The following is a 144,179-nucleotide window of genomic DNA, read 5'->3' as shown; positions in this document are numbered from 1 at the left end:
CAACCCTGAAAGTTAGGAGCTTAACACATCTGCTATATAATTCAGACTCTGTTTTACAGTGGTTTCATTACTAACCATAAAAACTGTAACAGTGGAACTGTATAAACAAACTGAACAGTGTTTTTACTGTAAAACATGAATGTAATATAAATATTTGCCTTTCTCTTTTCTCAGCATCTGTAATGAAAGCAAATTCATGCCATATGTTTATAGTGTACAAAAAAATAGATCTTAACAATTCATCCATGTAAATGTTGGTTAAACTGTTTAATGTTTTTAAGTTTGTGTGGGGTTTTTTTTTAAGCACAAATTTCCTTGCAAATATTAAAAAGCCTCTTGCTCTTGTCAGTGGCTACATTCACTGATTCACAGCTGGTTTTAGAGATTAATCTGGCAGAAGAACTTGAAGATCACAGATTTTTCACTGATAATAAGATCAATACCTCTGGCACACTGAAACATGTCCATGTAGATAGTTACTGTCGCAACATACAAGCCTGCAAACAATAAAAAAAAAAAAAAAAAAAAAAAAAAAAAAGAAAGAAACTGCCACCTCAGAACGTGTCAAAAGACTTCAAAATACAAAAGCAACTGCTTTCCAGCTTCTGATATTAAGAGTGTATCAGCAGACTTATTACATTTAGTTTTCCTTAGTCCTGTGTATGCATACTACCACCGCCTAAAAATCATGTCTACCATTATTTAACAATTCATTGTCCATCTGTATTAGGAAAATAACTTCACAGCACACATCACGCTCTTAAATTGTCTCAGCTGACCAGATTGCTCACAGGAACTTACTGAATTCTTGAACATTATGATCAAAGTCTGCACTTAATCAGCTGCTACTAGCACGAGTACTGGTTAAGGTTTATACTCTCAATTCTCCGCTAGTAACATAAGGTCCGATTCCACTGCAATTACAGTTAATTAAAAGATTCCTTCACTTCAGAAACATCTGGATCACACCCTTAAAAAGCAAAAAAGCACTATACTCAGCAGTGGCAATAATGCTTCAGTTACGGTGCTTTAGTTATGAGTGTCTATGGCCGCAAGTGAGACAAGTTAAGGGAGAATTTTTTTTTATTGCACTACCAGTTAGCTTAAAACAAGATACTGCTTCTTCCTGCAAACCTTTTCCCCATAGTAAGGTTTGGATAACCACTTTTATCTTGATTCTTCAGCATGGTCACCGTTCAGAGCACTGGAAGATGAAATATGTCTATATGTTGCAGGCTTTTATAACTGTATATTACACTGTGATGGCATGTGAGCCAATATTGCATAGTTTTAGAATATTGTGGTTTGAAACAATGCAATTCTTTATTACAATATGACACTGCAATATTGGAAATAATATTTTCACAGAATGTGAAATGTGCTTTACCAGTATGATATTCTGAAATACTTTCAATTTTGAAGAGTTTACTTTTTATGAGCTTTTATTTAGCACTGCTTTGAAACTCTTCAATTCTGTACTAACAGACTGTGGCTTCATTCAGCATTTAACACATCTCCAAACTCATCTTTTACATATTCTTCATTTTTTTCCATAAATGAAAATCTGCCACTAACCATGAGATCCTCCTCCCTGAATCATTCACCTAAGTTAATTCCAAATCAATTTATTATGCTGGTTCTAATGTAGTCTTACATAGCCTTACATAGTCATACAGGTATGAAAATCCTGTATTAATAGTCTAACCAATTTACAGAAAAAGATCACAAAATTAACAACCAATAGATAGAAAAGAAAATTTTATCTTCTGTATCAAGATTAGCATCCATAAGTATCAAGAGATTATGACAGAAGAGTATTTTACAGAGTTGTTCTGTATTACACACACATACACAAAAAGTCATAAACCAGGGACACCAGTGGAGACTAAACACTACGTGGGAAATCAGTCCCCCCTTCCTTGAGTTGGCAACACACACAGCTGACATAACTTCTGCCCATGTTCCATGTAAACATGCCCAGTTTGCTTCTCATCTTTCTGCGCTTTAGAAGATTACAATTGCAATACAAAGACTCACTTATCAGGTTTTAATTTCATCGAGTTACTTAATCAGCCAGAATATAAATCCCTCCTTAGGGGGAGAATACTTTGGGGGAAAGGAATACAGCAAGGAGTCATGTTTATTTTGTTGGTTTTGTTCATAGCCATTCTCTCTTCTCTTGTCACATCTCTACCTTATAACTTTCTACATATAAAGCAAACCCAAATTTTCTTTACAGTTTAATCTAATCTTTGATGTAGCTGTAGGCTTAACACTGAGGAATAATTACGAAAGAAACATTATACTTTTTATAAAATATTAAACTTACAATTTATCTTTTAATATCTACCTCAAAGACTATTTGACAGGAATAAATAAATGAGAGCTCCTTGGCACGAAAAGCTGTGATTTATGAAATATTTTATTCATTCATATTCTAAGTATTTTCTTGAGAATACCGCTAACATCTGGAGCTACACAGTCTTATCCAAACATTCTGCTCATACTCAATTAGAAAATTATATCAATAATAATGTAAAATAAATTACCTAGCATCTCTTCCTGGAGCATAGATTTCAATGTTCGTCAGAGCAACTATGTGTACAAACAGCACTGTAGTGTTTTTCATTAAGCCTTAAAGTCAATTAAGCTACGAATTGGAACAATCATTCCTCCTTTGCAAAGTATTGATATTTTTTTCTTGGCTGCTTTCAGGCCTTTTCACTATTCAAGGAGAGATTTATGTTTGACAATTTCTTTCTGATTAAAATGAATCATAACTCTAGAATTCTAATTTCCTCTTTTCCGAGCAAGAAATTATCAAACAGTTTTAAATTGATATTGAACGTCATCGTGCATGAACAACATTCATTTTCAAGATATCAAATATAAAGCTGTACTGATCTCTCTTTTTATGTTTCTTTTACATACTTTCTCTTCCTCTCTCTCTATATATGTATAAAACATTAGATTGTACCAATATAATCAACTATACCTCTCTATAAAAATTATATTTGACAGACTAGCTAGACCAGTCACATTAAAACTTGTCACAATGCTTTATATGAGGTGATTACCCTCTATTTGCAATATTAGCCAAATTCTCCTATAGTTTAGAAAATAACTGGAATATTGCAGGTTGCAAACAAATGTCAGTTATCTAAAGTAATTAGCATGTTTGTACAGGTAATTTCTATTCAGTTGGCTCAAACTCTTCATAACAGCTCTCCAGACATAAATTGTTAAAGACAAAGTTTTCTAGATTTGTCTCCAACAGCCAATTAAGATCAGTTTGAATTTGTATTTTAAATATAATGGCAGCTAATCTGAAAATTCTTATTTTCTCCCTCTATTCCCCCTGTTTTCTCTAAATTTTAACAACTGGGTTTTTCCAAGGCATTTAGCTGTCCCTTTTCTCATTATAAATTTGTTTTTCAGATTTCACTAAAAACAGATTGAAACTTTTTTTTCAATATATATTTCAGGCTTTAGTTAATATACACCATCAATCAGATAAATGTATCAAAACTTGATATAATAAGTTGTTTCATTATACATTTCTCATTATTTTGTCTTCTTGCAAAATAAGCAGAACTCTCTTTTGCATCAGACAATGAAAAGAATGAAAAATGAAATATTGTTTGCCTGACATTTAAACCTTAAATACGAAAGCATACTGTCCCACAGAGAAGCCAGCATAAGATACACACTGCTTTTACTAATATATATATATTATTATAGAAATACCAATTTTATTACCAACACAGTACACTTAGGACGTGTAAACACATTAGAATTCAATAGGGCAAAGATTTTTTAGTTATAAAAGTATATTAGAAGAAGAGGGGGATTGAACATTCAGTTGAAGAGTAAGAACAAATTTACATCCCCCCCCAAAATACTGGAGGAAGACAGTACTTATAAGTGCAGCTCAGAGACTTAATCTCAAAAATTTACAAGAAAACATAAAACAAGTAGGTAGCACTACTGTTGCCAAAAATACTACCTAAATAACACGAACATGAGGCTTTGTAGGGCTGCATTCTAAAAAGCTATATTTTTCAAAAAAATATATTCTAAATTGAAAAGCAAACCAGTTTTCTTTCAATAATTTTGCTTTCCTTAGGAACAAGGGAGACAAAATACTGTGGATACTTTGAATTTCTTTACAGCAGGACAGTTGCAGCTACATATTCATCTGAACCCTAGGCAGAGGTTGTTGACATTTTCTTAAACTTTTTAATTTTAGGAAAGAATTTTCAATTAACAACTTCCTGCTCTGTAGTTACACCTATAAGCTAAAAATTAATATTTTAAATCAATATTTTAATATTAGTATCAATCAATCAAATTAATCTCTGTCTCTGTTTTCAGTAACTGACTTTGGGGCAGGGGTTTTTTTTTTTTGTTTTCCTCAAGATTGCTTACAATTTGATGTAAATTTTAAGCATCTTGTAATTCATCAACTAATTCTCTCCTGGTTACACACTCCAAGTAATTAAAGTTCAGTAATAACTTATTCTTTCTGCTCCAGCACCTGCATTTCATTTGTTTATTTTCCCAGAGTCATAAATCTGAGGGACTGTCAAAGTGCCATAATATTAGTGCAATAATCAAAGTTAATTAGTCCCTCTCAATAAACAACAACAAAGCCATTACAAAGATGCACTGAAGGTTTTCCAGCTACCCAGCTTACAGATCGAGATTCTTTTCTGAACAATTAGAATTTGAAAATTGTTAGTAAATAAATGTAATGTTTCTGAAGTAATCTGACCTTCAGTGATCTTCATTCAATTAGCAGTTCATTAACTTTTGGTGAGATAATACAGGTATGAAGACAAGTACTCTTGAACTTCCATTGCCTTCAAAGTGCTCAGAGATAAGCTTACATTTAATGGGGTAACAGGATATTTCTGAAATAAAAAGGTACTTAATACTGCCTTATTTTAGATGCATAAAACCCATATATACAGCCATATTTAGTGGGACTGGGACTACTAAATTCAAAAGACATATCATCACCAAAATCCACTTCTATTGAAAAAGAACATACAGATGAACTTTAAGCAATACACACTATGCTTGCCCTTACTGGAATTCTCTGGAATTCCACACTATTGAAATAAAAAACAAAGAGAGAGCTTTAATGTGAAGTATTGAAGGGGAAAGGAAGATAATTTTCCCTCCCATTCATTTACTGTAAGTCATTAATATCATCTGGACAGGAGAAAAAGGCCTAAAACCAAGGATTGTTTCTTGAAGAGATCTGTGGTTACAAAAATTAGCAATATTATAAGCATCACTTATTTGGAAATACTTACTTGTAAATAAGTACTGTTCGCTTTGCACTAATAAATATTATAATTATCTGTAGACTACTTATGTGTAAATATTAATGCCGTTGAGTGCTCTCCCATATCATCTGGTAGCAGTTGAAATACTTTCAGATCTTGGGAAATAAAGCTAAAACACTCATCATTACTTTTACTAAGAAAAAAATAAAATTCCCAGAATCCGATCCTGTAGTTTATTATTCAAGTAAAGTGTACAGGACTGTGTCAACAGATTATCTCCTGGAAGTCAGCAGTCATAGCAAGCTCAGACAAAAGTAGCCTGCAATCCTTACTAGCAAGTAAATGATTGTGGGAGGAATAAATTAAGAACACTGAATAAATTTTAATGAGTACCGTAGAAGAGGAAAAAAAAAAAAAAAAAAAAGAGAGAGGGAAAGTTAGAAGTCAAAGAGAAACAAGGGAATAGACAGTACTGAAGAGCTTGTATCTGCATGACAAAATGGAAGAAAAATGAAAGAAAGAGGGAAGAAACAGGAAGGAAAAAATGTTGAGACAGACTGCCTGGTAGCAGTGCTGTTGGACCTGATGGCGTAGGAAAGAAAAGGAGGGAAACATTCTTGATTTTGAAAGCATTAGAATGATTCTCTGAAATATCTCACAGTATAAAGACTATGGCCAAAGTAGCAGCTGTCTCTAATACCCGAGCGTGTACCTTCTCCTTCAGTCTAGTTATATGCCTTGGTTCTGGAAATGTCCTGTCCTATGAACTCTGAAACATGTCTCAGGTTCTTTCAAAGATTTTCACCCTTACAAAGCATTTGTATGTAACACGGGTAACAGCATGTCAAGCCTTACAGTCCAATACAGTTATATGAAAAAAAAAATGTCTATCACTGCTTTACCTGTGACTGAACAGGGTAGGACAAAATAAGACCACTACATTCTTCCTTAGATTCTTGCATGGCAAGAATTAAACTGCTTGTACTGCAGAAAAGCCTTCACATCTTGAAAAACAAAGCTTGGTGTTGGACACTATATACTTTTACTTACCCATTCCACAAGAATGCGTTGTACAGCATCATTGCCTCTTGATGCATTTCTGCAGGCCAGGATAACGTATGCCCCATGCAGTGCAAGAGACTTTGCAGTTTCAAAACCTATGGTAAAACATTTTCCTAGTCAGAAATAGGTCTCCGTAACAAAACAGAGTTATAAAATTACCTGAAAACGTGAGCCATGCACTTAAGTACACTAACACTACCTGCAGTCTGACTGACAGTCACCTGGACCCAGGTTTTAAAAGCACATAAGAAAAAAGGTGGACACCTCAATTTGAGCAGGTCTTTGTGACAATTACCATATGTATTTTGTGCCAAATGGACTTGGGATCTTCAAAAAGCAGACTCAATTTCTCTGCCTTGGTGTCTTCAGCTCTTAGAAAAGCAGGATTATACTTACTCCTTACTTGTTTGACAGTGAAGAATGAGCCTTACAGTGAGACTGTCCAACTATTATGCGTGGCAAGATCACACTGAAAGTGAGAGAGTATTCTAAAACAGAGCTCTGCACTCTAGAATCACAATTAGCCTTTGATTTCTCAATCTGAGAACCACCTGTTGCAGGGGGGGGAATCATCCACTGGGATGTGTGAGGGAATAAGAATCTAAAAGATAGCTACTCCTTTTTCCAATCCAACCACGACCCTCCACAAAACCAGGGACCAGAAAACTATCTAAGCGTTAAACCTTTTTTGGAAGGGGGTTGTCAAGCTCATTCTTAGAAAACAAGATTCTACCTGAAGAGATCTGTAATCTACACAGATGTTTTATTACCTATGCACTTTAAAATATTTGTTAAAATTTTCATTAAATTATCTCTGTAAAATCAACTCAGTTTTTATCCCATCATCAACTGATATATGAAGAACAAGTTTTCACAATTGTTCTCATTATGAATAATCAATCAAATTTCATGCAGCCTCAATATAATGGTTACAGTATCATGGGGCTAAAAGCGTTACTGGATGTACCAGGTGATACAGAGTAAAATAATCCATGAAAATTTCTCTCTTTTGCATAAATCACTGATATGATTTAATCTGCACGCATGTTCTTTCTAAATCTGAAACAAGTGGACAGCCAGTTCACACTTTGCTGCAATTATAAAGTGCAGCACAAATACAGATCCCCAGGTTTTTTTCCCTTTCATCCATAGAACAAAGTTTCAAAGTGAATCTCTGATTGTACACAAACTTTTTTTGCAATACTGTTAATAATTTCTTCCCCATTCTGAATCAGGGCACTTGGTTTCTCCTAAAAGGAGACTTCAGATTTCAGATTCATTTCAGTCTATTAATTTGGGACTACACTGCAATTTAATGAGATCAGTTAAAATTATGAAACTGTCCACCAAGAGCTGCAACTCTTTCCAACTTGACATCATCTGCAAGCTTTTTAAGTGTACTGTTTCACTGTTCAATTCATTAATAAAAAGTTGCAGAAATTGGTCCAAGGTAAACTTCATTTAATTGGAAAAATTCTGTGAGAATTTACATCCAGAGATGATGAGTTCTTGGGAGTGCAGAATGACCATAAAATGCAGAGAACTGAGCCAGAAATTGGCTTTCTATTAAGGGTGAGCTACAACAAATTTGTGATGTATTCAATAGTATCACAGGGTTCCTATCTCCATGGAGAACTGTAACAATGACAGAAATTTCCATCTAGCAGAAAGAGGCATAACGTGGCTTAATGAGTTCCAATTAAACAAGCTTAAACTAGAAAATGAAGGCTCAAACTGAAATGCCCAGCAATTTGAGTATGTGAAGAAGTCAAAGAGAAGAGGTATTTGTTCTAGCTTTATGACATTTAAAGCATGTTCATGTTTTCCTTTTAAAAACTGTTTACCAAAAAGCCTATTAAGATGGGCTGTCTCACTTCCAAAACACCCTGAAGCAACAAAATTCAGTTACAGCACAAGACATAACTTACATTATAGAAACAACAGACACCAAGACAAATTTATACCATATTCTGCAATTACATACTTACAGTATTTAAGTCCAAGCAATTTTCTTGTATTTCTTCTAAAGCCATTCATTGTACCAAGCAACTTTAATTACCTGGGTAATTCATTGCACGCACATGAATTCGGCTACAGAGTATGCAAAGATTTCCCCTGTTCCTAATTCCACTTTAAGCGTATTTAACTGTAATTTTTCATGTAACTAATGTAAGACTTGAGTACCAGAGTACTATTAGCTAGCTGTATGTTTCTTGTTTTGCACAAAAAAAGAACTTATTTTGACCAACTTACCATATTATTAAAACCTAGTTGGAATGCCTGGGAATACACTTTTTTCTACTGTTTTAAAGATCTACAGGCAACAGCCAGTTTAATTAGCTAAGCGTGATGATGTTTCGCTAACCCTCACCCATGTAACACTGTGCAAAATAACAAATTCCATGTCATTCCTTGTTACAGTTAACTTAATTCTCATTATAAACTAAACTGAGAAAGATTAAAATTTAACCAAGTAAATTATATGCTGCAAATTTAGTTAATTTTAATACCACCTTGGTTCTTCCTGCAAACTTGGAGATCAGAGTCAAATGCTCCTCTTGAGGACATAGTCCCTCTTCTCTGGGCTACCAAAGGATGATTCTTTGCCCTTAGGCAGACATGTTCTGGATCTTTCCATGAAATTATATGCTTAAAAAAACTAAAGGAACTTAAAAACCTTAATTTCAAAGGAAATTTAAGCAGCAGTCCATCCTTCCATTCAAAATACTGCCACAGGTCAAGTGCAGATGTATCTCCCCATCAGACTATTTTAAATCACTAACTCATTCATGAACACTCCTGCAGTGCATTTAGGACAACTAGATTTATGCAAAAGGAGAAAACCAAATGCAGGTACCCCAAACCACATAAAGGTTCCAATCCAACTACTGAATTACTGGCTATACGTAAGGACTGTATGTAACTATTAGTACCTGATCTATCACTTTGCACGGAGCATAATTCGTAAGACATCTTTTCAGACCATCTACCAGATGAAATATATCAAGAGGTAACGCAATGTCATCTTCATAGAGCTCATTGGGGTTTAAGTATGATCTACCTAGCAACTTGCTCGCTCTCAAGACTGCAGCTTTTTTATATACATCCTTAAAATAAATCTTCATGGACCTGAAAATCCTCATTAAGCAGTACTCTTCACACTTTAAGGAACAACTATGCAGGAGCTTAGAAGAATGCAACTTCTAACTAAAACACCTGAAATAGGAGTTTGGAAGCAGCTCAATATTCAAGCCCTTGTAGAGCTTTAGCTCTTTGTTTCTTCTGCAAAAATTAATGCTTCTTTCCTCCCTCGGTGTCACATAGCTTAAACAGGTGGGGAAAGCTTCTAGCAGGGTGGAAAACTTTTTTTCACAGATTCATTGTGTTAAACTAAGTTTGCCAGCTACATTTGTTCTTCAGCAAAACATAGCCATGTTTTTAATATGGAGTAAATTTTAAATCCTCAGCCTAACACAGGGATTGATTATTTCAAGTACAAAACTATTTAAACTCTGTAAAGCAAAACCTTGCCTATCTGTAAAAAAATACATTGAATCAAAACCCACATTTAATGTGCTTTCATACACCAAAGTTATACCACAAAGACCATAAACACCCAAACCGTAAAACCTAAAAAAAAAAAAATACAGTAAAGTTAAATAGAAAGAGAAATCTAAATTACTATATTAAGGACACATAAAATTAAGGCACCAGAGCAACCTTATTTCTACCCTCAAGAGCAACTCTGTGAACTTAGAAAGAACCAAAGATTTCTTTAAAACTTCACTTAGAGCCTGAGCCGCCAACACATGCTCTCTTACAGTGACACAGCCCTTTCACAATAAAGGAACATCAACAGCAACGATACTAATTTCTTTTCAAGGAAACAAATCATATCCTCTGGTAGTGAATCTTCCTCACACCACAGTGCTAGGGTATTGCAGCAGCAGAGCGATTTAACCGAGGTAAAACAGACAGCACAGCCTTCTGCTGACAAGAACTACTGCTGTTTACATCCTGCCTAGCTGCAGCGGCTGGCAAAGGGTGCACATGGCTGAAGGGAACTGTGCCCAGTCTCAATGTATTATTGTTCTGTCCTTCAGTTTCTAGATTTCAAAGTAGGCAGCTCAAAGCTGCAAAACTTAAATATCATCATACAGAAAAAAAAAAAAAATCACACGTTATATACTAGTTGTGATTTTCTTAAAGTAGGAACAAATACATTAGAAAAACGGGATAGGATAATCTACTTGAGTGTCAAGGACAGCCAGTTACAAAGAGTAAGATAGATACTTCCTCCAAATGTGCCAGAAGAAACACACTTAAATAATGTACACTTTGGAAAAGCAATCATAGTATATTTAAATAATCTATATAATGCAATGTTAATACTTTATAAAACTAAAATAAATTTCAAGTGATTGTTCTGGAAACCTCAAGAGACAAGACTGTCCTGAGACTGACTACTCTTGCTGCTGTTCTAGTTGGATGAGCTCTAATTTGACACCCAGAAGTGAAAATCCCATTTAAAAATAAGACACACGTGAGGATAAACATTGTGGCACAGCTCTCTACATCAGCAGCTAACCTAAAGGAGTGGTACCAAAACTAACAAGAGCAGTGCAAGTGCTTGGGATTTGATAACGACATTTAAAACACGTCAGCCCTTTACTTACACCATGCTTTTCATAAAGACTCAGAAATAAGCCCTCAATTTCATTCTTCATCTTCCATGATGACTGTTCAATTCAACACTCTCACATTCTTGTCTATCTGCATTCAACTACTATCACTGAATTTTGGGACAGATTTTCAGCTAACCATCTCAATTAACGAGCAGTTAGCATCGCTCAATTAATGACAACCACATTGTGTCAACATACACCAGATGAGTATATGGCTCTGTCAAACAGTGCAACCTCCTCTGTAAAACAGAGAAAGGGATTCACCGAGTGGAAAATTCAGCAATCTCTTGTTTAAATAAAGTAGACAGGATACAGTCCATTTACCATTGGGGGACATTTTGTAAAGAATTTACATCAAGCATTTACACTTTTTAAAACATTCCTTTATTTCAAATATAAGAAAGTTTGAATACATGAGAAGAAATTCAAAAACATATCAGACAAGAGGAAGTTTTCTTCAGCTTCTCTACCTTCTCCCAAACTCTCCAGGATACCTTTGAAACACAGTGATGCTATCTTTCTTTGTAACAGCTTAGTCCTCAATGTAAAAGCCTACAGGGTCTGTTCACATTTAGTTTCTTCAGAATCATTTCTTCCTTTCTCTCCACTGACAGAAGAGCTCCAGACGCCCTGAGATTCTAAAACATCTTCACATGTGCTTGAGTAATGACTTAAGGCTATCGTGAGTCCAGCCTTTCTTGAGCCCTACATCACAGGCAGTTTGAATGTAAGCTAAAAGGGAGTCCAGAGACAAACCTTCTTCCTTTCCACTACAGCAAACATAGCAAGAACAAGTAAGTGAACAAAAGCATTCTGTGGAATTGGAAGTGAAAAGTATTAGTCTGCTTGTGTTACCTATTTCTGGCCTTCCATACACTGATGGGATTACTTATGGACTGTAGAGAGCAGAAACCAACTCAGATTTTGTAAGCATGAACGTACTGTATCACTGTGTATTACTTTCACAGCTGTGTTAAGGTTTCTTTTTCCCCCACTACATTGTTCCCAAACTTCCAAGCTGCTTTCTGAATTGCAGCAAATGTCTATTCTTACAGAGGCAGATGCCCCATTTGCAGAGTGAAGTGAGTTAATTTTCAGAATACATCTGGGGGGGTTTGGGGAAATATTTATATTTTCTTTCAATATAAAATGTGTAAGGGACTTCTACAAAACCATTCTTTGATAAACTAGAAGCTGGAAGAGCAATTTCTTTTCCATATATGGTATTATCACATTGCTAGTGAAAATCCAACTTCCAATGAATAGGAACTTTTTTATTTGTACAATTTGGTGGTTCTTGGGAAGGATCAGTAATTTTATATAACCTTCATAATATAAAGGCAACAGCTTTTAAAATTAATTCTGCAATCCAGAAAAAAATGAAACTTTAATTAAAACATTCTTGGCACTGAACATAAAAGAAAAAATACTTTCTGGCCTCTTTCACTCAAGGGCTGTACAGCCACTAGTTCAGGAGTTCACATTTAAACTCTAGTAGTGTACAAAACACAGGTTGAGAGAACTTCCTCCAGGCAGAAGTGACCCAAAGGAGAACATAAAAAGAAGGATGCTATTGTCTTGGTTTGAGTTCTTTCCAGAAATAAAGTAATAAATTTCTCAGACACTTCCTCTTGAACTAAGCATAGGCCAATATGTAGCACTTCTATTTTACTTTTGTTTAAGGTCTTTGAGAGAAGAAAAATATTCTCACTGTTTGGCCAGTGTTTCTGCAATACAAATCCAACACCTTACCTAGAAAACCTATGGCATGCACAGAACCACCACTCTTAGCAGCTTCAAGCCATCAGTAAGAGGCCAGTATGTTTTTAAACCCTTGAGATTCCAATAAGGTTCCATTTTTTACTCAACCATCAGAAAGTTCATCTGCAACATCTGATCATCATCCAAATCAACCTGATTTTTTTTTTAATGCAGAAATAAAAAAAGTATCACAAAAATATTTCTCCAGGTAGAAGGTGTTGCTTCCTTCAAATGCATTTTCCTTTGAAAACAAAACTGTATTTTCCTGAATCAAGGGTGAACTTGAATTTTAGCTAAAAAGGAAGGAAATGAGAAAAACCTTAAGAGCAGAAACCTGACACAATATACAATACTAACACTTCTTTAAATGCAACATGTAATCTACATGAAATGCAATTAAAGTCCAGTTTTACTACAGGAGAATTGTAAAAGGGTTAAACACTCAAGAACTTGCAACAAATTATCTTTATAATCCAAAATAGACTCTCATCCCAAATGCTGCATCTCATAGACTAGGTGTGTTGTGATTTTTGGTACTCAAGAGAACTACATATAAATAGAAAAGAGACTTGTCTCCTAGACATCACTAGATTTATTTCAACTTGGAAGACCTAAACACCTGTGACAGTGAATCAGATTATCTTATTTAACACTTCCTCAGAAAAGGAGTAAAGCAAACTCAAATGTGCTGAAGAAAGTGATGAAGAACTTGGAGTTACATAAGCTTATTTTCAGGTTGAGACACCTCAACAATGATGGGTGATTTAGGGAAGAATCTTCTGCCGTCAAGATCGCTGTTGCCTGTGCTGCTGGTTTAAGGGGTCAACATCCATCAGACCTTTCACATAGAGTGATGGCAGCCACATGCAAAACATCACATCATTGACAAATTCATACTTTTCAGAGCCTAAAAAGCACCATGCATTCTGTATCAGGATTGCTTGGCCACAATCACTCTGCTTCAATACGTATATTTACGATAAAATCTTGGTTGCTTTATTCAAGTTGCTCCAAATGCAAGTTTCCTAGCAAATAGAGCATCAAGATATTTTAAAGAAACTAGATTTAAAATGCACAATTCACATGAAAATGCCAATGCTGCCCTTGTTTCTTCTGTATGTTTGCAGGCACATGGAAATGACACATACTGATATTTTTCATTGAAAAGTTTGATGTTATATGAAAGATACATCCTGCTTCTCCCTTTGTGTGTAAATTGAACAAATGTGTTTTTCTTGGAGCCATGACCCACAGAAAAAGCCAACCAAAACGAAACAGGATGACTAATGCATTGGTTCTGTTTTCCATCTAGCCAACTTAAAAATATGCACTCATTACACATTACACTCCTTTGCAATATACTGTTCTGGGCAGGGCAAAGTTATTCTTAACAATAAGTGCATTGCTATTGTCACTGACAAAGCTCAAAATATTTTGTTTCATCTGCAGGGATCACAACATAAGTATGAAAACACATCTGTAAATTGATGGTGTTATAAAATCTGTGACTCATTATTCCTGTAAAAATTTAAAAATGCATCATTTGAGTCAAAGAAAGCTAAATTCATAATTGTTGCAAGCAAGCAAATATACAGAACAGTGACTATGTCAGGCATATACACTACAAGTGTGCTGGGCAAAGAGCCACTAAGTTGCAGTCAGATCTGGTATCTAGTTTGTACTGCCCAAAGAACCCACCACCCCACTTTAAAATGCAATTACACCAGACATGAACTAAGCTTGGACTTCAGTCCTTTCAGCTCTGTTAAAACCAAACACGGACAATTCTCAGCTATCCACAGGCACAGCCTAGCAGCAGATTCAAACCCACATTTCCTATCCTTTATGTTGCTGAGGTGCTACTACGCAATATAAATATTGCAATAACAGCCAGGGGTTCCAGCCTGGACTGAACCCTATTGTAAGATGCAGCATATTAAACACAGAGCCAAGCTACTTATGCCCCTTGATAAGATATTTTAACTGTGTAAAGGCAATTCCCACCAACCATTAAATGTCTGTCCCCAATATACATGGGGATGACTACTGTGAAAAACCATGGTTCTGAAATAAATTAGATGTTCTTAAAGAAGTTTTATTAAAACATGAGGGGATAGGGAACCAAAACTGAAATTTATACTAAACTGCACAGATCATCCCAATAGGGTTTTATTTTTTAGTTGCTAGGTCATGTAATTAAAACCAGGTCCTGTCAGGTGCATGAATAGATGAACAGTGGCCAGGGATTACAGTGAAGGAAAGAGAAAGAGAATCAAGAGATAAGAACTGAATTTTCAGTGAAATCTCAGGTTTATCTTTCATATCTACCCCTTGCATTGGACGTACACCAGCAGCCAAAAATCCCAGTCAAAGAGGATTTGGACATGCATCTTCCATTTCAACTAATCCCAAAGCTCTGTTTAAATAATATACACTCCTTGGGGCAGGGAAGGTCTCAGATTTCATGTTTCATCTTGCTTTTCTTTATCTATTAAATGACAGGATCATGCTCCTAACAAATAATACCAAACAATATTTTAATATTTTTTAAAATATATTGTTATCAGTCCAATGGACATTGTCAGAGTGGCATTTTACCAATACTATAATAATTTTCAGAAATTAACACAACTAGTCGTACCTTCGCATCACATCTGCAACTGAAGATTACTCTGTTTGAACTTTTTATTCTGTGTTTCTTCAAGCATAGAATAAATCCATGTTTTCTTTTGATTGTCTTTAAAAATGACAGTGTGGTTTATTGCCAGCAAGTCAGCCAGTTTTCCTAACACAAATCAATTATTGTATTTTTTAAAATGTCAGAATTTAGCATTTGGCTTTACAATTTTATGTCTAAGAAGAATTTATTAGAAAGTTTATTTTTCTGTTTGCATATCTTTTTACCCTTGTAAGAGATAACATATCACAGAGGAAGATAGGCATCTGAATATGCAGCAACTCAGAATACAGTTTCATATTTTCTAGACAAAAATAACCTTTCTACCTGAAAGTGCCTCTACATGTATTATTACCAAGTCAAACACAAAGTTGTATACTTTTTAAAAGAAACCTGAACTAGCAACTTTGTCGCAAAATGAGCAGAACTCATTTTAGTGTAACTTATATTCCTAATTTTAGTAAAAAACTAAATTACTGTATTCAGAATGACATATGTTTATATTCATAAGGGATAAAAATATCTTGTTAGGCTACAGTTATGTTAATACACTACTTCTATTTTTATTGCAAAATAAACACTTCCAAAATAAACATTTAACTGAAATCTAGAGTAGCCGAAAACAATAAATCTGCCCACAATGTAAGTCAACATCCCAATGAAATCTAGATCAGATCTGAGTAGTCAAAGTTGGCGTCACATTCAGGGCACACTATTTCCCAGTAAGTAATCATTCCTGAATGTTTAGTCGCTACAGTATAAGTGATCTTTATTTTTATTTATTTAAATAAAGCCAGTCTATTTATAAGTACCATTACTTGAATATATTATTAAGGAAATAAATAACACTTTTGTGCATGATACTGTAGCTTCATCTCTATTTTGCAGCAAAGGAGAGACAAGCAAAGAGAAGCAGTGGCAACAAAACTTAACAGTCACACACACACAAAAATCATTAAGGATTTACCTAACATCAGTAGCAAGTACCAAAGGCAAACGATAAAGAGACTCCAGTTTCTAGCTAATCCACACACCCTTAAAGGGTTTGTATTCTGGAAAAGTGCCAGCATTAAGAGCATTCATAACTGGATTTATAAAGTCTGATCAGATATTCAGTATAAACTATGTTTTAAAAGCTGTTTTGAGGGGCATGGTTTTTTTCCAACTCATCCACAAAACTTTGGGGCTTTTTTCCCCTCCCTTATTTTTGCCATTTTTAACATACCTTCTTAAACAAGCTTATTCAAGTGACTGGAAAAAAAGCCCAGATAATTTAAAATTTATCTCTGACTGCCTCTCTCAGGCTTTTTTTTTTGTTAATCATGTAATTTTTTTAAAAAGTTCCAAGTTCAGAGAAATGGGGTTGGCTCTCCTCTAAAGCTGCTCTTTGCATCAGCAGTACCTTTAGGCAACACAACAGCTTTTCCCACCAAAGCAAAAATGGAGACAAAAAGCCAATTGTCTAGTTTCTTTTCAAGTACATTTCTGTTCTTCTGTAAACCAACAGGATCACAGTTTTCTGTACTGCTGAGCTGAGCCCTAATTAAACATAACAAAAAAATTAGTTGCATGTTTTGAATCTCCTTTTGGCAAGTACAACAGTGCAATGTTAATAAAAAAGTAAATTTATTAAGGCAGAATACCTCATCCAAGGCAGAATAATTAAAAGACATACTGTGCTGTCAGCTAAAGTGCTAGATCCTCCAAGCCTTAATCCCTATTTCATAAGAAATACTCAGTTATGTAAAGATAACAAGAAAGTACTACAACATAAATCGGATCAAATTTTTTCTTAAAACAAACAAACTTGATATTTATTTATATCAGTTACACAAACAGCAAAGGATTTAAAATGTCTACTAAACATTTTACAGATAAATAATAAAACAAGGTTCTGTGCTAAACAGCTCACAATTTAGGTTACAAAAAAAGATGTCTTAGAGAGTCAAACACACATCCTGTTCTAAAGAGCTCACAGTTTGTGTCATGGGGGAAAGGAATAGACAAGCAAAGTGAAAATTAAAAGAACACTACTTGATTTCTGGCAGTCACTACCCACCTCTGCATTTGGGCAACATGAGATAAGACAATTTTTTAGTTAGGCAGCAGAGGAAGATTTTAATACAAAAGTCATTTCAGGATCCTGTGAAAAGAACTCGATACAGGGAAGATGTAGTTCATTGTTCTTTCTAGCACAAGCAAATAAAAACAGCAGATAAAAGACAGCTAGCAAAGAGCAAGATAACAAGACACGGAGGTTTGGGAATTTATACAGTCCTGGGTTACCTCCTTAAATTCTAGTTTTTCTGGATTAGATGGTATTCAGGATGGGTACCAACCTCCCAAGGTTCAAAACTGGCAAACCTTTTGGGCGTACTTTAAGCTACGAAGGAAAGAGGGAGATGGGAAGCTGTTATGTAACTCAAATGATCCATCATGTGGTTCCGACATACAAAGTAAGGCAGGAGATGGAGTTCTGAAACAAAAGATGAAGAATAAGAACAGTATTAACAAAAAGCGTCTATACACAAAAGCAAGGAGAATGGAAAACAAGCAAGAATTAGAAGTCATTAAAGTATAATGTAAGGCCATGGGAAAAAAAAAAAAAAAAAAAAAAAAAATCAAAGACCTCTTCGCTGCAATTTTAAGAAGGGCATGAAAACGTATCATGCATCTTCACACACCAAAACTAATTTATATGTTTTTCAGATGACATTTAAGGTCTATCACCTAACTGCTCTAAACCAGCAACCTGCCAAGAGCTCAATGACACCAATCTTCTAAAGCAAATGACCACTTACAGCTTCACGTTCTACACCAGGTTAGACCTTGCCAGTTTGGGGAAGGAAACATTAAATCCAAAAATACATATGCCTACAAAACTTTACATCTGTAAAATCGGAAAAATACGCCAGCTGAACAAGAACACTAAACATTTTCTAAAACCTACTGGTTTTGTGACAATATTGTACCCTAAACTCGAGTCACAGTTTGCAATATTACTGTGAATTAGGTAAAAAGCATTAATTCTACTGATAGTCAGAATCTAGTATTGAATAGTTCAACATCACATAGAAATCAGGCTGTATAATTCCTTATCTCAATTCAGTCTGTCTTGTCCATGTCATGTCCTCCAGTCAAATGACCAAATCTTAGTTCGTGTTTATAAAGTCTAGGAAGTGGTATTTATTCATCAAATTACATCATATACCGTTATGAAGCATATCTCTGCCTTACATTCTAGACAAATAAATTTTTGTTTGGCAAGAGGCAAGTGTTTAAAGTACCAAATACAAAGAACAGAATCAGGAAGTCCAGATCTCTATTCCTTTGACCACAGATTAGATTCAGAAACAGAGACAATAAGATATCTTCTCACAGATCACAATCTACACTCACTCAGGATGCCAAAAGTGTGCTGCCAAGTAGGTCATGCACATTTTTATGTACTCTTCATTGCCTGTCTTAGTAAGGCACAAAATAGTCCAAATTTATCTTCAGATTTAAAAATCCTTCAATAAGATTTATACCCCTCAGCAACTGCTCGCAGCTGGACACAGACCCAAACAAACACAGCACTTTTCTAAAAAGCTTTCTTTACACATTTCTACGTGCTGTATTTCCTGCTCTTAATATATCTTAATTATTCCTTCTGCTAAAGAATTAGAATAGCTTTCAGAGGAGTATTTTTTTTATCCTGTGACAGAACAATCCAACTCCCACTTTAAACTGCAATATGGACATGGGCATAACCTGTAAACTTAGGTTTACAGCCTAACTGCAGCCATATGTTGCTCCAGAAGTAAAATATCACACATTTCTCAAAATCTTAAGGAGCATAGTTAATGTCTGTGATGTCCAAATGTATAAAAGCAAAAAATGCTGCTCTGGCAGAAGAGGAACGCAACCAGAGCCTCTCATGGTCCCTGGATCTCTGAATACACGATATAATATTCAATTTTGTTGTGTTAGAAGACAATATAGATCCTTCTCACAAACTTAAGCAAAACATGAATTTTTGCACAAAGGCAGTTTTTTGACTAACCATCACAAGAGGAAAGTGCCCCACAAGTTTTATGAACCTGAGCTCAGATATACAAATAATACATTTACCAACCTCTTCTGTCCCTACCATCTAACAAGCATGCCAAGAAAATACAAATGCACAACCCCTGCAGCACCATTAGCTTTCAAAACATGAAGACACAAGATGATACAGAGTAAGGTCTGTGTTGCAGAAAGACAGACTCAATCATGCAAAAGGTCTTTTCATCTCTGGACTATGAAATATGTGTAAAATAATGACAAAAACTTCTGTGAGATTCAAAAGACAGAAAAGCGATTAAGTTATGTAGCACCCATTGAAAAGTCTTTTTAACACTTAAATAACAGACAAAAAAGTAAGCACCAAATAGGAAGGCTCCTCTTCTACTAATATGTTATTCCCCTGTAAAAGCAGTACCAGAAAGTGCAACTCAGGCATATAGCTCAATCCCATCCTTCGTGAAAAGATTCCATTACAAGTAGTAATCATTATTGAACCTTTTAGCCCAGATGTAATTTCTTACACGTTACAACAAGTTTCACATGCATTGTGAATTTCAGCCAAGGTTGATGAAGTTCAATAACTTGGCTAACCAACCATGTGTACTACTCATTACAGAAGTAATAAATAGATTCATCAAAATGGACATGAAAAAGCAGTACGAACATCTGACACCATTTTCAGCTTACTCAATAAGAAAAATAAATTACAGAAGTCCAAGAGGACCTTTTAATATTTACAGTATGTAATAAGTAGACTTTTGGAGCCTTACGTAAAGCAGAGTAATACTAGTATTCCACAATATTAAGCCAGAGTTAAAACGGAGTGATGGCACTCATAGAAAACTCAGTCACTGTGACCTAACCATAAGTTTCCAGAATACGGCAATACACTGTAAATTTAAGAGAACCCTCTTCTATTAACATCAATCAATGTTTGAAAATAACAGCTTTTAATAGTTTTTTAATTGTTCAAATTACATCAAGTACTAATCCCTGACTGACAGCTACTAACATCCCACAACAAAATGAGTTAAAAGTTCCACCCCACAGGCACGCTCCCCTCCGTAAACTGTGCTTTTCCACATCAATTACCCAGATAATGTACTCTGGCTAAAAATACACTTCCTCCAAAATCCAGGTTCTCCTGGAAAAGCACTGTACTCCCATTCCCCCAAAACACTGGTACAACAAAATTCATGCATACTACGAAGTTCTGGACTTCCACAAAGAAAATATCTGAAAAAAATTAGCAAAGAGTACATTTGTTTCTTAATGTGTGTTTAAGAAGCAAACAACAAAACTTTTGTTGCTTGACATGTTGACACCATGTTGATGGTGTTGACACCAATATTTTCATGGTAGGACTACTCATGTGGTTTAAAATAATCCATTCCAAGTCTGGTCCACAGCACATGGATCACAGGACTCAAAAAAATTCAGCCTCGAATTTTTCAGCAGTACTTTTCCCATAAATTCTTCATTAAGCAATTTTTCCTCAAGATAGTGAATAAGTCTGTTGAAGCCAGAGTAACAACATGAAATGAAAATACATAGCTGCATATACAATACCAAACTGTATTAGGCTGAAGGATGATTATTTTCTTCCCTCAGCCTCCTCACTCACCCACACTTTAAAAGGGCTTAAACCCAAACCTTCATTGCCACTGTTTTGCTGGCAAAAGATGGAAAGAAAAAAATCCCTAAACAACACGACTGCTGGCAGAAGACCCTGCTGTAAAAGTTACATCTGCAAAACAATGTTTTTATTGGGTAACTTATTTTTCTCATGGGAGGTTATTTTCTTCTACCAGGGCAAAGCATGCACACAGTGGCTGCACCCAGGCCAGTGTGCTTTTCTGTGCTCCTTCTAATAGTGAAGCATGGAACCTAGAATTCACAGAAAAATTAAAATATACATCAAGGAACAACTCTTTCATGCTTTTAGAAGCCCAGTAAATACAGAAGTATCCCATGAAAACAATCCCAGGGACAGCTAGGACTTGGCCAAGAAAAATAATCTAAGGTATTGCTGATCTTTCCGTCTGCCTCACAATAAGCTTTGAGCCCAAACCTCCATAAATAATATCCAGATCTCCATATGTGAAACACTTCCAGCATGAAACAATAAAACCACACAAAGGTTCTAATAGTTTGTTCACCACAAGTTATACTGGTTTAGAGAGAACATAAGATGCATCTCCTTCACAAAACTCCACTACTTCCCTTCTCTCTGTACGATCAAGCTACAACAGAATGACATAGAGAAATTTTTCTTAATGAAAACAGGCAGAAGCTTCAACTTATTAAACCACAGGAATTCATGCATTTTTGAACACTTAATTTTGAGTCAGACAAACTCTTTTCACTCAACTGGGGAAAAGATCTAGATAGTAGGAAAAGACCATTCCAGAAGCATTATCACAAGCTTGCTCCCCCATGTCACATCCCTTTTTTCTGCTCACATAAGAAAAAGGGATGCAAATAATAGACAATTACTGGAAAGAAAACACCTTGTTGTTTATTCGTCATAATAAAACATACAGAAAAGAAGTTTACATTTAGAAATCTTTGAGAAAAGTTAATGTATGAGTAGAATTGAGAAAAATAACAATACAGACCAAAACCAGACCGATGTATTTTCTTTTAAAGATTATTTTTTTCTGAAACAATACAACAAAAACACATAGGTTTTTTTCAAGGCTGACAAAATTCAGGTGTTACAGCACAAGAAAAATTCCAAAACCATACAAGAAATCATGAAGTGAAGCTGAAACAGAGAACTATCTTGAGTAGTTCCTCTGTAGAAGTTCTGCCAGTTGTATAACCTTTAAATACTATTTCATCTGGAAACAGACGAGAGAAATTAGAAAATAAACTTCATGCTTTCAAAGAAAAATGTGCACATTTTTCAAGGAAAATTTGCAATCTAGCTCAAAAATAGAGCTGAACAATTCCTTACTGACAGATTCAGACAAACATCTGTGGGTTTAGACCACCAAACTCCATGTAATACAGCGAAAGACAATGAACATATTTAAGACAGTCAGACTAATACTATTAAAATTAGAGTTCTCAAAAGGGTCTGTTTTATTCCTCCCATATGATCTGAGTTTGACTTAAATGAGACTATTCACTGGTCTAATTAGGATTCAGCAAATGTTACCTTCTTTGTGAAGGCCGATAAAGCCAGCCACAGTAAAAATGCTTTGTCGCCCACAAATAATCTCAGTAACTTCTGCAACTAGAATGGTTCCCCATATTAGCAAAATTCTCTTCTCTGCAGGTACAGAGCAGTCAATATTTAATTTCTTAAGGAGTAAAGGTGTTATTTTGCATCGTACTTTTCCGGTCTCTCCATTGCTAATAGACTTAGGGCATAGTGGTAGAAGCTAGTCAGCATCTGTTAAGAGACCTGAAATGGTCTTCATGAGAAATTTGGATAAGCTTTAAAAGTTTGATTTTACTCCTCTTATGGGTAGTAGCTTAAATAGACAACACTCAACTAGCTGTTACTCAACTAGCATAAGAAATACAACAAAGGTTAACCACACCTGCCTCCATCAAGTCTCTGAAGGTAGATTCTGCTTTTTAACTACAAGAAAGATTCAGAACAATACTAATAAAGGAAGTGGTTGAACGCTACTACATAACATACAGAAACAATAGCTCAGAAATCAGGAATTCAGAAATTCTGAAGCTATGCAATATGTCACTCCCCCAGTAAAACGAGTTCTCATTACCTTTCACCAGTATGAAGTACAAAAGCACACAGTCACAGCACAGCAGTCTGGCTGTGTGTCTTGTATAGTTTACGTACATGTTTACTTATTTTTTATACTCCTTTGATATACAGAAAAAAATTTAAAAGCTACCAAAAATACCTTTTTTTAATACAATAAAATGGTGACAGAAAAACAGATATCTTGGGATCTTTCTGAATTAATGTAAGCACTGTATGCTTACTGAAAAGAGAGATTTGTAGCTTTCCAATAATTTAAAGTCCCATTTCCACCCTGACAGTATCAGATCTTAGATCCTGTTGGTCTTGAATTTAACACAGTTAATCCCACATACCAGACAACTGAAACTTTACTGGGTTTTTTTTCAGTAAAGGAGAGATAAAAGTTTCTAGTATTTTGGGATCAGAATGATTTAAGAGGGGTAGCCATTCTACATCCCTCACAGAGGTACAGTGTTCATATAATGTCCCATATGAAAGAGATTTCTCAATTAGGTGCAGGTGATTCAGTGAAAGGCACATGATAAATTTCAGAGCTATGCAATTTGTATTTATCACAAAAACACCACCATGTGTGAACAAAATCTAATCATCTACATGTTACCATGATGATTAATAGTAAATTATCGTGTTACCCATTGTCAAAATGTTACCTTCTACAGTTTCACAATGCTCGGTTATGTTTGTGTACATATACAAACCCGCACTGCAATTAACTATGACATTTGATATAGGGAATACAGCTCATTAAATATACAATGCATTTCAAAAGCCGCATAGGCTCTATTCTCATAGTTGAGCTCAGAGTTCTAGGTCTAAGTCTCTTCCCCTGATTTCATACACCTGATCCTCAAGTATTGGCTACATTTATTTAAGGCGATGCAAATCAGTCACTGGTGTAGCATAAATAAATTTTAAAAGAAAGAAAGAATATAGCTGCTAGCTGCATTTTAGTAGTTAAGAGAATAAAAGTAGGAAAAAATGTGTTGCATTTCCTTGGTTTGTAAAAACACATTTTAATAAGACATGTCATCTTCTGCTAAAATTTAGTAATCGTTTTTAGTTGTAAATTAATCAGACTCTTAGAGTTTTAAAACCTAAGTGGCATGCTACAATCTAACTTCCACAAGTTTTGCCATAATCATTCTTTTTTTACTACCTCTGCCAAGCCAGCTTTCCACAACAAAAACATAATACACCAATAAAAGTCATCGGGAGAAAAAAAGCTATGAGAGGAATAAACGAGAAAAACTTCTGTTTATCATTTTGAAATTAAAGGGCCAGTTATTCAAAACAACTTTTAAAATCATAAAGCAGATGTTTAATGGCAATAAATTATAAGCACATTTCCTAACCCTTTGCATCAGTATGACAAAAGTTGCTAACACTGAAGTTCTGTACAAGAAATAAAAGAAATACGAAAACTTCTCACACCAAAAGTATATGTAGGCCAAAAGCTCATTGGAGCAGTGACTCCTCTTCTAAGCACTGATTAATAGTACCTAACACAACTTTTCTCCTGGCTAAAGCCTCTTCATTGCATAGCAATAGAAGTGACTGACAGAAAAAAAAAGAGAATTCCATTTAACCAAGCATTAACCAACAATTTTGAAGAAATAATCTAAAACATTTCCACAGTTATAAAATTACACGCTTTACTCTGGTAAAACATAATCAAGAAAAACAATATAGCAAGCCACATTATGACTGAAGCTTGTGGATTTTCATCAACATTTGAAAAAAATTAAGCTGCTCAGAGCCAAAAGTGGTTTTAATTTTCTTGAGATAATTTGTGCTTGTTCTGGGCATCCCTTTTAAAAGCAATTAACAGATTTCTTTTGACCTTCATATAGCAGAAAAATCAGAATTGCAATTTGAGCTATAGCTTGGTTGTGATTATCAATAAGGTTTTGTGATAAAATCTTGGAAAAGCATGAAGAAAAACCCTACTTTGTGGAATCTGTCTGACTGCACAGCCCATACAGATTCTGCCCTTCTGTAATATACTGCAATATTACTTACATTTTCCTACTCATGCATACTCTGGCAGTCACAATAGGTTAGATGCAACTGCACCCAATACAGAAAACAGGACACATTGTAGTTTCAAGGTCATATAGCTATATGGATCTTAAAAACTGATAGCGGTATTTATACAAGTCACAGAAAAATCTCATTAGCTACACAACTGTCTACCTGATATTAAAACCAAGTAGGTTTGGTTTTTTTTCAATGTGATTTGAGGAGACTGCTTACATAGGCAGTTGAAAAATACCACATCTCTTTATAAAGTTAAACCTAGATGAACAGCTGACATGTTTTTTAAAATTTCGAATTCTAGCCCTAATAATTAAGAACACAAACAACAACATTACAGAAGCGTTTACTAAAACCAGGCAAAAGCACCAGGTCTCTTTTGTTTAGTATTTTCAAAGAGCAACACAGCCCTCTAGTGGAAAAATTGTGAAGTGTGACTTTATTCTTACAAGAAGCTCGCTAGGGAAGTATTTTCTCTGTAACGTAACTGATGTTGAGAACTTCCAAACAGAAAAACAATGCACACACAAAATTACACACTATCTTCAATTCCTCACAGTGGAGTAAGTGTCACTAACTTTAAGAGAACAAACTGACAACTTACACTACTCGCGTTTAGATGTACATAGAACAGTTAAGTTTTTAAAACCAGGACTGACAAGACTAAACTGTTAGTACATCAGTCTTACTACTTCTTTTGTACTACATCAGCTGTACTGTGACAAAAAGCTACCTCGACTTCTAATGTGATACTCTGACTAAAATTTTGATTGAGTTTAAAAAGTAGATGAGAAAAAAACCTGAAAGAATAGTTGGACTGCACTGTCAGAAGAAAAAGCTTCCAAAATAAAAAAAGTAAGAAAAAATTTTACTAAGAACTCTTGATCTGCTATGATCTCTTTATATTGTAAAAACAGAATTCATTAACCTTTTCCAAGTTACTAATAAAAACTAATGAAGTGTTCATTCATTAATCTAATTTTTTTAGTACATTTCTTCCTCCACATTTTTCACAGCAATTGTAAAGACTAAGTTAAGAAAGTGGGTATGTAATCTAGGAAATCTTACAGTCCATATTTCTAACCAGTAATTAAGAGAACCACCACAGGGCAGACAGTTTCCCCAATTTACAGACATGTTAAGAGAAGTCAATGGCAACGAAGTCACATTTGAGAAGCCAGTATGTGTGGTACAACTAAAACCCTACCACTGTTGAAGTCATCCAAATTATTCCCTCAGTAATTAAGGAAGCATCTCTATTTTTCAGAAGTTGAGGAAACTTTTCAGCTATAAGAAAAATAAAATGTTCCTGGCAAGCTACACTGAAGTCCCTGGATTAGATTCACAACTGAAGTGAATTAACATATCATTCCACCTTTGTTGATCTATTTTTAACTTTGCTATCTTTAATTGGTATATATGGATGAATAAAAACCTTCTACATTCATCCATCTTTCAAGGGATTCTCAGCATTTTCCAAACTTTATCTTGAGCATCCAGCAATGCAGTAATTGAAAACGCATTTTTCTGCATTTTGATATGCTGCAGTTTATCAACTTACACCTTGATCTTTGTTCTACGTATCCTGAAAGATTTCTCAGTGTACAAATATCAAAGTTAGTTTCAAATATACTGTTGAAACTAATTTTGACAACAGTGAAAGGGTTGAGTGATAATTTTTTTTCTTATATTATTAAGTACAAATGCTCAACAAGTAATACATTCTTTTCCAATCACTTTCTACTTAAGTGACAGCAGTATTTCCTTGGAAATATTTACACTTACCTCTTAAAGAAAGCACGTTAGTGTTCTAAAAACACAGTAATTGTTTACTCCTCAAAGTATTCAGGGAGGGAAATATTAACTCCAAAACACACAGAGTTTAAAATAAATATCTACAACACAAAGTGGAGCACTGCACTGAAATCCTGAAATAACTGGGGATTAAGTTCCAAAACTGGTAAGACTCCACTTGAGCTAGCTAATTAGTATTTCTACATGGAGTCCCAAAGAAGTGCATAGACATACTAAAGCTTACAGAGATCCCTACATTACAATCCATTACATAACACCAACATGTTCAAAGCAGTTTGCCAAGAGTAACACAGCACAGTTAAGAGTTAAGACTGATACATTTTAAAGACCCAAACAATAGAGTTTCAAGAAAACTTCAAATTCTGCCAATTATGTCCAAATTAATTGGACAAGAACACTACTAGCCAACCCCAAAGGGGGAGTGTTCCCTTCACACAACACCAAGCAGTCTGAACCTTTGTTTTCTCCATCAGACAGGTCAATCAGAAGTCTAACCAGTCTAAACCCAGCTCAGATCATATCCTCTCTCAGAAGCCCATAAAGATAGGAAAAAAGAACACAGATTATATAAAACCCTAGAACTGCTTTCTCCTTAATCCATACTCCATGGCAATTGGTAAGTCGTATCAGACACAATCTTAACCACATATTTCCTACATCACCTTCAAAGTTTTGGACTCCTTATGTCCTAACCTGATATAGCAGCACAAGCCCAACGCTCCCACTCTTGGTGTGCTTCTAACCGGGGGTGATAGCCTGCACTCACCTACTAATAGAAATCAAGAAAGTATACACATGTGTGCATATATGCCACAAACAAAGATACAAGGATATAATCACTTACTTGTGATCAATCTAGATTATAAACTAAGGGAGAAACAAGAGAAAAAAAAATCTCAACAAAAGCATCATACATCTTGGATTAATCTTTTGCCATATATGAAACACTTTCAGCTAATTCTGCAAGTCTGAACAGTAGCTCTTCTGGTGAAGGCAAATCATCTGAGTCCAGGTAATTCTTAAATGTTCTGAGGCTGCACAGTTGCACACAAAGCAAATTCTACTGCTCGATGTGATGTAAAGACATGCTGTACCAAGAATCTGGAATGTTAACCTCACTAGAAAACACAAATTCCTCACTGAAACAGATAAGTACAACACTTGCTGCCCTAACTGCAATACCAATCTGTAGTAGTGTATCATGCAATGACAGCAGGACATGTGCTGTTAATGCCTAAATTGCAAGCCACAGTAAAGCTCTAAATTCTTCATCTGACTCCTGTGGGATAACACTCCCTTAAATAATTAAGGGGTAACGATCGAGAGAATTCAGAGTGGTAAGTCCTGCTATTAACCCATTTTCCAGAGCATCTCCACAGTTTTCCAGTGTCCTCATGAATGCATTTAATTCAAGATCCTGCACTAAAAAAAAAAAAACAACAAATAATTTGCATGACGATCCTTTCAATATTGATGTAATCCCACTGTGAAGAAAAATGCAAACCACAAAAGGGGACAAAACATTAACAGTTATCTAGAATTTAGGTAGACCCCCTCATTTATCAAAAAAGTTCAAATCTAACATCAAACCACACCAGTGTTTTAATATTTACGGCTACTTCAAATTTAAGCCAAGGAAAAAGACAGATCCTGTGCAGGTTGCCGAGTGAAACTTCAAACAGCCTAGCAAATTAAGTTGGAGAAGAAATCTTGTCTTCTGAGAAGAAAGGCAAAGCCCCTAAGCACCAAAGCTTCATTATAAAAATGAAACAAAAGCAGCTAATTAGAATCTCTCCAATACTCACTCGCTATAGAAGTAATACTATCTAACAGATACCTAAACAAGCTCAGTGTCTAAGGATTTATGAACCTGCTAGAAAATACAACTAACAGGTATTTCAGAAGGTCATAAACCTTTTTTTTTTTTTTTCTGTAAAGGAACACTGAATATGACATTCTGACACAAGTTCATCATCAAGTTGACTTGAAAATACCTTCAGAGATAAAAATTTCACAGCCTCCTTGGAAAGTATTTACCTAAATTTACTTGCTGTCATTAGAAAGCTTTTCTGAATATCTGAACTCCCCTGCAGCCATACAAACCTTACTCCTTGTCCTAGCTACCAAGATCATACAAAGAAACTTTCCTTCCCCTGCACAGCCACCCTTTTTATAGTTACATAATGTAAAATGCCTCTGTCAATTGTTTCAGAACTTCATGTCTTTCCTATAGCTTTCCTCTAAGCTCCAAATTCTCCCATTTTTTAACAAGCAGTACACGAATCTGAACAGTTTTCTAACTGAAGGTTTTATATAGAAATAATGCAAACCAGATTTAAATACCAAATGCACAAGGTATTGAAACAACAAAGCAGCCTGTAAGATAAAGATTGCCATATTACCTTATGTGCAATGTGAACCTACCTATTCCAGAATTTGCTCCTGTGATTACAACCACCTTCCCACTCAAGTCACGACCCTGGAGTATTTCCATCGCAGTACTGTTTCCATCATATTTTTGTCTTGTAGTGGGTTTTACTGGATTATCTTCAACTGTAAAGGCCAGTCTTGGGTCAAGGTAGGTAGTCCTTTTGTTTATGTGGCTGCAAAAGAATACAAAATTTCAACTGCTTGGACCCTTCTGTACCCTGCATTTAGATTTTAAATGTATTTCAACTACTGTTGTGTACAATTCCACTGGATTATTGAAATTCCCAAAACTATTTTTTTTTCAGTTTTGTTAAAATAATTCCAATAATTGGAAAAATGTTCGATAAAAACGGTAGTGACAGCATCCATTAATAACTGTACTCACACACTTCACAACACCATTCTGAACTTCATGTGAACCCCTGACACAGAAAGCAGAATTCTGTCAAGGGAAAAATCTCATTATATTAGGGAAGATCATGTTCTCATAGGAGGTCTATAAAAGAGGCCTAACACTACTCCCTTGAAACAATACACCAATGAGAAATGTAGCTCAGTACTTTTTTCTCCAACAACTGAAAACAAATAGCTTCACATCAGCTCAGCAAATGGCACAATTTGGGTCAGGCTCACCTTTCTAAAGCTGAGTTTTAGCTTTCTTCAGACAATTATCACAGAGACACTAAGCAACAACTTTCAGTCTTCAGCCCTTAATTATAGGATGGATAGGCTACACTTACTATTTTGGCCTGTGAAGAATATTCATTCTGCCAAGTCCATTTAAGGTAACTGCCCCGTTTTGACCCTGTCATTGAAAAGACACAAAGGGAAACATTCCCAGAAATCTTTCAGCTTCTGTGAACTTCTTCCTCCCTCTCTTTTCTAGAAATCTTTGCTAGCTCAATCCTTGTCCTCTTTTCTTTCTGCGCTTTACATTGCAAGCGAGTCATAGCTGCAATTTCAGTTTCATCTTGTATGTTTAAAGCACTACTGCAACGTTAGCTATCAGCTACGAAGTTCTGGATATGTTTTCAAGTTGTATGTACAGAGTTTATCCAAACAGGTATACAAACAAAATGAGCCTACATAAACATTGCCTGAGGGTCAGGGTCACATTCTGAGATGTGGATATTCAAGCCACTTCAATCTGCCACCCAAGCTAGTATTTCCGGGCACATGGAAGAATTCAGAAACCCATAAATGGGTGTTTAGACACTGCTACAGCTGTATCCGTATATGGAGTCTGAAGCTGCACTTACTAATTTGTCTTGCCAGCTGATACTGTCACAGTACCATAACTCAGAAAGGCTACCCAACATGAAACACGTCCTACTTGTCCATATTCTACATTTTGACATACTTACTCTACAAAATAGACTTGTCCGTTTTCATCAGTCTCCTGCTCCCATCCATATGGCAGACCTAGGAAACACATAAAACATGATCATTTTTCAGGCATCAGAGTACGCTCAGATTTGACATTTAAGTGATTTCTCAGGCAGACATAGCAAAATTCTGCATTATTTCTGTAGGTAATGCAGCTACCTGCTGCACTTGAATACTGGAACTTGAAAGAAGGATTGATTCCCTAATCACACACAATTGCTCTCTAATAAAAAGTACAATATACAGGAGATCTGGTACAACTGTAATGACTAGCGTATTAAGTATAATCTAAAAATTCATTATAAAGATTATTTAATATTATAACACAAACCAGCAAAATGCAATTATGCTTCCTAGTACATACACATTTCTGCACTGCACACAGTTTAGTATCCCTGATAAATATCAAAAACACTGAACTAAAGGTAGGAAAAGTTACATGTAACACATACCAAAAGTGGGAAGATCAGAACCCTCAGGTGGGCATGGAATACATTAAATGAAACCTAAATGATTCTATGAAGTTGGAAGGACAGATAAAAGAACAAATGTGACAAATCTCTGGAAAATAAATTCATATATAAAAGACCCCATGGAAGTACTTAACAGATAGCATTCCCAGTATTTCTAATCCTGACTGAAAAGTATTAAATTATAATTCAATCGGCTCAAAATCTACTGAAAACATTCCAGTTGCAGTCACATTACCAATGCCAAAAGAAATAGGGCTTGCCAGCAGTACAATACCCCTAGGTACGCCATATAGAAGCTTCTGGGAAGATCTAATTTAAGGCACTGATCCAAGATCCTTAAGAAGTCATATACCTTTGGAAGAGTCCTGCAACATTGGCTGTCTTCTGTTGTAGCACAAACATTCAATTGGCTTAGGGAAAACAAGTAAAATGAAAACTAATGGGACTTCTTTCTGTGTCAGGGACATTCTTTGAAGAATATAATCCAGCTATAAATAATATCTGATGGACACCAGGCTATCAGAACCCAAGTAGAGAACTCCAGACTTTGACTATATGCTTTACAAGCCAAAGTAAAACAATTCCTTCATCCTGGAACTAGTACTTCAGCTTTATGGAGCAAAAGAAAGCCATAAAACTGAGAAATGATCACTCTACGCAGACACAGCTACATAAGTAAAACCCCACTGAAACCAGCTGTATTTTGCAAACTCAGTTTGCCTAGGTGACTAGTGTCAACGAGAAGATCAAAACGAGATCTAGTTCCTGCACAAATTCCAACTGAAGTTTGTAACGTAATTTCAGTTCATTACAAAAGCTTAACACAAACCTCCTGCAACACGTTTCCTCTTCCCAGACTTAGGATGTTCCCACTGTGTTTTTTCTTCCAGGTGACTGTAGGGAAGGAAAAGCTTAAGATTAAAAAAAAATGCCTAAGAATTTTTTCAATGTAATCCAACATTTTTTTTGCATACACTAATAGTGATAAGTTTATCCAAAGACCTTGACTAGTAGACTGATTAATATCAGGGATAATGGTATCACAACTCTTCTAATTCAGAGATTTTATTCATTTAAATCCCTATAACAAAACTAATATAGTTTATCATAAGGCTTTCTGCTCTACAAACTAATAAGCAAAGTGACATGCAAAAGGAAAAGGTCTTAAGATACCCCAAGTGCTGAAATCAGGCTGGATATTAAAGTCTTCCATTAAATATTTTAAAATAATAAGCAGGTTTTTAGATTGAGCCAGGCAGAGATTACTTCAAAAGTGTCCAAACTGACAGTTCCCTGAGTATGAAATACTGACAGCATTACTGAATACCACACACAAATAGTCACTAAACTACAGATCTAATACCATCAGCAATTTACAACTTTTGCTTCTTATAATAACCACGCAGTTAGCCCACAGTGACAGTATACTGTATTATAAGAATCACAGCTGGTGGTCTGAGACTAAGTAAGTACATCTGTGTGACCTGCAGTAGCACTTGAACTTCAGGACGCTTATACACTAAAGATACAAGACTCTGAGTTACTCCTGGCTGATGCAAGATATATAACCAAATTATCACGGCTTAACAAACAAATGCATGCACAACGAGCTTCAGTAGCTGTGTGCATACTTAACTCATCACAAAGAGCTTTAAAAGTCTTAAGCCAAAGTAACCCTATTCCAGCTAAGTTTAAAGTTCATATTGTTGATGAAATTTAAAAACAAATTTCAAGAATGTGCGGAAGTATCACAGATATAAAGCTTACATTAAATGTAGCAGCAGTGTAACCTCTTCACGACAAATATTTTTTAGACACACAGGGCAAGATTTTCAGCCAGTAAAGATATATTAATGCCATGTCATTAAATTGAATCAGTTAAGTTTCACAACAGTTAAAAAACAGACCTATTGAATTAATTGGTTGTGTAAGAAGTACACTCAGCAGTATCATTGTTTTGTAGGTTTGCTACTTTCACCAAGCAATTCTTTTCTGAAAGAGCTTTTGAAGTCAAAGGAAATATACAGAAGCTTAACCTAAGAAAAACAAACATCTAGAGAGAATTTGCAGTGTTTACAAACCAAGCGCAGATAAACTAAAGCATTCTGTCCAGTGTTCCTAAAGTAGAACTTGTAAGATACCAACTTGCCGCAGGTGAGAATGCACTATACTTTCCTCCCTTTTTGTGGGAGGGAATAAATCTTGCAGCTTTAAACAGACTGAAGCCAATTCCAAGATCAGCATGGCTACAGAAACCACAGGATAGAAGATAAATAAATATATATTCCACTAAGTTAGTTAGCCCTGTAACACAGCCCCTTCTGTAACCTGGGAGGATGTAATAATCACTTCCAGAGTGGCACAAGCAGATGGTGCTAAAGGCAAATTTTTGTCTCGTCAAAGCTGTGGTACGCTGAAGAGCTGAGGCCGAGCGTTTACAGCTTTTAACTTTCACGGTAGCTGTTTCTTCTCTATTCCTACAAGGAGGAAAACGAACAAAACTACAATATCGGGTAAAGATGACCCACAGAACCACGAGGCGTACTGTATCAGCAACAGCGGTGTGACAGCTCGCTCCTGCACCCGGGGTGCCTCGAGCTGCTCCAGCACCACTCCCATACGAAGCAGGCGGCTGTGGCTCTGCCCGGCGCCGCTCAGCACCGCACAAACCCACCTACCCGCTCCTCCCCAACCCCTCCGACCGCCGCTCCCGCTGCCCACGGACACCCGCGGGGCCCGGCCCGGGGAGCCTGCCGCTGGCAGCGCCCAGCCCACACCCGACGCTCGCAGGAGTCAGGAGGGCACCCCACGCGGAAACCGAGTCACGCGGAGACCGAGCCCGGCTCCGGCCGCCCAACGGCGGCAACCCGTCCCCCGGCAAAGGGCGGGAAATGGCGGCTCCTGTCCCCCCTCCCCGGCCCCGCGCGCTGAGGGGGCAGCAGCAGCGGCGGCGGCGGCTCCAGGGATGCTGCCCCACAGCTAAGAGCCCGTCAGAGCGCTCCAGGCGCTCGCCCCCTCCCTTACTTCGCGTAGTAAACCCAGCCGTCCTTGGTGGTGCGCTCCTCCCAGCCCGGCGGCAGCTCCTCCTCGCTGTCCGTGTCCTCCAGCCCCGCGTACTTCAGCGCCGCCATTAGGACGGGCGCCGCCAGCCGGCCTGCGGGCGCGCGCCACACCGCCCCTTCCGGCCAGCCCAGCCAATGGCGCAGCGCCGCGGCCCCGGGGCACTATGGGTAGCGTAGTCCGACGCGCTAGGCGCCAGCCTCCGCCCGCGGGGGGCGTGGCTGAACGGAGACCCCGCCCCCAGCCCCGGGGGTTTTACCGCCGCCGCCGCCCCTGGGGCTGCTCTGGGGCCTCGGGCGGTGGCGCAGGAGTCCAGCAGTGTGGGGCACGCAGTGCTTCCAGCCCTCGGCTTTTGGAGGTGGGCGTGAGTACAACAAGGCGTCAGCACGCAGTAGAAGATGAACTGTTCCTTAAGCTTTTTGCCATTAGTTGTCACCTGCACGCCCGAAGGAGATTCTCCACGGTGGCCGCGTCAGTCAGAGCTCCTCCGTGCTGCTTTGCTTGGTGAGGCAGGCCTGGCGGGAGAGAAGTACCTCGGTGCGCTGAAGGCCCGCCTGGGAGGCTGCAGGCTGCCTCGCCCACACGGCTGCACAGGCCGCGTGCCAGGCCTGTGTCACCTGGTGCCATAAGCACAGTCAGCTGCAAAGACTGAACATTTCAGGTCGGTGAATTAACAGTAACTTGTAGTAACTCCTCTCCTGGTAGCTGAAGGCTGGGCAGACCACTTTGCAGCTCTGACAAATGAAGTACCTTGCCTGTTACCAGTACTCAGCTGACATGGCATACACCCCCTGACCTAACTCAGGGCTTTTGGTCCTGTACCCATATGCTGATTTATCTCTTTATATAACCAAGCCCAACTGTCAGTATTGGTAACAGCATCTTTCCATTGCAGTCCTTTGGCAGGTGTTTGGAGTTTAAAAAAAAAAAAAAAAACCAACACAACAAACCCGGTGTTGGACAGAGACTGTAATCACTGAGGACTGCACCAGGTGGCAGTGCAACCCCACAAATTCCGTAGAGTGCGCTGACTCCTTGGGGTATCGTTCTTACGCACTATTTGAGACACTGACCTATATGGCTCGCTCACTCCCCACTAATGGCATGCATATCTGCCTAGAAAAAGCAGCCTGAACTTTTTTATGCCCTACTGCTCCCACTGCTTTGCAGGTTCCCCTGAGGGATTATACCTACTAAATTATCTCCTCCTGCTAGAAATAAAAAACTCGGGCATCATCAAGAGCCAATTTTCATGTGAGTATTACTGGGAGTGTTAAAAAAGGCTGTGACCACACTCTCTTGGGTAAACATATGAGAAGGGAAACTTCAGTGACATTCTTACTTCTGGTCCAGGAAGCTGCTGAAATACTCTATATGTGACTGAGGGGAGAGATGTGCCAGGTCTGCAGAAAATAGATTATTTAGGTCAATATTTGAAGTATGGGAAAAGAGCATTAATCTAGCAGTAGTACTGTAGGAAGAGGTAGATGTTGGTTTTCTTCCTGTTGCAGTCTGTTAGTATTCAGCATAGTGTTCTGTGAGTTGCGTTCAGTGGGAATGTAGAAATCATTTGTCTGTCAGTTATCATATTCCAACCATCTGTATTGCATAAAGTATGCATTATGTTCTAAATGTGAAGAGCAGCATTACATTATTTCAGTGCTAAGGGTGTACAGTATACTTTAAAAAGAGAAGTAGAATCTTTGGATTAGGTGTATGTCTGTGTATGTGTGTATACTCATTTAACAGAACCACTGCCTTTCATGTAAAAATATTTATTTAATGGAAAAAACAAAGACTTTTTTTGACAGAGCAATGTGGATATTAACAAATTGTCTTGAAGTCCTTGGTACATGAGTAATATGATACCACAGTAGTTCTATGGGTTTATATTGTTTCCAGTGCAATTTCAGTTTCTCCAAAAATATTTAAGAAATCCCACATTTCCCTCTTTGAAAATTCAGAATCAACAGAGACTGCAACACTTACGATATTTTTCACAAATATTCCTTCCCCTCAAGTTTTAGCTACCTCCTACTCTTCAGGAAGTTTTCACTAGGGAAAAAAAAAAAAGTCACAAGTTTTCATCATTTGGTGACTCATGTTATTTACTTAATTTTTACAAAGAATGTTGAAATTCAACCATGTACTTCAATTTCAAATTCTGGCAAATGCCTCCATTCATTCTCTTTCAGAGTCAGAGAACTCCTTTCTCATCTTTTCTAGCTTTTTCTTTTTGTATCAATTACTTATATATTTTACCAACATAATCCAAATTACATCAAGAAACTTCATGCAGACATACATGATTTATGTATGATTTCAGTGGGGGTCCGTGCAAGTTCAGGTTTCTATCCATTTGTATTAAATTGCAGAACTAGTTCTGTTGGGTTTCTCAAATTGCAGAAAACAATGGCCATGATTTCTGTAAGAGCAGGACTGTAACTTTAGGACACAGATTGAGGCCTGTAACAGTTTTAACACAAATTAAGACACTTTTTCAGATTCTAAAATGATAGGAGTAATGTGGTTATCCTCTTTATCACTTTTTCTGTATCAGCTCTTAGGAAAACAAGAAAGTGTATTTAAATGGACTGAGTGTGCACACTTATCTTTGAGGTATACAGTACATACATTGTTCTGGTTGGGGTTTTTGGGGTTTGGGTCTTAGTTGGGTTTTTTGTATAGGCACTTGTATAAAGATACTGTTCATTTTCTTGCACTGCAGAAGAAGAATGGGTCTCTTATTACAGTGATCTCAGGCATCATATTCATTCAGGCAGGGTGTTAAATAGTCTGTTCTGCTTAAAATCTTCTGTCACTTGCTTTCAGAGTCATATTTTAGCAAACAGCCCTTCAAAGACATCATTCTGATCCATTGCTGCAGCAATCCTGTAATTAATTTTTCTGATTCTAAGCCTTGCAGACCAAGATTAATTCCACAGACTGCCAGAAAGTGGATAAATTGAAACGAGAAGACATTTAGAAATGGTTGTTGATTTCACAATAATATAAATGTCAGTTAGAATCTTAATCTCACTTTCTGTTAGCCATACTTCAAACCATCAAAATCAAATATATTTGTCTAACTTCTCCATGAGAAACATTGACAAAAATTTGATCATATAATTACACTGGCAAGACTAAGGCAGCAAAAACTTAACATTTCTTTAACATTAGTCACAGGTTTATATGTTTGCTGACTCACGGCTGTTGTCTGTCAAAGATCTGAATACTGATTTATCTGACAAGGATTTGGGCATTGAGAGTTATCTGGAGAAGAAAAAAGTAATTGTGACATATTGCAAAAGCATGCAGATGACAGCAAAAGGTTGATTCACCCTTTTGATAGAACATGTGTGTATTTGTTAGAAATCATGATTCAGGAATATGACAAAAATCTGAACAGCCCTCAGATCATAATTTTTCAGCAGCTGCCAAAACATGTTCGCATAGGTTACAGCTGTTTCTTTTCAGGTGAATATTCTGCCTCCATTACTCATGCCTTTCTTACCCCAGCATGAGACTGAAGCAGTGTAGTCTGCATAAAGCTATGGTTTTAATCTACTGGGAAATGATAAAATGAATATTTGAGCTATTTGCTAGTGTGAATGTGACATGTCCTTCAAGTGCAGAAATTAATTTATTTATTGTTTGTGGAGTTGAACTTAGCTTCCCATAGAATGTTTACAAGGTCACTTTTGAATTTCTTTCAAGTTATGAAAACTGTTTAAACCTTTAAAATCCCTGACTTTTTACCCAAGTTTATTTTTAGAAATGTCAAAAATTTTATCCTCCTTCATTACATATAATAACATAATTTTCAACATAACTTCAAAGTTAATAGGATTCAAATTGGCCTTGGTGTTGATGATCTTCCATTTCCTCTGAAGACAACATAAAGGACGTTTTGTATATGGAATCTATCTACAAAAACTGTGGGAAGAGCAAAGCTGGAATCCCAGTCATAAGAGTTTCTGTGTCCATTTTTTAAAAAATTGTATTTCCAGAGAAAACAACACGCTAGTGAGATGCAAAAACCTGTGAAATACAATTATGCCTTGAAATACTTGTTTCATCAGTAACCTCTGAGACTGCTAGGCCCAGAAAGCCAACCGTGTCCTGGGCTGTATCAAGAGAAGTGTGGCCAGCAGGTCACATGAGGGGATTCTCCCCCTTTACTCCGTTCTTGTGAGACCCCACCTGCAGTGCTGGGTCCAGCTCTGGGGCCTCCAACAGAAGGACACAGACCTGCTCGAGTGGGTCCAGAGGAGGCCACAAAGATGCTCAGGGGCTGGAGCACCCCCCTGTGAGGACAGTCTGAGAGAGTTGGGGGTGCTCAGCCTGGAGAAGAGAAGGATCCGGGGAGACCTTAGAGCGGCCTCCCAGTACTGAAAGGGGCTGCAGGAAAGGGGGGGAGGGACTCTTGGTCAGGGGGTGTAGGGATAGGATGAGGGGTAACAGTTTTAAACTGAAAGAGAGTAGGTTTAGATTAGACATAAGTAAGAAATCCTTCCCTGTGAGGGTGGTGAGGCCCTGGCAGAGGTTGCCCGGAGAATCTGTGGCTGCCCCCTCCCTGGCAGTGTTCAAGGCCAGGCTGGACAGGGCTTTGGGCAACCTGGGCTAGTGGAAGGTGTCCCTGCCCAGGGCACGGGGGTTGGGACTGGATGATCTTTAAAGTCCCTTCCGACCCAAACCATGCTATTAGTCATTCTATGATATTTGAATAAAGTCTGCCTTTTATATTTAATCTAATATTCATTTTTTAAGAACATGCACAGTGTGGAAATTAATGTGCAGGGTCATATTAGATGTCTTTACCTGCAAATTCTAATATGTTATTAATAGAAATACTAAACTTGTTCAAGATAATTTTAAAAAATAATGGTAGGAAGTGATATATAACAGTTTTAGTATAAATGCTATAAAAGACAAGATTTTATCTTTTTATTCATCATTCAGGTAAGAACTTTCTATCCCTCTCCAGGAGCAAATCTCACCCACTGCAGAAAAGTAAAAGTCAATCCAAAAGATGAGGCAGTGTTCAGTCAAATTTTCAGCCTATGTATGTTATTTCAAGAGCTTATAAGTTTTTGTCTTATAGTAGTTTTTCATGCTATTTGTTTCTTTCTAAGCTTTCAGCATGCTTAGCCTCAAGTGCTCTGGTTCCACCAGTAGTGTCACTTACAGGGACAAACACAGCGATAATAAAACATTCCCTTTCTTGCATGTTGCACCATCAAGAAGTTTCTTTTTTTCCATATCTTTATATGTACGTCAGCATGCATAAAAGCCTGTAAGAGAAATTCAAGACTTAGCAGTGTCAAAATTCATCATTCTGGCAACTTCTTCTGCAATGACATTGATGCCCTCACTGGAGGCAGTTGTAAACCTCCTGTGAGACACCATATCTGAGCCAGTCCCCTCTACACTGGGTGTGACACGAAGTCAGTTCATTCACCCTGGATTCTCTAGCCAACCTGGAGGCACTGAACGATTGATGGAATGTTCTTCATGAGCTGGTTAAACAGATCAAACAGTAGTCAAGCCTCCCTAGGTACAAAACCTGTATTTGAACATACAGAGAAGTATTTACTTACACCTACTAAGTAATTATTAATCTTCCAGGCTTTAAAATTGGACACTGATAAGCTAGTAAAAAAAAAAAAAAAAAGTGCAAGTCAGCTGTCTAAACTCCTTTCAACGTTTGGCTTTAATTGCTTTGCACAGGAAAGAAAGTGAGAGGTAAATAAAATTAATTAGTGAAAGAACAGATTAGTGGTAAAGTGTCCACGTGATGAACACTTTTATTTACTCCTGATTTCACAACCTCTCTCTAAGTTCAGGGATACTACTCACACATCTCAAGCTGAGTTTGCAGCATCAGACCTGGAGGGTAAAGGAAAACGTCTGGTTCATTTTTTCATTATTAATGCAGCTCCTACCTGAGGCAACAGTGAGAAAGATAGACTATGCATGTGCAACTTTACTGGCAATGGAAGAAGAAGGGGAATTACTGTTATATTTGAAAATGAAGATGAAAGTTGATATTCGACCCAAAACATTAAAAAGATGAAGTTTTCATTCTGAGAGACTTAAAATCTTTCAGATGACTTGTCTATAATTACTCAGGAGAAAGCAGAGATGGAGCATAACTAAAAGAAAGTAGAAAAATCATTATATTTGTTTATAAATATTAATCACTGGTGCCCTTTCTTAATCAAATTAGCTATCACTCCTGATTAATCTCATGTTTAATGAGCTTCTTCACACTCATAACAATGGCTGTAGTCCATGCACAATGAACACAGTTCACACACAGTTGTTGTTTAGATTAAACTCTACCTTTCTTAGAAAAATTGCTCTCTCCTAAAAATCATTCTCTGAAAATTATTTCAGCACAATAATCCATTGAAACTAAGTAACTGCATGCTTCTTTCCTTGATCTAGTAAGTTAGTAGATCAAATGGAAAAGACACTCTCTCTGCTGAACAAAGCTTTCTAATCCACATCAAACTGCCAGGAAAAAAAGAGACCTGCTACAAAGAAAAACTATTTCTGATCAATATTGCAAAAATATTGTAGTGGACTTTTTCTCTTTTCATAGGCTGGCTGCTGGATTATGTCAAGAAAAAAACAGGACTAATGTGTCAGAGAAGTTAGTGCAGTATGGACTGCAGTAAACTTATTTTGGAAATACTCTGAAAAATCTTGAGCTGATTCTGATTTTTATCAGAAATTAATTATTAATTTAATTATTGCTAATGGACATAGTGACCTTTCAATTGTGAGAGATTTGAATCCAGCTTATATTTTAAAGGAATGCTTAATACATTTGCATGAAGTATCATAAATCCTTCTACACCCCCCTCTCAGTTACCTTTGGATGACCATACACTGTTTGTTTATCTGTTTTAAAATCTTGCTTTTGTTTCCTTCTCTCTCTGAATCTCTAGCAGTCATCCCAGTGAAGCACATCACATCTGGTTTGCAGTAATAACTTTATTTCCTTAGTAAGACTGTGGGAATTCTTCTTCAATGCGTGATACACACGATCCTGTAACAGCATTTCAAGTTGTCTGATAGAACTTGATTTTAAAGTTGCTTCATCAGCTGGTTCAGCATATCCATATGCTTGGCATGAGTGACACTGTACCTCTTAGAAAAGTATCCACGAATGTAGGGGAAAGGGACCAACTGTCTAAATTCAGCTGGATTTCACTCAAAGTGCACATGACCTTCTGCAAAAAATGTATTATGCAAATCGTGGTGTAGGGCCACCTATAACAACAAAATCATGGCAAAACAGTTCTTAGGGCTAGCCAGCAGGTTTAGACAGAATAGAAGAGGGCTCCTTATATGTTTACTGAAGGGATAGAGAGAAGCCTGGCAGCACAGGCTAGTGACACCTTGTTTTTGTAAAATTTCTGTGTCAATCATTAGTCCTGTTTCTTTGTTTGAAGTTAAATAGACTAGTCTCACAGAGCTGAAAATGTGTCCTGCAGAGTCAGCCTTGTCATCTAAATAAAATAAATTAAATAGCATGAGGCTTAATGCATGTCCCTGAGGCATTTCACTGGGTACTTCTCCTCAGAGGTCTATTATCTTCTGTTTATGGTCCTTCAGCCAATTTTTGTTCTGCCTGAAAATCAATCTGAATTCAGTAAAAGGCTAGCAGTACATTCATTTACATTCCTGACGTCTACTGATTCTGTAATTCGGTAACAAAAAAGCAGTCACAGTTGCTTAATCTACTAACTTAGTGTTAAGATGATCTAATGAGAACAAAAGCATTTATGGAAGTGCAAATTAATGGATACAATGGATTTCATTTCAAACGTTACATAATGACCTAGAAAACACAGCGCCTTTCACTGAATGGTACGTCCCTATTGGAGGAAAAATTTCAAATGGCTAAAATCTCATGTTGGCACCAAGGAGCTGGATTTTCAAAAGGGTTTAAGTTATTGAGTGTTCAATGCTGTTGAACCTCAGGCCGTCAGTCTGAATGCACTCTTAAAAACCTGGTCATGAGTTCCCTTGAAAGTCTAGCTTTTATTGTACAAGATGTTTGAATTAAGGTATTCACCTTTCCTTGCTGAATGAGAATATATGTTCTGTGGTTTTGAAGAGGGACCAAAGGGAAAGTTACTTCCAAAAATAGTCTGTGCTTGTGCAGCCTTTAAAAATGAAAAATAGATCTTTAAAGAGTAATGGTTAACAATGTGCCCTCATTACTCATGTTTAAATTGCTTTTCTTGGCACGAAACATTTCTATGCTGGAGCCTCTATTCTCTAGCTGGAGAGAATCCAGCAGTTTAAATCTCTGATCAAACTCACAAAACTCTTCACAATTACTCTATCTTTGGTGGTAAAATGAAACCCTCAAAATATGTTAATAAAAATCTTCAAACACACACTTTTGTATCCCTAAGCCAGACACAAGCCTCTAATGGGGATCTTTTGCTACAAATATTCAACAAGTGTTTGGAATACTCAAATGTAGCATATGACAGTGTTAAAAAGCAGATCTCAGTCCTCTCAGCTAAAGATCATATTCCTGAATGTGTTTTTCACATTATTCACTAGCTTCTAATAACAAGTGTGATTCCTTTGGGAGCAGAGCTTGATGACATACTATTTAACTTTTTCCTCAATAAAAGTCAGTTGTATCTTGATCTTACGGAAGAATGTGAGGATCCATCCTAGTTCCTGACACAAGAAGTGGAGCAGAGATGCCTCTGTAGTAAACACACCACTATTGAGCAAGAAGGCAGGAAGAAGCACAAGTAAGAGAAGCACAGGTTCTTACCTTACCAAGATACTTCCAGCAACGTTTACTGTAGCACAACAAAGAGATAGTATTAAAGTCACCGTTTCATACTGCCTGGTTGACATGGCACCTGAGGAAGACTTGAGAAACAATCACAGGTTATGGCAGTTGGTGTGCTCTCACGTTCTCAGGATTAGGTTTAAAGACGAAAGGTGCACCTATAGCATCTGAGGCAGACAGTTGTCAACAGAGCTTCTCAGATCCATTCTTACTGACTCCATAGCTTCCAAAAAGGAAACTCACATCTAGCTTTCTCAGGACATGTGTCTTAGAGGATTTGACACTGTAGACATACCCTATTTATTCTGTCCTGAAAAGTATCTGTTCTCATCAGCTGTTTTGGGGAGGACAGCCTGTACAATCACTACCAAGCTAAGCTGATCGGAGATTTTTGTATTTTTTACCTATTCAGCTTTTCATATTTTTTGCTTCCTTTCTCCCTACCCCCTTTCCCTGCATCCACTCTCTCTTTCTTTTTCCCTCCAAGAAAATAGAATTTTTTTAAAAAACGTCAAAATTTTCTGCTTAGTTTGATCATTTTTCCCTTCCTGGCTTTTTGGTTTGACCACAAAACCAGACAACCCATTATTCACCCAGGTCTACTAATGAGCTCCTTTCTCAGAGTTTTTGTACACTGCATAATGAAGAACATCTGCATCTTGTGTATGACTTGACATTTCCCTGCCTATTCACCAATGGCCTTTTTCTCTTTTCTTTCAATGACTGAATTAACACTGCAATACTACTAAGGCAATGTATGGGAAAGGAAACTGGCAGAATCTCCAGAAAATTCTATTCTTATCACCTTCCCTTAATATCTCAGTAGAATTAACCAATTCATATGGTAATCATTTCCTTCTAATCAATGTTTCCTATGTAACCTTGCTTATTCACTCCTACTTATTCCTATTTGCCAAGAAAGCTGAATGAGACTACTGGGGGTATGCGTCTTTCATGATATTGAGAACAGATTAATAACGCTGACAGCATGCTAACAAAAAGATGTTTTTCATTAGTTAACACTTATAAATAATCTGTTAAAGGTTACAGAGTGCTTAATGTATGCCTTAATAAACAGCTATTACATGGACCAGCCAACCAATAAATTGCTTGTAACTATAAAAGCTTTTCTGATGTGCTTAAAGTACTTCTCAACCTTTCTGAAAACAAAGGGCCACCTACTATCCTGAAAAAAATGCTGACTGCCTAGTCCTGTAAAAACGGACTATTTTGTGCATCTCTGCCACAATGTGTTTCATATTAATTTATTCTATTTTATTATTCACATTAACATATCTCTTTTTATTTTGCCATGATGGTTTGGTCATGTGCATAGGACAGTTTAGGAGACCATTTTTTTGGAAGGGAGAGAGAGCATTTTGCAGGCTACCTTGTGATGTCTGGCAAACCATCAGTGATCCAGGCTGAGGCACAGTGATGTATGGTACACACTGCGCATGTAAGGTGCTATTAGCAGTTTCTTTATTAACTCTTACTGGAAGTGTATTCATGGACTTAGATTCCAGTCATTAACATTATTGAACAGCTGCATACACAAACACACGTGCATGCAGACACAGTTTCTATTTCCTAAGAAACCATATGGTTTTAATTTAACACTAGTTCAACTACAGAGTTTCAGTAGGGCATCTAATGAAGAATGAAAAATCTGGATGTAAAATTTGAAAAAAGGCAGAAAAGCTTGTCTTCTGGTGGGTAAGGCCCACATTAAGTTTCCTGGTGTCCTTGCTATGTCAGTGAGATCCAGTGAATGTTACTTAATTGCCATGTATTGGCAAAATATTGTAGGAACAGTTATAGTGCTGTGCAGACAATACTTTGGGAAGATTGACGTGCTTATAAAATCCCTATGAGCTCATGGCCTTCCATTTATCACAGTGTCTCTATAGCAGAGTATACAAAAGAAAGCTGAAGCTGTTTTCTTTGTTACTTGCCTCTTATCTCAAAATCTGCATTTGCTCTGTCTGCATTCCAAGATTCCATAATGTAATCTGGGCTGATCCCAAGACCTGAACTGGATTCTCCATGAGGTCAATCCACTACCACAGGTTTTTTTTTTTCCTAGTCCCAAGATAAATACTTCCTTATGGAATCACCTTAAAAAAATTTTTTTTAAAAGGATATTCATATATGATTATTTTACATTTTCTATGGAAAATGCATGAAGTAGTTTATGTTCTTTATAATGGGTATACCAGCAAAATGACCTATGAAAATGTAGTCCTATGTCAGTTAAATTCATTAGGAATAAATTACAGGAAAACATAAATAAAAACATTACACTTCATTTGAAAGATCCCTTGTCCAAACTAAACACACCTGCCAAATCTTTAGAAAGATCTCAAAGTACTGCATTCAGTATTAGTAAAATTTTGATCCTGATAACACTTTGAACTAGTTATGTGTGTTCCATTTTATAGACATGGGATGCAACCTAGGAGATTAAGCAGTTAGATTTTAATTTCTTTTAAAGCACCGGAGAAATTCAGCTGAGGTCTTTGCATAGAATTAGTACCAACGTTGTCATGAACCGGAGCGTAAGCAATATTCACGTAATTGTCTTTACACAGCAGATTTTATAATATGTAGGATTTATGGGGCCAAAGTGGTGAATTTATCTTTCAACTATCTTTTATAATATTCAGAAATGGTTACAGTGGTTCGTAGTAAGCAATATTCTCAGCAAATGTTGTGTTTTAATCAGCAAAAGAACATACTAAATGGTTGAAGGTAATACACATGATGATTAACAGTAAGAATGGGTTGATAATGTCAATAACTCCAGAGCCAGGATAAAGTTAGGCATGAGTAAACATCTTTGAAGATAATGTGTGAACCTCTGACCTAGGTGCTTTGAACAGAGGAAGCTGTTTCTCCTCTAGTGTACCAACATAATCATGCTTAGAGACTATAGACTACACAGTCTTAAGTCTGCATTAGCTATATTCTTACAGGAAATGGTTTAACTAATGGTGTAGCATGTGTGAAATATATTTGCAATAGAAACAGAAGTAGTTTTCATTTCTCTAACCAATTAAAATTCTAACATAAATACACAATACATGTTTGAACCAAGACAAATATCTCACTCTTCAGCAGACTACAGTGAAATTAACTGCAACAATGCCTTCTCACTTGGACAGGTTTCCTAAAATAAATTCACCTTCAGTATCCCTGTTTGCACTTCCCCATATTGTTCCCTGCTTAATTAGACACTAGCCACAGTTTGTTTCATGTTTTTAATCTTGGTATTTTTCACATTGCTTTACCTAGCTTGGACTGATTGCTCAGCTAAACATGTAAGATGATAATTAGTTTAACAGCATGTTAGATTTATAGAGCAGTTCAACGGCAACTCATTACTGGCTACACTAATCACATAGCACACACTAACATAATTATGGTAGACATACTGGAGTAAATATGAAATATAATATTTGTCAGCTGAATGGTTGGCATAGCATTACCTGACCCAAGAATCAAAAATAAAGTTCCTTTGATATGAGCTTTTCTCAGGAGGGAAATTTGGGGTCTCTGTCAGCGGACAGAGTAATTGTAGCAGGAACAGTCCTTCCCCTCCTCACCCTCCCAGCTGCCCTCTTTCTTACAGGGCACCTGGATCCTTCAGCCTGGGCAGTCCCTGTGCTACTCCCACACCCGCACGCTCAACCACTGCGCTGGGGACAGGGGTATTCATCAGTTATAGCGCATCACACACCACAGGTCTGACTCTTGGCAAAGAAAGATAACCTAGTGGCTGAGATACTGGGTCCAGAAGATTTCCTTTTCTTTTCCTTGATTGACAGTGCTTTATTTCAATCCTTAAATTTGTAATGCTTCAGCTTCCCCTTTGTAAAATGGGGGTAATAATGTTGCTTTTGTCTATCTAGACAGTAAACTTTTTGGAACAGACACTTTGTTTTACCATGTACACAAGAAGGCCCTGAACACAAGACACACTAAAATTTTAAGTCTGATTACACAAAGGGAAAAAGTTAAACAAATCTGTCATCTTATGAAAAAGGCTGGTTCTGCAGCTGCTGGGCACTTCTGGTTAAAGCCGATTCTGCTCTGGGAAAGCAGCTTGGTTTTCTAATCCTTACCTCTTTCCTTTCTCAGGAGTCCCACAACTCCCCCTTCTCACACTCCTTTTGCACTGCAGTGCTCCAAAGGCAGACAGCAGGACTAGCAGGGATACATTTCCCACCATCGTGTTTAATCCTGCGTAAACACCTGTCTAGACAGAAACTGTGAGCGAAAACGCGTTTCAAACGATTTGCTAGATACCTTGAACAACACCGCACGGAGGAGCAGTGCCCCTGATATTGCACACTAACCCCAGCGCCACTAACTCGCGGTGCTCCGCGGGGGACTCGGCGGAGGCGCGCTCCTCGCCTACGGGGCCCCTCCGCGGGCAGCTTCAGCACCGGGCGCGGCGGACAGCGCCCGCGCAGCACCGCCCCCCGGGCCGGGGCCGCCCCCCCGCCGGGGACCGGGGCCGGGCACTGGGGCCGGGGCCATCCCACCGCCGGGGATCGCCTGGCACTGGGGCCGGGGCCATCCCACCGCCGGGGATCGCCTGGCACTGGGGCCGGGGCCATCCCACCGCCGGGGATCGCCTGGCACTGGGGCCGGGGCCATCCCACCGCCGGGGATCGCCTGGCACTGGGGCCGGGGCCATCCCACCGCCGGGGATCGCCTGGCACTGGGGCCGGGGCCATCCCACCGCCGGGGATCGCCTGGCACTGGGGCCGGGGCCATCCCACCGCCGGGGATCGCCTGGCACTGGGGCCGGGGCCATCCCACCGCCGGGGATCGCCTGGCACTGGGGCTGGGGCCATCCCACCGCCGGGGATCGCCTGGCACTGGGGCTGGGGCCATCCCACCGCCAGGGATCGCCTGGCACTGGGGCTGGGGCCATCCCACCCTGGCACTGGGGCTGGGGCCATCCCACCCTGGCACTGGGGCTGGGGCCATCCCACCGCCGGGGATCGCCTGGCACTGGGGCTGGGGCCATCCCACCCTGGCACTGGGGCCGGGGCCATCCCACCGCCGGGGACCGGGGCCGGGCACTGAGGCCGGGGCCGCCCTCGCCGCTGGGGGCCGGGGCCCGGGGCCACCCCCCGAGCCGGGGCCCGGGGCGCTGCCTGCCAGCCGGAGCCGTCCCGGCTCCCAGCCCCTCAGCGCTTCGGCACGGCCACGTCGCGATGGCGGGTGACCTCCGGGGACAAGGAAATTATCTCCCCCGCGAAAAAAAAAAAAAAAAAAAAAGCCCAGCAGGTGCGCGGTGCGTGCTGTCGGCGTGCATGGGGGCAGCGCGAATGCAGCGTGGAAACAGCTCCTCCAGCCCGCTGCGGCTTCGCCCCAAAACTGCCCTTGCTCTTGCCCACCCGCAGCTGCCTCTGAGCCCCAGCAGAGCAGGCAGGGGAGCCGCTCTCACGGGGATTTCTGAGCAGGGACCGTCGAGGGCGAGCGGCGATGTAGCGGATGGCATCGGTATTTAGGGCAGCCAGCACTCACGGGCGCTGCTACGCTGGAAGACAAAACCTCTTGCTGCTGAGATACCCCCTTGGCCCCCTGAGGATTCACGCCTCTTTAGGCCCGGAAAATCATAGGAAAAATAGCAGGGTTTTCTCTGCTCCTTTCCTTCTCGAGCTGATGTCTGCATTTACCAGTTTAAACACCTCCAGAAATGAAAGCAGGGTGATAACCAGTAACAATAGAAGAGGAATGACAAGTTTCTGTTTTGACACAAAGTCTGTTGAAGTAAATTGAAAAACAGTCTTTTTCCTTCAGTAGTTTGCAAATCAGGCCTTTGCACCCTGAAGACTGAAGGATTTCTCTAGTGAATACATCTCCAAAGTAAACAACACTAAGACCTAGTTCTGCTTCTGTGTTTACCTCACTGGGAAGGAAAAATTCACTGTTCTTGAAGGAGGAATAAGTATTTTCATTTACAGTTGAGTTTTCTAAAGAAGCAAAAGGACCTGGAAACACTGTCTTTTGAACAGCTATCTTGTGCAAAAACACTTGACAATGCTTGCCATAAAGCAGATTATACTGCAGCATTTCTGTAATAAGAGTTTTGGATAATCTAGTTGAAACCCCCTTGATTTCAACAGGAGCCTTTCTATTCACTTGAAAGAACTTTGGGTCATGCCCTAATAATGCAACATTAGGTTTCTGCTCCATTTTCCCTACGGATGTATGTTACAAAATGAATTACCATTACATGGGTGAATAATGTAGTGCTTTAGTAGAATAAAGAGAAATGTCACTGTGCTACTGAGAAGGTTGAGTATCCCTGGAAAAACTGTTTTTCATTATATTTGTTTAAATTAGAGAGAGGTGACTTTAATTTCAAAGGGTTTATTAATTACTAGCAGCTCTCATAGCTGTGTTATAGTACAGGGAAAAGACAGCTCATTTAAAAGTACATAATTTACTTTAACAACTAAACCATATTTAGAGTCTTGTCCCTGCTGCATGCTGCTGTTCTTTTTAACTGCACCTATACTCATCTTTGGCTATCCTGATAGAAGGGATCTATGTGGGATTTTCTGCATTGCTTCTGCATCAGCATAGAAGAATAAAACATGGTGCTTTAGTACTTGTATCATGTTCTCATGTTTTAGGTCTGAATATATCTATCTTATAGGCAGCCTGTTTAATTCAATGTGCTGTCCGCAGGCACCTGGCCATACTGTATCAGTAACAGACTTTATTCACTACCAAAAAGGATTTAAAACTTCTTTTCTACTTAGTTGACTGCAAGGATGAGCCAAAGTAGTACTCTGAATGTCATAGGGTGATTTCTCAAGAAAAAAAACACAAATGTTACAAGTCTGCTCAAACTAGATTATTTACTTTCACATCCCTGTACTATAAATTCTCCTTTTCCACACAGGCAATGCAAAGAAAGAACACTCCACATGCACCTCAGCCTCTGGTCTATTCCTGCCCAGCAAGTGAGAGTTTGGCCATCTGTACCCTCATCTCAGGTGCTGCTGAAGGAGGAGAAGAGGGTATCTGGCCCAGTGCAATACCATGTCCCTCTGTTTCTCCGAGCCTATATCTTTAAAACCTCTCAAGCCATTCCCTCCTCCCTATAACTCAGCTAGGGGGAGGAATGGTGTATCAAGGACATCACTCCAGGGAAGTTATCTCTTGTTTAGACTGCACTAAGTGAGATTGGTGTAATATTTATCAGAGCAATAAACTGTTTCTAAGATACCCATTATTTAGTTTCCAAGATCTATTCCAAGATCTGTTTTATCCTTCTCTAAAGGGATCCACAAGATGGAATTTAACAAGAAAAAAAAAAAAAAAAAAAAGCTATGGAGCTTTATAGAAGAGAGTCTATAAAAAACCTTCTATCTAGTAAATAGAAAATCAATAAAGAAGGAAATATTTCCAAACTTTGAGGAGTAATTGCAGGTCACAGAGGGGAAGAAATAAATGGGGGAAAAAAAAAAAAAAAAAAAGCAGAATTCCTTAGAGAAGTAAGTTAAGCCTTACCTTTTTTTTTTCCAGAAAATACTGCCAGAACTGTTAAGAGTTTTAGCTAAGCCTACATGGGCCAAATTCTGCCTCAGTTTGTAAGCAGTCATCCAGCTGTTAGGACAAATATAAACAATCTAAGATTGTGCATCACATTTTTATTTTAAAATGTGATCTTTGACAGTTTACCTGCAAGTTACTTGGTCACCAGTAAGGCTAATCTGATTCATGGCAGATATTTCTTTTCATGTGTCGATGGTGATCGGTAAGAGGATTTGGGACTCCTTGAAGCAGATTGTTTGCCTCTTTCCAAAGGTGGAGGGACAAGGTTTATACTAATGAGAAAATTGTCATGCAGTTCAATGAAACACAGCAAAACCTCTATAGTACTTTTGTTCTGCATAGCACATTTCTCCTCAGAGAGGTTGCAAGGCAGGAAGCTACATGCCTGTGGTGAAGTAAACAGGCTTCTGGTGTAGAGGTGGTAGCTGTGCATGTAACAAGCATCTGCAACCTATGCTCAGTAGCCTCCTGCTCTCAGTGGGCTAATCCAGCTCCTGCTGAAGACTTTGAGCTCACCTACGTACACATAGGCCTGGGCTGCTGAGCACAGAAAGGCACTTCCAGCTGGGATGCAGAAATTTTATCTGGGATTACATTCCCCCAAACCCCTAGCTTGGAGCCTGGTACAAGAGTATTTTTTCCTTTTATAAACACCCTATAGTGGGAAGCACGCAGCTTTCCTGACAGCACAGCTATCAATGTGGCTGGCTTAATCCCAGAAAGCAGTTTAAATTGGAGATTAAGACCAAGAAAGCTGAAATTTGAAACCATTTCCCAAATTTTAATGGATTTCCACATGTTTTAGTTGCCAAACATTTGACTGTTTTCTATTTTTAAAGCTTCTGCTGCTAAAACCCACGGCACATATCAATCCATCAGACAACCTGTGCCTCAAGCACAGCTGAGAACTTTTCACTGCGACCCAAGCGTTCAAGTGGGGATGAGTGCTTGATGTATACTAACAAGCTTGGGCTGATCTTAAATGTGAGCAGAGCTTCCAGTTGAGGTTCTTTGCTCCTACAGAGGAATCCCCCTTGCTCACTGCTATTCAAAAGTAAGGTGCTTTGAGGCTGTTTCATGTTGATCAGATACAGTTGTTATCCCTCAGTAATTACCTAGGTTTAGGCAGTTGCAGTGTGTGATTCAGGCAAATCCTCAGTCCCTGTAATATAGCCACAAGTAACTTCAGAACTCCTCTGATCTTACTGGGGTAACATCAGTGCCTCAAAGCCAGAGTGCTCCACAAGGTACTAGGATGTTGCTGATGGATGGAAGGTGAAGGTTGAATTTTGCACTGCTACTAGGGTGAGTACTTGAGAATAGGTCTCTAAAGTTGTTTAAAGTATAGACCTAGCTACAGAATCAAACATCTATGCTCCTAGAAGATTTTCCTTCCCAGGCAGTTAATGTGTATGCCTGAAGACTATGGAAAAGAACATATGGAGAAAAATAAAAGGAAGGAGTAAAGGTCAAGGGAGAAAGGTGAAAAAGGTAAAGATACTACTAAATAAAAGTACTGTGCTTACATTCCTGTGTGTAAGGCCAGCTTTAGACTTGGTTTTGAATTGTAACTTCCTTCCACTCTAAACTGCTCTACTTTGAGTTTTATACTCCCTCACAAGTTCTCTAATGATGGTCAGGAGCAAATCAGCAAGCCTTGAGCATCAGTGGGAGATGCTCCTGAACACCTCTCAGCTAATATCAGAACTTGCCCTTCGAGAGCAGATCAAAGAGGGGTAACTCTAGTACAGCTAAGCTCTCAGCTGGGTGTTGGTAGTCTTTCTTCTGCCTCAGACTCTCTCCTTGCTGGCAGGCAGTGTCAATGGGCTCACTAGGATGATGATCAGCCTGGTTTAACATACACAGGCAGGGCTGAGGTGGTCAAAAAGAAAGAGGAAGGTGAGTTGTAGAAAATTCTGTGAGATGTAGTGCAGCTGAAGGCAGACCAAATGATACTGGGTGTATATCATGTGGAATGAACCTCTTGTAACTACCAGCTCTTATGCCAGAAACAAATTACTGCTAAAACATATCACAAGGCAGAAGCAAAGAGATGTGAACGCCACAAGGGGCAACCTCTTGCTCTAACAAGAAATGAGTTGCTGCGGGACAGAGCAGAGAGTGGTGACCTAACCCTGTGTCACCCTGTATGGTTACCTTCTGTTATCGAGACATAAAACCTGGGGAGGGAACTCGCTCACTTGGGTGCTCCCAGCCAGCTTTGTGTTCCCTTAGGCAGGAAGATGGAAGAATGAGATGTCTGTGTGAGACAAAGGAGACGAGAAATCCGTGAACATGTCAGGTGCAAGGTAGGAGGACAAATATAAGTATGAAATAAGTCTGGAGAAAAATAACATTATTTAATCTGCTGTGGTGCTACAAAACAAGGAGTGGTTTTAGGGCTTTTTTTATGTTGTCGTATCATATATTCAGGGCACCATTCCCAAGGTTTTTATCACACTGACTGCTTGGCCTGTCAAGATAGAGTCCATGAAAAGTTAAGAATTAGAAAAAAAACCACTTTTTTTCTTTTTTTCCTAAAATAAAAATTTCCTAATACCGGTTATAAAAAAATAACAAGAATGTAGGGTTACCAGCTGAGTGTTAAGTACTTTTGAAAATTAGTATATAAAGTCTTTTTAAAAAAAAAAAAACTATTTTCTTGCAAAGATGCTAGTAGATGTTTGGGCTTGTTACACTGAACCTTTTCCCTTTATCAAGCAACTAGAAGCAGTATTTGTTACAGTAATCGCATGTAAATGGCACTTCAAACTTTGTAAACCCTGCATTCTCCTGTTAGACCACTAGGTGTGAGTGTTGGTGCTTTTTCTGTCGGTTTGGCAGTAATGTGTATTAAAGTTGCTATCGTGTGTCCTGTTGAATTCCCAGCTGCACCCCGATGACTATGCAGTGCGCAGATGGGCAATCACGAAGTGGCTGCCCGCTCCGTGATACAGCACCCCTCTGCAGCACAGAAAACCCAGCTGCACGCAGAACTCCAGCTCTCGTCTCCCTTTTGCCAGCTGTCCTGGGGAGCGGGGGTCCCTGGTGCACAGGTTCGTGTGACTTTTGCAGACATGAGGAACCCAGAGTTGGAACTTGAAGGGAAAACGTCACTGGGAGACCTCAGAGGATTTCAGAAACTAATTGCGGGAAACTGGTGTGAAGGGAGCCTAATCCTGAATGGCAAAGATGGGCAATACCACATTTACCAGGAGAGAGGAAAAGTAGGGAGTGAAGGTCTGGGGACAAGAGCTGGTGCAGCAGCAGGTCAGAGCAGGCCCATAAACCAGCAAATACTCATCCTTACTCTGAGCGCACTTCAGTCTGGCACATTCAGTCCTTGAGAGGAAAGAGAGTGGCAGTTAACTTGACAGGGCAAAGTTTGTCTCCCTGCCGTGTTTCTGCTTTGTTTCCTGTCTGTCTTGCCCTCATTGCTGGCATTTCTGGAGGAGTTTATCCCCTACCATCTCCTCTCCAACTCTGTCCACCTGAGTTTTCCTTCATCATTTTTTCTGTTTGCTTTATGTCCCTGTGTTATTTCTTAAGTAAGCATTCTGCTGGGACTCTTCAAATTAATTACTGATTTCTCTATGGTGAGTTTTGACTTTTTGCAGTAAATCATCGGTAAACAAATAGTTATTTCTGTCTACAGTATCTGTATCTGGTTGACAAATGTCCACCAATAAGATTTATAAGTGTTTCGATTCCGGTGCACAACTTCAGAAGCTTGGCTGAAATAGACTGAATAGGACATAAACTTATAAGCTACTGAAAGGCAAACAAGTTCTGGAATTTGTGGTTAATTTTTAATTTGATTCTAGCTGTAGGGATATGCTGAGATACTGACCTATTTCGGACAAGGCAGAGGTAAAGAAGCCATGCAAAATTATTGCAGACTTTTAATCATGTTAAAATGTAGGCAAAAGCAATATTGATCCCAACCTTAACAAAGGTTGGTGTATTTTGAAAGAAAATTGAAGATATTTGGGGACTTTTTGCTCCTTTATTTGAACGCAGGAGCTAAGCGAAAGAATTCAGAATCAGGCCTATTTTACAAATATATTGTTACAAAATGAAATTATTTATGACACATTTGTGATGTGTTGAACTGTTGCATCTCATGTAGCATTTAGGCATGCAGGGATCCAGATTTTGTCCTGTGGCGTGTAGGTACCCTAGTAAAAAAAAAAAAGTATAGTATAATGTGCCCAAAGACAGTACCCTTTTTGAACCCTCAAGAAAAGTTCTATGAAAAAGTGGCCTTCACATGGATGCATAAGCTGTGAAAAATATTACTAGAGTTAAATACCAGTAATCACAGATTTATTGCATAATTTAAGAAAATCTTGCACAACTGAAAGATAAAAAGTAGGAATTAGCCTCCAAGCAGCAATATATTTAAATATTTAAATGAAATTCCTTTATACAAGAGAGAAACTGCTATTTATAACGTAAAGGCAAATCTACTGTGAGGTTAAGAACAGCAAAAAATAACCAGCACATTTTACTTTTTCAAATGTCAGGTGTTGAATCAGCCAAATGAGCTGCAGTTTGGCCCCACTCTTTTGTGCCAATTGGCTGTGCTGCCTGCCATGTAGAGAGGCGAAGGAGCAGAGATGTTGTGCCCAGAAAGGGGATCCTTCCTCTCCACTTGTGTTTTCAGGCAGTGTTACTGTCTGAATTATAAAGCCTCTTTCTGATCCTGCAGGAGAGAAGGCTTTTGCACATCTTATGAAAGCATTACATGGTAGAGGTATGATGTAGTCCCAGGCTGGTTTCTTCAGTGGGAATGTTCCACATGACATCATCTAATATTTAACCATAATTGAGACATTTAGAAGCAAACACGTTTAGACTAACTGATGTTTTAGAACAGCTACTTTCCCCATTTTCTAGCAGCGTATCACTTTTAACTCCATGCAGTTTAAAAATTAACATCAGATTTTTCTGTTTCATTTGGCTTTCTTAACGCGTAAGTAAAACTCCTGGTCACAGATCCACCCTGTTAAACTCTATGAGGATGTTGGTCATTTTTCACAGGAGCTCACATAATCCCAGAGTCCCTCTTAAACACTGGGACTGAAAGGATCCCTACGCCTTATTGGCACATGTCACGATACAGCCATCTTTTGTAAACTTTCAATAAATTCACTAGAGTTCCGAGTTCAAGTAAATACTATCCTACCATGGAAATACAAAGTATAGAAATAGCAGGTGAATTCCAGCAACCCGAACATCAGGCTGAAATTATATGTTCAAATATGACACAATGTAGCTCAAAACTTTATATACCTGTACATAATGAGAGCACTTACTAAACATAACACTTTTAGCATCTGAATAGAAAATAAATTAATAAACCCTTGTGTTTCAGGAAAGAGGGAGTACAATGCAGGAGATGGAGATTTTTAACTTGCCACTCTCTAAGTGGGAGGGGTTCCTAACAAGCAAACCTGCATGTTAATAACCTGAAACATGGTTATTTGTGGATGTAATTACGGGATCAGAAATTCACAAATATATCTTTTGGCAGTACGGCAGACTTCATCCACCCACTTGCCTTGTGATGACTGCGAAAAAAAGACACAGTTTTCACGCTTCCCCCCATTCGGTTGGGCACGATCCCAGTTGAAGTACTGTAGAGCCATGCCATTGACATCAACAAATTTCCCTTCGTTTATCATATCAGTGACTCCCAACCAAAACTCAGACACTCTAGGCATACTTTTCTTGGCATAATCTTGAAGAGTGTTTGTTTCATCACTATTCCTTGGGATAGCCAGTGTCCCTCCCTTGGCTATGCAGTCTTCGTGGGCTTCATGAAAATGTTTGGTGCCTTCTGATAATAGGTAGCACTTCTTATGGGCCTTTGTCCCACGAAGACAGACTGTGAATAGATATTGGTTTGCATGTTAGTAAAAGCTTGGACTATAGCTTTGAATAACATTTCCTAAAATTATAATTTTCTGAAAGTATGATAGAATTAAGCAGACAAGTCCCTCGGCAAGTGAAAGGCTCTTGCCTCCACAGAGTGGGCCTAAAAGTAGCAGTAAGATCAGACTTCCCTGCTATTTCTCCTGTTCATGTAGGACCTTGTACACAGCCAGTGTGTTAGCATGCCTTTGGGAAGTCTGAACAGACTGCTCACAGGCACTCTGCAAAGCACCTTGGACTACAGGAGATAGCCAAAAGCACAGCATGCTCTTAGAGCTGCTCCAGAGAAGAGGCACTTAAGGGGAAGGACAGACATAGTTGTGATCTTAACACCATAAAAGGTTTTTGAGAATCTTTCCTGTGTTTATGCTGATAAACCTCAGGCATGGTCTTGAGCCTCAGATTCCCTCCAGCAGTGTAATTCTCTAAAGTGTTTTTTATTTTATTTTGCTGTTTCGGAACACTAAAATATAACCCAGGCCTGTTGTCAGTGTAGCTTATATCTTTCAGCAAATAGTCCTGCTTTCACACATTTTTTACCTATTTATTTCATCAGTCTTAAAACTGATGGAATGGATGAGGTATGGATGTTTGTATTGTTGGCAGATGCGAGTTGGTCATCAGGAAATCTGTACTTGGCTTTATAGTAAAGAGACAGATCTAAAGGTCTTTTCATACTTACGATATTTAAGTGCCAAAGAAAAGTTCTATGCGTTAACTAAGCCTAGTTCCTAGCAAACAAAGGCAGGACAGAAAAGTGTTATTTTAAATGTGTCCTGCTCACCAGAAAAGTATTGATTTGAAATTCATAATGCAGATCTCTGGGTAACTGATAAAAGAGTATTTCCGTCCTTGGAGGAGTACATATTCGCCTCTTTAGTTCTTTGTTTCTGCTCTTTTCAGTGAAGTCTCTTTTCAGTGAACTCTAAATTCAAATGAGGTAAACTGTCTTAAATCTATAAACGCTGTGTAAAAGTGTACACTTATTACTGAGCTCGCATGACAATCTGGACCAAATAATCTAAACATTTGCGTTTATAAATCTGTTTGCTTTTAGTTCTACTGGAACATATTGGGGAAGTCTTGATGTAAAGTCCAAATGTACTAGAACATTAATTTGGCATATGCTCTGTGACTGGAATTGCCTTGCAGAACCGCTGTCAGAGTTCTTCCAGCCATAGGCAGGCTTGCAGGAATGAATCCTTAAACTTTGCTTTCCAGCTCTCCTACTGCAGATATGTGAAAATAGATTCTCCCAAGAAAAATACTTGAAAGAGAACCCTCCTTGAAGGAGTGTTCCTTCTGAGCTGAGGAAGGTAGCAAAGGCCTTGAATAAACTCCTGTAATAATTATTTTTAGAATCCTGCATGTGACTACTTCCAGATTATTTCATTTATTGCTTAAACTCATCTTGTACTTAGAAATTAGAAATATGTTGTGAAATAATATGAACATCTTCTGTCCTGATGTTTTCTGTAATCTGTTTCTAATTCCTCTCATCTGTTCTTGTAAAAAAGTAATTATGTATCTGGTCAACAGGATATGGAAATCCACTTTGGCTCATATCCTGTATGTCTCAGGTTTTTAATATTTCCATTTGTAGTATTCATTGCATTCCTTAGCTGCTTTTTGAGGGTCATCAATTTATATTAGGGCTTATCCTTCAATCCTTTCCAACCGCTAATGGCCAGAGAAAAGTAATGAACATATTTTCTAAACGTTGAATTCTTTAACAAATTTATATTAATAGAAGGCATCAGAAAGACCTTATCTACTTCAGCAAGGATGCAGTAATGATGGAGACCAGCCCTATTTAGAGAGAAAGTATTTGCTGCTAAATGGTGTGTGGCAACATTTCAGTGTGCAGAAAGGAGACCGAGGAAATTCAGGCAAAAGAAGAAATCAGATAGTGATGTGTGTCTTGGAAATGTCCGTATGCTAAAAAAGCAGCTCCTTTTTCAAGTATCATAAGGCCATTAATAAACACAGCCAGAGCTAGACGGGTGATAGATTTCTTTTTGCCAAATTTGGTATCTAGTTGAACAGTGTAGGTTCTGAATTTAGAATATAGCTCAAAATAAGTTTTGAGGATAGAAGATCTCTTGACTCTGGTTTCATTTCTAAGCCACTTCATGCTTACTCTCAAGCTCCTTCTGGAAGCAATACAAGTGCTTTTAAACAAGAGTTACTTGTCTAGCACAGGCTCCCTCTTTTAAGAAACTTCTAAAGTCTTATAAGAAATTTAAAATAAAAATATTTTGTAAAGCTCAAAAAGCTCTGTGTAACCCAAGATATAAAACAGGACAACCTAGATATTACCATCCCTAAGGAAAATATGTTCTGTTTCATGTGAATGATGTAATTTCCTCTGTAGTGTTCTCCTGTACATGTTTAAATGCCAACAGTCAACAGCTGCGAAAAAGCACAACTGTCTAGTAGGTGCGTGTGTATTTACCCTTCTTATTTTGTTTGGAAATTTCCATCTGGCTATTTAAATACTTAAAGGACTTTGCACATTGATATGGGATATTTCTGAACTCACGGTGGGGATTGCTTTGAAGTTTTAGGGCAACATTCACATTTGAATGTCACAAACTGCACACTTTGAAAAGGCTCAGTCCTTTTAGCTTCCTTTTAGGGGTATTCTCAGCCTTTTCCATGAATATTTTTGCCTTGACAGTTAGCCCATGTTCATATCAAAGGTGGGGACCTAACACATTGCCCATCTAAACTCTCAAAACCAGTAATCCTCATTGTGTTGCCTTTGATGATACCTAAAATCACAGCTTGGGGTTGTGTATAGTTAAGACAAAAGTAGCTCTTGTTCCAGACTAATTATTGCTCTTAGTGAAGAATTGTCACTTGTATGCCATAAATTCAGACTTGATTTTACTTGAGTACTTTCTTCAACATTTGTCTCACCATTACAGCTCTGGCATACCATGCTCTTAGAGTTGTATTTCTCAGTCACAAACCCCCATCAAAGAGAAGGATGGGAGTGAAGGAGAAAGGAAAGGCGGTAATAACTTTTGGAAACCATTGACCAGTGTAAGCTGCTTTACCTGTCTGAAGTGCTTGCATTTCTTTCAGAGCATTTACTTCTCGCCACAATTTGTCAATCTGGGTCTTTAAGTCATCTTTTTCTTAAATAAAAGGAACACAGAGAAATGAACAGATATGCATGCAAAAGAAAAATTACTTTTAAAATTGCACGTTAAAAGCTGTTTCAAAATATCATGGGTTTCTGCATTGCTGAGATATGTTTTGATTTCCTTTGAGGATTTTTCCTTAGCGAAAGGATTCCTGTAGGGTTCCTATGAAAAAACTGGAGGAACCGACCTTTACCTTTCACACTCATGGTTTAAATCTCATTTCCAGTTGGACTGTATCCTAGTAACAGTTTGAAAACCATGGATTGTTGCAGCTAATTGTTATTTAGCATGCCAGTATCTAATTTACAGCAAAATTTGCCTATTTACTTTTGAAACTGTACACCATGGTGTATATATATGACATACAAATAATAGCAGGACACAAGTTGCGTTTATTCAAATAAATGTTATTTCTGTGAACTTGACAGTTTCTCACAACTCTTGTTTTTGCACAGTGAGGAACAACTAATATAATCAACTTCACAGTCTGAATGTATGCAAATAAGCTTGCTGAGCTGCAATTTCCCCTCTCCAGGAGGAGCCTTCCCCTCTGTCACTACAAAGAGGGCCTGGTGACTTGAGTCACACAAATTCAGTCTGAAACACCATTTTGTAGCACTTACAAAAGCATGAAGAAGGTGATGGGACAAGAAAAGAAGTGAAATTGTACATAACTCCATTCTCATGGTCTCTTTTCCATTCTTTTTTCTTAACGATTGTTATATTCCACCACCATCAAAAAACTAGCAGTCATGTTTCCATTGCACAAGATGACAATTTGATTGCAGCAGTAACCAGACCTTCCAGAAGCCACAGTAATGAACATGAGGAATAAATAAACTCTTTCACATGTAGCAGAACTAACAAAACCACAGTTCCTGCAGATCTGTATGACATCACCTAATCTTCCAGCTGCACCCCAGAAATCTCATGGCTTCTCTGTATTCCCTACTGCCTGTGGGGACATCCCCAGCTGTCCTTCGTGACTGCCTGCTTCCCCAAGGCAGGACTCCTAGTTCCTCAATCCATGCTCCTCCCTGTGAGTCCCAGTTCACATTAGCCCCCTCATGTCCCCATCTGCTTCAAAAGAGGCAAAAAACAGAACAAACTGAGCTCCTGGTGCAACCTTTTCATAGTGGGACACTAATGCAGATATGGTTTTTATTTTCTTTTTTTTTTTTTTCCATCTTCATTCTGAATTTTATAAAGTATGGAAAATGTATCTTCAGGAGCTCCATTTCTCTAAAGCAAAGTACACAGATAAATGTGCTGGCAAAACAGATATATAAGTAGCCAGTCCTTAGGACACTAAGCCTAAAACTATAAAGGTTTAAAAGGAGGAGGAAGTATACATAACTGTATAGCTCCAGAGCAGTGTAATCATGTTGTACAATGGCTTTATCAAAGCTGCGGTTTTTATACTGACTAGAAGTTTAAATATTTGCCATTAGTGTAACCTTCATCATAACCTCTTTTATTAGAAATAAGTCTTTAAATTAAATACACAGACATTTCCAAACAACATTCAGCAGTCTTTTATTTGCTCTGTAAGCTTTGCTCTGGGATTTATGCTTTATCTTTTTCTGCTAATTCTTTTTCATGAGTTTGACTTACCATTTCACGGTACTTGTCACACAGGTAAGGTAATATTCCACAAATATTAGACAGACATTCTGTTAAAATTAGGAAATGGTACAGAAATCTGAACAATAACCCTTGGAGACTGAATATTTTGTTCTGCTCTTTTCCACCATATGTACATGGATTTCCATTCTTCTGATCTTAGTCAATATAACTATGTAACTAAGAATGATCAGCCAGAGTCCTCTCTCAGCTGTACCTCTGAGTCCTAAATAATGTTGACAGAGATGATAGGCATAACAGAGCAATCTATTTACAACTGTTACACAGCCCTCTTTCCATAACTCATTCTGCCACCTTATTTTTAGCTTTGTTAACTCGTATCAAAATATTTTAAAGACAGATATAATATAGACTTAACTGTCCTTTGTTAATAAACATTTGTATAATGTTAGGTTTTGGTTCATGCAATGTTCTGTAAGTACATAGCAAACTTGCGTAGTCTATAAACTGCTATCCCTCTTCCCAGTTAAAACCCAGTACCTTTCACTCTACGTTTGCTGTGCTTCCTGGCTTTGAATTTGGAAGCCTGGCTGATGGTCTGATCCAGCAGTAGTATGCTTATGAGTAGAAAAATCGTAAGTCCAGTTTGTGCCATGTCTCTTCTAAAGAACTTAACAAGGAGCTTCAAGTGACTCTCTTCAGCAGCTATGAGAGCAAGTCACAGACACATCTCAGTCGGGGCTGACTGAGGTCAGTTTTATAAAAGTGTCATGATAGGATTGGCTGTACTCCTTGCTTACGAAATGTGTTTTATACTTAAGCTGGCTGTAGCATAAAGCACCCTCTTGTTCTCACATCTCATCTGAAATTCCTGTTTCTGCTTTGGGTTCAGCTGGGACAGGTTGCTTTTACAGAGGCTGTACCAGCACTGAACAGTGCACTGATTGCCACTAATGAGCGCCGTATCTCCTGTTTTAACTTCAAAACCAAAATGTATGGAAAAGCAGATGGATGCTCAAAAACACCTTGTGCAATGCCAGCCTTAAGGAGGGGTAGCCAAAAGATTTCTTCAAATATAACAGGCTCACCCAGCATGGCTCTGACCCGAGCTGGCTAAGTCATGACAACGGTCACAATCCTACTTACATTAAACCAGAAGAAGAATTTACTCACTCCTGAGTAAATGCAAACATTGCAGCTACACACACACACACACGTATATAAGCACACACAGAGAGATGACATAATGAGGAGTGCATTTATTAAATACCTAATAGATTTGACTGCATTTCTGGTTAAGAACAGTATGAGCTATCAGCAGGGTCTAGTCAGGTTCCCAAATCCTGACTGTATGGTCAGAGGAAGAGATGCTGCTCTCAGTAAAGCACAAGATGCTCAAAGCAGGACAGTGTCTCTCTGCAGAGCTCTCTGCGTTTGGATCTCTTTCATTTGTCCTTGGGCTCTGCTGAGTTTTATGGGCTGCCTTTTAATTGGGACTGCTATAGGCATAGAAACTCTCCCCAGTTCTGGTGGACAAATGAAATTGTCACAATAATGCACCCATCCATCGCACTCTTCTTCCCCCCCCTGCCATAAGAGAGGGTTTCTTTAAAATGTTGACGCTGAAGCCATCACTGGGTGATGGGTGCTGGCAGGCACAGTTCATGCCCCTCAGAGCTGCTGTTTCAGACATCTCTTTGCCATCTCTGCCTTGATTACATTCTGCTCACATTGGCAGATGTTTTTCAGAACTGTAACAACAAGAAACATTACTTTTTTAATGATTACTGAGATTTAGGGATATGCTGTTAGACTATATGAATGCATACTGGCTTTTTCCAACCCCCACATAGAGTCTAAAAGCACTTCAGTAATTATAATGTAAACCACACCTACATCATCTGTTTGGATACCTTTGAACAACTAGCCGTGTTCTAATAATCTATACCTCATAAGCATCTATTAATCATTAGTTAATAAACTTGCCATAAATGCAACCTGATATGATAAAATGTAGTTTCAGTGGTCCTGCTTCAAAATATTGAAGTATATTACATTATGTAGGGAAACCTCTGGATCAACAATGCAAAGTCCTCAGTGCTATTACAGAATGCAGCACACCAGAGATGGTTATTACAGGGTCCTACCCACCCAGGACTGTCTAACAAATCCCTCGCACAGCTGTGCACCTCAATACACAGTTAAATGTGGAAAAGGCTAGCATTCCAACTAGCACACCAGAAACTGAAATGTGGGCTCTCAGAGAGGAAAACAAGGAGCTTTGCAAGGGTCTAGTTCAAGATTTAATCTGTCATTTAGAACTCATTCTAAATTCAGGATTGATCCATATTTTATCCCAGTAATACTGGGGCATCGATATAAGTTAATTAAGGGCAGACAGCTGAATCAATAACTGCCTCCAGTTACTTTTTCACTTGGTCCCTTCTCAGAGGTTGTGGAATTGTACATGAAGCTGATCCTGAACCACTGCAGCTTTTAGCCTGACATACTAAACTGGCGCTAATTTTGGGTTACCTCAGTAAGGGAGCTGTAAACCCCTGGAGCTGTTTCACGTGGAGTTTAGCTGTCCCACGGGCTCCGAGAGAGGCAGGACCAGCAGCTGGGGTCAGCAAGCATTTTAGTCTGCATGTTTAAGGACTCAGTACCAGAATGTATTTGTTCCTGCTCCTAGGAACTTGAGTCTTCCAACACAGGCTTTCTTTTCTTCCTGTGAAATAAGTCTGACAGAAAAAGATTTGTACTCTACTGAGGCAAGCACACAACTCACTAGAAATAGCGGTATAATGAAAACAGATTTGGTATTCTGAGAGTTCTTGGCCAAAAGCCTGAGTAAAAACCTGTGCTTTTTGGAGTATGCCATGTTACGTCCTTGTAAGAACAGACTGAAATTCTGTTTTGAAAGCTTCAACCCTCTCATTCAGTAGTCTCTTTGAGCATTTTACCAGTCTGCAAGTAGCTCAGCTGGACTTCACTCCTAAAACCTGAATCACAAAGCTGTCCTTGCAGCTGCTGTGAGAGACCACAGGGTATAGGGGCTTGTTTGTCTAGAATTTGTCTAGAGTACCTGACAAATAGATTTCACATGACTTATCTATAGCAACTAGAGAAGAAAGTTTAACTTCTTGTATACAGTGTGTGGGCAAGAGAGTCAGAGAGAAGTCAAAATATGTTGCTGAAAAGATGTAAACTCCCAGGGCCACTGTGGAAGCAGGAAATTGAACCACATAGGAGGCCTAGAGCCTCACTGAAGTGAGTACCTGGTCTGTGTATGATCTTGAAACCAGCATTACAGTGTCATTTAGAGTTGTAATTTTTCTTTTACTACCATACTTATAGTAATATAATACATCCCAGAGAGTGATAATACAGCCCCATACACCTATGTGTAGGTGTAATTTTTCCTGGGACAACTGATACCTCTTTCCATATCAGAATGTGCTATACAAGTATAAATAGTCTCATACCTTTATAGCTGCATCCAGACTAAGATGGGATTGCGCTTTTTTATTTAAACCAGTGTAGTAGAACTTATACGTACAAACAAAATTGTAGTTTCTCTTGAAGTGCTTAGTTCACTTCAAAGCACCCTTGAAGTGCATTGTTTGATAAGAGACATCTTACAGAAGCCATAGCTGCTGTACTGCACAGGCACCTGGTTTGATGGCTCCTGTCTCCCCACCTCATTCCATTTGCTTTCAAACAACTGAACCATTCAGAGCATAAGCATCCTTTGGTAAAAGGTTTATTTCAGTTTCTCCACAGAGGCTTTTCAAGGTAAAAAGTCTGTTCCCCTTGGAGACAGTTCTACCTTTATATGCTCCTGTAAAGTGGCTCAGAAAAACTCTTCATACAGTTGTTTTTTCCTCTCCATTCTCAGCTGTCACTGGGTTTGTGGAAAAAACATTCAACTGGGCACAGAGTATGAGAAGTCAGTGTGAGATGAGGACTGGACGTTGGGCTGAGATCCTGAAATAGGTCTGGCTGCAGAAGCCATTTCCTGGTGTGTGGACTAAGATCCTATGTAGAGAGATCATGTCCTTTACTTACCTCCTGAGGTGGTAGAGCTACAAATAAAACACTACTTGTAAAAAATATCTTTAAAGAAAATGAATGCTTCAGTCTGTTGAAAAGCAAGCTGCTCATGTAGTGCTAGCAGACTGGCTATGTTTTACTGAGATCTACGGTCCACTCCATGCTTCAGAGCTAATTGTGTTGTGCCATGTTTGACCAAATGGGAAACCAATGGGCTGTATCTGCTACCGAAATCATAGCAAACTCTTTTTTTTCAGCATTTCAGTTGTGAAAAATTCAGCTCAGCATAGGATTTGGAAAAAAGCTTGCATGTGCTTTTGGAAAACCTTGTATGTGTGTTGCCCCTTCTACTCAGAGCATGAAGAGAAAATGAAAACTGATTAGAACCGTTGGCAGGCTAAGGAATTTCAAGCAGAGCAATCCAAAGAGACAGCATAGCCAACAAAAGTAGATAACACAAAGGTTATTAATAAAAGGTTTATCACCTCCCATGCATCAGTTTTTATAACTGTCTCGGGTGTTAAATGGCATCCATGGGTTGGTTTGCATTTATTTCAATTAAATGTTACAAATGTTGCAAATTCTTGTAGTCATGGATTATGTCGTGCTTGGAAAATTACTGTATGCTTGGTTTCTTTAGCCCTGAAAAAAAGTCTTGCAGTCTTCCTTAAGAATTTGATCTCAGTCCAACCAGGTATGAGGCGGGATTGTGGCTGACATCCCAAAACCAAAGTTATTTTGGGGAAATTTGTGCAAACAAACCATGTGTTTAGAAAAGGGAAGGGCTAACCTTAGGGTATGTGAAGTTCTGTGAAACTTAATGATATTTTGGGGTTTTGCAACCAGTTCAGGTTTTCCCTGTCATGCTGATTTTGTTTTCAGAAAGGAAATTTTCTGGCTACAAGTGATCTGGTCTATTAGAATCAAAGGAGCTTCCAGGTTTATTGCGAAACCAGGCTGCCCACCAGGGACCTGCACTGAAGGTTACCGAGGGTAGAAATGAGGGCATTCATGCCGTCTTTAGATATGTGATGCTGCTGTCCCAAATGCATGCCTCACCTTGGTGCTGTGGCACTGCTAATGGGATTGATCAATAAATGGGCTTCTCGAGGTGGTATTTTTCCACTCCAAACCTAGCTGTTTTACCTACAGGTCTGGGGCTTTTACATTCCCATGCAGTAAATGCAAGCTTCAAAAAATGAAGAAATTTGAGATATAAATACTATATGTGTACTGAAAAGATGAATTAGGGCAGTATTTTGTGCTTCCAGTATATGTGCTTTTTGTATCTCTTATTTCAGGTCTTTGTCACAACAGCACCTTGCTGAGAGGAGGGTCAACAATTTGCAAGAGGCAGCAGAAAGACTTGTATTACATCTATCACACATATTTAAGGCAAATATCATTATACTGTCTATGTGACCAAACTGTCTCACTTGTGCTCCTTTCATTCTTTTGTAATGGCAGTGACTATAGAATCGAAGTTGTAAAGCTGAGAAAATACTGCTTATCATAAGTCAGAAGAGATGCAGAATTCAGAAAAGATTCACCAAATCTACACGAAGCAATGTTCACAAAGCCATTGCACTCTTTTTTTGGTTACCTCCCCAGTGCCACTTCCTGCAGTGTTCCCGTATCAGAAAGGGATGGCACAGTTGCCAAATCCTTTTTACTTCAGGCCTTTAGCTGCAAAAATAAGTAGGTGCTGAGTGTTTTGCTGACAGCCATTGCCTCTTTCTTTAGGCAGGAAGGACCCCAAAGAAATAGTTATTTATTTAGATATAAATGTTTTGATGGCTATGTGAAATGGGCAAAGAGAGCAAACCATAATCCCCCTCAAACCAAAGAGTTTTACAGATCAGCTGACCCTGTGTCATCTCTAAAGACAAGAGACTTTAGGAGAAAATTTAAAGCAGTTTCTTTGCAGTCCAGATGCAAATAGGGTAGCTGAATGGGGTCTTTTAAAATGCTACTCCTGTGGACTTGGCCAGGTTTCCATGTTGGGAATTACTGGCAGCAGCTCAGCTTGTTTAGCCCTTAGGATGTGTGTGTGAACGTGTCTCTTTCTCTTTTGTAAACACAAATTACCTGTTGTGCTAATTTTTCTCCTGTAATGTGTGCTGCCTTTTTTCCTTCCTGGAAATGATCTAAAAACCTCCTAAGCATTTCATTCCTCCCTTTAAATATTTTATTTTAGATCATCACAGTCTCCCTAATATGAAGTCTTCCAGCTTCACATTAACATGATCTTAATAGGTTCTGCTCATCCTTACATGTGCCAGACAAAATGATTTGGACAAAGCCTTGATTTAGTCACTGTGAGGCTCTCCAGACAGTCTGAACTGCACATTCACAGGTTCATAGCAGGTCATACTGCCAGTAGGGTTGGCCAGAGTGAGGATTACCTTTTGGCTTGAGTAGATGTTTGTAGGATTTTCCTATACCAGATGGAAAAAATCAGACTTTCTCAGGAATGTGACCATGTCTTCCTTTGGTGTCTCCACTTCACTGTAGACTCAAAGTTCTGCTCAAAGGCTGAGGCCTTCTGCTTCACCAACCCAGAAACTTGAGCTCCCACCTCACGTATGGCCATACGACCTTTGAAGCCCCGAAATCCTGCACCATGGTCCTTCTACAGAGGGGCTCTGAGACACTGCAGTGTGGCTGCCCACTGACAAGGGGATGCTTCAGCTGGGGGCTGCCAGCCTGGCTCGGGGCAAGAAGCCAAACCACAGCTCTGCAGTTCAGTGCTGTCACAGGATCTGCAAACAGCTGACCCTGCTTTACTGTGTCTTAGAAGCAGCACTACCCCATGCACAGGCATAATCAGCTCATGCACCAGGCCCCAGGGTTGGAAAATATGTGATGTAGTCCAAATAAATCACTGGTCTTTAAAATGTAAAGGAAATTTTTAGCTGCCTGGTCAGGAGGGAAAAAATAGTACCTAAAGCTAAATGCTTGGGAAATTTCAGCTTGTCTCTGCCAACTCACCCACTGAGAAGTGGGAAGTGGTCCTGCCTGGTGGAAGCTGCAGAAGGGGCAGTTGGGAGCAGACAAATACTGCAACAATCCCTGCCACCCCTGGGAGGTGCTTACACAAGGATGCTCAGAGTGGGAAAGAAAAAGTAACCTGTATTAGTGCAATTTTCACAAACAGCCCAGTATGACTATTGAGAAGTAACATTTGTTTCTGGGAATGCTGCCCTCTTGTGAAAGGTCAAGTGTATAACATCCCCTCCCATCCCGCCCTTAAGGCTGTGTTTTGAGGAGGCACAGATGAGTTACATGCTGTTACTGTGTGAGATGTCGCTTCAAACACTGTCCCTAAAATTTTCCTGATTACAGAAGAGAAATCTGTGAGAGTTTTTTTGAAGTTTTAGTTGCTTTTCCCTGCGGAATTCTAGCTTGTGCAAAAAGAACCATGATGAGGTAGCACAGCATCTGCCTTTCCTGTGAGCCGCTGTCTTTAAGGATTTCACATCTTAGTACATGTCATGGATGGGTACTGTAGCCAGAACAGCATGGCCTCCAGCACAGACTAGCAAAACATATATTTATCTATCTTTTCTAATATGTTCTGTAGCTTGCTTGCTGACACCTCTCAAGCTATCTAGTATAAAGCCAGCTTGTTAATGTCTACATAAAATGCACTCACTGCACTGTCTACAGTGCAGTCAGACCTTGTCTGAGATTATTGGGCAATATGTAGTGAGTAGGATTAGTCCATTTCAGAAATTGCAGAACATTCTAACTCCTGCACTAACAGGCTTGGGAGAACCCCAGAGTTTTTAAATGAAAAGCTGAAGGAATCAACAAGAAGGTGGCTGTAGTTACACCTGAGAAGGTGGACGTATCTGCATTTTAGGGAGATTTCAGAAGCAGGGGTTGTGGTATGGCTATAGCATGCTTCAGAACTGAAGGAATTAATGTTGTAAAATTATAAGTAGCTAAAAGTGGCTGTTGGTCATGAAAAGGGGGATACAAATCCCCATTTCTTATCTTCTTTTCTTGCTGAAAAATGAGATTCTCCTGGTGGACTTGGGGGTGCTGCAAGACAAGTGACTCTGTGCACTGCTTGGGCTTGTGTGAACCTCGTGTCACACTCCTGGATCACTGTCCATCTCCCATGTGTTTCCAGTCCTGTGCAGCATCTTCTCCCTGCGCCCCGACCCTGCAAGCCAGGTGTAGACAGAGAACCTAAACTGTGGGTTTATAGTGTGGGATTACGCAGCTGGGGAGGTGCAAGTGACAGGGCCACACACCCTGACTAAATATACAATGTTCTGGGAAGCTCTTTAAAGACTTGGAGTCACAACATGATTGGTAAGCTAGATGTTTGTAAACAAGATTTGTAAGTAAAGAGGGAAAGAGAGATTTGTGTGATTTCCCCCATATCCAACTGCGAAGGCAGCTGACGCTTACATCCATCCAAAGCCTGAAACCTGGCCTGTACTTCAGTCCTGGCACACAATGCTACATATTGTGCATGTATGTCTGTTGCGTGACCTTACACATCAGGGAAGGAGGGAGTTCAAAGACTGCATTCAGACTTGAAGTTTTTTGAAACTGAAATTTGATTCCTTGGTGGCAACTAGAACAGCAGGAATAAACAGGCTGTTTATTCAAATATTTTTCAAATAATACTTTCAAATGGAAAATATTCTGGCATGTGCCAAGTAATTTAGACACTGTGTAAGCATAAACATCACAGAATTTTTCATTATTTCATTATTCATCGTCATGTACATTTGTACTGCAGTTTATTCTCATTTCCAGCAGATGTCTTAAGTGCCCTAGGAATGATTAAGAGAGCTCTGATTTTTATATTGCTTATCCATCAAAATAAAAAAGAACAGACTCTCCTCTGCCTGCTTAATACTCAGAGTAAATCCACCTTCTTTTAAGGCCTTTCACCAATGTTACCTGGTAGATGATCAGACTCAGCTCGATTATACATTTTTCTAGATGTTGCATTACTGTAGGAAGAGCAGTTGTGGACAGACACCCATCAGGTCAAACATGCTTGTACAACTGGGGTTTCAAAAGGAACAGAGACCATTTGTCCTGGCTTTGTCAGTATTGTTTCCCAAAATAATGCTATGGCCTCTGCCTGGTTTAAATCGGCTTCATCTAACAAGGTGACATGATTTCACAAGTTATATGGACATCTGGCTGATTAAATTGGCTAATTAATCTTCTAAAGATCGTTGAACATCAGGACCACCTGTGTTTGGTACCACTTCACTGCAGTGGGAGAACGAACAGGTTGGGTTTGCCTGGATTTGACATTCACTGCCCAGTTCATCTTTGGTGCCTCTCAAGCCACAGGACAAAACCTCTTTGCAGGTCTCACACCCCTCCCTGTAGGGCCCGGTTCCCCATGGGCATGGAGGCCTGCAGCTAAGGTGAACCTGCCAAATCTTAGGCTTTGCCTTGCTCCTTGCCCTGTGCGGCTCCTCGTGCAGCACTGGCAGCTGTACACAGCTGCAGCGCTGCACTGGCAAGAACAGGCTGAGGTTGCAGCCATGTGCCAAGGTTCCTCACCTCTCTCATGGGCTGGGCAGTCAAACAGTGGAGAGAGCTGCTCTTTTAAGGCTTTATCAAGCCCTGTACTCTCCCTTGCTCAACAGACTTGCGTGTCACTGGAAGGCGCTCAGCCCACAGAAATGGGGAAGTTCCTGTGAGTTAAATTCTCACTAAAGGCCACCAAGTTTTACCTGCAGAAGGCCAATGACCTTTGCTCCGTCTCTGATAACTAATGGTAAAACAGTCCAGGACCATCTCCCCATGCAGAAGTGGTGCCAGGTCACCAAATCTGGACACGTACAAGTGAGCCAGTAATATTTGTGCAGCACTAAATCAGAGCTGGTCCAGCCTGCCGAGGTGGTAAGACTGCTTCCAGGTAAGCGCTGGCAGGTTTGCTCAGTGCCTCGTGCTGCTATAGACTTAACAGCTTGGGTGTCCATTAGTTTGAGGAATAGGCACTGCACACTGCTACGCAGGTGCTCCCCAGGTTGCAAGCACTGAATGAGCTCTACCAAGGCAGTCCCTCTGCAAGGGATCTGATGTGACCAGGAAACAAACCAGCTTGTTCTAACGAAAGGCTACCAAATTCATGTCTCAGTGCAGGAGCTGTAAGACAAGTGCTTGCTTTACATATCCAGTCTTCTTGTACAACCTGGCGCTTGAGGCAGGAGCTTGGCCGGCCTTTGCACGCTGCCTCTGGCAGAGCAGAGGGCTGCCAGTCCCCTGGAGTGTCAGCAGCAGCACAGCTGCAAATGCAGAGGAGCAGCTGTATTCTCTGTGCAAGGATTTGCCATTTTGTACTTCATGTACTTGCTCCAGTGGCTCCATAAAACCAGTATAAACCAATACTGCATTCTCAAGAAAGATAATTGGGTTTGGCAGTGTATATAGTGTACTTTAATATGGAGAATTGAGTAATGATTAGAAAAAGAATCCTGTGTTTTTTTCCCCACCAAATAAGTTACAACATGGAAATAAATATTACTTCCTGAATTTTTAATACTGCAGCTATGATTAGGTTCATTTAGAGGACCAATCAGCTTGATGCTGTCCCTATGAAAGCCAGTGATAAAACTCCTGTGAGATTCCAGTTTGAGTTGAGTTTACCATCTTAATGGGAATAAGGAAGGAAGCTTGCAACAATTATCCTTTTATTATCCTGTTTTGCTTGATGATTAGCAAACAGAACATTGTGTAATAACTTTATACATCACTGATATGTTGAACAAAGTGTAGATCAAATATCTCATACGAATTGTATTATGTACGCTTTATTAAATTAATGTACAATGCCAGGGAATGTGCTGCAAGAAAGACAGTATTGAAATGAGACTGAGTATGTGAACTGTGAGAATGGGTTAGAGCAAGTGTCACACAGCACAGCCAATAGCATCTAATACGTTTAGGTGAGCGGTTGCAGATAGATCATTCGAGTGAGACCTTAAAGACCATTCCTTCTGTAAACTCCTGTCACATGCCTACGCTGAGTCTCTGAGTACTGCCTCTCCCTAGCGGCACACTGCATAAACACACCACTGATGTACAGGCTCAACAGGAGCTGGCAATCAGACTTCATTATGGCGCTCATTTCTACAGCCCAGCATGCAACACCATTTCCCATCTGATCCTCGGATGGACCAATCCCAGTTCCACCCATGAGGTGACGAGGGGCCAGAACGGCTGGATCTGCAGCCTCAGCTGAATCCAGGCACTGCTCTTGGGAAAGGCTGGGTTCAGGTTTCTGGGTTGCTCCTTTCCCTCTGATGCCCTACCAGAGGCGATTGCTCAGATATGAGTGGAGAGGATGATCAAGAAAACAGTAGAAAATGCTTATAATGGCCACATTCAGTGTTGGTTCAGGCTCTGAGCTATCCTATCTGATGAGAAAGCAAGGAAAAGTTAAGACTGTTGTCTCTCAACTGCATATATTTCTATGGGGCTTTGCTGACAGGGTCTCAACTGAGGACATTTAGCGTAAGGTTCTGTGCAACTCCTGCATCTCCTTTCCTTTGGATCAGGTATGATTTGTAACACAGCTTTCAGCCATGGAGGCAAAACTTCCAGCTCAGCTGCTAAATTTAATCAGGATTCCTTCAGTAAGTGGAGAAGTAAATGCTAGAGAACCGTAAGTCCTTAAACCAAATGGCAGAATTATGGCATTGGACAAGTCACTTAATTTCAGTTTTTCCTGTCTACAATAGAAATGGTCTGGGAACTAAAAGGGATGCTTTTATACAACTGGTGAGATACCTGGCAAGTCACAGGAGATATGGTTTAATTTTATATTTTTTTTACAGTGGGAAAATATTCCTAGTATAAAATGCAGACACTAGAAGGAAAAAAAAAACCAGCAGCAGAGAAATAGAAAAATAATCTGCCAAAGCAAACTGATTTAGAAAAGAAATACGCTTCGCTTGTCATCATCTCTCTTCTGTGTTAGCAATAAAAGAAATGTTTTCTCCTAGAAGCCTCTGGAAAACATCACTGGTCTGACACATCCTCCGGGCCACACAATGCCTGTATCACCAGAAGACACCCCAGTCACCATTCAGCTAACTTCACCCACCAGCCTTTACAAATATTGTTTGGTTATTAGCTTACCACCTGGCCAGCCCAAGGGCCAGACATTTCAGGGAATGTACAGAAATCCTTATCATAAATAATGCATCTAGCATATCTGCTGTCTCACTCTGTTCTTCCAGGGCAGCTAAGATGCTGCATCATTTACTGCTGCACTCTACAGTGAAACACATCTCTCCATGTGGGAAATGTATTTACAAAGATTACCCAGCAGAAGAGCACAAAATGATTTGTGCTGGAACCTGCAGCTTATCAGGAAAATGATGTTTGGCAGGGACACAGCTAATGTCTGGCAGAACGTAGCATGTTTCCAGTCCTGGTGGTTGCAGAGGCAGAGCTGCTTCCAGCAGGGCTGCAGGTAGCAGGAGGCTGATGGATGGCAGCCAGGCCTTGGGCCTGGGACGGGCAGAGAGTGGGAGCTGTGGCCATGGGTGGCACAAGTACTTCCCAGCTGTAGCTCTAAGAGCAAACCTGCCCCCAGAGAAGCACTCACTTCCTACTCCCCAACCCCTCAGCCCTCACAGTAGAACAGTTTTTCCTTCACTGTTTTTCCCAGTTCTTTGGGGATAATTGTATAGCATCTCAGCATGGTCACTAAGCAAGAAAAAAAGAAGCTCTTCCAGACAGGTCAAAGCCTTTCTCATCCCAGAAGGAAAACAGGCAGCACCTGCAGCCTTCCCTCTGTCACAGACCCTATCCACCTAAACCACAACCTTTTTCCCCTTTTTATAGCTGGCAGTTGCTGTTCCTAAACTAACAAGTGCCAGTGGCAGCTCTTAGCCCACCCATTTAATCCCTGCTGCCCAGTTTGCAACTTTGTCTAGTGGTACCTATACCAAGCATTAAACATCAGCGTTCAGAAACTGCAAGATTAGAGTTTTCCTTTGTCCTTTTAGATGTTTTAGTTCAGTCAGTTTTAAAGCTTTCACCAACAACTGTGAAGACTGTTCCTTTCTAAATGAAAGCTGATCTTATATGATAGGTGTTTCTAAGAGACAGGCCAATCACTATGAAGGCTGTCAATGCTTGTTCCTGAACATTTTTTCTAATCTTGCCCTGCGGTTCCCATATGTGCAGGGTTAATCTACCCGTGTTAAGTCCACTAGGAGTTTGTGTGTCACTCTGGGGGGGATGAAAGCAGACGTGACCCGGTATTCTTCAGGAAGTAAAAAAATTCATTTTCCTGAAGTTCTACCAGAGAACAATAATGATTATTGAGTATTGCAGTGACTCTAGAAACCCTGCAGAGAAAGGCTGGGATGCCCATGTGAAACTCAGTGAGAGGTGGGGGGCTGTTAAAATAGCTCCAAGGAGGATACTAACCTCAGCGACGGCGGTGTCAGTGTCAGGCACCTCTTTATACAGTAAAAATCAGCATCTCTTGAACCCTCCCTTTTTCGGCTTTGCACAGGCCTGGCTGGCTGGGGTAGGAGGTGATGGTGCAGCCGTCCCATTTACCTCCCAGGTCTGGGTTGATGGGCTGTTCTGCAGCCTGGTGGACATGCATGGCTTCCTATAGAGGGACAGGAGCTAAACTGAACTCTGAGTACTGAACACTTGTCCTGAAGTGAGTCAAATTTCCAGTGATGTGGTAAAAAGCGGGGCAAGACCTTAGAGGCTGCCACCCAGGAGTGCGACAGTCTGGGTAGTGACCAAACCCCACACCTGTAACAAACCACCCCAGAGCCTCCCTTTCAAGCACACCAATAAATCAACAGATAACATGCTGCAAATTCTACTCTTGGGCAGAGACATACATGAATCATCTCTTTTCATACACCCATTCTCCTAACTCTTCATCATCTGCACTGTTCTCACACCACCTTGCAGTTTTTCCACAACATACTGGTGGTGAGGTGCCCGACGCTGCATTGTAACAAATCAAGGCAATGTTCAGAAAACCCCACCGCTTGCTGCAGAAGTATCTGACAAGAGATAGGCCAGGTAAACATGAAAGGAATGGCTTAGCTAGGATCAACCCAGAGTAATCACTCAGCATGACAGCTCAGACTGAGGAGATAAAGCTATATTTGCATTTATACTCTAACCTGTTCTCTCAAAGGAGAACGATAGGATGTTTGTGTAGATGTTACAAATTACTTGGGAAAAACGTGCCTTGATGCAGATAACGCAGTTCCAGTGTGTTGATTGTTTTGGCTCTTTCTGCAGTGAAACAAAACACTGGCTCACACTGAGGGACTTAGGTGCTGCCAGGGGGAGAAACTCCTGCACCGTTCTCTCAGAGCTGGAGGTTTTCAGCGTGTTGTGTGCTGGCAATCATGGCCGGACTAGAAGAATCTTTTCTGACAAAAGCCAGCCAGGATTAATCACTAAGCTCACAGAAAAGGAGAGGGGAAGCACAAAATGGAGGATGTGGTGAGTCTCAGGGAGACTCAGTATCCTAGGAGGATTTTTGCATTTTATCTGGCCAGATGCCACACAAAGGCAGCCTGCTGCATCCCTGCTTGCCTGGCAGCAGCCTCGGGGTGGTAGATTGTATGACAGCCGAGCATAGACAGCCCAGTGGGAAAGCTGGTAAAAGGCAGAGCTTTATTAGTAATCACAGAGAGTTTGCAAAAGGCTATGGCTGTTTGCTTCCAGCCTTCTCCTGACCCTGTGATAAGGGATGCACTGATCATTATTTGCTTATTAAGACTTGAGAACAGAGGGCAGAAATTTACTCTGCTCCTCTTCACAATCAGCAAGTGTTCATATGAGCTTTTAGATTATAAAGGATGCAGTAAGTACTAAAATGAGATTTTTCAGGGACATTACAGGCTTTAGAACATACCCTGCATGGCTGGAATAAACCAAAGCTAGCACTTCCTCATTGTTTAGATATAAAACTGAAGTTCATTGAAGCATTTCTTCCTTTCATGCAGAGAGACCTTTAAAGCCATGTACTCAAGTACAGGCTTGAGATGACCTGTAAGGTTTGCTAACTAATCAGTTCTTTGAACGAAAAGGTGTAAGCCTTGCAGCCCTGAGTTAAGACCAAGACGCAGGGAGTGGGATTTTAGATTCAGTCATGTCCTCCTGCTTTCTATTAGCTACTTTAGTGGTGGCTGTTTTGGATGCTATTTTAAGATTATTCCCTTAGAGTATCTTAACTTCTGAAAGGAACTGTCTCTCTGAGGATAACGTGTGTGTCAATCCATCTCCCAGTGCAATCTGAGTGCTAACGTCTGAAAATTAGTTTCTATCTGTATCAAAATACACTTTGCTGAACACTTCATGAATAGTGCTTATATAATGTTTCAAACTTCTTAGACTCTAAAAGTCAACATTTTGTATCTAAATTGTTAATGTTCTGTAAAGTAGCGCATTCATTCATTTTAATAACCTTGATGTACTTACTCTATAATAAAAAGAAAATTCTTTGTCTATCCCTCAGTGACCAAAATGGGAAATGAGACCCCAAATCTTCCTTTTAACCAATTCCAAGTCAGTTCTCTAATGTGTCCATAATATTAGAATAAAACATGTAAGCCAATGATAATGCTATGCTCAATATTTTATTTATATTTTTATGTAAACATAATTTGCTTTGTAGGCACAATATAACAAAAGCTCTAAAGCAACAAATACAATTAAACAGTGTTTCAGTTCACTTCAATCAGGCTTAAGTTAAAGAGAAGCTTTCACAGTTCCTTTAAGGCAAATTGAGAAATAATTTGTTTCACTTGAAGAAACTATCCAATTGTCTTAGAGTTGTTTAAACAACAGTGTCAGTAGTAAGCACAAACCTTCATTTCTACTACAGTAAGACTTGGTCATTAACAAGTCTCAGCATCATCATTTTGAATAGTATGCCCTCTACCACTTCAGATGTGATACTACTGTTTGTGGTATTCTAAAAGGTACTTAGGGCTTATGGGCCAAATTCTGCTAGCACAAATCCTGCTTCCAGAACAGATAGGTGACAAATTTTCATTCATTTCCGTAGTAACCTTCATATATGCCATATTAATACCAGTAAAACAGAGAGCAAAGTTTAGCTTGCTGATGGTAATACTCATCTGTGTTGCACTTAGGTAGATCCAGATGTATTCCTTTGTACTCACTGCAATTACCTGATATTCTGCTGATCAGAAAATGGCCCTAAAATTGGTATGAATTAGCATGAAGAGTATTTTTGCCTTGCTAACAAAACCAGAAAGAACTAGCCAAAATTATTTGATTGTTGTCCCTATGGTGTCTGTGGCCATGACCAAGATCACCCATCTTTCTTTGTCTTGAAGGGTAATTCAACCGTAGAGCCAACCATACTGCGGTTTCTAACAGAAGAACGGATTTGCTATTCTGCTTGCCCTACTAATTTAAGGCCTTGAGAATGCCACTTTACTGCCAGCTCAAAGGTCACCAGCAATATTGCTCACTTTGGCGTCAAATCAAAATTCCTAGTTATGTTAAGGTTTGTTGCAGGACAACATCATTACACTAACTGCAAAACAAAATTGGGCATGTTTCCTACTGTTGTCAGCTTATGAGTCATGAAAACTTAATGGCCTTTCTTAAAAGCCCTATTGGCAAGCCCAATACATGGAAAACTCTCACTGAATATATATTTTTTTCTGATATGGCACTGGAAGCGTAGGCAAGTCCAGCTTGAAAAGGAAATCAACTATAGTGAATTTCTGCATCAACATCTAGAGAAAAAGGAAGTTCTGGTTCTATTAATATTTCAAAAGCTTTTGTGGCATTTTTCTCCACAATTATTTCTTCTCATTATTTTTGAATTTGTTTAACCCAAGGGAAACTCCTTCAGAATGAACATTCTGCACAATTATCTGGTATTAGAACAGCAACTTCATAAGTACAGTGTAAAGGGATGGACATTAATACTCAGGCAGCAAGATGAAACAGAAAAAAACAAGAGAGAATCTTCTAAAACCACACATAAAAGTCATCCAGACCCACAAGTTCTTTCACACTGAGAAAAGCCTGAGGAGCCCTTACTCTTCACTTTTCTATATTAGTTTTTAACTTCTATCATTGCAGGATACTTGCAGATTTAGATGAACAACTAGCCATGCCTGGGGAAATACTTTCTTTTGAAAAAAATATATTAATTCAAAGATATATGGCATTATACAAGGTCTCTGACATTCCTTTAGCATTTCTACTGTAGGTGATTGCAGTCATTTTAAAATAATTGTTTTAACGACACAATTGAGGACCTGAGTAGCTGCTGCTTGGATAGGTGAAAGACCTGGAAAAAATACTTACTTTTGTCATGTTTAGATACAGTTTCCACTAGTGGGAGGTAGATAAGACTAGCTGGTCTCTGAATACTTGATCCTGCAAATAATTACAAACATAACTGTACATATGGAGCAGAGCTTTCAATAGAACTACTCACCTAGATAAAGTTATCCCTGTGCATAATTTCTGATGGAATTAAGGCCTAAAACTCATTTTTTACAGGGTTAACTTCCGGAGTTCAGCTCCAGCTTGATAGCTGATCAATGCATTAGTGATTTCAGAGCAATGAACTCCCATCTACAAATTTCCTTCCACATACTGATGAGTGATCCTTACCAGTGTGATTTAAAAATGAAATTTAAAATTGGTTTGGATTTTGGACACAGACGAGTCAATGTGTCCTTAGCAGAAGATGTTGATCTGTCAATAACAATGCTAACTGCTACAGGCAATTAAAGTTCTGGGTCTAAAAGGAGCGGCTCACCAACCTTCTTTGCCTGTAACCTACAGGGTGATAGCCCAGATCAACAGGAAAGCATGATAGTTGGCACTCTGAATGAAGGGTTTAATTACTGGTGCTGACGACTACTGTGATTATATGATACTAATCGAAGTCTCTCAATTAACGATTTCTTGCACAATTTTGGTTTCCACAATTCTAAATGAGGTACTTTTGAAATGAAGACAGGATTGCTTATAAAATGATAAAGCATGACCAAGGAAAATGAAAATTCATCTTTTTGCAACTTTTATCTGTGGTTCATGAAAGGAAAACTATTTTAACACTGAAAATCCACAAACTTAAAATCCTCCCTCCAGTTGCTAGAATCTTCCAGACAGCAAGTGGGGAATTTTTTCTGTTACTGTTTCCAACTTGCAAAAAAAGCCCAACCCCCTTAAATAATTTTATTCAAAATGTTGGAATTTGCATGAGAAAGATGCCCATCTAAAATTACACAGTAAATTAATAAGGCTTTTAAGCCAGAACAGAAAAATCCATGGGACTCCTACAGGGAAATTGGGTATTACACAGGAATGTCATAATACTGCACTGGGTGAGAATGGCACTTGAATTCAAAACAACAATGATCAACAGCTCATAGCTCAGCTGACTGCAGACAAATACAACACACACTGTACTACAGCATTTGTTCACTGATGCACAGAATAGATTTCCCAGTCTTGTTCCCTTCTACTTCATCAATCTTTCTGCTTCCACCACCTCTGGCTGTTACTGGATGAATGGCATGCGCTCTTTATTCTCGTTGTCCCCTTCATGGTCTTCTTCCTCTTCCCCAGCCTCACTTGTCTCTGTGCTGTCATTGGCCATCTGTAGGATGAGAGACAAGGGACATCTGAGAACCTTCCACATTGTTTTATTCATTCTTATTTCAGTTTGATTCATTTGATAAAGTGGCTTTAAAATGAAAGAAGAGATGGCTGCTTGCAACATGAAAATCAACACTCTGTTCCTGCAAAACTTTTGTTGGCACTACACCACTTCCAGCTAAAATTGGAAGATGTGCCCTCACGACTTAGAGCTGAATTACCTAACAGAGAGCCACTTTGCAGGACAGTTGCACAAGCAGACGCTGATCTGGGCACTTGTAGCAAACTGATCCTAAGGCTCTCAGATAGGAAATACGACTGTGTAGGAAGTTTACAGAATGTGTGAGATCTCTGGCTTACAACTCCTTCTGCATCTGCTCTTCCAGAAACAGGTAACACTACTCTGTAACGCCAGCTAATGGGTGGGATCTGGTCCCACGTGAGGCACAGTGTTAGGAAAACTCAGAGAGCAACTGTTTTATGTAAAAAATAATGAAACTTTGTAGAGCAGTGGGTATGTAGGTGCTGGCAGAATGTACCCACGACAGAGTGCAAATCTTGGATCATACAGGAGTGCTGAGAAACTGCATTTCCATGTTTTATTGAAGACACCTGTACAGGTAGTAGGCAACTGTAGATATTTGTAGTTCAGGATAGCATTTAAGGAGCACATTGTGTTTTTTCACGTGGGAATGTTTACTACAAGCTGTGTCAAGGTGCAAGACTCTCCTGTACTTCACCTTGTCAGGTTGACTTGTCTCTGGAGGCACAAGAGTCTGGTTAACAGGGTAGGCAGTAGTGTTCAACAGCACAGATTAGTACAACTAAATTCTCTCATACACCAGCATTACCTCTCTTAGGACACAAGAATTGTATTAGCTTATGATGATTTCAAAATGAACTAAGCAAGCGAAATGCAGTGACATTATTCCTTCCCTGTTTGATTACTAGCCTCTGCTGGAAATAAAAATCTCAAACGAGACCTGACTTTAATGGAGAAAAGCAATGCTCTGAAGTTACCCATATTTTTGAATTAACACCCTTTTGTGAAAGTGTAGCAAATTTGTTCTCACCTTCTAACCAATGGCTATTGTGAATGCACAATATCAAAAGAACAGATGGAACAAATGTATTAATGCTGTGTTATGGATTCTTGTTTACAGTTTTAAGATGCAATTCAGCTACAAAATAATGCTCAGTTCCCATAGGTGAGAACTGAAAAGCCTTCCCTGCAGTGAATTTGTATGAGATATGGGGCCAATTTTAGAGTAAGTGCAAGGAAGAGCTTAACTGTAATTCCAGGTTTTTTTCTGTTCTTTTGAAACAGGAGGTATCTCAGGTCTGAAACCAAACTTCATACATCAGTATTGATTTGAAGTCAGTTTTTCATTATCTTCTTTACTGCCCTTTCCTACATCATCAGTGAACATTTAGGTGTGAGCCTGACTTTGATTTACTCTGCTCTCTGCAATGATTCAGTACCATGTTAAGTGCTCCAAATCCAGTAGACTGGAGCTTCATCACAACTACTTTCCTTCAGAACATTTCTTGAAGGAATATTTAGATATTATACTTCACATATTATAAAAAAAGAAATTCCTACCAAAGATATACTCTGCCTTTTGTATGGGAATCAGAAAGCACTTCTACATTTGTACACTGCAGTAATACTGACTGTGTCTTTTTCTGTTCAATCCACTTACTCTTATTAATACAGGAATTTTATATTATGTGAAAAGTCTATTTGTTTTCCATCACAGGGACAGAAATAGATGTGGCAGTTTTACCCTGATCTAAGACTTGCAGACACAGCTTTGGAGAGGCAGACAGCCATTCAATATAGAGAAGTAACTGCTGGGACTCCAGGAATTAGTTATATTTCACTTTGGGTTAAATACATAAGTTATGATTATTGGTTGTATTTAAGTGCTATGGATTTAGAAGACAACAGTACAAAAAAAAAATACTGTAAGGGATATGTCTCCAGAAGTCACTACCATGCTTTGACTTGTGTGACTACACCATATATGTAGTATTTTGCACTCACCAGGGGAGTGGGTGCTTTCTCCACATCCAGAATTAGTTTTCCTATATTTCCTCGGTCATGGATTCTCTGCATGGCTTCCTTCACCTGAAAGAAAGGTAACCTAGTAATAATTTTTAGAGATACACTAAGAAGAGCCTGAATGCCTTCCTTCCAAAACCAGCAATACATTTAAGGCATGCTATGTGCAAGGTCATTCGAACAGCTGCCTGAAACAAAATTAATAGTTAAACATTTTTTAGTGAATTTGTAAGGCCTAATTTTTGCATTGTGTATGCCAGAATGGGATACGAGTCCTGATGACAGTTTCTGAATAGCGTGATACATACATCATGTTAATGCAGTACAAAAGTAATGGTTAGCTGAGGTGCAGAGAGAAATACAGGCTCGGGGGGTTAATCCTTACAGCTTGTTCATTAGATTGTCTCTTTGCAGAATATTTATCAAGAAAGCCTGTTTTCACTGAAAGTATGAAATGTTTTCTAATTGACCTATGATACTTTTCAATTAATTTATTTTGTGTTCCTATAGAGGGAACGCCATATCTAGGCAGTGGCTGTCATTAATGCAATACTGTGGTACTCACTGCATCAGCAAGTATTTCTTTCCTTCCTTCTTCCACTTTTTTTTTTTAATAATTTCAAATAAGTAGTGTCCTACAGATACCACTAAGACTAGACATTTAACAGCTGGGTGCAATTAGCATATGTGAGAAAGGAATAAAAACCTCTTCTTACTAGTGCACTGGAGAGGAGTTTATTTTGATATATGAAGTTTCAGAACTCATGAGAGCTCACAGTTGATGAATTGAAATTCTGTGTGTATTGCACTGAATGTTCAATGTGCAGCATGCAGACCACTATTAAATCACTGAAAATTGGAAGATGTCAAGAGTTTCCTCACTTTCATGGTGGGAAACTTCAGAAACACATAAAGGCTGTTTCATATCCTCATCACACTATTTTTTGATGGCATAACAGGATATGTTGAGACAAGAAAGAGTTTTATGTTAATAGGATCTACCATCTGTGACATAGTTTTATTGAATATTTTAAGAATAATGGCATAGAAGTTTGAAATGATATGCTGACTTGGGAACAGGTGTGTCCCACAGTACATTTAAATGCCTAAATTGGGGTCCAGGCACCTAAGATAATTACTGAATGTCTAATACAGAAAGGAGGTATGAGATTTTTAAAGATGCTAAGCAAATACAGCTTTCAACTTCCAATTAAATTTAATGGATGCTGGGCACAAAATGTCTTTACCATCTGTTGGCCTTATTTTAAAAGCTGACTGCAGTGAACTCAATATTACAACCTTAATTTTGCAAAGTGCTTCCCTCAATTAGTAAATATCAGACTTGAAAAAATAAAATAAATCTGTTAGAACAAAAGAAAAATTGCAGTGCAAAACACAATGATTTTCTAACTTAGGGCATAATTGTAAATTAGCCTTGGAAAACACAGTCTTATGAATCCCACTGGGTAGAAGGTTGACCTGTAAATGCAGTCCACAAAAATCACAGTAACTTTTATGAAGTTACCTTACAGCATAAACAATACCTGACTATCCTATGAGACTTGCTCTGCACTATGGGCAATATTCCTTTAAGAATATCCAACAAAGACTCTGAAGAAGCTGCAGCTGTATTATTTTTTATGACTCTCATTAGCCAAATCAGGGTTTTAGGAGTCTATAGCACAGCATAAATAACCAACACAGACAGAATTGGAGAAATCAGCACACTTGCCTGTCCATTGAAATTTATTATGAGAATATCAGGTGAAAAGCAGGGTATGCAACATTTACTTTAATTCGTACCATATCATATTTAGCAAGGCAAATTTGAGAAAATGTGCTTTCCCTGCATTTTTCACATGCACAGTATCAAATTTAAGACTCTGGAGAAAGGTTCAGGAGTTGTTTCCAGGACACTTGTAAGCAGCTTGCAAATGCAAACAGCAGGCAGAGGCAAAGGGAACAATAAAACTTATAACAATAATAGTGGCTATGTGATCCAGATGGAGCTATTAACATATATAAAAAATTTGAAAAAAGTTTGAAGAGCTGATACATTTTAGTGTTATTTGCAACTTACTTACCCAGTTAGTCAAATGCAGTTCTAGTGCAGTGCCATTCAGAACACTATGTCTGAGTTAAGAGATCATGAGCCATTTTATAAATGAGTAATTTTTATGTTTATGGCTGCTAACAATCCACTTATTCAACCAAGACTACAACTACTCATTTCCCAAGGTGCCTGAATATTAAAACCATTCCCTCTTACGCTATAGAGGGCAGAGTGCATTAAAAACCTTCTTTGCTATGCAAGTATGGTTAAGGCTTAAGATATCTTATGCAGACTATATAAAAACATTTACTTTTTCATGTGAACGTTTCAGTGATGCGTATAGTCTGTCTTCTGCAGTGTGGTATGGAGCTTCTGCTGAGTCAGTGCCTGAGTGTTTGCACGTTACCAAAGAAGAAAGTTAATCACTCTACACTTCATTAAAACCAGACCCAGGCTTAACTGGCAGTACAGTGAGGCATGTGGAAATCCTGGCGTTTACTGGAGGTTCTCTGAAGCGGTTAAAGTTTGATTCTAAATAAACACCCCTTCTAGAAGCAAGGATCAAAAAGATTTCCCTCTTCTTACTGAATTGTGTCCCTAAATTTCTTTTCACCAATTATTCTATACTGGTTGCTATTTGCATTTGTCAGTTCAAACTCGAGTAAATGGATCCGGATGAGTTAAATGAACAACTTCTTGTGCAGCATCCTCAGCACAGGACTCTTGGATTCGAAATAAGTGTTTACTAATGTAAAGAGCTTCCAATGGAATAAAGGACAAAAATTCTGTGAGCCTTTGTTTGCTTTCAGAATAGCTCAGCACTTAGAGGGTTTGTGTTTAGTCTAAACTAATGCTGGACTACAGATCTTAGCATTGAGAGCCCCCAAATTGACACAGTATGTATCCCAGAGCTCTGCACTGGAATCAAAACTATTTTACACATCAGTGGACAACTGGAAAATGCTTCCACTTTCCATGTTATTTATGTAAGGAAAGTTCACAAACCAGTTACTAAAAACCAAGACAGACCCAGTCTGCGGCACAGCCATGCACTGTCTGATGAACCCAGTGCAGGCACTCTTAGGCAGCTGTAGAGGAAAATGATCAATAGCAAAGGAGAAATAAAAGGAATCCCATGTTTGCCTTTTCCCTCAAGCACACTTGGATTAACTCATATTTTAGTTTGACATGCTGTTTTTAAACATACTCTAGAGTAGAATCATCTTCTCCTATCTGTTCAGTCTAGTACACAGGAAACACAGGAAAAGGACCCAACTCAGTTTGAAACAATTTGCATTTGCTTTAGGGAATATGCTTTTATAACTGGAGAAACAATGCTGAACAAGTGTATTTCTCCCATCCCTCTCAGCCCTACCATCAGTACAGTCATGGATACGTTATCACACATTCGAGTGTTTTTCAGCAATGACAGTGAATCTGGAAATTAAGATGACCTATGCAATAATGAGGTCATCTGTAAAACAAAAAACACGGTCTAGAAAGACAAAACCAATGTACCTCAAGGTCCTTTACAAGATATGTTTACTACACCCTGTGAAAAATACTCAAAATTCTCATTTTCCATCATAACTCCCCAAGTGCTGCAGATTTTCTGAGCCTTCTACGGGCTCCTTCCTCATACCGCTCTGTTGGACCCAAACAGAGAGGCAAGGAATACAAAATATATAGAGCTTAGTTGGGAATGTACTGAACTATTGAGCTGTGTTAGCATTACAGGCAACAGTTAGTGGCTTTAACATTTCTTAGAAAATTTGTATCTATTAATGCACCCTTGCACATTTTAAAAAGGTGTTTTAGGCTACCAATGCTACCACAGAATTCTTCAAAAAAGTCTTGATACAAACACTAGGATTTAAAAAAAAAAAAAAAAAAAAGAAAAATCACAAAGCTGGCAAAGGCGGCCTGTTGTAAAAAAACCTATTCAAGGATGTTTTCCTGAGGGGATGTTATGGTTGGGATCTCAGAGCTGCTCTTGGATCAGAGCCATTTCTGTCCATCTGCATTGTGTTCCATACAGAGCTGAGCAACAATCACAACTTGGTAGGAGAGTTAAGGGGAGAAAAGCCTTCAGGTTATGGTCAGAGAATGTTCTAAAGAGGTTTCATGACAGCTGTGTTCTCTGAAGTACGAATTTTCACAACTGTACTGAATCCTCTCCAACACCACTGTAGTGCCTCTCTTGGGGTACTCCTCAAAATTCTCAAGAACTCTGAATATTGTGTCCTCTTTACATTTTTTCTATTCTGCTTCAAATAGGCTCATCTTCTCCAGCCTCTAATCTTTTCAAAATCAAGCCAAGGCACTTAACCAACAATGGTAATTTTCAGAATATTGTTTAATACTTTAATCTCCTACCAGACTAGATTTTCTGTCTCCAAAAACAAGCTGTTACAAGGCCTCCCTCTGACAATTTTTATACAGGCAATTATTGCAAAAAGTTAGTATTTTTAGAAGTCTGCACACAAACTAAAACAGAAAAGCAAAGAAAAAACAAGCTGACCAGGCACACAGTGTTCTAGATTCAAGAGACATCTGCCTTGTCTTCCCTACTTTCAAACGTCTGAGCATTACAGGCTTTCAAAGACAAGGCAGTTAGTGATACACAGGAAAGAAGAGGATTTTGAAAATTCTAATGATGGATAAATCTGGAATTCCATGTGAGTCTAACAGATTTTTAAAACATGGGTTAAGAAAGCTCAATACTTGTTCCTCCCAGTGAGAACGTTGACAGTAACTGGCTGTGCCAACAGTTGTTTGCAAAATCAGAAATGATGCCACACTCTGGGTGATGGCATGCAACATTCTGCTCAACCTTCACTGATTAAAAAAATTAAAATTATTGAATATTATAATCCTGTCCAGTTCATACAAGAGCGATACAAAGAAATCAACAGGAAAATCCCAGCACATCTCAGGACAACCCTTTGACTAGATGGGTGTATGTAATTTGGAGTATTCTGTTTGTGTTTTGGCTGAGTGTTATTTATGTGCTTTGTGATGGAGAAAAATATTAGTCTGCTCTTTACTTCATGGGGTTTTTGAAAGATATCTTTCCAATGAAGAAGGTTGCTAAAATGATTCATTCAAGTGTTGCTGATTCTATTGGACTTGGGGAATTTGATGAAATCTTAGAAAGACTGGTTATGTACATTGAAATTACTGATACTTACATCTTGATGCTACCTATTACCAAATTAAGCCACAAAAAAAGACAGAAAAATTAAGTAATTTTTAAAGTTTGTCTGTGAAATTTTAAAATGGTATCTTTTTGTAAAAAAAATTAAGTTGTCACTGCAGCAAAGAGAATGTTTTCAACTAGGCTGTCTTTCAGGGGGATGCTTATATAGTCGCAATTTAACAAAACAGCTAATTTAGTAGCATCACCTTAGCTCTAGATAAAGAGAAATAGCATAGTATTATAAATTCAAAAGATTTCCTGTTCCTTGTAGCAATGACATGCTAAATTGATATAGTATCTCTAAAAGAAAGACAGATTTCCATATTTCTTTAGCTAATACCTCATGGCAGACCATATGACTTGCAAAGTTTTTACTTCACTAAAAGCAAAAGCATACTCTAACAGCCATAAATTATTTTCCTCTACTGAATACACCACCAGTGTATGCACTGGGAACATGGTATGATTTTATTGTAGCCATTCTGTCATTAGTGAGCTGATAGCAAATCTAATTTAAAATAAAGTATAAGCTTGCATAAAAAAAATAAAAACAAAAATTATTTTGGTTTCTTACTAGCATTTCTACAATAGTAAAGTACTAAAAATAGCAGAGTACTCATAGTAAAGTACTAATACTGCTACCAAGAAACCAGCCCTTAGAAATGCCATTATATCCACGAATGACTTGCATAAATTTAATGAAGTGCTCTGTCAGCACTCTGGACTACTTCGTAATATATTTCTATGTGAAATATATGTTAAATAAAGCACACAAAATTAAGCATGTTATTACCTGTAACCATTCGGACCAGGAAAAAGATTTTCATACTGAAATTAAAAATTAACAGCCACAACATATTTTTTTACTCAAATAGTTTCTGCAGATCTAAAAATCATGAAATATAAGGTGTATTCCAATCAGAGCAAGTAATATAACATGCTATTGGATTATGACATTACTTTTGGATACTTACCACTAGCTTCTGGTTACATTGGTCTTTCATAGCTTTTCATGGGAGTGTGTAAAAACAGTCCATTTTACATTGTCTAAGAGACTTTTTTTCCAGAAATCCATCTTGTACACCTGCCTTACTACTAGTTTTTTTTCTACGTTCGCCTTGGATTTTTCTTGTTTGTTTTTAGCACTATGTTCTCCCCAGGTGAAATTAGTAACTGGGACAGATTTCTTGTCTGGCTTTTCATCTGAAGTCATTAATTTCAGGTCTACCTCCCTTCAATTTGCTGAAGCCTGCAACTGAAGTGAGATGAAGTGAGCAGTGTGGTGCCTTCCAGAAGGTATCTTAGGATTTAACCTCGGATCCCCATTACAGAACAAGCTTAAAAACTGTACGGAGACCATGATTACTTTGGAGAGTTGCTGAATAGAGATGTTTTCCTGGATGTAAGTCTGACTGTTTATAAATAATATATGCGTGAAACAAATTATGCTCCAACTCTGTATTGCTATAGTCAAGCCTCTACTTACCCATTTTACTTCAAACTAATTTGTTGGCTGTTCTGCATTTGAAATCAAGAGCCAACAGTAATCTCTACTGTGGTATTCATAAATGCTTGCTGACATTTAGTTGTCTCTGGAACATCATTTTGGTTTTAGAATATAGCAAATGCAATCTACTGCTTTATAAATATAAGAAAAGTTAAATGGGAAATGCATCACTAATTATCTGTTGCACCATTTCACAGTGTGAAAGATAAATGCAGCCTGCCTAAGAAACGGATGCCATTTTCAAGTCTTTAGATATTATTTTAAACATAATGATCCATTTCTGAATTTGGCTCTTATATGGAACCAATTTCAGGAATAAAATAAGAGTGACTGCAAAGCTGGAACACTAAACTGCTCCCTATGCCAACATAACACACTGGGGGCTTTAGGCCCGTGTTACTAATATGGATGTTTAACAGACAGAAACAATGAAGGCAACATGCCATGGAAAAACCTCCTAGTGGATATGTCAAAACATAATGCTTTCATCATCCTACATGAAGCTGTTCGTCTCAGTAATATCACAAATGTTACCAATTTTTTTTAAGTAAAGTTATATATTTACTAAAAAAAAAAAAAAAAAAAGGAATTGAAAGACACTGGTGTAATAGAAGAGTGGCTATTCTTTTAACTCCATGAGGTTGAATGTGGTTTCTTGCACAAACTGCCACCTACAGATTACAGTGTCATTTTTGCAGGCAACTTCTTTACTGCCTCACCCTCAGCTAAGGCAGGTTTGTTGCATGGTGGCAGAAGACTGCACACTTTATTTTCCTGGGTGCCTCTGGTGACAGTGGATTTCCCTGAGATATATGAAAGGATTTCTACTTAAAATAAAGGAATCCTTCACACACACACCCCTTTTTTTTTTTTGGTAAATTAGGCTGTAGTATGAAAGGCTAAAGAATCTTATGCTAAGGTTACAAATCTAATCCAAGACAGAAGTGAAATAAATTAGCTAAATTATCTCAGTGTAATCTGTTAAACTCATCAACCACGTATTATCACACGTTATCAAAAAGGTGATCAGCACCCAAATAAAGGAAATGCCCCTCACCTCCAGATGGGCACAGTGGAACACAGCATCAATTTAGTTTATGATCTACAATCATAATTTTTTACCTCTCATTAGTTCCACAACTTTAGGTTCAATATTGCTGTTTATTTTTACACAAAGAATCACCTTTTATCCTGTTTACAGACTGAAAACATCCAAGCCTTCCAGCACATCAAGATTGTTCCCCTCTAGCCATGAAATAATCCCCTCATCCATTGTAACCTGCACTGCAAAGATTACCCCAAAGTCTGACTTTTCTAGCTACATCCCTTCCCTCTTTAATCCTTCATCTGATTCTTCAGACTAAAAGCAAAGATGTAAGCAGCAACACTTAGTCTCTGCATCTGGCCATCAACCCAAGCCTTTTCTGCCCACATCATCTCCTGTGAGCACTTTTACCTAGCATTATTTTAAGAACCTGCATGATTTTTCCTGTGCTCCTTTACACACAAGAGAGTCCAACAAAAACATCTCCAAGGCTGGTGTGTCCGTGATTCTTTACGGTAATCCCCCAAATGGTAATGTCACTACACCCCTCAAATTCTTCCTAAGTCTCTTGTGGTGTGCACAGGGGAGGCTGAAAACAGCTGACTTGAGAAGTAGCTGCCATAGCCATGTAACAGTTACCCCACACTCCCTCACATACTGGCTCAGACCACATGATGCTCTTGGACTGTTTCTGAAGCAGGGACTGTGTCTTCTTAGGGGTGCATATATTGTATCAGCAGATCCCCCACCTGAACATAGCCAAGCCTGCTAATCACCTGCAGCACACAGAAGTAGTAACAGCACCTTTTAAACAACTGTCAGAGTACAGCCGATTTCATATGTAAGTAAAAGAAGTGGAACAAACCATTTTGCAACAGCAAAATAGCTTCATCCTCAAGCTCTCTTACATCTGTTCTCCAAAGGATATGGGGAGAAAGAAGGGAGCACCCATTTAGCCTGCCTAGCCATCAGAAACAGAATCGTATCTTTTCTCAAAAGCTTTGTTTGCATGAACTGTATTGTCAATAAAAGAACTTTTAAGTTCAGGAGAGACCGAAATAGCAGTAATGTACAAATACAATAAATGCAGAAACTAGTGAAGAGATTTAGGTAATTGTCTAAACATACAAGCATGTGCTAGAACTTAAAAGTCAGAAGCCCTGGTTCAGAAACAGGTTAGAAAAGACAAAGATAAAAAAGACAGAAATATTAGATTATTTCATGGGATCTCTCTAACACTCAGCATGGTCTTTGGTTTGGCAGTGTTGTGCACAACAGGTCCAAAATCTACTTCATAGTGCTACTGTGACGTTCAGTAGATGTTGGAAAGCACGTAGCATGACAGCTACTTTTGGAGAAGAACTTGGAATATTCCACATATACAAAGAAATTTAAGTCCCCGTTCCAAATTTCACTCCCTGTTCCACTGGTGTAACTTCCCTGACATCAGTAGGTTGCATATGACTGAGAAGAGCAGGTATTGGGAGAGGATAAAAGTCTCAGTTGATAAAGGAATACTAGTAGTGTTCAACAGGCTTTAATTACTCAAACATATGTTGTGTCAGTATTATCCTACAAACATGGTTTTCACACAGGTCAGCACTTTCTGATCACTCCTCCAATCTCGGCAGAGCATGAACTTTCCATTAGGAGAACTCAGTATTTTCCTTACGAAAGCCAGGAGTGCTTCCTCCTATTGACCTTGCCCTAGTCCTCTATGTGCAGCTAAAACATTAAGTAGCTTCTGCATTACTTGTGTGCAGGAGCTCTCTGGCAGAGAGGAGCTGTCTGCAAGAGCATTCCTTACCAATAATTAATTCCTCTCTTGTTCACTGTGGTGTATCTGAGAAGCCCGCAACTGCATCATGTCTGCAAAATCACATGGACAGGATCTCCATGGTGATAGTGTCATGCGGTATGCAAACATCAGCTGGCTAGTCAAGGTTACTTTGGCAACCCAAGTGTCACAGGTAATGATCCAAATCTTGTTCAGATTTATGAAAGAATAATCTGAATGAAAAACTTACCCGTTTTTCATCCTAGGACTGGTTCTGTTCTGCTGATGTTCATAACAGACAGTATTTCAGTAAGCCCAGAGCTATCTCCATTAGAATTATAACCATTAATATCAATAATATTTATATAAAGATCATTTGTATGCAGTAATGAAGAAAGATGCATACTGCAGTCTATTCTAGCTGAGATACTGCATAAACAAAACTTATAATACTATAGCTTTCATTAGTGCTATAAGGCAGCATGATTTTTATTATGAGACTCACTGCTGTGGTCTATTACAAAGCTTTCTTGTCTTTAATATGAATTGTAAGATGCATTAAAATTGCAGAGGATTTTCTCAGACTAGGAGAAGAGTTTTCTTTCATGTCACTGGCATATATGCCTTTTAAAACAGAACACAGCACTCCTTTGAGGAAAAATCATGCAGTCTGTCTTCTGGATTATGTCTTGTTTAGCTTTGGTCTGTGCAAGGGAGGAAACTCAAGAAACCAAACAATTTCTTAACCTTGCTGGCAGCTCTGAGGAAAGGGAACTGGTATACTACTCCATGCAGATGTGCCAGGGCGTTAGGGCACAGGACGTACAGAACAGAAGTAAACTCCCTTTTAGGCTACATTTGCCACAGCCCTGTTAACATGGCTAGGGCTAAGAGAAGAGCCAGGACATGGGCTCCCTGGGTATATTGTGACACGCACACGGTGAGCAGTCACTGGGCTCCTTTGCATTGATGACTGTCCTACCCTCAAAAGTGACATCTGTCAAAATTCAGTCTTATTGTTTTGCTGCCATATTTCCTCCATGTTACTCTTGAAATGTCTCTCTCATGTTTATGCAGTATGATTTAGTGGAGTAATATTTCACTGGGAAACATGCTGACTTTTTTTATTTTTTTGTTTTAAAAGGAATTTGCAATACTTTCTCAGGCTAAGTCTTCTGTACAAGCTTTTGTAGAAAAGCTGTTTGGCTGGGTCTGATTACTGACAATTACCCTACCACAGACATGGTTATTTGGGCAAAACCATCCTTTTGTCTTTTATTTCCCTTGGGCGCAATGGAATAACCTGCACTGACCACAACACACTTTCATGGAGATCTGCATTCATGATAGGAATATTTTCCTTGCACTGTGTAGCCAAATAACTGGCAGAAAAGGGCTTCCTAGTGTTTAACTGACCTAACTGCTATAACAAAATCCTCCAGTATCTGTTTGTGTGGGAGCTGGATATATGGGAGCTATCAGACCCGCATCTGCAACTGGACTGGATTATCCTCTCTTTCCCACACCATTAATTCTAAAGAGACCTCTCAATCTCTGTGTTCTCCTGGACACTGAAGGTATGCAGCATCTTGCAAGACAGATGGAAAAGCAGCATAATATTTACAGTTTTATTTGACTCGGCTCTATTCCTGCCCATGGTGAATGCAGCCAGCTCTTAATACGCAGAAATCAAGCACTGAGCATATGCAAGAAGACACATCAAACTCAGGGTATCTGGGGCCCAATTTTCACAAACAGCTACTGGGAAAAAAAAAAAAGTGCATGAGGAAAACAAACAAAATCAACAGCTAAAGTGTTAAAAAGTTAGTATCATTAGCAATGATTTTGAGCTGAGTATTTTAGACATAGGAGTAGGAAAACAGGCCATGTAGTCTCTTTCCTTGCTGTGATGCTAACATGTCATGTCATCTGGCTAGTATCCATCTGAAATCAAAAATTATTTTACCCGACTCACCTGTTCCTGCTTTGTTACGCTGCACTTTTGTACCAATGGTTTGGCCTGCATACATGCAAATAGAAAGTGCTTTTAAAATCCCTTTCATTCCTCCATTGCTATTCACAGCTGCAAACAGCAGCTCTAGCCTCTATTCCCTTCTGCTGCCTGTCAGCAAGGAGAGACCTTTTCTCTGGAATACCTTTTAGCCTCACTGTATGTTGCCATGGCAGCAAGACTAAAACCAGACCCAAGATGAGAAAAATGTCAAAGGAATAAAAACTGACGCTACAGGCAAATTCTGACTCCGAGTCCTCCCTCGGCTATTGAAGATATCTATTAAGTTATACATCTTTTAGATGGAGAGCTACAGCTGCAGAACTGTGCTGTTTTCACTCTTTCCTTATTCCTGTAAGCTTCTGCTGACGTCAATGAGTATTTGTTTTGTCTCAGTAAAATTCAAAGAAAGACAGATTTAAAGCCTTGTAATTACAGAATAACTGAGCCAAGTCTTGCCAGCTTTTGCTTACGGAGTCAACAGGAATAAAGCAGAAAAAAAGGCAGAACCAACATCAAATTAAATATTTAGAAGTACTAAACAGCAGTGCCTAGATTATCAATCTGGTGGGAGCTTTCCTATATGGTAAAAGAGGAGAAAAGACCTTGAGATTTGATCCATCAACACAGAGGATTCCAGCAAGTTAGGACAGCTCAGGGGTATTCAGCACTTTCACACTTAACAACTAGTGTTTTGGTTGCAAGCAAAGTACTATAGAAAGAACATCTCTATAAGACTATGAGTATTATCTTAGAAAAACCTGCAGAGAGTAAGAAAGAAAGCTATTTTTGATTTAAACAGGCACATCTCAGCTTTTCTCATTATCACTTGTTATTAACATGAGCCTGAAAGGGAACTTTTTTGCAGTAATATAGGAAGTAATTACCTTGTTACTTTCGAAGTCAAGGGGTGTTTCTAAAGGGTGGAGATTTGGTGAAGAAATCCCTAGAACACACTTGAGCAGAAAAGCCACATCTTGCGACTCAGGATGAAGCTTTAAGGATCCTGAGCTGGAATTTGGTTTAGAGCAACAATAAAGCCACAACTCCTGGATCCAGACCTTCTGCAGCAGTCTGGCTGGTTGATAGCACAATACAGTCCTAGTGACTCTGAACTGCAGTTAACCACGCTGAAGGTGAGCAGTGTTGTGTGGAAGGAATATAGAACTAGTGTGATAAAGTTAAAATGTTCCTCAAATCCACTGACCAAAGGGGGCTCCCCCCTCCATCACACTTCTGTTTGACATGAGCCTCTGACTCCCAGCTGCTGTCTGAGACTTGGGACTGCTGGTAGAAATTACAACAGCATGGTCCCAGTTTATACTAGGAAGACAGCTTTTAGCACATCAAAGCCACGAGCAGAGGAGCTCAGAACTGGTCACCTTTATGGTACCTTTCTCCATTCTGAGCACTAATGCATCCTGTATTAAGTTGCAGCCAACTGTGAATACAGGGATGTCCCAGACACTCCTGAACCTTGGGAATCAGGGCTCTATAGTCCCAAACATTCCACAGCAAAAGTGCTGTGGTTCAGATTCCACCCTAGTGAGTCTGGTTCGGTCTGCAGCAGCTGCTCTTACACTGGGGAAAACTCCTTTGGCTGCAAAGGAGTTTTGGCAGTCGCAGGCAAAAGAAAGAGTCCCTCTGTATTTGGTTAAGATGCAGCAGTCTCCTGCCTAAATTTAATTCATATACAATGTTCAGTTTGGTGTATTCCTGTACTCCATCACAATCTGTTATAACAATTTATGGCAGGAAATAAAGTTTATTACATTCATCAATGTGCAATTAAAAAAAGACATTTTATGTTGTTATTGACTATCAAGCTCCATGACATCAGTTTTTAAACTCTTGCCTCAGCAACCCTGCCTTGTGATCTCTTTGAAAAAACATCTGGAGAAAAACTGCACCAACCCACAAATATGTCTCATTTGTTCTCTTTCACACAAGCATGTTCTAATAGTTAGTGTCATTAAACTCTCCCCCTCCTCCACCCCCAGAACATGCAGATGTAACTATAAGCATACTGTTTTGTGTAGTGTTGCGTTGTTGACTTTCTAATTATAATGCCTAGACTGTAGAAGGTGAAGGTTGTTGATCTCCTCTGCACCGCCCTGCAGCAGCAATCCTGTCTGGTTCCTCCTCTGTGGGAATCTGGCAAACAGAAATCCCTCTTCACACACAACGGGAAGATCAGATGGCCTTTCTGGAACTGTATCGTTTCACAGCCATACCAGAACTCCAAGTCTGAAATACTTCCAGAACCACAGCTTTTCACACAGTCTGTCTAGACACTCGCAGGACACTATTTAAAAGACAGAAAAAATATTTTCCTTGACACTATATTCTAAATTGCCTCTGAGCTAACTTAGCTTCAAGGAGTTCCAAGTCAATCCATGTCTTAACTCCACCTCTGGGCAAACGGGCACAAACATTGCCAGTTTGGGGGGAACCCAGCTTGCAGAATATTAGGTGATTCTTGGACATGCATTTATCAAGAATCAACGCCACTTCTACCCTGTTATTGTACATGTCTGCAGTTACACCAGAACATAAATGAAATACCAAAGACTAGGCTCTTTCCTGCAGGAACTCTGCTTCATTTGAGGCAAGCTTGGGACTATGGAGCTCTGATTCCCCAGGTTTCCAGGCACAGCAGACTTTACGTTAATGGCACTGTTAAACCTTCACAGTGACAGCACCTGCAGATGCTGTTTGTGTATTTAACACTGCTTCACCGTATGGCTGCATGCAAAACATTTGAGTTACATGCCTTAGATTCTCTGTCTTTACAACACCACACAGTATTTACATAGTCCATAGGAATATTGTTGTGTGCTAGTGCATCAATCGGTAGCTCTTTAAACCATACCACAGGTTTAGTGTACAGGCTACTACAATTTTTAGTGTTCAGAGTCAAATACTATAAGAAAACTATTCCAGAAAGCTCTAAGTGCCTTTCTATATACTGTTTCTATTATTGTCTTTTTAACCAACAGTCCTTGTCATGTTCGCAGCTGGATATTGGTGTGGATGAAACCCTGTTCTGACCTCATGTGACTGTCCATATGCTCCAAATGCAATCAAGTTAGGGATAATGCAACCTGAGCTTGCCCAGGTACACTGAAGTTTGAGGCATGAATAAAGATGGCCATTTAACTCCTACGTGTTATTAGTACTGGTGACTCTGCCTCGTGCCAGGATGCAGACCTACGCACCACTTGGGTTTGTGTGCGTATGCAAAAGAGAACTTGTACTATCCCTCTTCTGCTACTATGGTGAAAAAACAGCCATTCTTTTTTACAGTTGTATGTTTAGACCAAAAGCCCTTCCAAGTACCTTCTGGATACAACAAAAACAAAAGCCCACATGTGATTACTTTCTTGCTCTTTCCCAAGCTTTTATCAGTCCCTGTTTATTCAAAGTTCTGTTCATTGGCAGCGAAACTGTTTACTTTATGTAGAGGAGATATTTCTTTGTGTGTACCTCACTAGAGAGGATTTGCTTTGTTTTAGCAAGCTGCGAATCTATAGAAAACTTTCCAAAAGGAAGGCCCTTTTTTGATCTCATTTGACCAGCACTCCATGCTGATGGCTTATATTACTGCCACTTCATTTGTTTTTTAGGCTTGTTCCAGTTCTCTAATCCTCCAGAACCATTACTCAATAATGGGATCCTCACAAACACCTCATTCTACAGTCTCACTATCAGACACACCGCCACAGCTTACCACCACTACCAACTTTTTCAGTATTCCTCACCAACAATTTTAAACCCAATCCTAAAGCACTACAACCTGCATGACAGTAGTTTCCTTTTCTTCTCCCTTAACCTTCCCTGTCACAGGGTCTCTTCTTTGTCTTGCAGTAGTAGGAGTTGCTGACTGTGCCTTGCTTGCTTCTACTTGAACCTTGCCATAAGATCCTGCCTCATGAAAACATGTGCAATTCTTCCCCTACCTTTCCCAAATGGCAGGTGATTTTTTTGGAAGTCAGGCAGAAAACCTGTGACTGACATCACTTCTGCCACTCTAACTTTTCATCTTATTTTCTAAACAATTCGAGTCAAATATTTTTATTCCCAAAGACCCACCTATCACATTCCTCAGACTCTTTCTTGAGCCTATTTTGAGCTATTTATTTCATGATACAGAATCTTAAAATCAGTAATAAAAAATTTTAAATTCCTGTACTACCTGTCCACTAATTCCAAGGAACTTTAAGTCTTCCTTTATTATTACTACAGAGAAGAAATTCTGGTCTATTCTAGAATCACTATTCCAAACGATGGGAACTAAACTTACCAGTTACAAAATACTGTAAACATTTAGTCTTCCAGATAGGAAAGATGTATTCATTAAAAAGCCTTGACACTATGACTTCCAAAGTCTGAGAAGCTTCATATACAAATTCACCTACTGGGATCAGATTACAAGAGCACATGAATATTGTGGCTTTGAAAAAAACCTCCATGTTCTTTTGTAACAATGGATTTTCTCCAATAAAATCCATCCCTAATCAGTAAACCAATTATGTAAATTCTTGAAACTAATCAAGGTAAATCCCAGAGGTCTCTAAAGATCCAAATGAAAAAATATTTCTCCTTTATTTCCTGTATAATTTTGTTTGTTTGTTTCAGAAAGTAGTACCATGAGAACTGCAAATCTAATTATTCATAAGTCATCACTGTATTTTTTGATTATTCAAAAAGCCAAGTCCGATCCTACCATTGGGCACCACTCTAACTTTATTAAAATTATAAACAAAAAACACCGATATATTAAACTGTAATATAATGGTAACAGTTGTAATGTTAGAGAGTATCATTCATGCTTATCCTCAGTTTGAGCTACATCAGTTTACAATACTATTGAAATCATTCATCTAGGTAAAATGAAAAGTATTTTAATTTATCTTGTTCACTAGTTGACAGTTTTACAATATATTTTGCCGTCCTATTTGCTTTATTACTTAATATTTCTCCTGGCACTGTTAAAAAATGTCTCATTCTAAGCCTATATTAAAGATCTTAACTCCACATAAGTATTGTACCAATGTGATTGCTATAAAAATTGATTTAGTTTACAAAAAGTTTAATGCTTATAGTGAATACTCATTCAGCTTAGCATTCCATTGTATCAACCGAAATCAAATTGCCATGTAATTGGTAGCAGAGAGCCAAAGCAGAAGTGTTCACGGGACAGAATGTCACTGATTCAGCCGAGACAGTTTCTAATCTAATTCAATTAAACTTGGATGTGTAGATGCAACAAAAAAAGCAAACTGCATATATACTAGCTACAATAATTCAGGAAAACAGGCAAGAGCTTTAGTAACACATATTTTGCTAGCTCTAGACTAATATAGGCTTAACTGTAGGAACTCTTAGAATTATAATGGATATTTCCTCTAAATCAAAGGAAAAGATGAAGCATTGTGTTACATCTGCTAAAGAATTCAACAGTTATGCCCTTTTTCCTCAGGAAGGTTCAAGATCGTTATATTTTACCCAGGACATAACCATAGCATATAACAGACAAAAAATAATAGACAAAAACCTCAGGTTCTTCTCAAGGTTGTTGATATCTGCTGATGGTAAGGAATTCACTCTTATACAACCTCTATTCTATTAAACAATGCATTTAAACAAAGATTTGGAGCTGTCTGATGTGAGGCTTTTTTTCTTATAGATACGATCCACGTTTTCAAGTGTGTGCACTTTAATACCACATTCAAAGCCTGAACTTTGATATTCAAAGTAGCACATTCAGTAAAATCAAACCAGTGGAAAATCAGTTGCTCATTTGAAAAATCTTAAATTACACTGCTTCCTTTTAGTACTGTTTTCTCTGCATCAGTGATTGTAACATACAGATTTGTCCTACAAAATATCTCTGTGTTCAGTCATTCACAGCAGGCTAATATATACAGGAACCTTTTAGTATTGACAATATATCTGCTTTGCTGCCTTAGTGTTAATTTATATCATTATCTGTAATGAGCAATACTATTATTACTAAACTGCAATACCACATAAAACTCTCAATTATCACATTAAATTTGGATTATATTATGCTAAGAGATGTCTTTATGCCCAAGAGTAATTTTGCTTTTAAAACTCATCTGTGTTTAAAACAATTGAAAAGAATATATGATCCATTTTCATTAGGTGAGAACATTAATCTTGATTCATGATTGTTATGCACAAAAATAAAGTGTTAGTTTAGATATAATCGCTAGATATTATCTTAGATATAATCGGAAAAGTAAACTTGCTTCCAACTGAAGTTCCCCACTATACTTAGAAAGGGAAAATTTAATCATAGTATGCATTAATGTTGTAAAAATCATAAAGCTTTAAGGCTTTAAAAAACACATGACAGGGGATTTTGGGTATTCAAAAAAAAAAATCCAAATCAGAACATCCTAATAATCAGGTGGCATCAGAGTTGCACACAGTGTGTGCTGCTACTACTCCTCAGGGTTCATGACCAACTTTCACAGCTTCTGGGGAAACTGCTTGAGTCTCTTGGTGAACCCAAGAGTGGGCTTAAAGCACAGCTTGGAAGCACTCGTTTCCACTGACTGGGATATTCATTTTCTTCCTCTCTAGAGCGTAATGAATTGGTCCATGCTGTGATGATCCAGTAATGAATCTCAAGGTGTGTAAGGTAGGACCCAAGCGCTGCATTACATTGGCTCGTGAGGTTTAATATTCATCTGTCCTTCCTAATTATAATTAACACCAGCAACAGATCATCTGGTCACTATGTAGAAGATTATCTACATAAAACTACAAAATTCTCTTATCTAGAAGAGTAATAAGTGCTTTTTTGGGGATATCAGCAACTTTGTATGAAACAGAACACAAAATTTGTCTTTGTAAAAAAGATGATCTAGTAACCTAATTAGTATGAAAATAAAAATAAAAATGAACTAGAATATACAGCAGAAATGCTGAAGGCATAGTATCTACTGATGTTTCTTTCTCATCACAGTAATTCTGCAGTCTCTGAAAGCATCTCCTTCCCTTCTGCTTTATTACCTTTCTGCTCACTGTCAGTCATGGAAGATAGACACAGGGACCAAAGCTGCCAACAAATGGACCTATTACATTTAAATATAGAGAGAGATTTTCCTTATTCTTACCTCCCACTTCCTTTTGATTCTTTTCAGTGACTCCTTAAATGGCTTTTTAGGTATTAATTGACTGAAGAAGTATTACACTCATAGATTATAGCCAGGAAAAAAACCCAAAATAACGAGTCTGATTTTTTGCAAATCAGAGGCCAAAATCTCATCCAAAATCATCAGGGATTTCTTCCCAGTCTAAAAATGGGAAGGTTTCAAAGGCAGGAGGAATCTTAATTACTTGTATTCTTTATTGTGCCAGACATATAAGGATGACATCTCTCAGCTCTGTCAACATCATGAAGTAGACCACTGTTTCTATCTATTTTTTTTAAATCCTTAGCACCTGGGAAAATACATCTTTTTAAATTTGAACTGAGACCAAAAAAGTTTAAGAGAATGAAAACAATCAGTAGGAACTGTTAACACAAACCTCAGACTTCTTCGTGATACCCTGGGAGAAAAGCTGAATTTCTCACATTAGCAGTCCCTGCCAGTTCAACTTCAACAACCAAGAGCTTTCCTTCCAAACCAGTCAACTAATTAACAAAGAAGCATGAGTGGAATTTTTTGACACAGAGGAAAAACCTAGGTTCCATTCACAGGCTCTGTGGCTTAAACTAGACAAGGTAAGAGCACACAGCACAAGAATGAAATAGCATCTAAATCCATCTTTGAAAACTTAGGGTGTAAAATTTTCCCTTTAGTACCTGCTATTTATCTAGTGTTTTTCATTTATGGCATCCAACAGTTATTTCTGAGTGACAGAAAACACTCACTGTTCCAAATCTCGAGAGTTCCTTGCCAGTTAGTGGTACTACCAACCCTGTAGAACAGGAGATAAAGTAAACTTTCTGTTAGAATCCATTTTAAATTGTTTCTGCCGGTGGATGTAATGTATTGGCATATATTTAATTAACCTGCGTGCAAGACTGGGAGAAGACAGGCAGATATTTCACTGCATTACCAGGCAGATATAAAAAGGAATGGATTGAAGCATGCTTGGTTCAAGGGTATCAGAGCAAGTAGCTTTTGTTTTCTAGTATTTCACAAAAAGTCTAGAAATTTTTTCTGAACAGAGAAATGACTCCACAAAGCTCTGTTTTTCTGACTCTTGAGAACAGCTTAAATTCTAGGGCACAAACAGTTAAAACGAAGCATAAAACAAACATGTAAAACATTCAAGGTAAACACAGAAGAAATATACTCTATCTCCTGGAGTTATGCACACATGATCTTTTTAAAGGTGTCCTTGATGCCTGAAGTATGTCCCCCCTCTGCTTTGGTAAAGCTCTCCCTACCCAGCACCCTGGTTGTTTTCTGCAGAGGTATAGTATTGCCAGATCAGCTCAAAGCGTAAGGAACACGTGCCAATTCATTACCTAAAAGCCAGCTAATATACTTCAGTAAGCAGACTACTCCTGTAAAATACTGCTTCTTCACAGTGATCAGCAGCTTGCTCCATGTTAACAGGTTTGTTCTTACTTTTTGTAATAAATGACAAATCCGTTTTTCCCCACATGCTTTAACTGGAAGCACATGACTGGTTTATCTTTAGTAGTGCACACTTGGAGTGGAATCTATCAATGCTTCCTGTATTATTTCCCTGCCTATTTCCCCCTGCCCTCACATACCAATCAGAAACCAAGTCTCATGTTGTTTTCCTTTGGCCTGCAGTTACAGGAAGCTATTATCTCTGTGGAACACAAGGGCAAAAAGAAATGACAATCTGTCCTGACCCAGAAACATGCATCATGACTCACCACTGCACTTGCAACTTCCAGTGTCTCATGCCTTCTAGAAAAGAATTTTTTGCCTTGTATCTCCATAACTAATTAATTCTTAGCAGAGTGCTTACTAAGTAGATTAGAAAAGTGCTGTAGCTGCAGGCTGTATTTATGTTAATTGAGAGAGGTTTAGTCTCACACTAGGCAGCTTCTAACCTTTGTGACAGCAACATTTGAACACAGAATCAATGTTAATCAGAAATACTGCCAAAATACTTTTCCATGTCTGCTACTTCATTCCAAAACATTAAGATATCATTCCCCTGAAATGGAATGGCTTACCGATATTTGGTAGAACACATACCATTCTGAGATCAGAGCCCCCAGTGACTGCAGGGATCACAAAGGCTCACAGATAGGCTGAGACACAGCCCAGGGCCTTGGCTCTTAGAGGCCAGAACTGGAAACAGAGAGAGATTCTCAGGCTGATCCATGATCTTTCCACTAACGTGCTGGGTAGCATCAGGCAAATTAAGATATCCACCATCTCTTTTGTTATTGATCTATTTAATGAGTACTATGGCATGAATATTCCCAGCATGCATGAAGAAACATTCTGAAAACTCTAGATGGCAAAAATCGTTTAAACAGGTATTCTGCTGGCAGGCTAGATGAAACAAGCTAAATTTCAAAAGTGGTAAAAAACATAAAAGAAAGCACAGAGCTGAAATAAATTACTTGTTTAATTAAATTCCATTCATGTAGCTTGAATTTCATGCAGTGTTTATGAATAATATATCGCAATTGAAAATAATTGACTTCTGCTTACATACTTATCAGACTTAACAACTGAAGGCTGAGTTTCCTAAAACAGCTCATTTACCCAACCTGATTTTGTGGTAATCATAGCTAATATCATGTATCTGAGGCCTTATTATGGAGCCACAGTGCCTATATCTAAGTTGCCTTGTTTCTTTATATCTTGCTCTTAATAAAATCATAATCACATTACACTGCCATCAACAGTGTGTGAAGCCAAAGAGACTGCTGGGTTATGCCATCACTTGCTGATACAGTTAGGAAGGGTAGAATGAATTATGACTATTAAGTCCTGTTAAACAGCATTAAATGGGGAAGAAGAGTAAATGAAATTATATAGGCATTTAGTAAGACCTTAATTCATGCAAGAGTAGAGAGGATCGCATAATCAGGTAGATGCAATGGTTTAGAGGGAAAAATATTGCAATACCTAATTAATCTCCAGTACTTTCAAGGTATGTTTTATTCCTCTAAGCATATAGCACTGAAATTATTTGGAGTTTTAATTAATATTTACTTCAGATAAGCATCTTGATAAAAATTCATTGCAAAAATCACCTACTCATGGCTCAGTTTTCTTTAATTTAGAACTTGTGTTCATTACATTTAATGTTGGTGAGGCAAAATTCATGTGAAATAGTTTTCCCCTTACTCTTCCCAAAATTTGAAAGAAATTTTGGCCTAGAACTGTGCATAATTTGATTGTGAACATACAAGCAAGCTACCCTGAATTATTCATGTTTTGCTTCTCAGTCTGTTTTCCCCACATCTCTATTTTGAAACCTGTTACATCAGCAAGACACAGCTCCTTGCATTTTTGTATGCTTTGATATCTGCATGAAGCTTGTATTAAACTTGTGTTAGACTTGTTTGTATACAAAGAAGCAACAGTGATGTACAGATAAAACATTTAAATTTACTTTGAACTACAGATGTTTGTTTTACACAGACAAAGGGAACAGTCTCATGCATCAGAACAAAAGGAGTTCTAAGGCAGTATCACAGGACAGTACATACACAGAGCTAATGCCTGTAAATCAGGAAAGCAGCTCATGAACAACTGCAAATGAAGTACTGTCAGAGAAATATTCACAGCATCAAAACAAGCAGACCCTGCACTGTAATGCTAGAGGAGCAATCATAGCAAAGGAAACACCGATACGCTTGTGAGAGTTCACACAGAATGAGTTACATCTCCCTCCTTCTACAATATAATACTGCAAAGTAAACTGGATTAGGCTTACGAAAAAATTATTCTTTTCTGTATTTCAGGGTGGGTTATTACTTTGATTATAAATGAACTTCTGCTTTTATCATGTTACTCTAGATTATTTTGCGTATCTTGAAGAACAAATACAGATTCTAAATGCTATAGAAGACACTTGACTTCAAAAACGGTGTAGTTTGTTCAGCTGAAGAATGTTTTCATCAAGCAGAAAAGAGGAAAACCTGCACGTCATTATTATATTATCACTTGAAGAAAAATAAAATAGACACAAGATGGCATTTAGTATTCATTACAAGGTACCAGCCTGATGTGATTTATTATTAGATTGTTATCTAATAGTTAAGTTATAAGTTATCTAAAGATGTTAAGAGTAACTAATGGGGCAGTTTTCTCTATGTCTTACTATATATATACACATATACACACACACATATTAAAGGCTTTTCCCTCTAAAGCTAAAATCAGTGAAAGGCATAAATAACTTCTGATGAAATTAAAAGTCTCTGCTTTAGGGGGTTAAGTTATTATTCCGCTATCATGAGTTTGAGATTTCCCATCCCTCAGCCCTAAATAATGTTGCTAACATTGATATCTAAGAGCATGCACTGAGATGGTTATTTATACAAGAAGATGAGTTCAGTGGAAGAAACCAGGTTTACAGCACCTGAATCCTTTGGAGCCACAGAGCAGTGCTAAAACCAGACATACTGTGATGACTTTGCCCTCTCCAAAACACGCTATGAATTCTGTACGGAAAGTGTTCCTTTGTCCAGTTCTCGTCACTGGATTGCAGCTTGGTAAGGCTGTGATCTTAGATGTAAGGCTTCTACTGCTTTCCTTTGCATGCTAATAACATTGAAAGCTAATGCAGAGAACAAAAAGTATGTGAGAACAGCAACAAGTGAGAAAATATTTCTTTTAAAGAAAATTACTTTATCAGCAGGTATTCTATAATGTTACTATAATGTAATCATTTGCACTGTACTCCTTTAGGTTTAGGTTCTTAAAAACAGCTTGGTTTTTCCTTAGCAATTTACTATAGAGAAAAGCTCTGTCTACAAGACAAGGAAATCTCACTTATATAAAAACTGTATTTACAGCTAGACCTACAACATCTCTCATAATTATTCAGCCAAAACCACTGACTGATAGTGCAGTGATCCTTACAAACTAAATTAAGGTGCAGGGCTCTTTCCAGCCAATAATATTCTATGAGGTACAATCATTAGAGTCTTCTGATACTCATACCAAGATCCACAGGGCTTGATCCATAAATGTGTTCAGTGCCTTGATTCCATTGAGCTCAACCACAGCTGAGAGCCACAGTGTATTCCTGGATCTGGGCTGCAGCTGTTGCCTTGTTATTTGCCAAGTAAGGAGCTGCTGAAGACACTATTACATTATCACTACGATACAGTGACATGGGGTGACATTCAGTGCCTACTATAAGGTACTGGCCTGATTGTGTAATATTATGAGATTATCCTCTTACTTTTTAAGATTAAGTAGCAACTCTGTTCCACAGGTTTCAACATTTTCATCATTCTTATCAGCCTTAAGGCAGTACAGGTCTTTGATACCATAATTAATATGTAACAGTGCACTCCTGACAAGAATGGACCGAATCCTGGGTACACAGCACAGATCTGCAGTCAGGATGTTTTTCCATAGCCTCACTGGTCACCCATATGGGCCAAAATAGCCCAAGTCTGAAAACTTTCTGACATATTGGGAGGCCTTTTTGAAGCAGGCAGTCTAGTGTGAGGAAAGGGGCCTAAGATATTTTGATGACATGGACCATATTTTGCGCTGTCACCTGCCTGACTGGCAGTTCATGTGCAAGAACTTGTGAGTTTTGTTTTCCATGCTATCAGTGCTACTGTTAACTGCTGTACATCACCAAAGGTACATACAGCTTCTGTATCAGTAACTCGTTCTCCCTTGACTACATATTTTCTTTTGCAATTGTAAGAAGCTGAAGAAAACAATTTAAAAAGTGCAACGTGTACATTTTTATTCAATACACTAGGTTAAGAACCTTCAGTTTTCATCCTGTTTATAATCTAGAATTCTCTACTGTGCAAAGCCAAAGATTCACAGACCCTCAGGAGAATGCTAATGCATAAATGCATGCTACAAATTAATCAGTACGAAGAAGAGTGACTAACTGCAAATTAAGGATTAGATAAGTAGTTACTAACAAAGAAGCAACCACAAAGCTCAAATATTCACTGAATACTAATTCTGTTTTAAACTCTACTATTTGTAATGAAATGCAATCTTACAAAACAATCAGCTTTTTACTACAGAACAGCATTTTAAGCATGCACCATCTATAAATTACTTCATCTTTTAAACACTTGAATGCATAAGCAAATAACTGTACAACAGCGAGATCTCAACAGCTAATTTATTGTAGACTTCACTCATGTCATGATGAGTAATTTCGCAGTTAGGTTTCCATTTTAAAGTATCAATGCATTTTGTTACTGTCTCTTAGTTAAATCTTTCTTACATTAACTCCATAAAGTGGCTCTAATGGCCTACTTAAGAACAGACTTGACTTTACTAGGATTAATGGATGTAAATGAGATTAAAGTTACACTTCCCAAGCCAACACCAACAGATAACAAAGCAATACAAGTAGTTTTGCTCCATAACAGTAGTCAATATTCTAGATCCTAATCTCCCTTGTGTTAGTAATAATCTGATGCCCTGAAGAAAAAGTAATTTCTAAATTTCCATCCAGAATAAATTCTGTCCTACTCTCTCTTCAGTCAATTGGTAAACTCATTAAGAGGCAGGGCAATCCTCATCCTAAAACAAAGGCCAGTGAAACTAGAGGCCCTTCCACTGATTTTCATGGCCTTCTAAGGAGGCCCTAAACCAAGAGAAATCAGACCACCATAAGGGATTGTAATTAGAATGATCTCACTGACACTCAGAAAAACCTTTATTGATAAACAGGAATAGTATCAAGCTAAGTCTGCCTAATAATTTCTGAACAGTGCTATCTTGAATATTATTTGACAGCCAACCAGACATCACTTAACATCCACTATGTGACAAACAGCCATCTAATACCTTTCCCTAAATCCTGTATTACTGCCACTTGAAACACTTTAAAAAGCAAAAATTCACTGCGATTACAATATTCTCTAATCAGTATATTATTTTAAATTCAAACTGTGTACTCCTGCAGAACGTATTAAGAAATAAATGCTGTTCAAGGAACCATACCAGGCTTTCAGAACAATGAAATCTTTTTTACACAGTTCACTGAGACCTATTAAACAGACATAAAACCTTTCTCTGGCTGTTCTCACAAGCACTAGAATTTAAAGCCCTCAATTCTGAGGATATCACGCAAGGAAGTGGTCCTGTAGCAACCAGCCTCAAGCAGCAAAAGGGAACACCACTGTACATACAACTTACTGTCTTCTAAGACTGCAAAGATGCTTTTCAGCTCTGATACACAGATGGCTATGGCAACTGATACAGGATTGATAAGATAAGTATTTGTAGTATAATACAATTTTGGAAGAAAACCAGGTGTCTTCCATGTTGACTTTAGAGAAGTCCACATTAATTTGTGAATTGATATTTGCACAATGAAGAAATACGTAAAAACAAATGCAAATGCAGAGTGATTAAAGCAAGCTGAAGGAATGTTTTGGGGATATACCTTTTATATATAGATCAAAACTTTTAGGTATGTGATGATGCATTCAGGTATTTAACATTAAACATTTGGAAAGGTGTCCCATGGTTAAGACTCCTCTGAGATTTTTTTTCCTTTAAGTATTTTCATTTTGAATGTCACTTACTGGATTCAAGCTCATCTCTATTAAAAAATTACTAGTCGGAGGACAAATGGATTCTCCTGTGAGCCTCCGGAGAGGGTGATATTCTTCCACAAAAAAACTATTCAGTCATTCATTTTCAAATGTCATGCAGGGAGTCTACCTTTCTGACACTCTCTAGTTAAACATTTATTCTCAGTGCTCTTATGGGTCAGACTTCCTCAGGAAACATCAATGGTAAAAATTTGTCATATTGGCTTAGTCTCTCATGAAGACTACTGAGAACAGTCAAATAAAAGTGGACATTTGGGAAAAAAAAAAAAAATCAGGCTTACTCAATAGGAAATGAAAAGCAATCAAATGTCAAACTCTGAAGGGGGGAGATGTTAGAGCTATGGAGTTAAAATAAGAAACCTCCCAAAACAGAACAAAAATACACACCAACCTTTCTTCAGTCTGGTTCCATTTAGTCCTCAGCTATGACACATTTTTCTGTGTATCTTATTAACTTGAGAGTCAGCCCTCAGTTATTTTTATACCCACAAAAATATATTCCCCAAATCATAATGCTCTGAGTAATATTTCAGTAATACTTTGCAATTGATTGAGGACACCTCTAGCACTGTTGTACCCCTGCAGATACCAGGCAGACATTTCCTTCGTAAGTCACCAGATAGCTCATGGAAAGTGAGCAGGCACGATAAATGAGCTGTAGTTTTCTAGACTGTGCTTTTTAACAGATGTATTTACACATTTCACAATCTACCGGTAGGGATGGTGCGTGTTACTGCCAAATGTTAAGATGAAATGTTATCAAACAGAAGTTTTCCAACAAATTCCCATTATGTTGACTATTAAGATCAGCCTGCTGCATGTAGTTTTTTCACGTTATGTTCTTGATCAAGACTTTTTAAACTATTGCTACTATTTTAATTATCCTTTCGATACCAATACATGAAAAGTACATACTTACATCAACACAGGAATTGCAGAATGCCTAGAGACTTGTGCCACTTAAATGTTTAAAATACCTCCTAAGCTTATTTAATTATTAAGTTTAGAAAAACCCACATCAAAAACCTAGAACTGATCCCATTTCTATTTTACACTGCTCTTCAAAGGGCTCTCTCCCTTGCAGACAATAGCAGAGGACTGTGTCTTGCCTGAGCCAGCTGCTCTCTATCACAAGATCTGATTTCCCTTAAGCAGTTCCATGGTGAGAATTAGGCACTCCCATGCCACTTGCTGGTAAAAGCCCGAGGTGTTACTGGGTTGCTGTCAGTGTCAGTGTGGCCTCAGGTGGATGTTTTAGAGAAACAGGAAGAGATTGCTGGGGAAGTTGTCAGTCCTCTGTTTTGCTGGAGAGGAACAGAGCCTGTATCATGCTGGACTGTTGGCATCTGCTGTACCACACAGAACGGCATGTTGAGGTACGCCGGGACAGATGCAGTGATAGCATGGGGAGACATCTAGCTCCCACATTAGCACAACCTAAGGCAGTACAGGCCTTGTCACATAAGCTGGCCCAGGCGTGTACAAGCCCCAGTGAAGGTGCAATGCATCCTGCTCCAAGAACTGTCAGAGGCTGAGCTGTCCCACCATACAACTCACAATATCTTACTTGTGTCCTTGACAGTGGGGGGTGCTATAATGCCACTCAAATAATGAACAACATGCTGAGCTCAGATCCCTGCCCACAGGGCATTCAAAATCTTAATACATTAATAATATTGTATTTTACTAACTCCGATGGTTACTATTTCCTCATGGATACATGGTAGTACCACCTAACATGCTCAGACACAGACAGAATTTTGTCACAGCACCTTCTGAACAGCAGCCATACAACGATACAACCACAATCCACGTTCAGCAGAGCTCTTACAGATCATCACCTTAAGTGAAGTGTCAGGCTCAGTGCAGTTCACAAACACATGAAACAAATATTAATCTGGCAGTGCTACTATAATCATACTGTTTGTTTATACATTGATGTCTGTTCACACCTCAAAAAATACTTACGTCCATTTTTCAGCATCTTAAGTATAAAGGTCTCAGAAATAGTGCTTAGGTGAAGGGGCTTATAATTGGCCAGGCTACGATCAGATTAGTTTCATTATATGTCTAAAAAGAGTTGAGCAATTAGAAGGAAAAAAAGAACCAGAAACCCCACACTCCACAAATGTAACTTACCTTAAAAGTGATTTCTGATTTGACTGCCTGTGATACATTTTCAGTAACTTCCTGAAAACCTCCCAGCTTCCAAGGTTTGCTAGCATAAACGTAACACTGAAACTAAAGCTTATGTATTAGATCTTTTTCTCAGAATAGATTTTAAGTTGTTCTCAATTATAATGCCTGCATTTCACACCGTACTTGTTAGTCACATATTTCACGAACTTAGGAAACAGAAACAATTTTCTAAGATTGAAACCCCACATTATTAGTATTTTCAAGAACTTTGCACAGAGCATTTGAAACTCCAGAAATATTTTAGAGAACTGTGTTGATAACTCTGGATCAGAGAATTTCTAAATAGCAGGGGCTTTGGAGTTAACGTGTGCACAATCTAAAAAGCAGAATATATTAATAACTAGAGAACATATGTAAATCTAGTTTCACATCTAAAAGTTCATATATTTCAGGCAGGCATTTCAAAATGGGGAAGAATTTTGCTCCTACCTCTTCCAAAGCCCATAATGAATCAACCACAGGCTTGATCTTCTTATTGTTATATAGATTTAGGAGTTTGTCCATCACACTCTTGATCAGGCCACCTCGATTCTGTTTGAAAAGTAGATTCAACAGGGAAAATCCAGCAATGACTTTGTTCTCCTCATAGAGCTTGATAGGATTTACTTTCTCAACCTGCCACCACTGGAAAGCAACAAACAACAGCAGAGTTAGAAAAACATTATTCAAGGAATGTATGGGAAACTTCACAAGAAAACTGACTGGGCAGATGTGATACACTACTCATCTGTCAGATCTGAACAGTAGCCAAGAGAAGCAGTAAAGATGTTATTTAAGGCAAAGGCATAAAAGTGTGCAGCTGACTGACATGTGGGTATAAAACACAGACATGTGTTGCATGAGATTAGGGTATTCCAAGAATGGCAAACCGACCTGGGTTTAGGATGTGGCTCTAGAAGTCCAGCATTTAGACCTCCTTTCTTCTGCTATTCTTCGTTATCTTAAGAGAGCCATGCAAGCTACCCAAACCTTTGCAGGCAGCTCTTGACTATTATTCTTCTCTCAAAACCAAGGAAACTATGCACTGTTTATCAGTTTCCATTTACTCTTCACCCATTATTACATTTGTGATATTTGAGCAAGCCTCATAATATCTAATGAAATTATTTTCTCTCATTTAGCCCAAGGGCATCCTTGAGACTGAGATCCCACCTCCTAGCAAGTTTTATGTGAATGGGTCAATTTTTAATTAAAATTTTCATGCAATTTTGATGAGTTAAGTTTTGCAGTATAATTACATAAAGAAACTAGTTCTACTTTTATACAAGATTGTATATGCTTTTTTAATTAAGTCAATTTATTCATATTTATTCAGTCAATAAATACCAGTACTACCTGAAAAACATTTCAGTTGAAATCAATTTCGTTGGGCCAGTCTACCCCATGAATTATACACATCTGGATACGTTTATATTAACAGTAAAAAGGCTGCGAAGTAAAAATTATCTTGTTTTAGTTCACAAACACATGACAATAACAAAGATCACGCCACTACAACCATTAAGAAAATGTGGGAGGCAAAGAACAGCTTCTTGCTACAGTCTTTGACTTATCTTGTTCTCAACTACACAGAGACTTTTTAAGCTAATTTCTCCTGGGAAGGAGTCGTTGCTGGAAGCTGTAAATGAGCTCTTGGCAGAAAGATTGTATGACAGATCTTCAGTCAAGATTTCTCCCTCTGTTTTTCTTGTTTGAAGGAATCACTTTCACTCTTGGTTAATTTATTTCTCACTAGCAGTTTATTTGATAGATTTGTCCCTTATTCAATCTCTACGATTTCTCAGAAGATTTTTGTTGTTGCAGAAAGATTAAGAAAAAAATTTAACCCTTGAATTTTGGATTTGTTGACATTATCAATTAGGAAAGAAATACAACATCATCATCTCTTTGATGTCACTTGAAATGAATATGGAGAACTGAAAAATGCATTTCTGTATGGAAGTAACTTCTGAAAAACTAAAAATGACTGGACACAAGCCCCACCTTAAGAGATGTATCTCCTTCAATATCTCCTTTAATTCATTTCACTGTCCCAACCGTGTTTTCAGATACGAGGAACCTACAGGGTACAGTTATCCATATCCATGGATATGATATCCTGCCATAAGTAAATAAATAAATGCAGTCTAACTTTAAACTTAGCTGTAAAAGAGATATATGTCTAAGAGCTAACAATTTAAATATGCACCGCACACAGATCCAATTCCTGTCTAGCTGTTGTATCAGAAGAAAACACGTCAGACCACACTGCAGTTAGAAAACCACCCTCTTTAGCAACATCAGAAGTAACAACTTAGTAGAGATAAATGAGAATGATAAAGATGAAAATGCTACAGAAAAGACTGAAGTTAAGAGGAAAGAGCAGAATCACAGCACTGGGACACTTACTGATTTTGCAAAACTGAAGAAGCTTTTTGTCTCCCCAGTAACCATGTTAGATGAGCCTGTAAAAAGTAAGGACCATTTATTACATGTAAAATCATTTCCACAGTTCATATTTAAGAAAAAAAAATGTTTCCCAAGTTTCAGAAGGTATTAGTAGACACCCTTATACTTTGGGAATAAATAACAGAGGCTCAGGTAACTGAGCCCTACAAGTTCATAGGTATTCCAAGATGACAAAACAGTCTGTGAAATCTTCCCAAACCAAGAACAGGTTAAGTGCTACTAGGCATCTTAACACCAAAACTCTTCTATAGCTCTCTCTTTCTTTGCATTAAAATGCCATTTGTCTCTGATACACTGTTATTTAGCAGTGACTAGCACACAGGTGTCCTTTCTCTGTATCTGTAAAGATACAACTGACCACTACACATGTGAATATACATGCCTGCACACTACAACCTGTTAACAAACATAATGACAATTCATTGGCAGCGACTTCGTTACAAACAGGCAACCAGGTTGACTTGTACAGTCCAGGCAGGTCCCCAAGTGACAATGCATTCGTTGTTGCCACTCTGCTAGCCAGATGTAAGCCCAAGGAAGCAGGTACGCTTATCCATGATGCCACTGCACCTTCCACAGCAATACAGATATGTTCTTCATTTCAAAAGTTTAGCAATCCCTTCAGCTGTCCTCCTACAGAAGCCTGGCCTGCTGTAGCAACACACAACATGGCAACCTGGCAGAACTGCAGGAAAGACATGTTTACTTGTTATGTGGAGCAGTCCATCTACATGAATGGAAATTTGTGAACATAAGCCTGGGCCTGAATTCCTCAATGTCAAATAAAAACTATAGCATTCTTCCTGAAATCCTTTTCCAAGCTTCCCTCCTACAAGAACTATATTACAGTTTCCTTGGCCACACTGATTCCTGTGGTGTGAAGAACAACAAATCCAAGCTTTCTCCTACATTTCTCCTATATCACCCAATAGCGTTTAACAATCTGAAATGTCTGTTCAGTTTCACTTTTGTATATTTTTTTAAAACTCTTATTAAGAGCTTCTTTGTATTACCTATTGTTTTTCAATAATTTAGTCCATGCTCAGCTTCACTAAAATCCTTGATTAGAAATAGTCAAATCGAGAAAGTGTAACATAGTGGCCTCCAGCTCTGGGAGAAGTGGCATGGGTGATTTAAAGACATTTTAAGCTTTGCAAATCTTTAGTTTTGAAATAGGTACCTGGCTTTTTCCACTCACCATATAAAATGTAAGTCCCAAGTGGTTTCAGAAGACTGAGGCCTTTCCCAGTATTTTCTCCACAAAGACAGTCCAAAACAATATCTACGCCATCTGTTGAGATTCTAAAAAGCAAGAAAGAAACCTGACTGCAGTAAGAGCCACAGGACTGGTCAGCCAGCATGATACAGGCTGATTGTTAACATAATACTAACGTTTTCCAGGTACTTTAGAAAGGCCTCTAAGGCTGAGGCTTTAACTACATGAAAACTTTCTCCTCATCAAAAGACAAATCAAACTCATTCAGTGCTGGAATGCAAATTTGTTGGGCCAGCACACCTACACCCTTCAGTCTTAGAAGAGCGGGAAACCATCTTGTTTCCCCTTTTTGAGGGCTTTCAGTAAAATTATCAAAAAAGGAGGTGATAAATAGAAAGTTCTTTTTGAGTGGAATCAAATGTAAGAAAATGTCTTTTGTTTGGTCAACAAATTCCAGAGAAAAAGGACTTTTTGTTATTCACAGCTTATATTCTTTTTCTGAAGTCGTAAAGAAAGAGATCTTATCCTAGAGTTCTTCTCAGATAAAATGATGTCCTTGTAGTTATTTAAAGAGTCTTCCGTTTCAGACTTTGTATCAACTAGATATCAGAGTTAAATTAAGCATAAAGAAAAATTACCAAGAGCTAGAATCCCAGCTCTAAGGATACAATCAGGCCATATTATAGAAAGCAGAAAGTATTTATACTGTTTCAATAAATAGTTTGCATATTTATAATTTTTCAACAAACAGCTTTCTGAATGCAATGTCAATATGATGCTGAAGAAAAAAATATATCCAAATATCCTGATTTAGTTCTTTTTTTCCTGGCAAAACATCAGCCTGCAAAGTCCTATCACTAGTCTGATCTAAGTCTAATATCCTACCTCCTAACCAAGTCAACAGCCAAGCAGCAGTAAATTCTTGATTAATATTCTTAAACAATTATGCAAATAACTGGTGCAGACACTAGAAGAAAATTGCAGCCTGGAGACTGTCAAAGGTTTAAGGGGCAGTCAATAGCACTTAGTGCCCAGGAACACTCAGCCCCTGATGCCCGCGCCTTCTGCAGTGGTACAACTGCAACCAGAGGTCAATGCATCTTTCTGTTTCCTCACAAAACAAAGGTGATACTCAGACACCCACTGGTTACAAACAGCAACAAAATCGGACAACTTTGATACTGCTGCCATATGTGGGGTAATAAATTGTTTCTATTCAGGCCACTGAATGAGCTTTCACTGTAAATGAATAATGACTTTGCAATCAAACAGCTTTCAGTGGCTTCCACGGTTGAACTGATTCCTCATCCCCTAGGAACATTTCCACATTCCTATCACCTCTGGTTTTTTTTTGTTGTTGTTCATTTGTTTGTGGTTTGGTGTTTTGTTTTGGATTTTTTTTTTTTTTTTTTTTTAAATGCTCCCTGGTGAAAGCTCTTCCCTGGAATACCCCAGTTACCTGCAATAAAGTAGGTTCCTATCAATACACTTTCTCAACCAGGGACCCACCCTTTCGTGCTCACAAACCCTCAAGAAATGAAGAGCCTTCCCCTTCCCTTACGACTCGCCCCAACCCAGTGTGCAACAGGCAAATGCAGGCTGGCTGTCCTCCCTGCTGGCCAGCCAAACATCTTAAGCAGAATAGTATACAGCTAATATACAGCAAACAGAACAACTACACCATTCCCTCCACTGCCTCCTTAGAAAGACAATCTGTCTTTATAGCAGTCTCAGAATTACCACTATGGGTTTTTTTCTAATCCTTTCAATGCAAAGTGAAAATACACAGATCTGAGCAACAAATCAGAGTACTGGCACATTCTACAGGATGCCAATTCTGATTTTTAAGGAGGACTATCAATTGTGCTAATACTATGCACCTCTATACCAGGAAAAAGAACAAACTAGCTTGTTGCATCTACATTTTATCTTTTATACACACTGGTTCTCTGCCTCTGCCTCTGGTCTACTGTGAGGTAAAAATATTTGTGAAAACGTAGGATCACCAAAAGGGGTTTTAACAGACTGTTTAACAGAGGAGAATTCCACCCTTTGTAACCAGATCTCCTTTTGATTTCAGTAGTCAGTTACACAGAGTCGGGGTGGTGTCAGGGAACTGCCCCAAAAAGAACTGTCCTGATGAAGGGCAGAAGCAGTCAATGTTATCTGCAATCATAAAGTTATCAGAAGTTAAAGGGGCTTTATTCCTTTTTTTAAAGCACTGATTTCTGTTGTATCTGCTCCCACATCACATATCCACATACCCTGCCAAGGTTGGTGCTGAACTCTGACTAACGTTTTCAAGTGTTCTTTCTTGCCAAATTAGTGTTCATGAAGTGAGAATTGCTAGAATTCAGTTTTTACCTCTCTATAGCAATTTTCCAGGGGCAGCAAAACACTCATATATATACACACACACACACTTCCCCAAGAGAAAGGCTATCAGAGGGCTGAAAAATTTGCTGCAATTCTTCTGAGCTGTAAGAAAATGGTAGGGGTGTCATCTGCTGGACAAGTCTTATCTTTTGTGGTAAAACTTCCTATATGGAAAAGCCTTCCTTTGATATCAAACGTCCTTTGTGATTGATTGCTTCAAATGTTCTCTTAAGCCTTTGGGAGTGCTCCAGAAACAGCAGCAAGACACCCTGCTTTCAGCTCCAACACCAGTCTGGACTGCTAACAGCTCAGACAGAAGCCTGCTGTATACTGAAGGGCCTCTTTGAGGGCTAGTAACCCTCGTACTGAGAGACTTTGAGACGTTGCATGACACTGAGGAATGCAGAAGTTTGACAGGAAGCCTGTCAACTGTACTACCTTGGGGTGCCCCTTTGAGAAATATCTTGGTTTATGCCCAGCTACATAATCTAGTATTTTGACAGATACAAGATGAAGGGGAAAACATTATTCTTATCTGTCTGACAAGTAAAATCAAAAGGACATTTTTTACTAAGATTCTTCTTATCAATTCTGAAGTTTTGCCACCTGTATCAACATCAATATCTAAAACCAGACAAACTGGAAAACAAAGTATTTGAAAGCATGTAAATAGAAATACACATGATGACTTCAAAAGGTAACAGAATGATTCTAATCTGAATGCAAACAAACAAAATCTAAGGATCTGAAATTAAAACAGACATCATGTGCTCTGATATCAATCCCTGGCAGAGGATAAAAACCCAGGCAGATAGAAACACACCAGAGAACTCCAAAACCTGGATAACTTACAGATCCACTGAAAATTTCTTACTCAGTGCATTACAGTGAGCTACTACATAGGCAGATAATAGCAGAGTACATCCTTCTGTTAAGGCCTTTACTCTTTTTCACTTCCTTTGCTCAGAACAGATGTCCAAATATGAATATGGACTAACAAAGCTTATGTTGCTTGTCAATGGAAATGCTCACTATCTTGTCCCTTGTAGTGGACAGATGGAATATCTGAAATAAACCACAGTTCCCAAATTCACAAGTGTGATCTCTTCCCATAAATATGATCAGCCTGGTGTCTTTCACAGTATTTTGCCAAATACTATACAAACCTTATTCAGGAAAATAAAAGATTACCTTTTTACTTCTTGAACATAGTCTGCATTTCTGTCAAACAGGTGAGTTACTGAATCTTTGATGGCTTCATGTTTGAAAGATGAAGCTGTTCCAAAAACAGTAACATTGGGAATGGTTGAACAGAGCTGAGCAACAGCTTGACCCTGCAAACACATTATTATATTAGTTCACTGACATAGAAATTGGTTGACAGACTTCACAGCTGCCAATTCACTCATGACACAGCGAAATCCAAACCCAAACATGTGCAAGGACTTCCCAAACTAGTTTCTTAACCAGTGTAATGCAGTTCAACCACAGGGGGGAAAAAAAAAAAAAAGCACTTAAATCAAAAGGATGTTCTGAAGAGAAAGCAACTGCAAGGACAAAAGTTATTTAATGTATCAAAAATTGTACTGGAAAACAGTTCTTCTTGATCTTTTAACAAAGGCAGTGTAATTTACGGAAACAGCATTAATTTATAAGGACCACCAAAAGTGATTACTCAGAGTGCTAGAGAAATATTTCTCATTTGCTACTTTCATCCTATGTGCATTTTCCCCAGAGTCCCTTGAGTAACGTCAGCAGCACACTTTGCACTTCACACCTCAGAACAGTGTGGACTGCTTCTGCAACGTGATTCCAGTTCTCTCTGCTCATGGGGAAGGCCCTGAAGCACCTGTCACCAGAACAGAAGTTCTGGCTGATAATGTACAGGCACTAGGCTCCTCTAGTACTCAGACACAGCTTTTATGCTTCAGGTTTTTGAAGTCCTAATACAGAAGGTCTAGTGCAGTCAGTCTCAAGACAGCATGTAACCTACCATTCCTAAGCGACCACGTTTTCTTATGGTTTCAGTGGCAGACAGCAACTTGATATAATAAATACTGCACAGTAAGCAAATCTGATTTCTCTGTTATTAATAACAATAATTTCAAAATGCAGAAATAGCCTTGAGTCACACTAACAGGTCTGCTTATGTCAGTGCCCCAACACCAAAAACCGATTAACAGCAAGGGTCATAAAATGGCATAGAGCATGCATAGGAAAATCATTCTCCCAGTATACCCCTCCTGTGTCTGGGCAGGAATCCAGTGGAGTCGATCAGATGCTATGTTGGTGTTTAGGTAGGACTTGGGGCATTAAGAGAGTTTGTGCACTCCAATGCCTGTACTTCGACTTTCCAGTTTTGGGGCCCAGAAGGCTTCAACTTCTGCAAGTTTTAACCTCAAATTTCATGGGGCTGAGAGAAGAGGGGAAGCACTGCGTAAATGCTGAGCCATCTAGATTTCAAAAAAGATCCTAACAGGTCACCTTTTTACAACTGCGGGTTTTGTTTTACTCTTAACACACTAACAAATGGAGACAGGCTTTTGGTAGCCACATCCTGCCTCTTGTCGTAACCACATTATTCCACTGGAGCTAGCACAGTTACACAGATATGCCCAGAAGCAAGAAATGGCACTGTCATTCTAAAAATAACGTCTGAAAGAATTCAGCAGATTCTCTATTTATATTTACAGGGAAAAGATTGTGATCTGTAAACTGTATGCATGACCAGTAAAATCATCCATGGATAAACACATTTCATTTCAACCAGAAACCCTGATTATTAGTATGTGAATACCAGTAACCAGTGCTTGGGCTTTATTTACAGTAGAATAATTAGATAACCCTGCATACCCTGGGGGTCTTGGCATCCTCACATATAATGAGGAATGCAACTGCTACTGACAATCCTCCGAGATGAACAGTGCAAGACAAAACAATATTATTACTTATATATGGTGGTATCCAGGAGTTTTAGATTAGTTTCCTACAGGATTAATTAGTAAATAGCTAGACAGCAAGTCACGGTTCATGTGATCCTTTGGGCAGGTACCAATAGACACAGAGAAGAGAGCAGGAGGGATGCATTCTCATTCCTACTTTACAGATGAGAAAATGAAATAACACAGCAAATTGAACACCGTCCAACAGCTCACAGAAACTTACAGCAGGATCCAGGTATGAATGCTGATTCGGAGCTTGGTAATCCAATACCAAACATAAGTGACCTTTTCTTTTTAAAACCATCCACCACTTTCCTGGGTTGGAATCCCTAATCTCTTAGAAATCATAGGAAAATCCATTCCTGAGAGGCCTCATCTCACAAGACGCAACATCTCCAGGGAGCAGAAAATGTTTCACTCCTCCAATAGTTTATTTCTCTATTAGTTACTGTCTCATTCCGAAGCCTAGGTTTTAGTCTCCACAAATATTGTAACAAAGTTACAAGAAAAAAAACTAATCAGGATTTTGTGTTTCTCCTTTTCTTAGTCATTTCCACAAGCAATCCTCTTTTCTCACTTGCTGTGTCTCCCAGAAAACCATCATACACAGTGATTCAGGTAAACCAGGGGTTTATAATGTATGCTAATTCAGTGGAATTCTAACGTTATCGATCTATTCTCTAATTAGTTTTCTGCGTTTTCCATCTAACTTGGGAAGACAAGGGATAATGAATATATCCTGAATCAAAAACACTGAATGTTTAAAAGGTCAAATATGAGAGTAGAAAACATGTTGATTTTTATCCTGCAGAAAATGATTAACATTTAACAAACTGACAGTCAGATGCACAGGAGAAGTGCACAGAAAGCCCAGGATGCACACAACCTATTTCGCTCCTGACTCAAACTCGTTAGTACCCCCCTCCCTCCCCCCACAGAGATAAGCTTATCTAAAATCCCAGATCAGAATACTTTTCAGCTTTCTGTAGATATTTAAAGCCTAAAACTGACTCATATGACCAGTACGTTTATAACTGGATGAACAACATCACTGAAGTATTTTGAGGCAATTCCATGAAACATTCTTCTACAGCTTTCTGAAGATCTTAATTTGACATTGACGCGTACTTATTTTTGTGCAAATTATTCTGAGATACAAATACTAATAAATCTAGAAATAAAGGCTGATAATGGACTTTTCATGCTTCCCCTACCAAAACAGGAGAACTGAACGCAACCTATGAACTCAAACTTTTCTCTAATTTCTGTGGAATTCAACTAAGCTCCAAAACAGCACTGTGGCTACGCAAGTCTCTTAAATCTCTTTGCTAATCCCTCAAGTCATCTAGCTACCACTGCATCAGTAGTTAGTGTTTGGAGGGCTATACATTTTAATTGTGAGTATGTGAGGCCCCAGTGTTCGGAATGTCCGTAGCTCACAAAGGGTTCTGCAGCTGGAAGGAAGAACATCCTCCTCCCGGGGCTGATGCTGTATCCATGCGGTTCCTGTTCCCCCACACATTCTCAGCAGAAAGCACCTTTTGATCACGGGGGCACACAACTCCTGTCTTGTCTTTTGGATTCCAAAGCCACCCCCCTCCTAAAAACTGCTCTGTGGTAGACAGGGACAAGAGGGCTGTTTCCTCCCTCCCAAAACAAAACCACAGCATCTCTGCTACCAGGTTTCACTGTGGAGACCACATGGATATGGACACAGGCACCATATAATCAGAAATAGCCTATGAACTCTAAAGCCTTCCAAGAGGGTGTTTAATTAGATAGGAATGATTTAAAATATGAAAATAAAACTCTTCACACATTTAACTTTTCATATATCATGCAAATTTCTACATATAAGTACTGACTAGATTCTTGCTTCCTGAACCTGGGAAAATTAATGAGTGGCAAAAAATAATTCTCACTTAGGCAATTAAATTTACCTTTAACAGGATTTAGCAGTCTTTGAAAAAAATGATCAATTGCTTCGCTGAAGGGACAGACTTGGTTACAAAATATTCCCTTAAAATGGAATTAATCTCCTTTAAAATACATATATTTTATACAGTACTTATCATGCAGTACTCTACACAGTGAGTTCTCAAAGAAATTAATAACCTGGATCTGCGTTTTGTGGAAATGAAGCATGTCTCCTAAAACTGGATTTGGCATAGAAGTCTTGTGTCTCTTTAGCCTCAAAGCCTGTTTGATGGATTCCTTTTCAAGGTGTTCTGTCAATTTATAAAACCAGTACGCTGAGCCTAATCTACACATATGATTATTACAGACTGTACTATAAATGGATATTCTTATAGTAGTTTTAGATCCAGTAAAAAGATTGAGATTTCTTTATATCCCTTTGCTCTAAAGCCCAAGTTTAAAACCGCAGGACTGGAAACTTCTGGTACTGAGATAATCACATAAAAGTAGATTTTTAAGAAGTAAAAATGAAATAGACTGTTCTGTGCATTTAAACAATTTTTTAAACAATTTCAAAGTAAGAAAAGTCACTGACATTTAAAAGTCAAGGTATGAAAAAACCATAGTATTAATAAGCTATTTATATTTTTAACTTAAAACTGGATGAAATACAAGTAAGGGGTATAAGTTAGCACATTTCTGAAAGGGTCTGACCTACTGGCACAAGCCAGACCTCAATCTGATGTGCAAGCTGTGCACTGAATTACAGCAGTTATAGATCAGTATACTTTCAAGAAAGCATCTTTTTAGCTATTATATAAACTGAGGCCAGCTTTACAGCAGGAAAGAACAAACCATCTAAAAGATACTACCCTGCAAAACTGCATCTATTAGAACCAACAGCATCAGTAAAAAATTACCATTTCTGTGATATATTTTTGCAGCCCAAAGGTGCTACAGCATTTTTAAAAAGTCATTCAGACTTAATCTTGCACAAGAAACCTGTCTGGAACTGAACGTGAGAAGAATCCACATTTCCAAAATGCTCTGATGCCACATAACCACATCGGAAGGTGGTATGAAGTACACATAGTAAGAAAACTGCAAGAGAAGACATCTACTAATCTCCTGGCATCAAGGAAAACTTCTCTAGTGTTAGGAGAAGTCAGATACACAACATTCCATCTCCTGAAGGTGTCATTTTTCCAATTACAGCAGAGGAAATTGGAAACCAAACACTAAGGTGAACAAGGAGTGGAGAAACTGAAATGTAATTCCTGAACAAGTGTAAGGCAGCATCTGCTACACTCCGCGCATCACAAGTAAGTCTTGGAGTAGAGGGAGGGGAAGAAAGAGTCACCATAAGATAATGATCTCTTTTACCCTCAAATTCTCTTGTTTTCTGCAACAATTAGCAGGGTGGGTTTTTTTCCTACTCCATTGCAAAATTGTGCAGCTGAGGTGTATCTAAAACTCAGGGCTGAATCTCCATTTGGTACAAATCCTCTTCCGCTCAGTGGAGTTACACCAACATACTCCAACTGAGATCCTTGCCCAGAGGATACAAGTTTTATCTGAAAAGGTAGAACAGCCAAAGAAGAGTTAAGCACTGCCCATCTGTGACATGACTCAGCAGGGGATTCAGGGAAGGACACGTCCTCTGGGCAGCACAGGGCTGCGGAGGCCTTCAGAGACTGCAGCCTGCTTTGGTCAGGGAAATTGCTTTTTGTGTATGACTCGCCAGGCCTCTGTGTTTGATTAACAGATTATGCTCTGAGGCAGTGTCTGGAAATAGACTCTGGCATGGCACTGGGACTCTCCTGCGCTGCTTTAGAGCCGTTCAGCGGCCCGGGGCAGCTCAGCGTTCAGATACCATGTCTGGCTTTAACTGAGACTGCCTGGGTACTTAATGCAGCCTAGACCTGGTTACCCAGAGCTCTGTGTGAGCTGATTTATCCCCTTCCTTGGCTGCTGGAGATGAAATAAGAGGAAAGCACTTCATCAAATGCAGAACGGCTATGAATTGCTACTATGAAAATAGCAGGTGCAGTCCCGGGAGGTATTGGGTAAAGATTTCAGCAGAGTGGGAAATCCTAATGCCATTGTACAGTATGCCGGCCAGGACCATCAAGAGCAGAGTAAATTCTGATTATTCACATTCAGGAAGGACTGACTCAAACACAAGAGTGTTATTTAATGTGCTCCTACCTGCTAGGTGCAGACAGACCTAAATTCAGTCTACCCATACAATATTTAAAAGGATCAGGGATGCTGTGAGACCTGTTTTAAAAGGCTCTGGCTTTCATACCAGCTTACTGCTGCTTTGTTGCCAACCAGCTTAGAGCCCAGGAAATGTGTATGTGTCAGCCTGGACCAGTGTCTGTAGGATGACTGAGGAGACAGACTTAGAGCATTATGAACAAACCAACCTGCTTTCAGCCTGAAAAACACAGGCCAAGGAGAGATTTGATTCTGAGCTTGTTCTAGCCATAAACACATATACATCCTACCAAAAAGACCTGAAAGAAGTGCCCCAAGAGGAAAGAATAGCTAATTTTAATTAATGGACAACACCAGCAAAACAAAGATACATTAACTGGCCAAAAATAAAGTCTGGAACCTGAGAAAGATTTCTCACCAAGCGAGAGAGCAGAGAGAATTTGAAGGCATAAACATTATGTACTTTTTAAAGAAGAAATTTGGTAATTCTCTTGAAATGGTTCCTATATGCCTATGATAGCAGGTGACTAGATTTACTAAGGAGTGCCAGTTCTTTGTCATATAAAACATCACCACTTCAGTGATTCAGTTTGGAACACATCCTCAAATATTTGCAATTTATGCAAGGGAGACACAATACAAGAGAGGGTTCCTGCCAAGCAGTAACCAATCCTGCCAGGATGACCTATATCTGTTGCCAAGTCAGATTTACCCTTCAAATTCAAACATGAGAGCTGCATCTGTAACTTACTCTGCTTGCACTTCCTCTGCTGCTGAGCCTGAAAGGGAAGGTCACATCACAGTTTCAGGGTAGCAATCAATTTTTCCGCATGAAAGGCAGCTTAATTTTAACATCTGTAAGATCGAAATGCTAAAGAATTGGCTAATAATTCTGCTTTACATCTGAAGGGTTAAGTGATGAAATCAAAGTGTTCACACAATCCTGGTAAATAACTAAAATTCAGAATAGGAAGTACATAAAGAGCAAACAAATAAGCAAATGGGCATAATGGCTGTCTCTCACAAATCTAAATCCCTGAAAGAATTCATTTTTTGGGTAGATATCATAAAGATAGAGACAAGATTTACTAAAGCTAGAAAAGAAGAGCCTAAGGTTTTTTTGCCTCATGTTTTTTTGGTTGGTTGGGGGGGGGGGGGTTTGGGGTGTTTTTCTGTGTTTTTTTTTTGGGGGGGGGTGTTTGTTGTTTTTTTTTCTTTTATATAACAGTCCTGTATTTATACTAATTCAACTAATCCAGGATACAGTTTACAAGTTTACATGAAGAATTTTATGAGCAACTTTATAATCTCATACAAGCCTGTGCTATGACTTGTACCTAATGCACTGACTTAAACAACCTTCATTTTAAAGAACTAATTGCTTCATACAGCAGATCAGTCCCAGCAGGGTGCATGCTACTGCTCAGTTTTCTCAGTGTATTTTCTTCAGTTGCCACTTTGCTTCACTTGAAAAAAAGATGTGGGAGTATATTTGTGAAGGGAGCTACTCTGTCATTGTCTTACAGACATTTCAAACATTAATTACAGCATTTTACAGTTAAAATAGGCCAATATATATCCTACAGTAAGTCATATGGTCTTGCAAATTCATATTTCTAAGCATTAATTTCTATGTATGGATAATATGAAGTTCTTGAAGTTCAGTGTTAGCTGATTTTCTCCTTATTTTAGCAATCAGTTCAGAGGAATGCTTAAACATTTTCATAGCTTTAAGCATTTAAACTCTCTTTGTATTACACAGTTATATTTTTTGTAAATTATCAACCTGCCCTGCCACTCAATACAATGGTTTAAGCAGGAGTGTTAAGCATCCTGCTAAGCAGAGGCCTAAAAGGGCCGTACAGCAACTGTTGTCCTTGTTAGAACTTGGTCAGTAGCAGCTCAAGCAATGATAACAGAATGTTTTGTAAGGTATTAATTTATTGTCAAGTCTGACTGAATCAATGTAACTGTGAGCCTGTACCATGCTTTCCCAGAAGGCCCCTAAAATTTCTCCAGCCTGCTTCACTGTCCAGGTTGAGAGTTGAGACTCAGTCTCTCAAACTCCCCTGTCTCAAGGGGGAAAGAAGACAAGAAAACCAAACCACCCCCCAAAGCAGCCCCCTTTCCAAACAACCAAAATCAACAGCCAGCCCTAGGAAACAAAAGCAAATACAATCTCTCCTTTCAAAACCCCGTTCTAAGCACTGCAGCAGGTCCTCTTCAGATGGAAGGCTACCGTGTACCAACAGTGTCAGAAGCAGAGTTTGTGAGTGTCCCCCTCTCTCCTCCTGGTTCACAAACAAGCTGCTTCCCTACAACTAGCAATATTTCCTACCATGAACAGGGAAGATCGTATGATGCCCGGACTTTTCAGCTCAGTGGGTGGCAGGGAGGGTACACACTTAGTATATGGAACAGGATTCAAGTCTCTGTAACAGACAGTTATGTGAGACTTTCTTCAACATAAGTTATCCTGGTACATTTCCTTTTTCTCTACATCATCTTCTGATGTCCCCTGGAATTTCTGGAAATAAGTAAACTGACTTTATCTAAAGCACCCTGTGAGACATTAAAGTATACTGTCACACACTAATCATATCCCAGTCACAGATGGAAAGACAACTGCTATAGTTACCTCACTACCAAAAATATCCATAAACAAAAATAGGACCACATAAATAAACCAAGGCAATATATAAGTAAAGGTCCTAGAGAATTTCTGCTGACTCAATTTATTGAAAAAGTTGCAGGATCCTCCTGAAGGGGACTGAGGAGCCAGAACAAAGGACCTCACAAATATTTCTGAAGCAACAAGTTCTTTTTCATAAACTGCCTGAAGCAGCTAAAATAATGATCTTGCATAATGAGAAAGGAACAATTATAAACTCCCAGTCCCACAGGGAGCCTATTGTCTCATTAAAGTGTTCTGGAATTTCTATGACATTTAGAAACAAACTGGACAGGTTTCCCACTTGCTGAAAGTGGGAACGGACCTTCTATCTACTAAAGCAACAGCGCAAAAATAAAAATACCTCTTCCTGTAGTGATTTCAGTGCCAGTTTTCTGTTTTATTGAGAACTTTGTGAGAATGATTTGTTTGATCGAGACTGTTGACATTTTCAAAGGCTTAACTGACAGATTATTAGAGTGGTTTAAAGAGTAACACAGATCCCTCTGAAATCTTTATGTCTAGTTAGCAGAAAGGGGAGGATAGAACCAGTCTGGTTAGGCACAGAATTTTTACCTGTAAGACCTATCAAGCAATGGGAAGTGTCTTTCCTTTCCAATTCTAGCTCTACATGATCCTCCCTTACAAGGGCCAACAAGCTGCATGAGGCACTCCCTTGCGGGCCAGACAGCCTTGTCTCCCTCTCATGTACAGGCTCCCCTGGATTCATACACAGACCTTTACCAGTTATTGCCCAAGTTGGCTGCTCTTCCTGTGTCTCTGGTCTTTCCCTTGGAAACTCTGTGTTATTTAACTACTTAGCAGGTGATGGATCTGGTTTCTCCTTGTTGTCCCAGCAACCAGCCAGGACTCATCCTTCCTTTAGCTTCTCTCAGAGAAGGTTCATAAGCAGCCACAGCAGAGGACCTGTCAGCTGCTCATTGAGCATCTGTGACAGAAGAGAGGAAACCAGCAGCTCCTCACAGGAACAGTACAGAGTTTGGGCACTAGTGAAGAATACATGAAATTTCGTAGAGAATTAACAGTGCTTCAGGAAGAGAAAGAAGAAATAACAGAGGCAAGTGATGTTAGAAAGGAGAGAAAGAAAGAAAGAAAGAAACTTACCAAGGACACTATCTTAATATGGAGAAGGAGTTCATTTTCTCTAGATACATGCAAGGATTGCCTTTGGGTGTTTTGCTAATTCTGTACACTCTGCCTGGGTCTGTATAGTGTCAGCTGGGCAAATGGCCTGACAGCTAAAGCTGAGCCTTCGATTCCTCTACAATATACAGTCCCCAAATGTGTGGCCTCATGTTGCTTTAACAGTCCTAAATTCCACAGGAAAACATTTAATATTAAAGAACAATAAAATCAGCCATAACACTCTAGGTTGTACTGTGCCAAAGCATAATACGATTATAAATTCCATTCATTTACAGAACTATTCCAAGAGGACCATTTACTGCAAGTAGGATTATCATTAGCTAAAAATACTTTGTACAGAGAACTCATGAATTTATTCCTTTGATTACAGCCTTCTTTTATATGAGAACCTGAAAGGTCTAAGGGCATAGAATTAGGGATATGGTGTTTGGGGCTGCCCACCAGACTTCAGCAGACAATCAAATATTAATTTAGCATAAATAGGCCATAACAGCAAAACAGAAGAGGTATTCCAATTCACAAGGCTGAGATCTGCTGAAGTTCTCAAGTCCTAAAATCTGTTTTATGGAAGAGGACTGCATAATTTCAAATGTAAACAAACTCTCGTTAGTATCTTAATATTTTGCACAAGCTTAAATATTTACCAAAGTAGAGAGATTTTCCTAAAACATAGTTCAAGAAACTGGTAACAAACATAAAATGCTGACTTTTTACTTCATTGTGTGGCCTGGTATTCCACCAAATACATCCTACTGTTGCTTTGCCCATGTAACACAATGCCTCCTTGCTAATGGTCCAAACTATGACATGCACCAGCCACCACTAACCCAAATTCAGCGTTTGTGTATTTTCCCCAGGGTTGGTATGATAATGCTTTTCATTGCTTTCAATCCCTCTACAACAAAGGGGGGGGGGGGGGGGGGGGGGGAAGTCTTTCACAGAGAACGCATCACACACATTCGCACACAGTATTTGCAGGAGTATTCCAAGAGGGATTATTTACTGCAAGGAGGATTACAGTTACCTACAAATACCTTGTGCAGGGAGTTGATTTATTTATTTCTTTCATTACAACCTCCTTCTACATAGAAGTACAAGGTGTGTAAGCTCAGGAATGCAGTGCTTGGGACAACACTAGCTCCTTGATCTCTGACAACCAGTTAGGGGGTTTTGGAGAGGTTTTTGGGTAGAGTTTATTGTCAGAACATTTTTATTTCACCAGAAGCTCCTGCCAAGCATTCACATCAGTATTTTGATGGGAAAACAGATGCAGTTCCTCCCACCGCAATCCCTCACATAGGGAAGTCTGATACCAAATCACACGGCAGGGTCTGGCTCATTTCAGAAAACGAGATGCATGAGACTGCTTCAGTTACTTGGTGACAGGAAAGTAAGAGAAGTTCCAACTTACCACCCCACCTCCTGCTGAGTGAACCAACACAGACATGCCTTCTCTCAGGTTAGCAACTTCAAAGAGCATCATGTAGGCAGTTACAAAGTTCATGGGAAATGCAGCAGCTTCAGAAAAACTCATGTCATCTGGGATCTTGTAGACAAATTCTACTGGGGTACATACTACTTCAGCCCATGCACTGTAGTTTACAAAAGCCATGACTCTGTCTCCAATCTACAAACAAGGAAGAAAACAACGTTGAGGATATAGCTGCAATTGAGACGGTAGAGAGCAACTTGTAAGACCTGCAACTCACTGACTGAAGATTTACATGTTTGGCAAAATAGCAGTTAAGCTGCTCAGCTTTGGGCTTTTACCATTTTTTAATTTATTTTAAAAGTTGAATTTAACAAAAATATCCAAACAAAGTTAAAGCCACCTGCTGTTTTTTGCTACACTGCTTCTCTGATGGAGCAGTCCTCCATTGTTACTATTACAGATCATCTTTTGCTAGCAGAGCTCCTAAATAACAAATGGGGCTGTAAACAATGAAAACAGCATTCTTAATAACCACCAGGGAATTTGCTTACAGAAAAAAAGAAAAAAAGGGAAAAAATATTATAATGATATTGATGAGATGCATGAAATAAACAAAATTACACCCAAGATAATTTTCACTTTGCTTTCTCAGTCTTCACGCTAATGTAGAGCTACTTTTGCTCTCTGTGGATTGAGAAGGGGAGGCATTCTATTCTGGCAGACAGAGCATGTGAAAGGGTTCAGAAACCACTCATTTAGAAGATAACACCATCTGTATCCACTCTGTTTTTATTATCTTAATAACTGATTCTACCGATAAATTTCCATGACTGTCATCTCTACAGCCATGTGTCAGAGCAGGATTTGATCCTGCAACTTCAGCCACCTTAAACATCAAAAATATACCTCTGGATTCTGAAGCACTACTAAGCCTACAAAACAAATTTGACAGGATTTAAAGGAGCAATGAAACATTCTCTTTGAATGCCAACATTTCTCTACTCAATTTATTTGGAAAATATATAGTGGTGAAAGGGTATTTCGCTATGGAGAACTAAAGATTCATGTTAATATTACATACAGTTGGATCCTCCTAGGAACCTTCCAGAGGTTCAGGCACATCAAATTCATACGTTTGTATTGTGGCCTTCATTGCAGCTTCAGGTTTTTAAACTTGAGATAGTGAGTCCCCACAGAGGTACAAGAATAATAACAAGGCAAGTGGAGCTCCGAGGCTCCTGCAGGGCTACAACCAGACTTGGAAAGTAACACTCACGTAAAAGTAGAAATAGGTCTGCTGGGGCTACTAGGGAGAGCCACGGTGAGCAAACGTTTGGCCAACGTATATTAAAACCTTCACAGGCATGACTCTTACAAACTCTCAACAATGGCTTCTCACCAGCAGCCCCTGTGCATCTTTCACCTTGTCTTAGGCCTCTCTGCCTTTCTATAATACACCAACAAAACCAACATCCTTAACTCTGAAAGGAGCTCTTCAGTGGAGGCACAGGATAAGTAATAAGGTAGGAATAACATTAAACTTCAGAACTTTATGTTTTAACTGTCACTGTCCCTCAAAAACCTTTGCTTATCTGCCTGATATTCATTATCTTACATTCTGTTAATGCTTACTAATGCTTTAGAAATACTACAGGCTGTTGTTGGACTATTTCAACTATATTCCACAGCAATGGAGTAAAGAACAACACTTTTACCTTCAGGCAAACATTTATAGCACAAGCACATTTTGGTCTCCCAAGTACTTGTCATCACTTTGGCTTTGGGATATTGTGGGTTTGCTAAACGCTAAGGTGCTGCTGACAGTTCTGAAGGGTTTATCTCTTTTAAAACGAGGATGCTGAAACAGAACTGTCATTCCAGTTTCAACAAAATGCCTCCTCCTTTTGAAAAAAACCATTCAAATTAACAGTGCCTCACTGGTAACCACTCTGTGGTTCCCTTCTGCTTTTAGAGAAGTGTCTCAAATCTAAAGCCTGCTAGGGTTAATTAGTTAAGACACTAGTATGTCCTATATCCTTACAAACAGGCATAAATCATTACCCAAAAAATGCAGATAAGTCCCTCTTGGTGATTCCCAATGGATTTCTTAGTAATAATAAATATCATATTTTACTACTATGCAGAGCCTAGTCATCAGGTCAGATCAGACTTTAGCTCCTGAGAATCATCCCCACAACTAGCAAGAGACCAGGCCCGATACATTTGGGCTCAGAAGAGATAAGATTTTTATTTCAACGGGAGAAGGAATAGGCATTATACAATTATTTCATAAAAAAAAGGCTTTCATTGTAAAATATGTTCTTACACATAGCTGTCAAAAGGGCCTGCCATTCAATGCTGTCATTTGTCACACAATAATGCAATCACAGCAAACAAAGACAATAAATTGCTGGCAGAATCTCAGGTGTAGCATCTCAGGTAATACAAGCCAAGGGCCAGTAAGACACATTTTCCCAGAACAGGAAATGCCCATGACTTTAATGTGACTTGAAGAGCTCTACAAAGGGAAAAAAAAGGTCAGAAGATGTAGGGTGCAATCTTTGCCATTCCTGCCATTGCTATGGCTGGTGGTAATGGCATATGTCAAGGAGACAATAAGCATCTGGCATGCTCCTATTCTGTGCAAGAAACCCATAAAGAAGCTGGCAGAACATTCCTGCATCTCCCTCATGGCACTCTCTCCTGTTGATGGGTTAGTACCTGTGCACAGCAGTTACTCTCAACCCTTATAGATGACACAAACACCTATGGCTATGCAGATTACATGCAAAAATTAAAATACCATGGCTTGTTTCAATTTCAGGGAGTACAGCAGAGCACAAACACATTCTATAGTCAGAACACAGATGTAACTTTAACAGAGTATACCAGTATATTCAGTCAGGTGCAGTGTTATTCAAACAAGCACCATATGCTCATGATACCCTTCAAAAATAGCAAGAATTTTTAAACTGTGAATGCTGATCTAGAGCAGACACTTTCTACACTCCTTTCATAGAATATTCTTCGATATGGAGCATAACTGTAAAACACAGATACTAGAGCAGAACAACAGAAGCAGTAGAGTTTTTGAAAGTGTAGTTAGTGTTCAGTTACTGTTTGTCACAAAAACCACTGGAAGATTATGACTCGTTTCAAGGCAGAGATGAGGCAGGAGGGGGAAGGTAGAGAAATGTCACAAGAAGAGCACATCACTGAGACCCTACTAGAAACTAAACTGGCCATTATCTTCACTCAACTGAGAAATTTTTGCTCTTCTAGAAAAACTGTACCTTCACATAAAAATATTTTAGGTAATTGCCTTCTTAAGATCAAGATACAATAAGAATTCAGAAAATGCAATTACTTGATGACATGACTGAGTCAGCAAATAACTGACAGGATTGACGTGCATTAACTCAGTTTTTATTTCAAAATTTTTCTATCTACTTAGGAAATAAAGTGCAAGACTGAAGGGAATGTAGATGTTTAACATCAATAATGGAATAGGAAGCAAGACATGTTTATATGTAATAAGAGATACCAAAGTGTACATAATGCCAACCGGTTATGAAAGCTTTATTATATACATTAACTATTTGTCATTTACCACTATTCTGTTAGTTGAAATAGATCCTTTTTCTGAGTGATCAGAGTAAGTCACATACCCAGAATCAGAATCCCAGTTTTAGCACATGGTTGGAAGCAGCAATGATTACTGTAGATGGGGGTCTCGTTAACTCAAGATCAGAATTTGGAACTAGAATCAGCAGAGCAAGGGCTTTGAGGAACAGAGGAATGATGATAGCAAACATGGCCAAGAAAAGAAACTTAACTCAATTTCTCTTACTTTCTTAAAGCTTATCAGTCATGCTTTACAGTTCTTATTTAGCCATGAGGATATCCACATGGCACAAGTGACTTTTTAGGAAAGATCTGAAGGAGATGACAGTGGTGGCTTTAGAAACTAATTCAAGAGGTCATTCTCATGCTTGGGAAGCAGCAAGAAAAAATTGCCCTTTCAAATCTCAACAGGGTGGTGAAGGTTACTGTTGCTGGCAGACCAGAAGGGATTAGGAACAACATACTCAGTGACCTGGTGATTATTTAGTCTTGCTCTGTAAATAAAGAAAACATTACCTCAAATCCTTTCACGTTATCTCCAAGAGCTTCTACAATTCCAGAGCATTCAAATCCAGGAACAAGTGGTGTCTTTGGAGGGTTGTCGATATTCCCCTGTCGCACCATCAAATCAATAAAGTTCAAACCACTGTAAAACATGGGAAAAAAATAAAATCAAAACTATTACTGTAGATCAAAGCAGAAGAGGAAAACTTGACCTGAGTGCTGGGAAAGCCAGAAAACTTGAGGGCAGCATTAAAAAACTGGGCTCCACAGCGTAAGAGGGACCCAGCAGACATTCACATTCTGAGTGGAACAGACAAGACTCTACACTGTGCTGTACAGCCTCGGGCAGAAGAGTACACATGCAAGGCAACCACATCAATCAGCAGCCCCAAAGCTTACAAGACTGTTTAGACATCACTCATAGAAATTCCCAAAGGGCATTTAAAAACTCAGTACAGTGAAACTTAATGATTTCTATGAATGCATTACTAGCTGGCAAGTAAGCCCAGTTCCATTTAAGAAGAAAACCCCCAAACTCACACATTATCGATGTTTTGGGCCAAAAGCAACCTGATGTAACTGTCCTAATCTCTGATGTGACTCCAGGAATTAATATTAAGTTCATCCCAGGCAGGAGTCCAAACTATGACACGAACTTATTAAGTATCAGATAGGTTGTTATTTTTAAAATTGTCCCTCTTGGATCACTTCTGTACAGTTTCTCAAAGGTTATGCGGGTCTCTGGAGCCCTTAGTGGTGCCACTCAGAAAAAGTACAGGTCTTCCCTGTCGTCTCAGTGTTACAAAAATCGTGAAGCATCTTTGCTTTGTCTTTCATATGCTATCCAATTTTATTAAGCAAAATTCTGTGGGTTTCTAGGCAGCCACAAAAGGAACAAACGAAACAGGTACCATGTATCTGCTATGTGCATATATTGGTTACTGGCACAAATGCCATACATAGTTAAACTTCTAAAACTCTTAACTAGCTAAAATACGCTTCAGCATTAATCCATTGTTCCAAAACACAGCCCTGTATTTACTGTTAGCCAAAACTGCTGCATACTAACTCCCCCGGCGCTAGGAAGCTATGCACACAGCCAGTCCTACTCATGCATATGATACCAGCAACTGCTTGGATACATAAATTTACTGATGTGCCCAAGTATTTATAAGATGTAGCTTTAGTCAGATACTAATCAAGACACAAACAGACTGAACAGACCCAACAAACAAAAAGACAGAGTAGACACACAGTATAAGCATGAAGACAGCATTCATGGGATGTAGGTCACTGGCAGCAGGGGGGCGGGGGGAGGAATGGGGCATTCGACCAAATGTAAATATTTGTAACTGGGGTGGAGGGCTTAAGAGCAATCTGAATCCACAACTTCTAGCTTATTTTTTAAAAACACGACTTCGACAGTCTAGCTTAAACTCAGGAGAAAAATTAAAAACAAAAAAAACCTCACCAAACCAAAAAGAAGCCCAACGTGTTCATACACAAAGCTCCTAACATTAATCATATGGAAGGTTAGGAGGGGTTTAGCACCATTAAGTTGGGAGCTTTGAAATTATTTTGGAAAGGCCACTTCTTTTCCAGTGGCTAAGACCACCTCTTACATTGCCACTGTAATGCTGATAATGAAAGAAATTCCAAATAATAAAATGCCTGCAAGACAGTCATCATTTTGGGGGAAAAAAAAAAAAAAATCCAAAACCACCAGAACAACAAAAACTCCACAATATACATGGTGACAACCACTGTCTGTGTACGTTAATGTCTGTGATGATCTTTGGAATACATCTTTCCACACCATAAGCATTTTACAGAGTTAACCTTCTCTACAGTCCTGCAAGAAAGAGCAGCTGCAGGCAGAATATGATGTGGAAACCCACATATGATGTAGGAACACGCACAACGATGTCATACCAAGCAGGTAACAAGCTGAGAGATGGATATGGCAAAGACTATAGCTATTTGATAGTGACATATGATTACAAATACATTATTTCTAGAAACATTCATTCTTATGAAGTAACTTCTCAGACAATTTTTGAAAGGGCATATATTCAGTTTTGCATCTAACAACATAATACTAGCAATTCAGTTCTGTTCTAGTTCCATTTCTCTTTCATCTGTCTCTATCCTCAATACAAGGCAGCAATATTAAACAAATAGAGTTCATCTCTATTACAATGAACATACAAGACTTGATACTAGAACAGGTGTAATAACGAGAGAAAAAACACTACATAAGGTATGTAATATCCAAATCACATGTTTTCATCATTTAAATTACTAGCTGGAACAGAGAATGCTGATCAGCATTTCTAATCATTTCCAGTCACTTTCCTGAGAGTTTGTTCTTCATTCACTTCATCTTTAATCTCCTATACGTGTACGTGTTGCCATATCGCTGCTACTCTCATACATTCGTTTCCATTCTTCTCCACTTTCAAATAGGGACAGAAATAAGTTATTTGACCTGACAAATCTGAACAAGCCTTATCAACACCAATAGACCTGAAGGCACAATTATGTTGTATAGTAAAATCAGCAATTTTTTCTTCTTTTGAATAATCTGGAGGGCCCAAAGATGAATGGCTAGTTTAGTAACTACCTCCAAGACACCCAACCTTATCAAGTCCTTCATTGAGACTGAACCTACAGCAGACACAGGAAAAAGGAAGCTTGGCTGCACAGAACATCACAAGAAAATATTTCTCATGAAGACTGATTGTTTTAGAGAATAAGCACAATTTATTTCAATAAATGCTGGTACAAACCAGCAGAGTCTGCTCTGATGTGTAGCCAGAGAAAGCAACTCCTGAACTTTAAGGTCATATGCAGAGGGAGAAATGTAAATGCAAAGTGATCCAGTGATAAAAAGCGCATGGTTTCTCGAGTCATGTGTTTTTAATCCTAAATCAAGAGCTGAATGCAAATGAATATAGGGAACAATTTGAACTACCAAGATCAGTACACTGACACAGGTGTTCTGCAAGAACCTTTCTGTGAAAGAGCAGGGGTATTGGTGTGAACTGCCCAGACTGAATTACCTGTGCACCTCTAGGGGCAGGGTTTATCAAATATGGAAGTACCTTTGAATCTGACTAAGTCTGCAATTCTCTGCCTTAACACCAATTTTGAGGATCTTGAATATTATTTTTAATACTTGTGGTTTAGCTTTGCTGCAATTTCATTTTCCTTTTTTAAAGCATGGGAAGTCCTGTGGATAGAAAACTGTATTCTAGAGTCCTTTCACCACCAGACCAGCAGTGGTCAACCTGGTTCTCCTTGCTTTGTCCTATGCACTGGAGGATGCCCAGTATCTTCCACTGCAAAATACCAAATCATGCAGGCCATCCTTCACACTTTGGGTTGGAAAGGTGCTGCTTTTGATCTTTCTTATTTCACTGTAAGACTCCACTGAAATTAATTACTGAATTTGAAGAAATACAACAGAGCAAATCAGACAACCACTGAGTTTTACATTCTTAAAATTCTCCCTCTTACCCCTAGCCAACAAATTGCCTGACAATCTTTAAAAGGTTTAAAATTATCAGATCTCATGCTTTTTATCCAGAAACACCCACAGTACATGAACAAGACTGCCTTTAAGGAGAAAATCGATAAACTGTCTGCTACTCTGCTATACTTAGGATTTCTTTTACTTGCTACCCATTTTTTTAAGCGCTGTTATCTCACAGTCACAGAGTCGGGAGGGTCACTTCTGCATCATTCCTCATGACGCACATGTGTAGTAGCACAAGGAAAAAAATAATTCTAATAGAGAAAAGAAAAATAAAGGGAGGTAATTACAGGACATTATTCCTTATTCATACGCCCTATCTGAAATACTACTTTGGTTTGTGCTAGCTACTTGTCTAATCTTTTAAACAGTACATATACTAGTGTTCTGCAGACTGCAAATTACAATACAAACAAATACAGCAATTTCAACTGCTCCTGATTATCAATCAAAAATTATTTCAGGAAATATGCAGAAGCTGTGACTCAGCTTGGACATCGATGGCTGTTCCATTTCTTAGTCACTGAATGAGGCTAACACATGACTCATCTCAGCTGACACATTTTCAATTGGATCATTGATATTCCAGACCTTCAAAAGAATTATTCATCCGGCTCAGTGCTAATAGCAACATATTCTCCGTTTATAGTACCATACTACAAAATGTATACGTATGGTTTAACTCATGTACGCATATGATTCAATGGGTTTCAACCTCCAGTGAATGCAGAGACCACACAGAACTTGCACTTTTTACAGGTATATACTATTTATCATGCATGCATACCTTCTTAAAGTTTATTTTGCTCCACAAGTTGATGGAGAAAAATAATCATTGTCTATAATGATGGCCAACTGCAAAAATGATTCCACTAAAACCATTATTTGTCATCAGTCTTACTAGAGCAGCCACCTTTGGCATGTCCAGCACGGCATGCATTAACATGTGCATACCACATGGGGCAAAGCCAGCAGACATTTTTCTCCCTCAGTCTCCCAGACTAGACTGTAAGTCCATCAGCATCCTGATCAATCTTCTCACAGACTTAGAAAAAGTCTTACAGACTCAGGTCAAGAGGATTGGCAAAGTGATTTTGCCTTGTTTGGAAGCACACTTCAGTGACCTGATCGCATTTCAGCCCCGTGGCCATTTCCAGCCAGGAATGACAAGCAGACGCTGTACAGCCTACACACTCCTCTGGCATGAAGGGAAGCTTCCAAAACACACAGGTATTGTGCAACCTGGCAGTACCTATGAAGCAGCTGAGCAGGTCTATTGCTGTTAAGCAGCAAGCGTGAGCTGTGTGAGTTGCACTAGTGGTAGCACAGTTGTGGAATGCAACTGTAGCAGAGCTGAATATTTCTATTTTACAGCCAAGTGTTCTTTTGTGGGTAACTTGCTATTTGTGATGCACACACATCTCCTGCTTTGATGAAACTGGAAGTCATATGGGTACTGGAGAGTGCTGTAAACCCCACATCCATGTGCTTAGAACATTTTAAGTTTTGCATGTTAACTTTTGTTAACTCAATGGCTGAAAAAAAAAAATCACTCAGAATACAACACTGCCTATTCTCAAATAGAATTACAGCCCTGCACGACAACAAAATGAGCTACCCAGCAGCTACTATTTCTGGTATTATTTCTTATATTCACCTAGCATGGCATTTCTTCCATTTCCTACTGTGACTAGTAGACGGGAAAAAAAAAAAACAACAAACAAAACAAATGAGAATGCAAAAAATCTCAGCCTTTCACTTATTAGTCCTCATTCAGATCAACGGATATCACTGTTTTTCATGAGCAACACCTTGGGGGGTGGGGCAGAAATACATAGGTCACAAACCTTATGACCCCCATTAAATACAGGATGGAAAGCCCAGTGTCTGAACAGGCCAAGACATTTAGCTGCACTAACTACCAGGATATTCCCAGATCTGAGGCACATCCACTGTATACACTGTTCAAAACAAGCTCACTGCCTCATAACAGTGTAATTTTTAATGCAAGTTACTTCTAAGATAAACAACTCGGCCTTCACCTTGGAATTTATCTTCTGGAAGCACCATGTTTTCACATAGCAGAAAAGGACAACAGAAGATAAATCCCTGCCTAGGCAAAATTAATTTGGTCTTTGGTACCCATCAAGTTGTGTCATAAAATCCTAATGTTGCTTCTGTCACTTAAAAAAATAATCCTGTTTTCATGAAGGAACATGTGTACTGAGAACCAGCTATCTAGGAAGAACAGTCTCTCCAACTGTCTGGGAAAAAGAAAAAAAAAAAAAAAAAAAAAAAAAAAAGAGCCTTCTAGGAAAGCTCGTTTCAGGATGCTCCCAGATTGCTAGCCACTTGTCAGCTGGGCACAGGAATTAAACACTGGTAAGTTACCCTCAGCTCCAGCTACGCAGAAAAATTACGATGACTGAAGTGATTCCCAGGAGAAAAATAACCGCTAGTATCAGAAGGGAAAGGGACAGGTGCTGAGCAACACACGCAAGCTGGCATCCACGTTTCTCAGACAGAAAACAACAAAACCCTGAGCACACTTGGCCAGTTTTGCTCCCCACACACTTCTCCCTGCTGGTACCGTGAAAATCAATGGCATTTTCTGTCCCTTCAGGGCTGCTGCCGGCAGCACACCCCAACCCCGCCGGTACCGAGCGACGCGGGGCTGCGGGCGGGTTCCCCAGGCGCTGCCGCGGGGCGCAGCCGGCGGCACCGGGGCAGGCAGCGGCTGCCGGGAGCGGGGCTCCCCGCCGAGGGCGAGCCCACAAGTGAGGGAAGTTACTGCAAGAGCCGCCCGCCCCGCACCCCGGTCCCCTCCGCCGCCGGGCAAAGCCAGGCGCGACGCGGAGGTGCGTGGGGAGGGACCCCCACACCCCCCCCGCCCCCGGGGGCCCGCACCCCACCCGCCCGCCGCCCCTCAGCCGCCGGCGGAGGGGAGGAGAGGGCGAGAGGCGATACTGGACCAGGCTTTGACGCGGATCTTCAGCTCGCCCTCCTGCGGCTCCGGCATGGCTTTCTTGGACACGCGGAGCTTGTTGAGCCCCCCGAAGGCGGACAGCACCACGGCTCTCATCTCCTTCGCGTCCCCAGCCCGCAGGCTGCCGGCGGCGCTGCCCTCGGCGGCTTCCTTGCCGCCCTCCTTCTCGATCATCTGCTCCGTCTCCTCCGCTCGCTGCGCTCCCTCCTTGGCCATGGCGGGGCTGAGGCGGCGGCGCGGCTCCCGCCGGGGCTCCTGTGCGAGGCGCGGTGCCGCCGTGTGGAATGGCCGCGGGCGCGGCGCGGAGCGGCACGGCACGGCACGGCGGTCCGCCCGCCCGCCCGCCGCAATGCACCGACTAGCTGCGCAGCGCCATCCGCCGCCCCGCCGCGGCGGGAGGCGGCCCCGCGGCGCCCCTCGCGGGTCCCCGCTCCCGGCCCGGCCGGCGAGGCGGCCGCCGGCGTCGTGAGGGGAGCGCCCGGGGCCGCCGCCGTGCCGAAAATCGCACCTGGCGGCCGGGCCGGGCGTTCCCCTGAGGTGAGGGGCTGCTGTCCCGCCGCGGCCGCCTCGCCTCACGGGCCGCGCCCGCCAACGGGAGCCTGCGGCCGCCGCCCGACCGCTCAGCCCCCTCCCCAGCGAGCAGGGGCCGGTGCTGGAGGCGCTGCCACGCCCCGGCGAGGCAAGGACGAAGAATCCCCCCGACACCTTGATCTTGGGCCCGGGCGCAGGATGGAGGCCCCCGAGGAGCTCGGTGGGCAGGCTGGGGCCGCGCGGAAGGTGGTCCGGTCGGAGCGGCCTCCCGCCGCGCCCCACGCCTCACGGCAGCCGGGCTTAAATCTCCACAGAAGTGCCCAAGCCTTGATGGCCGCTGGGCAACCAGGCCTGGACGGCCCGCCTTACCCGTTCCTTGTCCCGACGCGGTTCCTGGGCCAACTAAGCCAACGCTCTCACCATCAGGAAGATCACGGGCGGGCAAGTTGCCTCACAACTGACACATGCACTGGCAAGAGACCCAAGCTTGATGCTCCACTATAACGAACATTTAAGATGTTAGACAACAGGCCTCTTCCTGGTGATGGTTGCTGGTGTTCGCTGGTTTGTGCAGGGAGCTTAATCCCTTAACGCCAGCGCAGGGTGTGCTGTATGGCAGCTACCAGCTGGAGCAGCCTGGCCTGGCCTGGGGGCCCCAAGGAGGCTCAGGCATCAGCCCCTTAGCTCCCTGTTAATGAGGGGGGTGACAGCTGAGTGTGCATTTTGGGGGATCTCTAGTTGTGGTTCCACGGGTGTCTAAATTTTGTCTGTTGAGTTCAGTATTAGAAACCTGCATCAGTTTGTTGATGGCCTGTTGGTCTGAATACATCCACTTACTACATGCCTAAAATTATGCATATAATTACGGAGTTTAGAAATTCATTGCAGCGTGCTAAGTGTACAGGGAGAGTTTCTGCAGACCTCTTTGTGGACACAGTTCCTCCCCCCCTGCAGCAAATGAGTGAAGTTTCAGGACCTTTCTGACTTGTAGGGTTTGACCTTTCTGACTTGTGGTAGGGTTTATCACCGCCATCTCTTTGGGCTGTGGATTTGTTGCAGTCTGAGTTCATCAATATTTCTTCATTTCACGGTATGCATTTATTTCATCTTGGGTTATATCTCCAGTGTATTGTATTTAGAGGAAGCCAAAAAACTTGGGAATGTCTTAGCTATAATGAGTAATGGGGTAAAACATTTTCATTCATATTAACAAACAAAATGAGCTAGTAGAGGAATGGATAGAGTTTTCATGTTTCTTCTTAGCGTGTAATGTTTCTGGGTTTTTTCTGTCTGTAAAAAGTTTGCAGACAAAGTATTTTTTAAAGCCCATTTCTGAGAATTTGTCATCTAAGCCTGTCATAAATGAAGCAGTAAGCAAATACATGTTAGGAGCAAAGGAGGAGTACTAGCCACAGGGAAGCTTCACTAGCTTCATTATCTCAAGAAGTTCAAACAGGTTTTATCAAAAGTGAAGTCTGATGCCTCAGACACCTCTTACATTGTCCTTAAGATATGCTTTGGACAAAGATTCAACACCAGCTCATTAACACCATCGAGAATTTTCTGTGTGACGTATTAAGGTGATGCCATCCACTTCATTCTATTAGCTTGTGGAGGGATCTAACTGTTTTAAAGGTCAGGAAGCTTTTTTCCTCCCTTGCTCCCCTGGTAACAGCATGAATATTCCTTCCTTGTTCCCTGTACTGGGCTAATTCAGTGCTGTACGAGGGAATGCAAGGTTCTGTCACTTTAGATCTGGCCATTTGAATGCATGGCCAGGCGGGCAGCAGCTGAATAAAGAATAACATGCATTTGACTCCAAATGATTCACTCAGCTGGCATCTTATTACAGTTCTAACTCAAACGAATGGTAAAGTGCAGAATGACTGGGGAGAGTAAAGCAGATAGCATATGTCAACCAAGTGACATCCAGAATAATGAAGAGGTCGTGGGGCAGCTCACTCACATCACCCCAGCGGTCTGAAACATCTGAAGAAGTGAACCTGGGCCTTTAGACTGTATTTGTTTTGGTTTGTCTGCTACTGTAGTCCTGGTTTATGCTGATGATGTGGGAGTTTTCTGATTGACCATAACAATTTAAAGCTCTTTCTATTCCTCCTTGGTCCTGAACTAAAAGTAATTTATGCTAAGTGATTTAACCATGTGCTGCTTGCAAGTCAAAATGATTGAAGGATGGGCATTTTGTAGAAACATAATGTCTTGCTTATGGTAGAACCAGTACTTGCACACGTCAGTTGTGGCAACTGAGGTAACAGGTAGCAGATATTTTTGCATAATCCCAATTCTGTTATTTTGATTTAATTTATAACCACTTCTTGAAGAGTATTAGATGATGAAGTACAGAAGCTTACACTAAGATGTAAAAGCAGAATTTATTCTGACAGTTGACTGTAAATTTAACCTCCCTAGAAATAGGCTGTGTGATGACCATTCACATCACTTAAGACTTCAGTAAAAACATTCTAATGGTGGCTTTCCATCGACTGCAGTGGCTGGTGGATTAGACCTGTAAAAGTGAAAACACAGGACTCGATTTTATGGGTGTAGTTGAGCAGTGACAATATTAATGAACGTGCTGTGAGAACCTGAACAAAATGGAATGGGGAGTTCTTTGATCACCATCTTTATCTGCTGCTCAAGTTGGTGATACCTGTTTTTTGCAGTAGCGATTTTTAAAAATGCTATGTAGGAAAGTAGGGAAACGGAAGAGTGTACTTGTGGATAAATGCTGGCAGTTACAGTCAACATCTCTTCCTGATTCAGATCCTGTATTTTCAGTACATAATCATTTGTTCAGCAAAAGAACCCATGCATGACTATACCAGGGACAAAACAGCCGTCTTCACAGATATTGTTTTGAGGGTTCATACCTGAATTTCAAGGAGGGGTGCAGACATTCAAGATAAATCTAATTGCAGTATTACCATACTTTTGGAGTGAGATAGTTGAAGACATCAAAGCTGTTACTGGAAACACATATCACGTGAAAGGTCAATCAAAAACTAAAGTAGATTAATTAAATGCAAGGTTGATTCTGTGTGGAGATATGAAAAAAAAAAAAACAAACCAAAAACCAACAAACCAAACAACCCTTGGACCTTTGTGGAAAAGAACTATCCTATATTAGATACTTATGTACTTTGTATGAGGTTTTTTTTGGAAGAAGAACAATGAGGTTTGTGTTCAAGAATGACTTGATGTCATTGTATCAGTTTCCTTTCTTAACAGGAACAACATTTAAGACCCTGGCTAATCACTTTGCTCAAAGGAACACATAAATGGCAAAACCAAACCCTCAGTCAGAGTGGATAATATTGCAGGTTTTATCTCAGTAATTTTCTCTGTCACATTTCGCCTTAGAGAAAAACATATTAAAAATATTTATAAGCTAAATGATGTATTTTTCTAATAGTTATAAATGACATTAGTAAAACCATACTGATACGTTCTGGCTGCTTTAATGTATAAACAGGGCAGATTTTAATACATTGAGTTTCAAAACATCGTTTTCTTTACGGTCTGTTGTTATAAAATTCTGTTTAGTGCAGGGACAGAAAACAAATCCTCAAGACTCTCTTAACTTTTCAATCTTATTCAAAATCTTCCCCCTACTGCTTTGTGTACTATAAAACATCCATATTGCTCGACAGAAGATGTATCTTACATATTATGTTTGGAGAGCATGTTCAGAGTACCTATTTCAACTGTTGTTATAACCTATAT

The 144,179-nt window shown here is 39.2% G+C and overlaps 3 protein-coding genes across 4 annotated transcripts in view; all 3 read right to left on the bottom strand.

The window, feature by feature from the left end:
- Positions 1–34,565, bottom strand: part of WWOX (WW domain containing oxidoreductase) — a 529,888-nt gene extending 495,323 nt beyond the window's left edge. The window contains exons 1-6 of one of the 2 annotated variants that reach the window (XM_074912959.1): positions 34,431–34,559; positions 33,735–33,883; positions 32,236–32,300; positions 30,912–30,969; positions 29,542–29,720; positions 6,345–6,451 (exon numbers count right to left, since the gene is read on the bottom strand). In XM_074912959.1, coding sequence (XP_074769060.1) covers positions 6,345–6,451; positions 29,542–29,611 — 177 coding nt within the window. In that variant the 5' untranslated portion in view covers positions 29,612–29,720; positions 30,912–30,969; positions 32,236–32,300; positions 33,735–33,883; positions 34,431–34,559. Of the gene's footprint in view, positions 1–6,344; positions 6,452–29,541; positions 29,721–30,911; positions 30,970–32,235; positions 32,301–33,734; positions 33,884–34,430 lie in introns of both variants that reach the window. The other variant, XM_074912958.1, reaches the window with a different exon arrangement.
- Positions 34,566–55,002: 20,437 nt separating this feature from the next.
- On the bottom strand, positions 55,003–62,264 carry CLEC3A (C-type lectin domain family 3 member A). The gene is made up of 3 exons (XM_074913319.1): positions 62,097–62,264; positions 59,883–59,963; positions 55,003–56,773 (listed from the first exon to the last, which is right to left on the bottom strand). Exons 1-3 carry the CDS (start codon positions 62,209–62,211, stop codon positions 56,382–56,384), a joined length of 588 nt encoding a protein of 195 aa, XP_074769420.1. The 5' UTR covers positions 62,212–62,264; the 3' UTR covers positions 55,003–56,381.
- Positions 62,265–77,220: 14,956 nt separating this feature from the next.
- VAT1L (vesicle amine transport 1 like) lies at positions 77,221–140,240 on the bottom strand. Its single transcript, XM_074913562.1, has 9 exons — positions 139,891–140,240; positions 133,396–133,525; positions 129,235–129,450; positions 118,098–118,240; positions 114,513–114,616; positions 113,255–113,310; positions 111,296–111,490; positions 82,297–82,380; positions 77,221–80,250 (listed from the first exon to the last, which is right to left on the bottom strand). The coding sequence occupies exons 1-9, from the start codon at positions 140,118–140,120 to the stop codon at positions 80,152–80,154; spliced, it is 1,257 nt and encodes a 418-aa protein (XP_074769663.1). The 5' UTR covers positions 140,121–140,240; the 3' UTR covers positions 77,221–80,151.
- Positions 140,241–144,179: the final 3,939 nt, after the last annotated feature.

This window comes from Athene noctua, chromosome 9 (genome assembly GCF_965140245.1).
Source record: "Athene noctua chromosome 9, bAthNoc1.hap1.1, whole genome shotgun sequence".
NCBI lineage: Eukaryota > Metazoa > Chordata > Aves > Strigiformes > Strigidae > Athene > Athene noctua.
Note: the sequence above shows the minus strand (reverse complement) of the source record. Positions and strands in the feature narration are given on the sequence as shown.

Coding starts and splice junctions, on each gene's coding strand:
- CLEC3A (XM_074913319.1), bottom strand. CDS start 62,211: ATGGCACAAACTGGACTTACGATTTTTCTACTCATAAGCATACTACTG. Junction 59,964..62,096: donor CAGCAAACGTAGAGTGAAAG/GTACTGGGTTTT, acceptor CTTTTATTTAAG/AAAAAGATGACTTAAAGACC. Junction 56,774..59,882: donor AATGCAAGCACTTCAGACAG/GTAAAGCAGCTT, acceptor ATCTATTCACAG/TCTGTCTTCGTGGGACAAAG.
- VAT1L (XM_074913562.1), bottom strand. CDS start 140,120: ATGGCCAAGGAGGGAGCGCAGCGAGCGGAGGAGACGGAGCAGATGATC. Junction 118,241..129,234: donor ACTCAGCAGGAGGTGGGGTG/GTAAGTTGGAAC, acceptor ATGTGTTTGCAG/GGTCAAGCTGTTGCTCAGCT. Junction 111,491..113,254: donor TCTTCAGTTTTGCAAAATCA/GTAAGTGTCCCA, acceptor GTTGCTTTCCAG/TGGTGGCAGGTTGAGAAAGT.